Source organism: Ochotona curzoniae, unplaced genomic scaffold (genome assembly GCF_017591425.1).
Source record: "Ochotona curzoniae isolate NIBS_2020 unplaced genomic scaffold, NIBS_Ocur_1.0 contig_883, whole genome shotgun sequence".
Classification (NCBI taxonomy): domain Eukaryota; kingdom Metazoa; phylum Chordata; class Mammalia; order Lagomorpha; family Ochotonidae; genus Ochotona; species Ochotona curzoniae.
This window is the reverse complement of record NW_024466599.1, coordinates 4,763,973-4,885,868: the sequence shown is the minus strand read 5'-3', so window position 1 is coordinate 4,885,868 and position 121,896 is coordinate 4,763,973. Positions and strand designations below refer to the sequence as shown.

At 51.6% G+C, this 121,896-nt stretch overlaps 2 protein-coding genes across 8 annotated transcripts; one reads left to right on the top strand and one right to left on the bottom strand.

Moving 5' to 3' along the window:
- The first annotated feature begins 1,551 nt into the window (after positions 1–1,551).
- KIDINS220 (kinase D interacting substrate 220) lies at positions 1,552–88,115 on the top strand. 6 transcript variants are annotated; one of them, XM_040992780.1, is made up of 30 exons: positions 1,552–1,699; positions 8,781–8,921; positions 10,846–10,944; positions 12,052–12,150; positions 13,377–13,475; positions 14,101–14,202; positions 18,327–18,425; positions 21,842–22,039; positions 24,292–24,390; positions 26,445–26,543; positions 26,918–27,016; positions 29,261–29,438; positions 29,954–30,118; positions 31,104–31,283; positions 32,773–32,938; positions 33,833–33,984; positions 34,503–34,792; positions 39,608–39,748; positions 40,433–40,676; positions 40,826–40,914; positions 43,368–43,512; positions 44,123–44,285; positions 67,842–68,020; positions 69,017–69,243; positions 71,732–71,845; positions 72,503–72,559; positions 79,875–80,006; positions 81,343–81,441; positions 82,643–82,876; positions 85,251–88,115. In XM_040992780.1, the coding sequence occupies exons 2-30, from the start codon at positions 8,814–8,816 to the stop codon at positions 86,511–86,513; spliced, it is 5,319 nt and encodes a 1,772-aa protein (XP_040848714.1). In that variant the 5' UTR covers positions 1,552–1,699; positions 8,781–8,813; the 3' UTR covers positions 86,514–88,115. The 6 variants fall into 6 exon arrangements, with proteins under 6 accessions (XP_040848714.1, XP_040848716.1, XP_040848715.1 ...); XM_040992782.1 differs by lacking the exon at positions 72,503–72,559 and having other exon boundaries at positions 14,104–14,202; XM_040992781.1 differs by lacking the exon at positions 72,503–72,559.
- A 19,057-nt stretch (positions 88,116–107,172) lies between these two features.
- On the bottom strand, positions 107,173–108,932 carry ID2 (inhibitor of DNA binding 2). 2 transcript variants are annotated; one of them, XM_040992778.1, is made up of 3 exons: positions 108,488–108,932; positions 108,238–108,301; positions 107,173–107,878 (listed from the first exon to the last, which is right to left on the bottom strand). In XM_040992778.1, the coding sequence occupies exons 1-2, from the start codon at positions 108,833–108,835 to the stop codon at positions 108,245–108,247; spliced, it is 405 nt and encodes a 134-aa protein (XP_040848712.1). In that variant the 5' UTR covers positions 108,836–108,932; the 3' UTR covers positions 107,173–107,878; positions 108,238–108,244. The 2 variants fall into 2 exon arrangements, with proteins under 2 accessions (XP_040848712.1, XP_040848713.1); XM_040992779.1 differs by having other exon boundaries at positions 107,173–107,837.
- Positions 108,933–121,896: the final 12,964 nt, after the last annotated feature.

Below are 121,896 nucleotides of genomic sequence, written 5' to 3'. Positions count from 1 at the left end.
TTTAGCCGCTTTTAGAATTTTTAGCTAGAGGAATTAAGGATGCTTTTATTAAAGAAAAATGCTTTTGATTATTGTTTCATTGTTTATAGGGTTGTACAGTCTATAGTTGTAGGGGGATTTAACATTTGAAATTTTTGTTTCAGATTTTATATTTTTTCTCTTGTAACCCATTTTCCCATTAAATGATGGGTCAATTATAGAAGTAGAAATGTGGTAGGCATGTACTACTGATTAGCAGGTAATCGCATGTGCCTTGGAGTCCTGGCTGCCGCTCCATGGCTACTGTTGAAGAATGAATAAAGGCTTGCTTTGAAGAATATGAATACAGTATTTTGCAGAATTATCTTTAGGGTCACCTGCTTAGCCCTGAAGTGCAGACGGAATGACCAAACATCTGTACATGTCCCCTTAGTCTTGAAGTAAAAAATAGAACAATTAGTTGGTTGTGCAGAAGCCTGTGAGGTGTCTGAGTAAATAAAAAGCACAGCTTTTTCTTGAGCTGTTTTGAGAACGCACCAAGTGTCAGTGTCTGTGTCTTTATCGCTGACTCTACTCTTCCCAAACTCCGAACTGGAGCTGGACTCCAGCAGGGGATGTGACTTCTGATGTCCTGTCTTGGCGGGGGAGGCAGCAAGTGAGGCCGGCTCAGTAAAGATGGGGGGCGGGGGGGGGAGTGGTGGGAACGCCTTGTTGAGTGCTGCCCTCTGAAAAACGAGCCACAGCTACTTTCCTGACCAACAGCCACTGCCTGAGCACCCCTCTGCTGCTTCCCTTGCACCCCAGTTAGGTGAAAAGCCTCCTCCAAGCTGAGGCACAGGGCCAGCCACACTGGGCAGGGGAGCACAGGGGCCAGTCCTGTGGCCAGCTGAAGCGTGCTGGAACCTGGGGAGGAGCAACTGGCAGCTCCGGTGGCCAGGGAGCCCCGAGGGGAGCAGGTGAGAGGGCGGTGGAGGCTGACTGGAGCTGTCCAGAGCAGCTGGCCAGCCGGAGGCACCTTTTGCTAGGGGGGCAAGGGAGGGGGAGGGGAGAAGAAGGCTGAGGAGGAGAGCTGAGGCTGAGGAAAGAAGTGGAGGTTGGGGAGGGTCCGGATGGGGCTGACTTGGGAGGAGGAAATGGGGGAGGCTGAGGGAGGCCGAGATGGGGGACGGGAGGTGGCCTTGCTTGGAAGGCCTGGTGTGTCAATGTACAGGCATGGGGGCAGGGCGAAGATTAAGCTCCAGGATCCTGGAAGGCGTTTGCAGCGATCGCAGTGTCCCCTGATGGTATAATGGCGGCTTGGTCCTCTAGCTGAGCCTGGTCCTGAAGGTAAACAGGGATGATCAATGGACAATAAGGAGAGTGACAATGACAGCAAAAAAACATGGCGGCCCTTGTCAACCAGGCCTTTGGAAGCCGAGGGAGGGAGCGGCGCGGGGCGGGAGTCGCCCCTCGCCCGAGTGGCCAGCGCGTCCCCGGGCCTCCAGGCCGCCCCGTCCGACCCGGCCCCGAGGGGCGTGGCCACACACCGCCCCGCCCCGCCAGCGCCCACGTGACCTGTCAGTTCGCGAAGAAGGAGGAAGATGGCCGCTGGGTGTGGTGAGGGAGCCGAGCTTCAGGCCGCGGTCTCTGGGCTTCGCGTCCTGTGACGCGGCTTGTGGCCGAGCCCGTTCCGCCCTGGCCGCGGGCCTGGTCCTTTCAGGCCGCGCTGCGAGACGAGACGGTCAGCGGGGGCGTGGGCCGGGCGGGGGCCTGGGAGGGGCAGGCCAGGGCGGCGGGGCGTGGGCAGCCTCGGCTTCCCCCCGGCTTTGTCCCGGACGGGCTCCCCGCTGCTGTGGGCCGCCGCGCGCTGGCCGTGGACTGCCTGCCTCGGGTTTGGTGAGGTCCGGTTGCCGGGAGGAGGGCCGAAGCCGCACCGGGGCCCCCTGGGGACCTCGCGGCCCAAGGTAGGGGTGCGGTGCAGAGGCGGGGGTGCAGAGCCTGCACACCCCAGGAGCCGTGCTCTTTGTTCTCCCGCCTTCCCAGCGAGGACTGGTTACCCCGAAATCTTGTGACAGTGTCCGGTTGGGGCCCCCACCCCAGGTCAGCGGGGAGGACGCAGCTGGACGGGTGTATTCAACAGGCTTACTGATGCGGGCAGGTCTGAGAAAACCTGTTATACACGCTGGGGGGAGTGGGCTTCCCGTGACTGAGTCCATTTCTCCAATCTTGCCTCCCCCCGCCCCCGGAGTCCTTGCAATTCAGCTCCCCACACCCCAGTGCTCCCCGGCTGGGTGCTGGCCAGAGGAAAGTCTCGGTTTTGCTGGTGGTGAATCTCCAGCCACCTGTGCTCGCATCTACTCCTCGCCATCTGTTATTGCTGGTTGTTCCTGCTCCGCTCAGCCCCATTGCCTCTCCCTTCCTTCCTGGGGGTCCCCCTCTCGCGGGCAAGCTGTGAGATTGCCTCTCCCTTCCTTCCTGGGGGTCCCCCTCTCGCGGGCAAGCTGTGAGATTGCCTCTCCCTTCCTTCCTCGGGGGTCCCTCTCTCGCGGGCAAGCTGTGAGATTGCAGGAAATTGACTTCTCTAGCTCCTGTAGGGTGTGCCACCCCCTTCTTCCAGCTTTGGCCCGAGATGTCAGTTTGTTGGCTTTCTCAGCTGCTGTGATTAGGGTTTAGAAGGCAAGTAACCTGAGGGAAAAGCAGAGTTAGGAGCCACAGGCCCCTGCTTGTGCCCGGAGCTCAGGAGCACCTTTTGTCTGGCTTCCTGTCTGCTCTCCACCTGCTGACCAGCTCTCTCAAGGCTGTGATTGTCTCCGTGCTTCCCAGGGGCCCGCGCAGGAATGTGCCTGGCCCAGCCTATCCTTGTACCAGCTCGGTGATCACGGCTGAGGGCAGGCCTGATGAAGGAGATGTGTGCATGTGTGTGTGTGAGCACATGTGACTATACACGCATGTACGAGTGACTGTATACGTGCGAGTCTGTGTGTACACACATGTGACCATGCACGAGTACATGTGCATGCACACGTGTGCACGCGTAGCTACATGAGTGTGTGCGTGGTGTGCCTGCGTTGTCGATCTCCACTTGTGCTAGCCCGCGGTGGGTTCTGGGGCCATGGGAACACGGGGAGACAGTCCTCGCAAAGCTTCCTCTCTGGCCTTGGCGCTCTCGCTGTGAGTTACTGTCCCACATCTGTTACTGTCTCCCGGCGTGCAGTGCGCTCACTCAGCACTTTTTCTTGCATGTCCCGTGTTCGTTTCCAAACATACATGCCCACCCCTCCTTAAGGGTCAAGTTCACTTCTGTGCTGGAGTGCTGACTCTTCTCCGGAACTGACCGTGCTTGGGCTTCCTCTAGTACTTTCTGCCTCAGACTAGTTTCAGCTCACCTGTCACTATGGCGGGGGCCTGGTCACTGTGATCCTGGCCTTTCACATTGTTTCGGGCTCCTTACCTGGTGAATGCAAACCTGTTATGTCGTAAAATGAAGTAGTGCTGTCATTGATTTACGAGCTTGCTGAAAAATAAGACTGCAGATGTTTAAGTGTGTTCGGTGTGGCTCTCCTGGAGAGTGTCTCCGGTGAGGGCACGATGAGGCGTCGCCCAAGGCTGGCAGGGTTCTGTGCGCGGTGCCGCCCAGCGTCATCACCACCACCTGCCTGCCTGCCTGCACCCCTGGCTGCCAAGTCATTAAAACCCAGCGGGACGGACTGGGGGTCGGATGCGGTTTGCGAGCACACACGAGCTTGGTGGAGAAGGAAGGGTCGGGAATGCGAACGAGCAGAGTTCACAGTAGATCCTGTCGAACGATCGGCAAAGCCCACCGAGGTCCTTTCCTCACGAGCTGTGCGTGAAGTCAAGGTGTTCAGTCCCGGCCCCTCGCGTGGCAGGTCCGCGCTGTGCCTGCCCCATCTCCTTGCCTGCTCACACGGCGTGGGAGCCGTGGCTGCCTCAGCTTGTCTGTCTAACCCGTAGCACGTAGCCTGGCAAATTATAGGTTGCTGATGAACTGCTGCTAAATCCAGCTGGGTTATAGCTGTGTAGGAATGCATGTGTTTTCACATAATTATATGACAAGGAAGATAATGGAGTAGTTCAGAGGACATCTTTTGGGTAGTTTAAGGCAAAACAGTTTCAATTTATAAAATTTGACTATTTTATTAATATGTTCTACTTAACACTGTCGTCAGGAAAGAGCGCCAACCTTCCTGTGCCTGTAGTACATGAAGGCCACGTTTGTCCGAGCCACGTACCAGCCAGGGAGAGACGGTTATGGAGAGTTGAAAGGTTAGGGCTTTCAGTCTTGTTTTGGAAGTTGATGCCCGTAACCACTTTTGTTTGGTGCGTTTGGTGCAGTTTTGTGTAAGAGTGTGGGGACAGAAATCTATGATCCAAGTAAAGGCTTTGGCAGACATTTGCATTTGTGTTTTGAAGATTTTGAAGTAATTTCTAATGTGTAGAACTTAAGAGTAGTATTAAGGGTTCTCTTGGATTTCTCACTCAGGCTTGCTGCTTGTAAAGTGAAGTCTTAGGTTGCAAATAGCTTGTGTGATTATATCCTAGTTAATGCCACGACCATTTATTGACGTGACCAAGCCTTCAGTTTCTAGAGATGAAAAGTTGAGTGAGATTTGATTTGTAGAAACTTGTAATTGAGAGAATTTACTGTAATTTCTCAAAGTGTCCATGAAGGATAGCTGTCCAGGGCGGGACCCAGGAGAGGTGACCCCTGAGCTGGGCCTGGAAGGTGGAAGCTGTGAGACTTGCTGCCTGGCGATGCTGAGCGCTGTCTAGAATGACGCAAAGTGACAGCCGGGCCCTCGTGGTGGGACCGGTGGATGCTTGCGTCCGGTGAGAACTGGCCAGCAGCTCGGTACAGCTGAGCATTGCCAAGGTCAGGGAGGAGCTCCTGGCGGGGCAGGAGGAGGAAAGAGCAGCCCTGTGTCCAGGATGAGCATTTGCGATTCCATTGTGAGTAAGAAGACAGCTTGGAGCTTTGAGCACGGGGTGGCCATGGGGGGGCTTGGGATAGGTTTAAAAACAGTGATTTATTTGTTTGTTTGAAAGAGAGGGAGGCTGTGTGCAGTGACAGGAGTGGGCCGGGCTGAGGTCAGGAACTCCACTGGCTGTCCCACAGGGCTGGCAGGGCCATCTTAGGCTTTTCTCCATGTCGGAGGAACACAGCTGGCCCTTTCACCAGCTCATACAGGGTACTGGTGTCATTGGTGGATACTTAACTCACGGTATCACAGAAGTGTAGGAGTCTGGAGCTGTTAAGTAGTAAGTCAAGCTGCTGCCTTCAGTGCCAGCACTCATGGGGGCAACTGTTCAAGTCCTGGATGCTCCACTTCTGCCCCAGCTCCCTGCTAATGTGGCTGGGAAGGCAGCAGAGGATGGTCCAAGTGTCCTACGCAGATGATAGGGGTCCCAGCACCAGGGCCGTCTTGCGCTGCTTTCCACGGCTGGGACTTGAACCAGAGGGTTCAATGTGGGTGTTGGCCACTCTGTACCGTTTTTTTGGGAAATATTTTTAAGATATATATTTATTTTTATTACAAAGTCAGATATACAGAGAGGAGGAGAAACAGAGAGGAGGATCTTCTGTCCGATGATTCACTCCCTAAGTGAGCGCAATGGCCGGTGCTGTGCTGATTCGGAGCCAGGAGCTAGGAACTTCCTCCAGGTCTCCCACACGGGTGCAGGATCCCAAAGCATTGGGCTGTCCTTGACTGCTTTCCCAGGCCATAAGCAAGGAGCTGGATGGGAAGTGGAGCTGCCGGGATTAGAACCAGCTCCCATATGGGTCTTTAGCCGCTAGGCCATGCTGCTGGGCCCTTGGGAAATATTTTTATGACTACATATTTCATCATTGTCATTTGTATAATTTCCATATATTAAAATTCTCCTTTGTGAAGTGTGCAGTTGTGTATATTGTGTTGTGTGAGTTCTCTCATAGTGAAGATCGAACATCCCCAAACTCCCCAAGCTCCACTGCACCCCATTGTGTGCCTCAAATTCCTCCGTCTTAGATCCCAACGGTGATCTGTGTTCTGTCCCTGTGGCTGTCCTCTTCCAAGATGTCGTGCAAATGGAATTGCATAATAAAATACTTTCTGCACTCTGAGCCCTAAGCCAGGCTCCCCTCTTAGGCGCAGAAGCCTTGTTGAGCTTCTCCCAAGGCCCTGGAGGTCTCGGGCGTTCCGGCTTCAGTCTTGCCTCAGTTCCCGCCGGAGACCCAGCAGCGCAGCACTTGCACTCCGTCGCCTGCCGGGCGGGTGGAGGCCCAGGAGTAGCACGCGCGCTGCCGCAGTTCCTTTCTGTCTGAACGTGCACTCCCCAGTGCGGGTGGGGCAGGCCTCCCTGCTCAGCAGTGCAGGAAATGGAGGAAAAGCAGTTCTGTATGAGTCCTCGGCGATTTTGTGAAGAGTAGCAGTTTTAATTTAATGAGCTGATTTATCAGTTTTCCTTTTGTATGAACCACTTTTGAAGTTACATTGACAAAATCCGTAATCCAAGGGCGTTGCGGCCGTTTTCTTTTGGAGGTTTTGTGCTATTGGACACTGTAATTAGGTCAGTTTTGAGTTTACATCAATATGTGGTACAACTTACTGATGGAGTTGGCTCGCTTACTTATGTTTGGGCACCCAGTTGACTCTCATGCGGTTCTCAGTGTACGTCCAGCTGTGGCAGAGACCGCAGCAAACACCGGTGCTCCTGGCGCAGTGGAGGCCGCGGACGTGAAGGGCTTGGGTGCTCGGGGCCGCTGTGTGGCACATGGAAGCTGCTTGCTGCCTTCACGTCGCAAGCCAGGGGAAGTTTGCTGACAGACAAGGCGGGGAGAGGCCCAGGTGGGGCAGTGCTTGGCATGGTCACACAATGAGCTGGTGAGGAGGTGAGGTGTGACGTCACACGTATAATGGAGGTGCCAGGTTGTGCCAAATGAGTCCGCTCGGCGAAGGGGAAAGCCTTTTTGTTTTTGGTAAATTGTATTTATTTATTTTTAAAGATTATTTTTATTGGAAAGTTGGATATACAGAGAGGAGGAGAGACAGAGAGGATCTTTGGTCCATTGATTCACTCCCCAAGTAGCCATAGCGGCTGGAGCTGAGCTGATCTGAAGCCAGGAGCTAGGAGCCTCTCCTGGATCTCCCACATGGTTTCTGGGTCCCAAGGCCTTGAAACATCCTCAGCTGCTTTCCTAGGCCACAAGCAGACAGCTAAAAGGGAAGTGGAGCAGCCGGGATATGAACTAGAGCCTGTATGGGATTCCGGTGCATGTGAGGCAAGGACTGGCTACTAGGCTGTTGCACTGGGCCCAAGCCTTGTCCTGATTTTGAGGGCTTGAGGAGCCATTTGGGCTTTGAGCAGAAAGGGCTGCAGTCTGACGCATTCACATGCAGTTCTTCAGCCTGCAGATTCCGGGCCCACGCAGACCCAAGTCACAGTCCGGGGCCGGGGCGGGGGCGGAGCCTGGGGCTGTATGGCTGTCCAGGTAGTTCTGATGGCTGTTAACATTTTAATTTTTAAAAAAGATTTGTTTTTTATTTAGAAGGCAGAGTTAAAGAGAGTGAGAGTAAGAGAGAGAGATATCTGTAACGGTCAGAGCTGGATTAATGCACAGCTCGGAGTCAGGAGCTTCTTCCGGCTCTCCTAGGCAGGTGCAGGGGCCCCAGGACTTGAGGCATCTTCCACTGCCTTCCCAGGCCGTAGCACAGAGCTGGATGGGAGGTGGAGCAGCCAGGACACGAAGCCCCTGTGGGATGCCTGTGCTTGCAGGTGGGGAGTTAGCCTCCCATGCCACTGTGCTGGCCCAGGTTTTAATTTTTGATTGACTGTAGGTACAGTATGAGGGTTTTTCTGAAAAATATTTCATTTATTTGTTTGAAATGTGCATACATATAGACAGAGAGAGAGTGCAACAAATGGGTGTGGGCTTCCCTCTTCTGGCTTACCCTCAAATGGCTGTAACTGTCAGAGCTGGGTCAGGCTGAAGCCAGGAGACAGGAACCTCTCAGGGTCTCCCACGTGAGTGCAGGGGTCAAGCACTTGGGCCGTCTTCCGCTGCTTTCCCAGGCCCAGCAGCAGGATTGGAATTGGAGCAGCTGGGACTGGGACTGATGCTCCTGTGGAATGCCGGCACTGCAGGCGGCCTCCTAGCCTGCTGTGCACGTGTGGGCGCCAGCCTGTTCGCATACATACATAAGGTGTGAGATGATCGGTCAGAACAATTGACATATCCTCACTGTGAGTGTGCGAGAGAGATAACATTTCAAATCCACTCTTCTAACAGTTTTGAAGTATGTTGTTAGCACGTGTGGTCATCTTGCTGTCCAGCTGATCAGCAGAACCTGTCTCTCCTGTCTGAGTGAGGCTTTGTCCCCTCTGGCCAAACCCCCCTTGCCTGCCCACCCTGCAGCTCAGCCTCTGGTAGCAGTGATCAGCTTTACACTTTGGAAAGATCCCTCCGCTTCCGTCGTGGGTCTGCTGTAGGGCAGGCAGCGTGGAGGCAGGAGCGAGCAGTTAGGATGCTCATGATGGAGGCAGCGCAGTCAGCAGGTGTGAGATGCATTTGCAGGTGGAGCCAGAAAAGTTTGCTCATGGTTTGAGTGTAGATGTTAAGAGCAAGAGGTTTTGGGGGAATCCGCCTGGGCAGACGGCTGTGAGGTTGGGACAGGACAACATGTGCTCGGCGTCCCCCGGCTGGGCTCAGCCCGGAAGTGTGGGAACCTTGCTTTAAGGTTGAGAATGGTAATGGGTTTGATAGTGGCTTGGGTTTTTCTTCTAGCCACAGATGATGTATATTTTGTTTGATTTGCTTGTAACAGGTGTTGAGGTAAGACCAACAGCTCTCTGTGAAGATGTCGGTTCTGATATCCCAGAGTATCATAAACTACGTGGAAGAGGAGAACATTCCTGCTCTGAAAGCCCTGCTGGAGAAGTGCAAAGACGTGGACGAGACAAATGAGGTGAGGCCTTGCTTCTGGAGGGCAGGTGGGCTGCTCTGCCACAGCGGGCAGAGTTGTCCGCCTGTCGCCGGGTCGGGGTGGGGGCTTCGGGGGCACTCAGTGTCTTTATGGACCAACGGGCAGTTAGGCTGCTGCTGGAGACACGCAGCCTGTATTGGAGAGCTGTGTCAAGTTGCTTCTGTCCCGGCTTCCTTCTCAGAGAAGCAGGCTTACAACCATACACTTGGGCCACCTTCTGGTGCTTTCCCCAGACTTTTAGCAGAGAGCTGGGTTGGAAGTGGAGCAGCTGGAGCTCAGATCAGTGCCCATACGGGGCGATGGCACTGCAGCTAGCAGTTTTATGTGCTGTGCCACAACACTGACCCCGAGCAGGCACTTGAGTACCTGGGGCCCAGCTGCTGTCCCTCCGATGTGTTTACAGAATTCAACGTGTTAATGAACCATCTCCTTTCCGCATGGGGCTTAGAGTCTGTAGGGAAGGAAGGACATAGTCTATTGTAAATCATACAAATAAAATTTAAATTAAGATTATAGACAAGGATTCCTGTAGGTACGACAGCTCAAATATATGTGGGATGGACGTGGTCCAGATGGGTAGAGGGGCAGCCTGTCTTTTCGCTCCATCATACAGGGCTTCTGTTGGCTTTGGTCAGGATTTGGGCCCTTTTCCAGAAACACTGGAAGACACTGAGGAGTTTGAAGCAAAGGACTGAAGGACGATCGATAATTTAAAAAAATTAAATATCCTCCCCAAAGTTGATATACACACTGAGTAGTTGTTAAGTATTTGTGTAGTTGAACTTAATTTTTGTGTATGTTTTTCTCATAGACCTTAGTATGTTTTTATACCTGTAGTATTAATAGTTAGTATTATATTATGGTAATAAAACAGTATAATATACATTATATAATAAAATTATAGTATACAATATTATATAACATGTAATTATGTTATTAATTAGTATCAATTATAGTTAGCATCATGCCACTGTCTTGCCTAGTGCTTCCTAATCATTTACACCATGTGGCATTTATGGAGACTGCGGGTGGTTCTAACTGCTCCTGCAGAGGGGGCTTGCTGTGGAGGGGACCTCCAGGCTGTGCCCGGACCCTGTCCCCCTCCCCAGGGCAAAGGGAGCATGTGTGGTATGAAGGCTGCAAAAGCTGGTTTAATTGGCAGAGTTTTACTTTGTGTATTAAAATTATAAGGAGGACTTCAAAAACCTCTATGATGTGAGCAGGACATCTCAGTTTGGAATCCACCTTCACTTCCCATTCAGCTTCCTGCCACGGTGCGCCCTGGGAGGCAGCAGGGGGGCTCAGCTGGCTGGGTCCCTGTCCCAGGTGTGGGCGACAGAGGCAGGCCTGTGCTCACTGGAGCCCAGCCCTAGCTGGGGGGCCATGTGGGACTGAATCAGCAGATGCAAGATCTTTTTGCCTCTGTCTCTCTGCCTTTTAAATAATAATAAAGAAAGTTGAAATATAACTGAAGTGGCATATGTGAGTATTATGTATACTATTGGTATTATTTATATTTTTCTTTTCTCTAACTACTTTAGGTAAAACATAAATGTGTGATTAAAAAAGCATTGTATGTCATGTTATGCCTGTAAGAGAATTTGAAATAGATATTTGGAGACTTTATATGCATTATGGTAAACAGATCCTAGTATTATGCCTGTTTACTAATTTTTAAATGAATTTTCAGGGTCAAACCAGATTGTTAGTGTTGTGGGAATTTTGAAAAATTTTATTTTTGACTTTTTAACTTGTTAGAAAGCCAGAACTTAAGGTTCAAAGATGTTACTAAATCCCAGAATTGCAGAAACATAATGAGTATTTCTTGTAGCTTCATGAAAATGCGAGTGTGGCGTGGTGAGCAGGGCTTTTCAGTAGGGAGTTCTCCGTGTCTTTTCTCTCGCAGTGTGGCCAGACCCCGTTGATGCTGGCTGCCGAGCAGGGCAATCTGGAGATAGTGAAGGAGCTGATCAAGAATGGGGCCAACTGCAACCTGGAAGACTTGGTATGTGTGGAAATAATGTACTTGGCATTTGTCTGTGCTGCTAGAAGTGATTTAAAAGCCAAACACTACAAATGAAACTTTTAGGTATGACTCTTCTGGGACTGATATGTTATCCTTGTTTCTAACAGAGTAAACACATTTTTAAGACAAAGGTCTCGACTCTTCATTTATGATTTATGTGTTGCTCACAGTGGCTGCAGCACTGTGGGTAACTGATCCGCTGCCCGGAAATACCCCGGCATGGGCTGTGTCGCCGAGTAGATCCTCGTCACAGTAACTCGTGTCCAGTGTCTGAATTTGCTCCAGGGTGGGAGATGTAGTCCTTCCTGGCGTCGCATGAGGCAGAAGTCACCATCTGGGGGGGTTACATTGCCTCCACTTTCCCTGGGATTTTGGAATTTCTCTCAAGATCACACAGTGGCTTTTCTCTTCTTTGAATTTTTTTTTTTGGGAAAGTCAGTTCTACAGAGAGAAGAAGAGACAGAGAGGAAGATCTTCTGTCCGTTGATTCACTCCCCAAAGTGGGCGCAATGGCAGGAGCTGAGCTGGTCTGAAGCCAAGAGTTTCATGCGGGTGCAGGGTCCCAAGGCTTTGGGCCGTCCTCGACTGCTTTCCCAGGCTGCTGGGTTAGAACAGCGCCCGCGTGGGATCCTGGTACATGCAAAGTGAGGACTTCACCCACTAAGCTATGCGCTGGGCCTGACCCTTGTTTTTTTTTTTTAATTGAATGATCATTTGAGTTAAGTTATACTCATGAGTGGCAGTTTGAATAGAGTATGTGCATCCTTTAGGTAAGCTGCCAAGGAGACAGGTTCTGTATCCTGCAGTTGCTAGCTGGCCGCGTGGGCTGACCGGCAGGCTGGACAGCCGCAGGGTTAGCTTTGAGGTCATGGGGATGCGCTCTGCTTCCTTGGATGTGCAGTGTGTGATTAGAGATTGGGCTGGGAGACTGCTGAGCCCCGAGGTGGTGGCACCAGGAGGAAGAGCCTGCTGCGGCTCCACAGGAGCAGAGCGCTCAGGCCTGTCAGGGTGGTAGGGTCATCGGGTAGGTAAACGCCAGCCCGTGTCTGCTCCCTTGGGGATGACGTGCTTGTGTGTGTTTTCAAGGATAACTGGACGGCTCTCATATCCGCATCCAAGGAGGGGCACGTGCAGATCGTGGAGGAGCTGCTCAAGTGCGGGGTGAACTTGGAGCACCGTGACATGGTACGTGCCTCCTGTAGCCGTGTCCTTGCCACGAGCAGGAGATGTGCGTGGAGTCTCGTGTTTATGCATGAGGTAGGGTCATGTTTTTAGGATTTAGCTTGGGGCACTGCAGGAAGTTTCGGGCGCTTTCAAACCCAGATGTTAGAAAATCGCTCTTTTGGAAGTTCTTAGTCATCATTTTCAGTTTATTTCTGAGTTTAAAATTCTGAAATATTCTTGAAGAACAACTCAACTAACATCAGTGTGTTTAGAAAATTGAGAAAATCGTTTCTTGTAGACAGGACTTTAAGAATCTGCATTAAAAGTATACATTGTCATTTATTTTGAATTGTAATTTTCAGAATGTCTGCGTACATTCCAAGTTTAATAAGATGTCATAAGCTGGTATCTTATAGCTGTTATTAGGTCGTGATTTTTGGTAAAAACGACAGTGAAGACAGCAGTGCCGTCTGGTTTACCTCCGTGAGTCAGGCTCCCCTCGTGGGAGGGGCTGATGAAGCCAGGGACTGAGCAGGGCTGCGCCTAGGCCAGGCCGTGGCTCTTGCCCTTGAGATTACACGGGGTTTCAGCTCTGTAACCTTTGTCTTCAAAGCTTGACAGAGTGAGTGACACACTCACACTTTTATAGGAGGACACGGATTGTCATATGTAACCTTTCTGTTGCCCAAAAGAAGTGTCAGTGTCAGTTTAGGGAGAGCCAGTGATGACGTCAGCCACTTGGGCAGAGCTTCGCACGAGCCAGGTGGGTGGCGCCTTCCTGCTCACACGTGAATGACACTCAGGGGGTTGCTGTGCTTGGTGTCCGGTAAAAGGCGCTGTGCCAGAGGAGTGAGTCCCTGGACACTTCTGTGACTGGCCAGTCACCCAGTGAACTCTCGAACAGTCCTGTGGTCTGGAGCCTCATTTGGTTCTGAGTGTAGAGTTGAGAAAAATGAGACCGGAAGAAGGGCGTCTTTGTCCAAAGTGAGTGACTCTGCTGCTGGGCAGCTTGGAAGCTGGTTGGCCATTCCCAGGCTTTCTCCTCTGTCATCCGTGTGTGGAGCAGCAAGGCTGCCACGTCTCGTTGTGCTGACAGAGTACAAGCTTTGGAGTGGCCACGTGGGTTCCCGGGAACACTGGGAATTAGAAACCGCGTGGAGACAGGTGTTCCTGGGAGCTGCATCAGGGCGGTGGGCCTGGAGCAGGACCCCAGTTTGAGCTCCCTCCCTGCCCATTCCTCTCTCTAGGGCGGGTGGACGGCTCTCATGTGGGCCTGCTATAAAGGCCGCACCGACGTCGTGGAGTTGCTGCTTTCCTACGGCGCCAATCCCAGCGTCACTGGTCTGGTGAGTGTTAATGCGGGACTCGTGTGGTATGCACATGGCACACTTTCTTAGCAAATGCTTAAGGCCAATTGTACTTAATTTCACGGTGGACAGAAACTTTCTAGATCTGGTTAGACCTGTTATTAGAAGGTGGTGTCAAGACAAACTGAGGCTTTTTTTCCTTCTGTTTAGTTCTCATTTTTTATCCACGAAAATGTAAGTCATCTTAATTTTTATGACTTTACATCCATAATCTAAAACAATTTTTTAAAGAGACATATATCAAAATACCCTTACCTTTTTTCTGTTGTTTTTGTTATTAATCTTATTTCCCTATCACCCTTGCCTGTTGGCTAGATAATACATGATATGTTTTGAGTCTGAAAGTATGTTTTGCAGGACGTGTTGGGTTAAGGTTAAGTGCTTGCCTCTTGCCAGAGATCTTTCTATGTTTTTGAGATGTGGTGTTGACATACTTTTAGAAACCATTACTTTGTGTCACTCCTACCTTGGCCGATGTGTATTGTGAACATGGACCTAAATGGTTTTATCCTTCCCCCTTCTCTTCCCCTTCTTCCGCCCCCTCCTCCTTCCCCCTCCTCCCCTCCCCTTCTCCTCCTCCTCTCCCTCTCCCCCTTCATCCCAGCAGTACAGTGTTTACCCCATCATCTGGGCAGCGGGAAGAGGCCATGCGGATATAGTGCATCTCTTACTGCAGAATGGGGCGAAAGTCAACTGCTCCGACAAGGTACGTTGGCAGAGGCTGCAGGCTCTCACGGGCGTCGTGTCCACTCCTTGTGTAGGTTCTACTTTGCGGTCATCTCCTGGGACTGCGCTGTGTGGCCTGTGTTGTGTGTGAACATAATTAATACAGATTTCTATCTCGTGGAGGGATCCCTTATGTCCATTATGTGCTGAGTGTCCTGATGTTTCTTAATGTCACACTTGTCATGCCTAAGCAGACAGGCAGAGAGCTGGTTTCCTTGTCACTTGAGCTTTTCTGTTGGGGCTCTTGCTCCAGCTTCAGTCCTGCTGCCTTCTTTTGCAAGCATGACTTTTCTGAAATTCAGGTTTTGTTCTCCTGTGTGAAACACCATCTCGCTTGCCTCACCTTCCCTCGCGTTCCCCCTTCTGCTCTCCCTGTGCCCAAACACCTTGGACTCCTCCTGGTGGCTGGCAGGTTTCCAGCTCCTCTGTTCCTGTGCTGTGGCCCAAGCCCTTCTGGCCTGCCTCAACTCCTGCACTTGCCAGAGACAGCTAAGTTGTCATCACTTGCAGAGAGCTCCCCGTAACGTCGTTCTGTGCATTTGTGAGTCCTCAGCACTCCCCTTACTTGCTGGCCTTGCTCCTCCTTGTTCTGGCAGAGCTGTGTTGGTTTTCACTGCAGGGGGATGCAGCTCGGCTTCCCGGCTGGCTGTGGCCTCCGGGGTCTGTTCTTGTCATTCCTTGCCTTGTACCCTGTGCGTGCTTTTGGATGTCGCTGCTGTCCAGCCTTCTGAGAGCTCTGTCTCTGTTTACTCAGCACCCTGGCTGGGGAGGTCACTGTGCCCTCTGTCCGGTGAGCTCCTGTCCGAGGTGTGCCCTTCCTTGCCGACTCCCTGCTGACTGTCACAGCCCGCCTGGTCCATTGGTGTGCACCCCTGTTAACAGCCTTGTACTGACTGATTCCCACGCCTTTCTCACAATGAAGAATGCGCCTCATGGAGACACGCGGTGCTTTCATTCCGCAGCTCCGTTGTTCTGTTGGGTGTTTTGGCATTGTTGGGGTAATTATGTTCTTTTCAGATGAATGGCAACATAGCTAACTATAGAGTAATGACTATCAGGATTTAGTTTTTGTAACTGGGCTAGAATATAAGCATGCATTTCTTTAGGAAAGCAGTATCACTTAACCTTATGGGGGTGCCGGAAGTCCTCCCTGCCTTGCTCTGCAGAGTCCTCCCACGAATGCGTAGTGCCGTCAGGTGGGAGCACACTGAGGATGGGCGTGGGTTTGAACTCCCTGTGTTTAATGTTTCGTTGCAGAGTATTACATAAAGCAGCAGCTTACTGAGGGGAGTCAGCAGGGCTGTGGCATGTATTCGTGTTGCATTGTGACACTGAGCAGCATTGCATTTTGTACTGTTGGCTAATTCAGACTGACTCTTTGAAGCTGAGGTGTGTCTAAAATGGATGTCCTGCTTTCTGTTGATGTTTCTGATTTCAAAATGCCGTGTCATGAATCTTTATTCTGTCCTTTTGGGCCATGGAAAAATTATATATAACTTGGCATCCAAGTCCCTTCAGAATCAGATATTATGTGACCTGTTCTGTCGCTAGGGCATGTTGGGAAGAAGCTTAGTACCTACGTGTGCAGTGTGAGCCTGTTCTTAATGCACGAGATGCAAGAACAAAGAAGCAAAGGTCTCTGTTCACAGAAGTAGTTAGGCAGGGCACTGGGGAAGTGCAAGGGCCGGTGGGATGGCTTAGGAATAGGGGCTGGGGGATTCACCGGCAGGGCACTGGGAAGTGCAAGGGCCGGTGGGATGGCTTAGGAATAGGGACTGGGGGATTCACCGGCAGGGCACTGGGAAGTACAAGGGCCGGTGGGATGGCTTAGGAATAGGGGATAGGGGAGTTTACCGGCAGGTGAACAGCCAGTGGATATTTGACACAACTGACTTCATCCAGACCTTGAAGGACGAGCAGAATTTATATCCATGGAGATTGTATTCTATGTGGGCAAATGGGAGCCAGAGGCCTTGCATCTACTGGGGTGGTACTGTGCTGCATCTACTGTGCTGAGTGGGGGGAGGCTGTGGCTGTCAGTGAAGTCAGATGCAGGTAGACCTGAACCCTCACTGCAGGCTGAGTGTCTTCCCTGTGGACTCTGGCAGTCCCTGGGGGTGAGTGGAGAGCAGAAGAATGCAGTTGAGTACAGGTTGGCTCAGTGGTATTGGGGAAAAATGGGTGTTTAACAGTGTCCTGTGGGGTGGATCAAACACTGAGAGGTTTTTTTTTTTTAAATTGCTGATAGTGATAGGTTTCTATGTTAATTGATTGAATCTTACTTATTTGAATGACTGTGAGAGAGACAGGTCCTGTATCTGTTGGTTTCCTCATCAGAATCCTGCAATGTCCAGGGTTAGGCAAGACCAAAAACTAGGAGCCTGGAGCTCCATGCCGGTCTCACATGAGGGTGGCAGGGACCCACATTGTGGAGCCAGCGTCTGCTAAGTGCCAGGTCGCATGTAATGGATCCAAGTGAAGCCGAGACTTGAATCCAGGCACTCTGAAACGGGACTTGGCTGTCCCAAGCTGTGGGCTAATTCGAGTGCATAGAAGCCTGGCCCTGGGAACTAATCTTTAATGAAGGACATAGTGGATAAAGCCACTTCCTGTGGTGTTGGACTCTCGTATGGGCACCAGTTCAAGTCCTGGCTGCTGCACTTCTGTTCCAGCTCCCTGCTAATGTGCCTGGGAAAGCAATGAAAGATCCCTCAAGTACTTGGGCCCCTGCGCTCGTTTGGGTAACCTGGATGAAGCTCCTGGCTCCTGGCTGCTGTTTTCAGATGGCCTAGCTCCAGCCTTTGTGGCCATTTGAGGAGTGAATGAGCAGAGAAAGAAAGAAAAGGGGCTATGTGGTCAGTTTCAGTCACCTGATTTTGAGGAATTGGAGTGCTAGCAATTAGGGGTGACCTGCCAGAGAGGAGAGGTGCAGAGTGGCTCCTGGGAACAGGGCACTTGCACAGAGCTGGTTCTCACAGTCACGTAGGGGTATGGGTTTGTAACCAAGTCAACAGTGGTGGGCGCCAGGGACAAAGGGCTCATTCATTATCTGGAGAGCGTCCCAAGGGAAGGGAATCTGGGCAGCTCTGAGAGGAGGTATGTGAACTGAAGATCAGTCAGAAGGGTCAGACAGCAGAACTTACAGAAAAAAGGAAAAGGCCAAGGTCAGGTCTGTAGACCTGGGCTTCCGCACGGCTGGGGAGCCTGGAAAGAGCAGTTAATTCCTGGGGGACTGGAGACAAAGCGTGTGGCGGGGAAGTCTCTCCCAGCTGCCTTGTTCCGTGTGCCTTCCCCGCCTGGACGCAGTGGCAGTGCCTACTGTGCCTACTGCCCAGGCCTTGCCGCCTTCCTGCTCTACCTGGCTCTGCCCTGTGTGCCGTGTGGCAGCCTTGGAACATAACAGCAGCAATGCCCAATTCAGTAACTGCTAGTCATATGTGGCTATTTAGGCTCAAGTTAATTAAAATTAAATAAAAGTAGAAATGTAGTCCCTCAGTCCCCCCACTACATTTCAAACACGTAATAGTGTTCCTGTTAGTGGCTGTTTGTTTGAACCGCACAGAATTACAGCACACTTTCCACACTGAAAGTTGGTTGCACAGGGCTTTGTAGAGAGTAGAAGTTCATACATGTTAATTTCTGCACATGGGTCCCGTGCACTTCCTGGTCCTGTGGGTATTCATGGGTCTCTAAGTTGCCATGACCCCAGGCTGTCCTGCCTCCTGCATGATGGGTGCTCTCACCGGCACTGCAGGAGAAGGTGCTGCTGGCTGAACCGGGGAGGGCAGGCGTGAGCTGCTGCTTATCAGCCGACTCGAAAATCAGCATGAACGCACGCTCAACATGAGCGGCTGCTTGACTGCAGAGCGAAGAAATTGCTCTGCTCATGAAAGCTAAATCAAGCCAGGCAAAAGACATTTTACGCAATGGTAAGTCTTTTGTGCAGGAGAAATAAAGTGGGGGGACATCGGATTTATCTAGGAATAAAGTTATGCTTGGTATGATGGTTATCTAAGAAGAGTGATTGTGTGATTTGTAAAATTCATGTTGGAGCTGGTTTTGAGTATGCTCTGATGATAATGTGACTTTTCTGTGTGTTAACAGTATGGTACCACCCCCTTGGTCTGGGCTGCACGGAAGGGCCATTTGGAATGTGTAAGACATTTATTGGCCATGGGAGCTGATGTGGATCAAGAAGGAGCTGTGAGTATCTTTCTAAAATGTTAAATGTTGGTAATAATACTAGAGATGTTTTTATAATTAGAGATATACAATAATGTATATGTACCTATATATAAATAGAGATATAATGGTATAGATAATTTTGGTTAAAGAGAAACAATGTTTTTTGGTTATGTTCCTAGGAAGATTTTCCTCCATTTGTTATGTGATATCCATTTAGGAAAACAAGCAGTTTCTATTATCTTAAAGAGTATTACAAATATATTTAAATTGGGCCCGGCGCGATGGCATAGTGGTTAAGGTCCTTGCCTTGCACGTGCCAGGATCCCTATGGGTACCAGTTCTAATCCCGGCTGCCGCACTTTCCATCCAGCTCCCTGCTTGTGGTTTGAGAAAGCAGTCGAGGATGGCCCAAAGCCTTGGGACCCTGTACCCACATGGGACACTCGGAAGAGGCCTCTGGCTTTGGATCGGCGCAGCACTGGCGCAGTCACTTGGGGAGTGAACCATCGGACAGAAGATCTTCCTCTCTGTCTCTCCTCTCTGTATATCAGCCTTTCCAATAAAAATAATAAAATAAATCTTTAAAAAATATATATTTAAATTTTGAACTATTGTAAAAAATGTGCTTTTAAGAATCTTTTGCAAGTGAGCATACATTTGATAGGCTGAAACCCTAAGGAAACATTTTTTTTAAGAGAGAGGTTTTTTTTTTCAAGATTTATTTATTTTTATTGGAAAGTCAGATATACAGAGAGGAGGAGAGACAGAGAGGAAGATCTTCCGTCCGATGGTTCACTCCCCAAGTGACTGCAACGGCTAGTGCTGCGCCAATCCGAAGCCAGGAGCCAGGAGCTTCTTCCAGGTCTCCCATGTGGGTACAGGGTCCCAAGGCTTTGGGCCATCCTCGACTGCTTTCTCAAACCACAAGCAGGGAGCTGGATGAGAAGCAGGGCAGCCGGGATTAGAACGGTATCCATATGGGATTCTGGTGCATGCAAGGCAAGGACTCTAGCCCCTAGGCTATCGCACTGAGCCCAAGGAAACATTTTGACCTTAGTATAAATTTTAATACTAGTATGTATTTAATTAAATATTTAATATTAAAACTATATGCTTAGTAAGGAGCTGAGAACCTGAAGCCAGGAGCCAGGGACTTCTTCCAGGTCTCCCACGCGGGTGCAGGGGCCCAAGGCTTTGGGTTGTCCTTGAATGCGTTCCCAGGCCACAAACCGGGACCTGGAGGGAAAGTGGAGCAGCTGGGACTGAAACTGACACCCATATGGGATCCTGGCAAAATGAGGACTGAGCTGCTAAGCTACCCTGCTAGGGCTCAAATCAGATAGTTTTTAATATCAGATGTGGAGTGGATGTTTAACCTCGTGGTTAAGCTGCTTGTTGGGATACTCCAGTGCCTAAGTTCAGGTTCTGGCTCACTTTGGATTCCCGCTTCCTGTTGGTGTGTGTCCTGGGAGCTGGTGGATGACGGCTCTTGCTTCCGGCTTTGTCACTCATTGGGGAGGACTGGAGTCCTGGCCCTGGCTTCCGCCCAGGCTGCGTTGGGCAGTTAGGGAATGAACCAAGAACCAAAGAATAGGCTCTCTGGCTCTCTTTTTGCACCTCAAATAAATTAATAAATACAAAAACACTTTAAAAAGAACAGTAACAAAAAGGATATTACTTATGGAAAAAAGTTCCATTTAAATTTCTTTTTTATATGCCTGCCTTCTTTTTAAGATTTGTCTGCTTATTTGAAAGGCAGAGTGACAGAGAGAACTCTGCCATCTGCTAGTTCACTCTCCAAATGCGTGTCAGGGCTGGGACTGGGCCAGTGTGAAGCAGGGCCGGGTGCTGCTCTGGATCTGCCGTGTTGGTGGCAGCGCAGCACTGGGTTGTCGTCTGCTGCCTTGCCAGGCACGCTAACAGGGAGCTGGATGAGAAGTGGAGCAGCCAGGGCTTGAACTGGTGCTCCCAGATGGGAGCAGCAGCTTAGTGTGGCTCACCAAAATGCTGGCCCCTAAAGTTTTTTCTTTTAAAAAATGGTTTTTTCTTCTTCTTTTTTTTTTTTGTATTTAAAATGGTGCCTCATTTCCCCTATTTAATAAACATTAAAAGTTACAAATCAGCTGTCAAAACCTGGAAGGCTTTGCATTGGTTAAGTCCATCTTGGTGGTTAGCAGTCATGCCTTAGTGTAGGGGCAGCCTGGCCATTTGCTTCTCCTTCAGGCACATCAGAATAAAGTTAAAGGAAATGACATTTATGCTTAAGAACCAGTGAACACAGACTCTTTACCTAATTATTCTGTTGTTTGAAATGGTGTGTAAAGACCTCTAAGAAGAGATGCTACTGCACCTCTGACTGCAAGGAAATAAGAGTATTTGGCCAATCATATTGGACTAATACTTGGCATGACCCAGCCCTGCCTGTTTTCCTTGCTGGCAGAGGCCTTAGTTGCCACCGCCCTGCTGGGTGTATTCTGGCCTCCTGTTCCACGTGCCAGGGCACGTCTTGGGGCACCCACAGCTGCCAGCCCTGTGGTGGACCTCCTTTCCAGCTGGGGTGGCCGGTGGAGAGGCTTATGTCTGTGACAAGGACTGCAGGACTGCACGGAAATTTGAATAGGCTGTGTCATTTGAATTCTTAGAGAATTAAGGTTTTGATCAATGATGGGGATTCATGACATCCAAATGTAAATTTAAATCTTGAGGAACAATAGAATAATGAGCCTAGAGGCAGCTTTGATAATGAGCCACATTCTTTCACAGGTGATTACTGATTCTAAGTCAGAACAACCTAAAACAGCTTTAAAAATTTTAGTTTTATAGATCTATAAAGGAGCAAATATTAGACTTTACTTGACATACCCTATAGCTGTTTTCTTTTTAAAATTTATGTAGAGGGAACAGACCTCCTGTGTTTCATGATGTGATTGTAGGAGTGTAAGGATGTGCCTCGCCTTCCCTTGCTCCTCCCTGTTACATTTCTTTGAACTAACTGTCCTACAGCCATGAAGCCATTGTTTTGTTTTAGTTTTTCCTGCAGATTTTACTGCAAAGATTTCTTGTTTGATTTCACTTTAGGTTGTATTGGTTTATAAGGTGTTTAATTTTGAGTCTGCCTGTCAGCTGTTTTGTTGTAATTCAGAGTGCTAATGGGGGAGCTTGTTTACTGTTGAGTCCAACACCGTCTAAAGAACTGAGTAGTTCTGATGACTCAGGACAGTGAAGGTAGCTTCAAAAATAAAAACATGACTCCTGTCCATTTTCATTTGTTTATATTGTTATTTTGAAATGTAATTCCATTTCATTGCTTATATTGGCATTTTGTTACCAACAGTAACTGTTCATGATGGTCCACCTCTTTAGAGACATTATGTATACGCTGTGGCTTGAACCCTGTGTTTTCCAAGATATGCTAATGGGCTCCTGTTTTCTAGAATTCAATGACTGCACTGATTGTGGCGGTAAAAGGAGGGTACACACAGTCAGTAAAAGAAATTCTGAAGAGGAACCCGAACGTGAACTTAACAGACAAGGACGGGAATACAGCGCTGATGATCGCGTCCAAGGAGGGGCACACGGAGATCGTCCAGGACCTGCTGGACGCCGGCACATATGTGAATATACCTGACAGGGTAGGTCACCTGGCCCGGGCCGTCTGCTGCTGAGGCCGTTCAGGGTTCCCTTAGCTGCTGTCAGCTCCTGTCCAGAGTCTTCCATGTGACATACACTTGTGTTAGAGAGCAAGTTTAATGCCTTCCTTGACACTAAAATTAAAAATGAATCTTTTTAAAAAGGACGTATATATTGTTATTTGAAAGGCAGAGTTATAGAGAGAAGAGACAGAGATCTTCTGCCTGCTGGTTCACCCCCAGATGGCCACAATGGCTGGAGCTGGGCCAGAACAGGGCCAGGAGCTTCCTCTGGTTTTCTCATGTGGGTCCAGAGTCCAAAGACCTGGGCCATCCTCTACTGCTTTCCCAGGCCCATCAGCAGGGCGCTGAATTGAAAGTGAAGCAGCTAGGCCTTGAACTGGTGTCCTTAGGGAATGCCAGCACCACAGGTGGAGGTTAAATGCACTCTACCGTGTCATGGACCCCCAAAATTAATCTTTTTCAAAAATGCCTTTTTGTTGGATAGTTTTGTTACTGCAAACCTGGCCTGTTGCATTAGGCTGTCCCTATCCTTGTCATCTCCTTCTGGAGCTGATGGCTACTCACTGTTCCCGAGGTGCAGGTCCCACCGTTCAACTTCAGAGTTTCAAAATTCTGGCTTTGGGATTGTGGTATAGCAGGTTAAGTCACCGGCATCCCATATGGGCATCATTTCATGTCCCAGCTGCTCCACTTCTGCTCCAGCTCCCTGTTAATGTCCTGAGAAAACAGCTGGGGGTGTCCCAAGTCTTTGGGTCACTGTAAGCACGTGGAAGAGCTGGAAGCAAATGAGCCCAGCTCAGCTCTGGCTGTGAGACCACCTGGGGAGTGAACCCAGCAGATGAAAGGTTTCTCTGTTTCCTCTTTCTCTGTAATTCTAATTTTCAAGCAAAGGAAATAAATCTTAAAAAGAGAGACTATGCTATTTATTTATCCACTTTTCTTCTCTGCTTGTCACCCCTTATCATTGAAGCAGGAGCATTGGAACTGGTTCCATGATGCCTTTAGCTCTTAGAGACATCTCAGAGCAGTGGCGCTCACGTGCATTCTTTGCTTACAGCTGCCTGAGGCCTGCCCTTGTCCGCCCCCTGCTGCCTCTCCAGGGGTGTTGGCAGGCACTTCCATCAGGAGTAGCCGGGACTGGGACCAGGTGTCCTGGTACACCTGCATCTTGATGTATGGCGTGTTGGACCCCTCTGTCCAACCTCCATGCCTATGAAAACTTGGCAGTGAATAATGATGTTTATGCCTGTTGCAAAAATAGCCATTTCTAGTGTTTGAAATCAGGAAGATACAAGTAAAAGTAATTGCTGCTGGTGAATATCGTACCAGGGCCAAGAGACATCCTCATAAGTTAGGGAGAAAAAGTTTGAGTCTTTTATCAGGGAATGAGTCAGTCCTGGACCACTGGCCTGGGACTGTCCAGTGGACTGGAGTACTTGTGGGTGCCTGCCTTAGAGCCATGCTTCTGTCTTGGTTAACTGTGGCTTCAGGTGTACTGAGAGCTTTAGCTCCATAGCTCCTGTTTTTAAAATCCACAGCTGTTGGCAAGCGGCGTTATTCCAAGAGTTTTTATTATCTATTTTGCAAATACTCACTGGATCATTAGCAAGCACAGAATTATTGTATTTAATTTATATTTTCAGTATAAATTTACCTTCATGGAGAATAGTTTTTTTTTTAAAAAATATGTATTTATTTTTGTTGGAAAGTCAGATTTATAGAGAGGAGGACAGAGAAAAAGATATTCCATCTGCTGGTTTACTCCCTAAGCGGCCTTAATGGGTAGAGCTGAGCTGATCCGAAGCTAGGAGCCTCTTCTGGGTCTCCCACGTGGGTGCAGGGTCCCAAGGCTTTGGGCCATCCTCCACTGCTTTCCCAGGCCACAAGCAGGAAGCTGGAAGGGAAGTGGAGCAGCTGGGATTAAAACCAGTGTCCATATGGGATACTGGCATGTGCAAGGCAAGGACTTTAGCCACTAGGCTACTGTGGTGGGCCTGAGAATAGATTCTTGTTCTGGATAATCTTTTGAAATTTCCCTTCATGAGTAATAAAATCATCTGTCTTTTACACTGAAGGTAATTAATATCAAGTATTAATATAATTCATTTAAAATTTTCTCTTAGAAATATACTCTTCCTAAGGAGTTAGAAAATAGAAAATTTGTATTATTTTAATAAATAGTCTCAACAGCTTATTTGTTCACATCAGTTTTGTTTTATTTTTTTGTTTAGAGTGGAGATACTGTGTTGATTGGTGCTGTCAGAGGTGGGCACGTTGAAATTGTTCGTGCACTTCTCCAGAAATACGCTGACATTGACATTAGAGGACAGGTATGTGTGAGTACAGTGAGCTGTCGTGTGGTGGTGCGTTGTTATGTCTGGTCCGTTGTGTGTGTTCACTCATTGTAATGTCATCATGCCAACTGGCCTGTGGAGATACGCCTGTAAACCCTGAGGGATTGATGGAGGACACTGTTATTCACTTCCGTTATTATAAATTTCTGTATTCATGTTAGACGTTGGTGGAAGTGAGCCGTGACGGGTGGTTTGTGATGGTCTGCGCAGGTGCCGCTCTGGCCGTCCGGTGTCTGTCTCCGTCAGCGTGTTCTCCCTGTTTGCTTTGTCGAGACTCTCCTCCATTGTTCTTGTTTTATTTCCTGCTTGTTTTTCCCCCGCTCTGCCTGCCTTTCCTGGGACCTCTTGGTAGCACCAAGACTTCCAGAGACATAGAGAGGATTGATTTTATATAAAGACCTTGCCCAAAGTTGTGAGTTTAATTAATACATCCAGAACTTTAGATTAAAGCAAGCTGTTCTGGGTAGCCCATTTGGACAGTACACAGAGAGAATGCATTTCTGCTCAGTTGTTTTTTATATTTAGCTATAATTTTTTTAAAGATTTGTTTATTTTTATTGGAAAGCCATATATACAGAGAGGAGGAGAGACAGAGAAGAAGATCTTCCGTTCAATGATTCACCTCCCAAGTGGTCTCAACGGCTGGAGCTGAGCCAATCTGAAGCCAGGAACCAGGAGCTCTTCTGGGTCTCCCACGCAGGTGCAGGATCCCAAAGCTTTGGGCCGTCCTTAACTGCTTTCCTAGGCCACAAGCAGGGAGCTGGATAGGAAGTGGGGCTGCCGGGATTAGAACCAGCGTCCATATGGGATCCTGGCATGTGCAAGGCGAGGACTTCAACCACTACCAGGCCAGACCCTATATTTGGCTATAAATTTTTTACATTCAAGTCCATATTTGAATCAGGCTCGTAAATAACATGCCAAATGCTATGGAGAAATCAGCATGGGACCTTTACATTAAAAAGAATGTATTTAGCTCCAGAGTTTTAGTTTGTTTTTGTCAGTGTGTGATTGCCTAGCAGAAGGGTTCAGGTGACAGTCTTGAGGTGAGAGAGGGCGTTACGAAGGCTTCTCAAAGGGGCTGAGCTTGAAGATAGCTTGGCTAGAGAGGTGGAGGGGAGGAAGGCTGGGGTCGGCGGCAAGGGCAGTGGAGCACGATGAGAATATTTGAGAAAATGGGAAATCAAAGACTGTTCTGTGGCCAGTGAAATAGCTCACTTTGGCAGTGGAGTGGGGGTCACTTGGGAAAGAACCAAGATGGAAATGGACTAGGAAGATGTGGCCTTCCTGAGAAGGAGGTTGGACTGCTTCTAGAAGCAGGGGCTCCTGTGAGGAGGTCGGGGCATAGGCAGTGCAAGGCCGTGGCCACGCAGGCAGCCTTCTCTTCATGATCAAAGTCACGATGTCACTGAAAGATGGTTTCTACATCACACCTAGTTACGCTGCCGCCTGCTACTCTGTGTCCGTCCGTTCTCCATTTTAATCAGTTTTTTTTTTCTGTAGTTATGCTTTCCAGGTCTGTGTAGGTAGATTTTTTTTTTCATCTAGATAGGATATGAAGGGCCTGGTTAAGACAGTAGACAATGCCAGGAGAGTGGAGATTAAGAAATTTAAAGTTTGTAACAATTACACTACCTTGTGTTTGGGGACATGAACTCATTAGCATGAGCAAAACTCCACAGGGGTATTTATTCCATATTGCAGATGAGAATTCATGGGTCAGGATGTTTAAGAGCCTTTTCCAGAGAGCTGTCTGTTGATCATTTCTAGTCCAGCGCATGTCCCTGAAACTTCAGAAGTCTAACTTACTTCATTAATGATGTGGAATTGCTACCAGTGCAGTCCTGTACCAGGAATTCTCCCCGCTTCCTTCCTGTGGGATTTCTCAAGGGTAAATCTAAGGCAGATAGAAGCCAGGCATCTCGGAGTGCTTATGGCAGAAACATTGACGGTGCTGTAGATCCGCTTGTAACAGTTTTTAGCAGGTATCTTATTTACAATTACTACTGTTTTTTTTTCTTTTTATCTAGGATAATAAGACTGCTTTGTACTGGGCTGTTGAGAAAGGAAATGCCACAATGGTGAGAGATATCCTGCAGTGCAACCCTGATACTGAAATATGCACGAAGGTACCGGCGACGCTCCTGCTGTGTCAGCAGTGCTGCATGCTGGCTGTGGTTACTGTGGTTGGGGTCAGGGTTATTCCCGTTTCATTGGTGATGTTCCACACTTGTGCATAGCGGCAGCTGTGGCTGTGTGTGCTGCCTTTGAACAGAGGGGGTACACCCCCCAGCTGCCTAACGGATAAAAACCTGACTTTGATACTGATGAGTGGTTGTGAAATGAAAGACACTTTTCTTACTAGTTTTTAAGCAATGTTTTCTTGGGAACATTTGAATTATAGACTTATTACTAGAGTTATATTTCTCGATATGTGTGTTTGTGTGACGTGTGGTAGCAGTGTAGATATTGCTGTGGTAACTCTCCCTCTCTGTGTGCCCAGGATGGTGAAACGCCCCTGATCAAGGCCACCAAGATGAGAAATATTGAAGTCGTGGAGCTGCTGCTGGACAAAGGGGCAAAGGTGTCAGCTGTGGATAAGGTAGGCCGCCTGCCGCCTGGCCAAGAGCTCTTGCTGACTGCATCTGTCTGCCCTTCCTGGGATCTGACCCCATTTTGTGCAGGGAGGGGTGCTGCTGGCCCTGTCTAGGGGTTTCGGTGGGGTTCCAACAGTGTGCTGGGGAGTGGGCAGCCCTGGGTGCTCTTAACGGAGCTGCTGTTGGTTTTCCTTCTGTCACTCATGCCAGTCATGGGGCCTGCCTCTGGCCCCACGCAAGCAGGACGTCCTCAAGGTGGAGCTTGCGGCTCCTGGGGGGGAGCTGGGCGAGGCACAGGGAGGCTCCCGGCAGGCTGGCACTGGTGGTCAGCTCAGCGGGCTGGGCGAGGCACGGGGAGGCTCCCGGCAGGCTGGCACTGGTGGTCAGCTCAGCGGGCTGGGACACCACCACTCTGGCCCCAGTGTTTTCCCTTTTTTATGAAGTTTTAATTTCTTTATGGGAAGGCAGCGTGGTGGACAGGATTAGGCAGCCTATCTCTTTTTATGCTGGTTATCTCCAGCATAAAAGCAGTGTATACTAATGTCTTGTGTTTGACAGAAATGCATTTTACCTTCTGACAGTTTGGGGATAGAAGTGGAAATACAGTGCAGCCTGGTTTAGTTTTGTACAGTTAAGTGGTGGATGAGACATTCAGGATGCTGTGATCAGATGGCATTGGGAAGTGTGAGACTAGAGTCGGGGAGAAATGAGATGTGGGCTGAAGTGTGATCGCTAATGGCCGGGGATGGCAGTTGCCTGGTTGTGACTGAGCTGCTCTGCGTGACGAAAATAAGAGCTGAGGGCTGCACCTGCCTCCCGTGGGGTGTGTGCTGGTGGGGAGCAGAGGGCTGCACCTGCCTCCTGTGGGGTGTGTGCTGGTGGGGAGCAGAGGGCTGCACCTGCCTCCTGTGGGGTGTGTGCTGGTGGGGAGCAGAGGGCTGCACCTGCCTCCCGTGGGGTGTGTGCTGGTGGGGAGCAGAGGGCTGCACCTGCCTCCCGTGGGGTGTGTGCTGGTGGGGAGCGGAGGGCTGCACCTGCCTCCCGTGGGGTGTGTGCTGGTGGGGAGCGGAGGGCTGCACCTGCCTCCCGTGGGGTGTGTGCTGGTGGGGAGCGGAGGGCTGCACCTGCCTCCCGTGGGGTGTGTGCTGGTGGGGAGCGGAGGGCTGCACCTGCCTCCCGTGGGGTGTGTGCTGGTGGGGAGCAGAGGGCTGCACCTGCCTCCCGTGGGGTGTGTGCTGGTGGGGAGCAGAGGGCTGCACCTGCCTCCCGTGGGGTGTGTGCTGGTGGGGAGCAGAGGGCTGCACCTGCCTCCTGTGCGGTGTGTGCTGGTGGGGAGCGGAGGGCTGCACTGCCTCCCGTGGGGTGTGTGCTGGTGTTTTGCTCTACAAGTGTGCACGTTTATCCAGCCTGTTCCTGTTACAGTGTGAGGTGTTTGAGGGCAGGAACTGTTTGATATTCCACCTTTATGTCCTTCCTAGTACCCTGCAGAGGGACTTGGCTCCTGCAGAAAGCTCCGTGCCTGGTCATTGTGCTGTATTGGGATCTAGGAAGAGACATTAGATGAGAAAGAGGAAAAGTAAAGATTGTTCTATGGAAGCCATAGGGAGAGCATTTTCATTTAGTTAGAAAGCACGATGAAAGGGGATCTAATTTGCTGTCTCGGCCGTCTTCAGAAACGTTTACAAAGTCATGAATGGGAAAACACTTTGCAGTTCTCATTTGCATTGTCTATGTGTTGTGGTTGGAGATTCCAACAGGAAAGAAAGTAGCTGTGTGGTCAGGAAAGGAGGTGAAGAGAGAAGGGTGTGTAGTGGTCAGGGGAGGGCAGGCTCGAGGCGAGGAGCCAGAGCTGGAGGGTGCAGAGCACTCCACACTGAGGCCGTGACAGCAGAGGACAGCTGAGGAAATGATGTGAAAGAAAATTCAGGAATGCAGTTGATATCCTCAGACAGTAAATACTTGGGTGGTGGAGAATCAGGAAGTAGCTCATGGCTTGGGAGCAGCTGTGTGGAAAAGCCTGTTGATTCTCCTCATCCAGGGAGTAGAGTGCAGAAATGACCTCTTGTCTAGAGCGGTGGAAGGTGCTGGCCAGAAAGTCTTGGGGTAAGGAGCTGCAGGCAGATTCTGAGGAGGAGACACCAAAGGCGCTATGTATGTACTTCACATGGAAAATAGTGTTACCTTAGAAGAATGAAGATTGTTTTATCTTTAAAAATATCAAAGTTCTAATCTCTTGTCATTATTTACAGAAAGGAGATACTCCATTGCACATTGCCATCCGTGGGAGAAGTCGGAGACTGGCAGAACTGCTTTTACGAAATCCTAAGGACGGGCGCTTACTCTATAGGCCCAACAAAGCCGGCGAGACTCCGTACAACATTGACTGCAGCCATCAGAAAAGCATCTTAACTCAGATATTCGGAGCCAGTGAGTATTGGGTTTATTTCTGACTGAGCTTCTTAATAACAAAAAATCAGAGAAGGAGGCAGCTGTTGAGTGACAAAGGAAGCATTTTTCACTTGCACTGCAGAATGTGAAAGTTGAGCAAAGTTTTGGTTTGCTGTAGGAAGTAGTCTCCCTGTCTGGAGTTCTTTTGCACTGCGTTATAGCGTTCCAAATTAAGTACATTCGGAGTCGTTAAGTCTTAAGACTTGTATAAGCCTCTCACCTAGTTTTCCAAAAGTCTTTCTCTGTAGTGTTTCCCAGGTCTTCTTTGTGCTCTTGGCTACACACGAGCTGTGTGTTGGAGTGTGAGCTGAGCGTTTCTGCTTCCCCAGCCCAGGTTGTGTTCTGCACTCATTACAGTCCTGTCTCTCTTCCTGGGCTCCTTGCCTGTCAGCTGTCCCCTTCGCAACAGTCTCTTAACTGATACGCCAGCCAGATGTCCTGGCTGTTCTGTGACCACTGTTCAGTGGAAGGATATGATGTGTTTCTGATTGCAGGACACCTGTCTCCTACTGAAACGGATGGTGACATGCTTGGCTATGATTTGTACAGCAGCGCCCTCGCAGATATTCTCAGTGAGCCCACCATGCAGCCCCCGATCTGTGTGGGCCTGTATGCCCAGTGGGGAAGTGGGAAGTCTTTCCTGCTCAAGAAACTCGAAGGTAAAGGGCATGTCCCTACAAAGCAAGGCTTTCTGCGTGTGTGCACATGCGTGTTTCCTGAAGAGAAGAAGAGGCTCGTGTAAGAATGTCACATGGTTTACTGACACACGTTCGTAGGGTTTTGCACCCCTCTGGTCGGTCCACGTGGGCAGGCGAGTGCTCCTTCGGAGTCAGAGCCAGTTGTGTGGCGAGCAGCATGTGACAACCTGAGAGGCAGGCCTTCCAGCCCTCCCTGAGCTTGCCCATCTGCGTGGCTCACCTCCTAGCTCTGTCTTGGGTGCACACCTGATGCTGTAGGTGGGAGCCCTGCTTGCTCCTGAAAGAACACTCCGCTCTTCCAGAATGGCTGCCTTCAGCAGAGGAGTGTGGCAGTGTCCCCGTGGTCCTCCCGCACCCAGGGCACTATTGGTTTGTTCGCAGCATCCTCATTGTTCAGGGACAGAGCTCAGCACTGCCCGTAAGGTTTCTCCAAGTCCCCCATTTGGGCTCAGCACACCTTTAAAAACAGTGATTGCAGTAACAGGGCTGGGGGAACTAGAGAACGGTGGTGAGAAGGGGTTTGCATTATTTTTATTGTTGCCCAGTGAGAGAATACATTGGTATTTCTGTAATACAAATCACGGAAAGTACATGGCAGCAAGGTCTAGGCAAATTGATCGTTGGAGGAATTGGTCACTCTCTCAGTTGGAACTAGTGATGAACCCAGATTTTGGCCTTGGCTTCTGAACTGTGTTGGAGGCAGCTGAGAGGATTCAGTGCACCTGCAGTGTGAAGCAGCAGGGTGAGGACCACAGGGGTGGCTGTGCCCATGGGGCCTGAGACATCTGTGTTGGCTGAAGGAGAACCTTGGGTGAAATGGTTCAGCAGCCGCGTGGTTACCATTCATTCAGCCAGTGTTTGTGCTGAAAAGGTGGACCTAGCAAATGGAGTTAACAGCTGTATTTCTTGAAACAGGAGGAGGTTTTCATGCTGCTTTCTTTTTCAGATGAAATGAAGGCCTTTGCAGGGCAGCAGATTGCGCCTCTGTTTCAGTTCTCGTGGCTCGTCGTGTTTCTGACCCTGCTGCTGTGCGGAGGGCTTGGCTTGCTCTTCGCTTTCACAGTCGACCTCAATCTGGGAATCGCCGTGTCCCTGAGCTTCTTGGCTCTCTTATATATATTCTTTAGTAAGTTTTGTGTTTTTACGTTTTCTCATAAATGCAGAAAAATGTGTCAATATTGAAGCAGGACTGTTGTTTACACTTAACCTTCTGTATGAGGAGTCTCCAAAAATTCATGGCAGCAACTTATAAAAAATATTGCATGGGTGTGTGAATCTTTTGGCATTGATTTAAGCTTACCTTTTAATTCAAAATTTCCAAAAATGTTTGAAATACTCTTGTATGAAAATCAGTGATTTGAATTTAAGTCTCTTATTATTTTTAAAATATTAATTTTTATTGGAAAAGCAGAACAGATCTATGGAAAGAAGATGAGAAATAGAGAAAGATTTTTCCATCTGCTGGTTCACTCCCTAAATGATCGCAAAGATTGAAGCTGAGCTGACCTAAAGCCAGGAGCCAGAAGCTTCTTCCAGATCTCCCATATGGTTGCAGGCTCCCAAGGCTTTGAACCATCCTCTACTGCTTTCCCAGGCCACAAGCAGGGAGCTGGATGAGCAGTTGGGACACACACCAGCACCTGTATGGGATACCGGCATGTGTAAGGCGAGGATTTAGCTACAGAGCCATTGCTCTGGGTCCTTAAGTATTTTTTTTTAAAGATTTATTTTTATTATTTTTTTTATTGGAAAGACGGATGTACAGAGAGGAGAGACAGAGAGGAAGATCTTCCATCCAATGATTCACTCCCTAAGTGAGCGCAACAGCCGATACTATGCCGGCCCGAAGCCAGGAGCCTCTTCCGGGTCTCCCACGCGGGTACAGGGTCCCAAAGCTTTGGGCCATCCTCGACTGCATTCCCAGGCCACAGGCAGGGAGCTGGATGGGAAGCGGGGTTGCCGGGATAGAACCAGCGCCCATATGGGATCCTGGGCGTGCAAGGCGAGGACCTTAACCACTTGCGCCACCGCGCCGGGCCCTCTTAAGTATTTTTTAAAGACGGCTTCTCAGTCATCTCTGGTGGCGATCCCTTAAGGATGGCAGTCATAACTATAATTTTTATTTAATCTAAAATCAAAGTTTAAAAATGCAATTCCTTGGCCCTGCGTGGTAGCCTAGTGGCTAAAGTCGTTGCTTTGCATGTGCCGGGATCCCATATGGGTGCTGGTTCATATCCCAGTTGCTACACTTACCTTCCAGCTCCATGCTCGTGGCCTGGAGTAGCAACAGAGATGGCCCAAAACCTTGGGACCCTGCACCTGTGTGGGAGGTCCGGAGGAGGCTGCGGGCGAAGACCTTGGCACTTGAACCTGGACGAGAAGCCATTTTTGTGTGAGGTGTCATCTTCTGATTGTGCTTTTTAAAGCCGTGTTTTGGTCTGTTTACTTTCCGCTTTTAGCAGATCTTTGGATGTGTTAATTGAGAAATTTGGAGGAGAACTTGGGAAGTCAGTGGGACCATGGAAAGTTGCATAAGCTTTGCTGTCATTACTGAATTTTTGACTGTTTGGAGGTAAGAAGCTACCTACTGATTAAAATGTCCTTATCAATTTCAGTTGTCATTTACTTTGGTGGACGAAGAGAAGGAGAAAGCTGGAATTGGGCCTGGGTGCTCAGTACTAGACTGGCGAGACATATTGGCTATTTGGAGCTCCTCTTCAAACTGATGTTTGTGAATCCGCCGGAACTGCCAGAGCAGACTACTAAAGCTTTACCTGTTCGGTAAGTTGGTCTGTTTGACAGAGGTAACTTCCAACATGATTAAGCAAAGTATTTTTTACATTGTATAATTTATAGAAGGGCTGGCATTGTGGTGCACCTGATTAAACTGCCACTTGTGAGGCCAACGTCCCGTTGTCAGAGGGCCCGTTGGAGTCCTGGCTGCTCCACTTTCAGTCCAGTTCCATGCTGCTGTGTCTGGGAAGGCACTTGAAGATGCCAGCCACATGGGAGACCTGGACAAGGTTCCAGGCTCCTGACTTCAGCTTAGCTCAGGCCCAGCCCTTGCAGCGGTTTAGGGAGCAAATCAGCAGAATTTGTTACTCTGACTTTCAATAAATAAAGAAAATCTTAAAAAATTTTTTTTGTATAATTCATCATGTTAAAAAAAGTACCTTGAACTTTATAATAAAATGGATTTACTTATTTATAGAGTTAGAGGAGAGATGGAGGGGGTGTGGCAGGGAAGAGAGATAAATAGATTATCTCCCATCTGCTGGTTCACTCCCTGCATGGCCATGCCAGTCAGGGCTGGGCCAGGCTGAGGCCAAGAACCAAGAACTTGATCTGGGTTTTCCATGTGGGTATAGGGTTGTCTTTTGCTGCTTTCCCAGGCGCAGTTGTGGAGAGCTGGGCTGGAAGTGGAGTTGCCGGGACATGGGTCTGTGCTCACATAGGATTGCTGATGGTGTAGGTGGCAGCTTTCCCCGTTTCACGAATGCCTGACCCCAAAACGGTGTTGGCAGTAAGACAGTTACAAGTTCCTTTGCTTTCTTGGAGTTTCGAAACCTTGCTTTTGAAGGAGGCGTGAGAAGGTGCAGGGTGTGTGCGGGAGCTGCACGTGTGCGTTGCGTGCTGCTGGAGACGGAGCACTGTGTCCTCTGCCCCTTGCTGCAGCTTTCTGTTCACCGATTACAACCGGCTGTCCAGCGTGGGCGGAGAAACCTCGCTGGCGGAAATGATCGCCACCCTGTCAGACGCTTGTGAGAGGGAGTTCGGCTTTTTGGCCACTCGGCTTTTTCGAGTATTCAAGACCGAAGAGACTCAGGGTAGGATTTCCTTCCTTCTGTACGTGGAGGGCTGGAGGATGGCTGAATGTTCAGTTTATTTTCATGAAAGCATGTCTCGGGGGTCAATGTGATAGCTCAATTGGCTAATCCTTCCTCTGCAAGTGTCAGCATCCTATATGGGCGCTGGTTTGTGTACTGGCTGCTCCACTTCCAATCCGGCTCCCTGCCTTGTAGCCCAAGAAAGGCGTGTAGGATGGCCCAAAGCCTTGGGACCCTGCACCTGCATGCAAGACCTGCAGGAGGCTCGGATCGGCTCAGATCGGCTCAGCTCTGGCTGTTGTGACCATCTGGGGAGTGAACCAACGGATGGAAGGTCTTTGTCTCTCCCCTCCGTAAATCTGCCTTTCCAATAAAAATAAATGAATCTGTAAAAAACGAATAAAATAGAGAAAGTAAGATTTTTTTTTAAAGAAAATATAACTTGAATGCTGTTTATCAGAGGCTGAGGCTTAGGTTTAGGACTTTCTAGATCCCTGAAGTCATTTGTTGTGTTACAGGTAAAAAGAAATGGAAGAAAACGTGTTGCCTTCCATCTTTTGTCATCTTCCTTTTCATCTTCGGCTGCATCATTGCTGGAATCACTCTTCTGGCTGTGTTCCGAGTTGACCCGAAACACCTGACAGTGAACGCGGTCCTCATCGCCATGGCGTCTGTGGTGGGCCTGGCCTTGGCGCTGAACTGCCGGACGTGGTGGCAAGTGCTGGACTCTCTCCTGAACTCGCAGAGAAAGCGCCTGCACCACGCCGCCTCCAGACTGCACAAACTGAAAAGTGAAGGCTTCATGAAAGTGAGTGCGCACCGGGTATTTGCAAGCATTGTCATGTGAATTGGCTGCCATTGCCACGTCACTGCTCACTGTCACTGGGCTGTTACAGGGTGTGATATCCAAGCGCCACTAGTACATTTAGTCTAATTTGCTATTTATTAAAGACTTTTTAAAAATTCTTTTTGTTTGAGCAGCAGACAGACAAGTGTGAGAGAGAGAGCATAGTCTGCTCTTCTGGTTCGCTCCCCAAACACCCACAATGCGTAGGGCAAGGCTTTGCCGAAACTGGCAGCTCGGGAGCGCGTCTGCCATCTCCCGGCAGAGGGGGAACAGGGGTGCCGTCGTGGCCGCCTCCCAGGCCCTGTGCTGGTAGGCTGCAGTGAGGCGTGCAGCCCAGGTCCTGCAGTGTGGGGCAACGGCTCTGCTGCCTCTCTGCTCCGGAGGCAGTATGTTAAGGTAAGTTTACAGCACAATTGGGAGGAAAGTACAGAAAAATCCCACCTGTCCCCTGCCCCTGCCCGGGTAGAGCCTGGTCATCAAACCCCTGCACATGTGCTCCATGGTCTACAGTAGGGTGCGTTCTAGACAAACATGATGTGCGCCTGTCACTGGCACCAGACAGCAATGCTCCCTGTTCTGAATCCTCTGCCTCCGCTCCCTCAGCAGCCCCTCCCGCTGGCCCCGCAACCACTGCCCTCATCGTCTCTGTAGTCCCCCTTCTCCAAGTGTCATCTACTGCAGTTGCTGTTTCAGATTCTTTCACTTACAGAAGAGTACACTTAAGTTCCTTTCGTTCCTGTCATAGCGTATGAGCTCATTGGTTTGAGTGCTGATACTCCACTGTCTAGATGTGCCTCAGTGTGTGTATCCATTCACTTATTAAAGGACATCTGTGTTGCTTCCAAGTTGGGATAATTATGGAAAAAGTCAATGTGCACGTTTCTGTGTGAGCATGAAGCTTCAGCTCTTTGTAAAAGGCGAAAGATTGTTACAATCTGAAGAGGAACCAGAGTTTAAGCTTCAGCTCTTTGGGTAAATAGCCCAGAGGCTAAGTCCTCGCCTTACGCCTTACGTATGCTGGGATCCCATGTGGGTGATGGTTCATGTCCTCGCTGCCCCACTTCCCATCCAGTTCCCTGCCTGTGACCTGGGAAAGCTTTGGAGGACGGCCCAAAGCCTTGGGACCCTGCACTTATGTGGAAAGCTGGAAGAAGCTCTTGGCTTCGGATTGGCACAGCTCTGACCATTGCGGCCTCTTGGGGAGTGAACTAGCAGATGGAAGATTTGTCTCTCCTTCTCTGTAAATCTGCATTTCTAATAAAAATAGATGAATCTTAATTAAAAATACCATGAAGCATGTGATAAAAGTATGTAGATATTTGATTGGAAACCACTGATTTGTCTTCTGGAGTGACTATACCTTTTTTTTTTAAAAAAAAAAAAAGATGTATTACTTTTATTGAAAAAGCATATTTACATAAAGAAGGAGAAACAAAGATCTTTCACCTGTTAGGGAACTAGGGAAACTCCCCTGATGGGCCATTGTTCCTGCTGGTGAGCATGTGACTCAGACCTGGGTGCTGGTAAGACCGAACAGAGGACATCCACCTGTCCAGATGTGTGTGGGGTGTTTTTGGAAGAGGGTAGACCATGCAGGGCTAGGCCAGCCTTAGCTCACTGGTAGTACAGGAACCAGGCTGGATTGCGGGGCATGCAGGCTAGATTATCACCCTTGCTGTGGCATGAGTTGGGTATGGGAGTGGACTGGGCAGGGTCAGGCTATAGCACTTAGCAGTGAGAGTTGGGACTGAGGACGGGCCAGGTTAGGCCAGGCTGCAGCATCCGATGGCAAAGCTTTAGATCGTGATGGGCTATGTAGAACTGAGTCAGAGCAACCAGTGGGATGTGTAAGATCTGGGGCTGGGAATAGGCCTGATTGAGGAGCTAAGGGGACGCCCTGACTAGGTACTGGTTAACGCGAGAGCCAGAATGGGGGTGGTGTCTGACTTGACTTGGCTACAGTCTCCCTGGACATGGGTTTGGGCAGGGTCTGGGGCCCGCTAGACTGGGTTATACTCCAGCATCTGTTGGTGCTTGTGAGAGTCAGAGTGGGTGTAGGACTGGCTGGGCTAGGTTTCGGCTCCCATTGGGCCACATGAGGACTGCGTTGGGGCGTGTACCAGGACTGGATGGGCTGTAACATGCAACAATAACAACCAGGTTGGATATGGTCCAGTTGGGCAAGACCACTGTTCCTGCCAGGACAGGAGGTGGACTAAGTCAGTCCGGGCTAAGGACCCATCAATGTGCCAGATCTGCCACTGACAGGAGACCTGAGAGAGGAACTTGGGAAACTCCCTTGTTGGGGTGCAGTCTCTGCAGGTGGGCACAAAAACCAAAGCAAGGAGCAGCTCAGAGCAGACCAGGTTATAGTACCTGCTGGCATACATGTGGCTCAGGTATGGCGGCGGGCCTGGCTGGACCAGTTCATAACACCCACTGGCAGATCTGAGAACCGGGATGGGGTGTGGGATAGGCTAGGTCTGGCCACCTCACCAGTCAGTTCACATTAGGGCCGGGACTGGGGGCTAACTGCACCGGGTTGGGCAGCAGCCCCAGCCAGTGCAAGCTGGAACAGGGGCAGACCAGGCTGGGCTAGGCTGTAGCACCCACCAGCAAATGCGGAGGTGAGACAGGCTACATTAGACTAGACCCCTGCATCTACCAGCACATGTGAGACTGGGGCAAGAGGGTGAGCCTGGTAGGGCAAGAGTGGGAACTCCCCTGCTGGGCCACTGGTCAGGCTGGAGAGTATGGGAGCTAGAACTGGGGGCAGACAGGCTGGGTAGGGCTACAACACCTGTTGGCATACATGGGAAGTGGGTTAGGGATAGAACCAGGCTGGGGTATCCAGTTACATCCACTGGTACAGGTATGAGCCAGAATAAGAGCAGGCAGGTTGGGCTTTGCTGCAGCATCAACTGGCAGGTGGTAGGACTGGAGGAAAGTCCTGTCGAGCTAGACTATAGAACCACCTGAGGAGTGCAATATCCAGGACAGGGAGTGGGCACCTCTCTGATCAGCTGCAACTCCCATTAGTGAGCATGAAAACCAGGATTGGGGCGGGCCTGGTTAGACAGGCAGTGGCAGCCACTGGCATGAGTGTGGGCTGGAGGATGGAGTCGGTTGGGTTGAGTTAGGCTTTAATGCCCAATTATGTATGAGATCCCAATGGGATTTGGGGCAGACTGGTTCACTGCACATGCTGGCAGGCACAGAAACCAGAGGCTAGACCAGTGCGGGGTTCCTGGGGGTTGCTCTGACCGGGCTGCAGCTTCCCCTGTGGTATGTGAGGGCCGAGTGTGAGTTGGGCATGGCTGGGCTGGGCTGCAGCGCCCAGCTGATTGCATTCGTGGTGATATGTAGTGTGGAGCATGTGTTTATCTGCCATCTAGATGTCCTTGGTGAAGTACCGGTTAGAGTCTTTTTTTTTCCTTGAGTTACATTTTTTAAAATTATTTTGACAGTCTTGACATAATTAGGGTAAAAAGGTTCAAGTGCTACAGGAAGATGGGCAAGACAATTAGTTCCGTATTGTTTCCTTAATATATCTGATGTAAAAGGGGATTTTAAGGGAGAAGCCCCACCCAGTCTCCCACCCGCCCCAGGTCCTGGATGTGGGGTACGCTCCGAGGGTCTTGATCAAGGGTTTTGATAGTTCAACAGTTCTGAATTGCTGCCACTCGCACGGTTAGAGTCTTAGTATGAAACATACACAGGACCTATCTAGAACTTCGTCAAAGTCTTTCTGAAAATAATGTAACTACTCCTACTCTTTATTGGTTGGTGTTAGTGTGGTGTATCTTTCTTATCTATTTATGTTTAATCTATCTCTGTCTTTGTATTTAAAGTGGGTTTCTTGTAGGCAACCTACAGTTGGAGCCATTCTGACAGTCACTATCGGTTAATGTGTTTAGACTGCTCACTTTTGGGGTGATTTTTACTCTATAGTGGTACCTGCCATGTCTAGTACTGGTTTCTCTTTGTTGCTCTTGTTCTTTGTTTCTGTGCCTTTTGTGGATTGAATGAAACATTTTTATAAGATTCCATTTTCTGATCTTTTTTAGCATATTAATTGTACCTTGTTTTCAGGTTTTTTAGTGGTCACTCTAGAGTTTGCCAGACTGTTCTAACAATCAGAATTCCGTTCAAGCAGTGTCACTCCGCTTCAAGTGGTGCTGTTTCAGAGGTTTAACATGCACTTCACAGTAATAATGTACCCACAGTTACTTCTAGTTTTATTCCAGATTTCTTCATGTGGAAATACATATTTGAAATGAAAAACATGTAACAATAGCATGTTTTATAAAATTGACTTTTAAAGGATGCTCAAGAGTGTGAGCAGGTAGTAGGTTATTACCTATTTTATAGGCTCCTCTAGAACTTGAGTGAAGTAAGCAGATGTGTTGGGAGAGAAGATAGTGAATTGAATCACCAGTGCGTGATTGTCCTTATGCATGGGAATGTCCTTATGAACTAAAAGGGCCTTTGTAGCGATCTGTAGCCCCTGCTTTGAACAAGGACCCTGTCAGAGTATTAGGCCTTCACATTGGCATTCATATCCAGGAACCTGACACGTGGCAATTCGCTGAGTGCGGCAGGTGCATTGAGATGTGGGTGCCACCGCGTCCTGGGAGCTGCAGTGCAGTCCGTTTGTGGGCTGCGATGCAGCCACTGCAGCCGGGAATGGAGTCACAGCAGACGGACTTCGGCTTTGCTCTCTTCCTGCTGGATGGCTTTCTCATCTTGGGGCCTTCTGTTTGCTTCTCTTTGCAGGTTCTTAAGTGGGAAGTGGAGTTGATGGCCAGGATGGCAAAAACCATTGACAGCTTCACGCAGAATCAGACGAGGCTTGTGGTAATCATCGATGGCTTGGATGCGTGTGAGCAGGACAAGGTCCTCCAGATGCTGGACACGGTGTGTTTGAATCTTGGAACTCCCGCTGGCTGCTGTGTGGCCGGCAGAGGGTGCCCGACTTCAGATACTGCAGAGAGGGGAAATGGCCTGGCTGCTGTGTGGCCAGCAGAGGGTGCCCAACTTCAGATACTGCAGAGAGGGGAGCTGGCCTTTCTGATCTGAATTGTACTTGTCTCTCCTGTGATTATGCCTTTAAAAACTTTTTTAAAATGTGGAAACATAGCAAGAGTAAATGTTTTGTCACAAAGATATTTAAGTAACTTTAGCTGAATGGCAGGACAAAGCAGCGAAGTATTTCCTGGATGTTGTGGGGTGAGACGCTGAGAGCCGTCAACAGTTTCTGTGACAGTGCATGCTTGGGTGGCTCTCCCGAGGGCGGTTCCAAGCAGGGCTCTGTGCCTGGGGCAGGCACCCATGTGGCCAGAACCTTGCTCTCCGGCCCTGTGCTCTTCTACAGCTTGTAGATGTTTTAAGGAAGGTACAGTGTGTAGGTTTTGGCACTGGCAGGTGGCTGTAGATTCAGATCGAACCATGAATAAGCTTTGTTTTCATTTGGAATGCATTTTGATTAAAGAAAAATAGCACCTTATGGTCCCTACAGGGAAGCACACATTTCAGGGGGACATCTCCCTATTTCAGATAATTTAAATTTTGTGCCACAGCTAATCATTGCTTCTACCACAGGTCCGAGTTCTGTTTTCAAAAGGCCCGTTCATCGCCATTTTTGCAAGTGACCCGCATATCATTATCAAGGCAATTAACCAGAACCTCAATAGCGTGCTCCGTGACTCCAACATCAATGGACACGACTACATGCGCAACATCGTTCACTTGCCTGTCTTCCTCAACAGTCGTGGCCTCAGCAGTGCCAGGAAGTTCCTTGTGAACTCAACAGCAAATGGGGATATTCCATGTCTGGACCCCACGGGTAAAGACCAGGCTCCCACCTTGCTTTCAGTTTGAAGTAGCTGACCTGCAGTATAATTTGAAACATATTCCTGGTATTTTGTTTCTGTCTAACTGTTGTATACAACAGAATTGTAGTGCAAATGGTGCTCTCTTGATCCATTCTTTAAGGGATGCAAGAAGATATTGACAGAAGAGTTTCACAGAACAGCCTTGGAGAGCTGACAAAACTCGGCAGCAAGACCGCCCTCAATAGACGGGTAAAATGCTGTGTGATTTGAGTGGTATTTTTTGTTTAAGGTTTATTTTGTTATTTATGTGTTTATTTGAAAGGCAGAGTGACAGAGATGGAGAGAGGAGAGAAACCAGCTTCTGTCTGCTGGTTTATTCCCTAGATGACCAGCCTAGGGCAGGGCCAGGCTGAGTCAGGAGCCAGGAATTCCGACCAAGTCTCCCAAGAGGGTGATGGTGCGTAAGTCCTTTGCCTCCTTGCCTGGTGTATTAGCAAGGCACTAGATCAGAAGTGGAGCAGCCAGGACTCAAAACAGCACTCTTGGTATGGGGTGCCTTCATTGCATGCAGTAGTTTAACCCACCACAGAGCTCCAGTCCCTGGAGCTACAAGTTTGCAATGCAGTTATTCAGGTAAATTAAGGCAATGCCATCTGATCAGTGTTAGGATTACATGAACTTTTCAAATAAGCATTGCTGAGTTTCCCTCCAGCTTCAGGTTGTAGGGAATGCCTGCTCATGGGGCCGTAGCAGCCTCATGGTGTGTGGGAGTCCCAGCCCTCCCAGCCCGTCTTCAGCCCATGTGCTGCCCGGCCCCAGGCTGAGTGAGTGGGCATCCCCAAGGGGAGTGTCTGCAGCCCATCCACATTACGTCCTGTCTGCGCCTGGTGCTACCACGGCCACAGGGAGAAAATGGCTTGCCGTGGGAATTCATTGTGCCGTGGTGAGTCCCAGCGTGCCGTGGGAGTCTCAGCATGGTCCTCCTGTCAGCTCTCCTCACTCCTGGGTGAGTGGGATGCAGAGTCTGCATCCCTCTGATAATCTGGTGCCCTTCCTGGCTTCCTTGTTTCTCTAACATGTTGGTTGTCCCCCAGCCTGTCGGTGTGTTCAGGTAAGTAAGGTAGGTGAAGCCACCTGCTGGGGAGTTGGGATTGTGCTGCTCAGTGACAACTGCCTTGGAATAGCATTGGCATTATGTTTTTTTTCTGGTTTGCTGTCATTGACTTTGGATATTTTATTTCTTAAGAACTGTGTGCCAGGGCTGATGTTTGGCTCAGCAGGTACAGGTGACGTATCCCATATCAGCGTGGCTGAGTTCGAGTCCCAGCCCTACTCTGACTCCAGCTTCCTGTCAGTGTGTACCCCGGGAGGCCTCAGGTGCCTGCGCTGGCCACTCGGTGCCTGTTGCGTTCCCAGGCTCCTGACTGGCCTGCACCGGCCTGGCTGCTGGGGCACTTGGGGAGTGAACAAGGTCAATGGAAGAGCCTACACTGTCAGTCATTCTCTGTGCCTTTCAGATAGATTTCTCAAAAAGGTATCTTTAGTAAAATTTGATTTTATAATTGTAAATACAAAGTTGATATGATGAATGACAGTTTAAAACTGTTTACTATCTTTTTTTTTTTTGAAAAGTGGAGCTACAGAAAGAGACAGATGCAGAGAGATCTTCCATCTGCTGGTTTACTCCCCAAATACTTGCCTCGCTGGGGTGGATCAGGCCCAAAGCAGAAGACCAGAACTCGGTGTGGGTCTCCCATGTGAGCCATTACCTGCTGCCACTCAGGGTGCACATTAGCAGGGAGCTGGGATCGAGAGGGGCTGGGACCTCAACTCAGGCACTCCCAGAGGGAGTGTGGACTTGCCGAGTGGCATCTTATGTGCTGCCCCAAACACCTGTCCTGATGCATGGCAGTTGGCAGCACTACATTCAGAGGAGTGTAGGATTTGCCATGCTAGATTTCTTTCCTGGGAGAATGTCTCGGGCAGCCCATGGATGCATTCGCCTTTCCCTTGCTTCAGGACCTGAGAAGGGGACCCACACTTGTTTTGGCTGTGCCTCCTGTTAGGGGATGGAATTCTTTAGCCCACCTAGCCCAGTCTAGCCCAGTGCAGCCTGGTCTAGCCTGGCCCAGCCTGGCCCAGCTGACTCAGTCTAGACTGTAAACCAGCGGGTGGAAGAGCTATGTGTACATATCTGTTGCTTTCTGCTTTTTAAATAACTTTTGAAAGAATGCCTCTTATGGCGATGTGAGCACAGTAGCCATACATTGTTAAATAGCTTGAAAGTCAAATGCTGCGTCCAGAAAAGCAGTCAGGGTTTGTCTACTTTATTTTAGGGTTTCTGGAAACCCAAAGCCTGCGTAGAGTTTGGGTAGAGTACTGTTTACACAGTCTGCCTAGCTGGAGTGTTAAAGGCCCTGAGCTTTCTGTGTCTACACTGATGTCGTGCAGAGCGTGTTTGGAGCCAGATCACGGCACTTGGCACTGACGTTTCTAACTGCATGGCGATAGTAATGCTTTAGTGCTGTTTCGTCTTCCTCTGTGTCTGCAATTTTGGATATTTTGTTGAAAGCATTCAGTAACAGCTTACCAAGCCTCAGGTTCTCAGACGTGGGGTGTGAGATCACGGTCATTGCCGTTGCACCGTTGCAGGTTCTCAGGCGTAGGGTGTGAGTTCATTGTCATCGCCATTGCTGTTGCAGGACACTTACCGGAGGCGGCAGATGCAGCGGACCATCACCCGGCAGATGTCCTTCGACCTCACGAAGCTGCTGGTCACCGAGGATTGGTTCAGTGACATCAGTCCTCAGACCATGAGGAGGCTGCTGAACATCGTTTCTGTGACAGGTGACTGGTAGAGCGTGAGCTTGGCCCTTGGCACAGCACGTCTGATTTCAGCAGCACGTAGCTGTGTCTACGAGCCTGCGTGGCTGCATCCAACTTCGTGTTGGCTCAGGGTGTCGGTTGAAGTCAGCATGGCTGGAGAATCCTCATTTAATTGGAACCAGAGGTGGTTCCAAGTTTGGAGCTTTGTGGATTTGGGAGTATTTGTAACCCCTGGCTGAGCGTCCTGGTTGGAGGGTGCCAGCTGACAGTACTGGAGAGGCCTCGGGCTCATCAGGGCGAGTGGACGATTTGTGTCATTGTAGGCGGTGTTGAGCCCTGTGACAGTGAGGTTCTGATTTGTGCCTGAATGTGTAGGAGGAAGGTAATGTAGATCAGGAGTAACAAACCAAATGGAAACTTGACCTTGAACTGAACAGTTGTTTGAGCCCTGGAAGCTTTACAATGTAAGCCTTCAGCTTTTGGATGCCACATCAATACTAGATTTGAATTTCTGGTATGACTTAAAAAGACAAAATTTTGAAGTTTAGAGGGAAATTATTTGTAGCTCTATTAGATATTTCACTATACAATTACACATCTATGAATTTTAAAATGCTCTCTCTTCATCAAGGGCGATTACTGAGAGCCAATCAGATCAGTTTCAACTGGGACAGACTTGCCAGCTGGATCAACCTGACGGAGCAGTGGCCCTACCGGACTTCCTGGCTCATTCTCTATTTGGAAGAAACCGAAGGGGTGCCCGATCAGATGACGCTGAAAACCATCTATGAAAGGTATGTGGAGCTTTCTGCTTTAACCTTGGGTTGAATTTATTATTTTTAAAGATGTCTTTAAGTCTTTGAAAGGCTGAGTGACACAGACAGCTTCTTCCATCTGCTGGTCCATTTCCCATTTATTTAAATGAAATGTTAAGTCTAACAGTGTATTTATCATTTAGTTCACATGCCAAGGCTTTATGAGGGCAGGTGGTTCTTCCCTTGGGCATTGTCAGTTTTCTGTGTATGGGTTTTGTTTAACTTCTGCTAAGCGCTGGGCTCAGTCTGGGGGATGGCTGTTGGTTGGTGTGCATACCCCAGCCCTTCCTGGGCGCCGCTGCTTGTGTGGCAAGGAGACGCTCCGGTGGCTGCTGCAGCCCACTCCCACAGACCTGTGGAGACGGGGTGGGGGTTCATCTGGTCTTGAGTATGCGTAGTGAAAAATGAAATCTGATTTCCTGAATAAACATGTGCAGTGCAGCGCAGGTGCTGTGTGATCTGAGTGCTTACTTGGAGAGCACGGTTACTTTCAGTGAAGTTTACCTCTTCAGAGTGATTTGTGTCAGTGTGGTGTGGTTTGTTTTTCACATGGCATGCTTAGACCAAAAGCCCTCTAGTCATAAGTGGTAGGTCTTCAGTCTCATTTATTCATGAAAAATTTTTGTTGCTGGTTTTTGCTTCTAAATGAAAATGTCTAAGAAAAAGATAAGCCTTTATTTAGGAGGCCAGCTGGGTTTGAAGTCAGGAAGCCTTCGAGTAGCACGAAGAGAGGCTGTGAGAACGGCTGTGCGTCGCTGGGGGCCGCGTCAGACCCTCGGGCTCTGCCTGCCGTCCCTCTGGCGTCATGGAGTTAGTGTTTCTCTAGGAATATGCTCGTGGGTTCCATGGAATTGATTTTCCCATGGTGCCCTCCCCTTTCTTCCTCGGTGTCAGCAGATGCGTTAGTACCCCTGGAATTGTCGCAGCTCTAAGAGAGGTGGTGTGCATGGCTTGGAACAAGGAAGGCTGAGGTTCAGACAGTTCCAGGAGTTCCACTGCCGTCCAACTCTTAGGGAGCAGGTCCGTCCTGCTGCGTGCACTGTCCGTGTGCTGGCGCTATTGTGGGCCCGCGGCCTTGAACTGTCGCTCACAGCTGTGTTGTTATCCCTGGTTTGCACATTGGCCTCCTGCAGTCCGGGGAGGGAGGCCACGGGCTGGGAGCAGTGTTGGCACTGGCAGGGGGTGGGGCACATCAGCCCCCATCCACGTTCGCACACAGGTGTCCATGCACGTCCCAGAGTGCGCAGGCCTCTCCGAGCTACGGCACTGTCAGAAGTACCTAAGAAACTGATGTTTGCATGTTAGTATGTTTGTTATTCAAGAGACATAATACAAATTATTCTCATTAATCCTAACAACAGTCTGTATGGCTTTTTTGCAACTTTAATGTAAACATCAGTTTTCCCTGTTTAACATGAACAGTTACCGCCTTGTTCAGTTCTTTAAGGGACAGTCAGGCAGCTAGTGCATGTCTGCGTCTGGGGTGTCTGGGGAGGTCTGGGGGAGGTCTGGGGGGCCCGGGGGTCTGGGGGGGTCTGCAGCCCTCTGCTGCCCTGCCCTGCACACTGTGTCACAGTGTGTCGCTGGGGACTGGGCACGGGAGTTCCAGGGCCAGCCCTGCTTGTTCTGGAAAGCAGTGGGGAGGAGAAAGGAAAGCAGGAGAAGGAGGGATGCCAAAATAAACCAGAGTTGAAAGGCCCCGCAGACAACCCTATATTTGAGCTTCGTGAAGCACTGACTGCGTGTAGGCCTTGCTGTAGACACTGGCCATCTAACCATTTGACTCTGATGTTCTGGAAAAATCAGGGCAAGAAGGGCTCAGGACCTTCCTGTGTCCCTGTGAGTGGCCTGTCTCCTCGTGGTGACTCTTGATTAGCGCATCTAGAGGCTGGGTGTTTATAGGAGTCACGGTGTCTGCAGCTGGTCTTCATATCTGTGTGGGATGCAGGGGCTGGCCAGGAAGGTGGGGTGAAGACAGGCACTCATACAAAATCATGAATTTTCAAGAGAAGCTTGCATATTTAACTTTTCTATTTGAAAATACTTTCACACTTACTGAAACGCTGTCCGAGTGAGAGTGCCAAGAGCACCCATGTACCTTTCCTCCAGTTTGGTCTCCTGATAACATGGCAACTCACTCCCCAAGCTGAGCCGATCTGAAGCCAGGAGCCAGGAGCCAGGAGCTTCTTCTGGGCCTCCCACGTGGGTGCATGTCCCCAGGCTTTGGACCATTCTCCACTGCTTTCCCAGGTCACAGGCAGGGAGCTGGATGGGAAGTGGAGCAGTCCCTAGGGGTATCAGCACTGCAAGGCAGAGGAATAGCCGGTTGAACTGTAGCACAGGTACCCAAGTAATGTTTGCGGGAGAACATTTTAAGTAAATATGAAGTGTTACATATTGTAGGTGTCGGGAGGACATGGTAACCGCTGTCCATTGCTCTGGTCACAGCGCTCAGTGGGCTTGCCATCCACGTGAGGGTTGGTTTCATGCGACCCGCGGGTGCCGTTTCCTAGAGTGAGAAGTATGCCTGTGTGTCTGCACTGCTTGCTAGTCCAAGGGAGAGAAAGGGCAGTGGAGCAAGAACTCTTGAGAATTTGTAAGAACGTGACTTAGAATGACTTGGAATGAAAACTGTAAGATGACAAACTGTTGGATCAAACTATTGGAAAGCAGATATTGGCATGTGTTAGAGTGGATCAGTGATTATTTTTAGTCCACCACAGTCGGGTTCTTTGGTGCTATTGCTTGACATTTGAATAATAAAGTTTTATTTACAGCGGACAAAAAAGTAGCAGCATATAATTGATATTCATTTACTTTATTAAAGAAGTTGATTTGGTAAAAACAATCAGAAAATAGTATTTTTAATGCTAGTCATAAAATTTATTTTTTTAATCTGTAAAAAGCCTCATTTATTTTTATAGCAATTTGATGACACATCTGCTTGCTTTATTCAGTTGAAAAAGAAAATGTTGGTTCTTGATGTTTGCTAAAATTGGTTTGTTAAATTATTTTCCAAATTGTTCAACTTTTAACAAATGACATTTGATACTAACAGTGGAAAGCAATCCCAGCTAATTAAGTAGATCCCTCTAGATGCCATAGGGACATTACGATGACATACTGTTCATTCAAGATTATTTTAATTGGTACAATTATTGTAATTTTCTTGCAATTATGTGTTGAGCTAAAAGCTTTTGTCTAGATCATTTGTGGGTTTTTTTTTGTTAACGTACGTTTAGGAAGAAGAAAAGGAGCAAAATGAAACTACAGATAAAAAATTTTATCTACTTTTTATTACAGCATTAGAGATAACCATTGAAATATCTTAGTATAGAGCTTTAGTTTTGATATGTTAAGCATTTTCAGCAGTGACAGAGTTTAAAAGATGAAGATAATGTTTTGAATGTCTGTTTTGGCGTTACTCAAGGAGCCTGCGCGTGGATGACTCGGTCAGAATCGGTTTGTGGTGAGGATAACAGAACAGCTTGTTTTCTTTTGCTGTATTTTGAATTTTTTTTCAAAACAATTGAGCAAATTTTTAGGGAACTTAAGAATGATAGCCATGTTTCATTTCATGGAAGCAGCTGTGAATAAAAGTTATGGCTGTCTAATTTATGATTTACATAGTGCTGTCTGGTCGCTTTAAACTGTTCAAACAGTGGTATTTCTGTGCATTGGTTGACATTTTTCATACCAGAACATTCCATCTGAGGATACTCTTCTGATGTTAACGTGACGAGCACCACCATGCCCGTCAGCGCCTGTGTCTCGCTATGCTCCCTGCACTCCCTCCTGGCTTCAGGTTGTTAGTGATGGTTAGTGCACAATCCCCCACCCATCTTTCGGCCTAGATTGTTTCTTTGCATGTGGATCAAAGTTGTGGATTGGGATCGCATGAAGAATTGGACATTAGACAAGTAAAAAAGTTGTCTCATCCCTCTTGCTTTGCAGAATGTACCCTTTGTACTGACGGTGCTAATTTTAAGATACTGGAAATATTTATTCTAAACATTGTTGCATGTTTGATTTGGCTGGTAATTTTTTATATTTGCTTCTTATTTAAAAGATAGACATAAACAGGCAGGCACTGACAGGCAGAGAAAGATTTTTCTAGCTGTTGCTCCCTTCTCTCTCTCTCCCCGCACAGCTGGAGTGGGCCAGACGCAGGCCAGGGTTCCAGAACTCCATCTGATTGAACTCCCTGAGCCTGTCATGGTGCACGTTAGCAGGAAGTTGGGATTGGGGCTGGAGCTGGTGCTGAAGCCCAGGTGGTGGGATTGGCCACGGGCAGCCCAGCAGCTTGGCCGCCGCTGGGTCCAGACCTACCTGCTTGTGGGTCTCCGTGGTACTCTGTGACCTCCCTGTGGGTGCTGTCACCATTCAAGATTTATTACCATCTTATTTGTAATTGTTGTTGTATCAAACACACTTGCCCTGAATGTGAAGGTGCAGTCTTTTATCAATGTTTTTTTTTCTTTTTGAAGAGTTAGCTGTTTATGCAAACACAAGATAATTTCCATATAAGACATGAACCAAAGTAGGTTTGTTCTGAAATTAAGATTATGTAGCCTGTAGTAAAAAACATATTTTATCAGACTAAAAACAAGTAACACTGGATTATTTGCCAAGTTTAATGTGAAGAGTGCACCTGTAAAACCCTTGGCAAACATCCGTGGAGTCAGAGGCAGTGTTGGCAGTGAAGTGCGCATCCCTGGTTTTGAACTGTTTATTTTTTATTCATTGTTAATACATTAATTGGAAACCTCATATTTCTTTTTTTTAGATTCTTAAATTTTTTTGCTATATTATTTTTTTTATTGATTACATTGCATTATGTGACACTGTCTCATAGGCTCTGGGATTCCCCCAACCCCTCCCCATACCCTCCCCCCATGGTGGATTCCTCCACCTTGGTGCAGTATTACAGTTCAAGTTCAGTTAAGATTCTTTCATTACAAGCATAGAGTCTAACATCCTATTGTCCAGATGAGTTCAACGGTTTCTTGGGGAGACCATCTCTGGTCTGAAAGCAGAGCTGGCAGAATATCATCCTGATTAATTAAAAGCCACAATGTAACATCAACATCAATTTACAACATTATGGAATTAATTGACATGGAATTGAGTAACAAATATGTTAAAAAGTGCAAGTTCTTAACCACATCCTCTGATTACTTCATTGACATTTCTATTTTGGTTTGTACACAGAACCGGCTGCCATACACCTTAAAATGGCTATAGGGTACTGTTCAGCTGTCTCGTGGCTATTTTCATTTTAGCATTCAGCAGTTTATAGTGTTGAAGCTTAATTTTGCTGAATTTGGCAGATTTTGGGATAGTCTAAACTGGCTTATAACTTCAACAATTGAAGTGCAGAACAGTTTTAGGAGGGGTGTGCAGAGAAATCTTCAATACCCTAGTGAGGAGTAACTAATCTTTGTATCCCACCTAGTAAGGCATGTGTGAGTCCATGCTGACCGTTTCCTGTCTGGTTCCAAGCTTTCCTTGTTGTTCTCTATCCCAATTTGTGTGTGTGCGCATGTGTGTGCGTGTGCGCGTGTGTGTGAGTTTGTGTGAGTGTTTTGGGGTGGGAGGCTTCGGAGCGACCTTGATGGTCATTGCAAGATAGGGTGGGGCTCCAAAGTTGGAGAAATCTCATATTTCTGATGATGAAGGTAAAAGGTACAGTTTTTTCAGTTCATTGCAGCAAGCCTTTATAAATTGTCTTCTTTTGTTACTTGAAGAAAAGAAAGAGAAAGATGTCAACCCGGGGTGTTTGGTCGTTTATGAGGAAAGGCTTTCAGTGAGTCCATTTCCTTAGAGGAGTCAGTGAACACCTGGTGTGGATCAGATGCTGTCTCCATGAACAGGGCCGGGGGAGCCAGCTACCCTGAGCACCTTGACCTTCTCCAGGTCATGGCTGGCAATGGGCAGCACGTGGACTGCCCTCTGAGTGCATCTGGGCAGCGTTGCATTGGGAAGAGGGAGAGCCGGAGAGTGCAGTTTGCACAGTGAGGGATTCCCCAGGGCGCTTGTTGCTGGGAAGGGAAGGGCTGTGTGAAGGCTTGGAGGAGCCCCTTCCCCCAAAAGTGCATGGAGTGCACCCGGGAGGAGCAGCAGTGGGGCTGGAGGTGATGGCTGGTGTCGGGCTGCCCAGCTGAAGGCCGTGGCCTGTCCCGCATGCACCCCCAAGGAAGTGGAGTTGCTTGCTGAGTCTGGCCACACGTGTTTGCATTTCTCTGCTGCTCCAGCGCCTATCATTTGGTTATGCAAACTTGGCCAAGCTAAGCTATCTGATTTTGAGATTCTTCTGGGAAGGGCTGGGAAAATGAGGTTGTGTGAGAAGTGCAGGTGGTTAGGGCCATTGCAGTCTTATTTTTGAATAAAATGATAAACTGATAGTCCACTTTTGGGATCATTTTAAAAACTGCTGTCTATGGCCTTGACAATAGCATGACTGCCCTCCAATGGTCACATCTTGGGGCCAAGGTACACTCGGGACCTGCTAGGCGAGGAAGATGCTGTGGGCGGGGGAGCAGCTCCCGGCTTGCTTCAGGGATAACGCTGTGGTTTGTAGGAGTACAGAGTGGGGTCCTGATCTCTATACCCCAATGTGGGTTCCGTGGATGAAGGGAGCTCACTGGTCGGGATCGTATATTGGGGTTCCCTGGCTTCTCTGCCTCATTTTCTTGGTGCTCTTAAGCCATCTTGGGGAGCCCCTCTCTGCCTGTCAAGGATCCGTTCCATGTGTCCTGCAGGGCTCCTGCACCATACTTGCCGTGGCTGCCCTGTTAGAAGTGTTGGCTTTCCTGTTGGTTTCATGTTTGTCTCCTGAATGAGAGTGTGAACTCCACACACTGTGACTTTCGGAGACCTCGTGGAATCCCTGTGTACACACAGCGACTGGGCAGATAGTGCGTCTATCCGCTGAAGAAGCTTGGGTTGAGCCAGGCGTGGGGCAGGGGGCGGCGGATGAGAAACCTCACTAACCTTGAAGAAACTGGCCAACGCTTCATCTTTTTGTGGGTAGACACTCTGTGTTGTTCTGATTTAATTTTTTTTTTTAATCTAAAAGAGAGACAGAGAGGCCTTCCATTCACTGGTGATTTCCTCATTAAAGGCTTGTGGCCACTGGGGCTCGGCCAGCCCGGAGCTGTAAGCGTGAATGCTTTGTCCGGGGTCTGGGATGGCGGGCCCGAGCACTGGGGCCATCGCCTGCTGGCACGTTCCTTGGGAGCAGGGTTTTAGAAGCAGGTGGAACTTGATCCCAGCAAGCAACACCAACCCCCGGGTTTATTTTCATTTCTGGATAATGTCTTACTCGCTTTTCTGTTGGTATACCCAGGAATATTTGGAAGGATTTATTATGAATTACTGGAAATGTCACATTTAGTAAAAATTTTTATAGATCACCAGCTTTATCATTTCTATGAAAATATGCAGTTTCTTATTAACTAAAAGCTCAAGTAAATGCTTTATCCAGTTCTAATTGTGTCCAGTCGCTAAGGTAGGTTTTGTAGAGGAAACTTCAAAATGAAATCTGTGATAGCTGATGCATCTGCTGTACCGTTTTATACCTGGCAAATATCTGTAACTTCTCTAGGTAGATTTTTCAGCAACTTTTATTTTGCTTTTAATAAGATAAAATTGATTTAAAAAACATTTTGTTAACATTTAAAACTGCAGTGCCATTTTTAGTATCTTATGCTATTGTAGAACAAAAAAATCTTAAATTTCCAAACTTGTGTTTTTCCAGTGTCAACATGTAAAACTCAAATATCTTAATTAAAGCTGTTTGGAAACAAATGGCAATGTTTACTTCTGTAAAATGTATTTTACTGTTTTAAAACTATGTTGAATACATAAGAAAATATGATTTTTTTGTTTACAGATTATTTTACAATATTTAAGTCTTTTGTATATTTACAATTTTTTGAAGATTTATTCATTTTTATTGCAAAGTCAGATATACGGAGAGGAGAGACAGAGAGAAAGGTCTTGCATCTGTTGATTCACTCCCAAGAGGCCACAACAGCCAGAGCTGAGCCAGTCTGAAGCCAGGAGCCTCTTCCGGGTCTCCCACGCGGGTGCAGGTCCCAAGGCTTTGGGCCGTCCTCGACTGCTTTCCCAGGCCACAGGCAGGGAGCCGGATGGGAAGTGGGACAGCTGGGATCAGAACTGGCGCCCTTATCGGATCCCAGAGTGTGCAAGGCGAAGACCCTAGCCACTAGGCTATCATACCAAGCCTATATATTTACAATTTTAAAAAGAAATCTATTAAAGGGTTCAAACTTACTGGAAAAAAAATTAGATATGCCTATAGGTAGCTAAATTTTTTTCTAGAGTTTTTTTAAAATAAAGATTTGTGAATTAAGAATTTTAAATTAGCATGTAAAGCCTTTTTGAAGGAGGAAAAACTAAGTATTACACTGCCAACATGCCTGTTAAATGCTGAGATGAGGTGAAGTTTTACAGAATGTAACTGTTACCAACGATCTCTGAGAGCAATACTCAGGGAGTCCACAAGGTGGGAGTATTTCACTGCAAATGATGTGTATGCATTTGGCCATGAAATAAGATGCAATCCTTTTCTTTCTTCTTTTTTTAATAACAAGAACAAGGAAAAATAGAGATCAATTGGGGATTTCCATGAAAAAAAAAAAACTTCACAGGACAGTTGTTAACTTTTGGTAAAAGTACGTAAAAGAAGAGTTTTATTTTGATCTGATTACAAGTTTGTATTTAGATTCGAACACGTGAAGCCCTGAGCAGTGTAGAACTTGAGGCCCGTGTGCTGAGGGTATGATCGTCAGAACACTGGCAGAGAGCTGCCGCAGCTGCGAGTCGCCCCCCGTCCTCTGTGCCTGTCCCCTAGTGCAGCTTTACCGCCCAGCATCCGCTTCCTTTTTCTGAATGAAAACTTTCACAGACCCTTTAATAAAACGATTAATATAAATAATTCACTCAGATGGTAAGATTTTTAACATATTCAGTTATAGTGAGAAAAATTAGCCATCCTGAGGAGTATTAAAAAGAAGAGTTAATTTTTTTTGAATGAGTTAGAATTTAAAAAAGAATACACTGCCCAGCTTTGCCACCTGTGCCAACACATTATGTGTCAGAAGGACAGTTCAAATCCTCAGCAGCTCCACTTGCAATCCAGCTGCCTGCCGTGTGCTGGGGAGGCAGCAGCCCTGGGCTCCCAGGAGACCCAGATGGAGCTCTGGAACCCTGGCTTTGTCCTGGACCAGCCCTGGTCCTCGTGGCCGTGGAGGGAGTGAACTGCAAAGGGAACATCCTCTCTCTCTTCTTCTCAAAAAATAAGTAAATAAAGAAACCTTTAAAAAGGACAAGTTGTGATTACAGTTTAAACATGCTTACACTTGTTTCTCTAGCTATTCGGATATAGAAAATATGAACGTTTAAACATTTTTTGCAATGGAAGGATGTTTTAAATTAATCCACTCCAGAGATGTGGAAGATTCATGAGGAATATCACTTCACAGGTGCCACCAGTCCTCACCGCAGCTGTGTGCCTCCCGGAACTTGCTGCAGGTGCCGGGCACCGTCTGGCTCGGCCCGTGCAGCTTGGCCCCCCGCAGGCTGGTTCTTGTGGCTCAGCTCATGGGCTGGTCCATGTGGCTCGGCTCACGGGCTGGGTCTGTGCAGCTCGGCCTGCAGGCTGGTTCTTGTGGCTTGGCTCATGGGCTGGTCCGTGTGGCTCAGCCTGCAGGCTGGGTCTGTCTGCAAGTCGCTGCTGTTTTTGTGCTCTGTGTTTAGGCTGCACTGCACCTGCTTCTATCATTGTGTGGACAGAGAAATGCTGCCCTGTGTTTGCTTTGGTTTTTAAATCAGGAATGAATTTCCATGTGTACATGAAGGTGGAGAGGCTTGATTTTAAAGCTGCAGAGAAGTCCCGAGGCTCCAGCCAGGAGGACTGGTCAGCCAGGCATGCCTGTGGGCTGCCTTCCTGGCCTGTCACACTGTGGCCTCCTCTGTTCTTTCTGTGTGTGTTGTGCTGGCGGTGCAAGGATGTGGAGCCATGCCCGTGGTCCTGGCGGGAGCTGGGGCAGGATCCAGCTCTGTCAGCCATGCCCATGGCAGTGCCTTGCCAGCTGTTTAACCTTGCTGAGCCTCCATTTTGTCATTTGAAAGACCTCATGGGATGTTGGAAGAGAGAAATTTGCATGCAGTTCCCAAGAGGGAAGATACTGCCTCGCTGGTGCTGTAGCTGAGCTGCAGTAATACCTCTTCAACCTTTACTTGTTGGTCTTTCCCAATCCCCATGGTTACCAGACTGTAATCCCCAAGCTAGTGCACTCATGCTCCAGAAAAGCCACTGTTACATCAAGCAGGAAAGTTGCCTGGGCACGGAGGGGCCACGTCTGGGTTCTGTTGGTTGGGGCTTTGCCGCCTTGCTTTGGGAGATAAGAGCAGTGTGGGAAGCAGCTCTCGAGCCTCACTCGGGCCATCCTTCTGCCCCTGGAGACCCAGAGGTAGCTGGTGCCAGCTCTCACACACCTTTGTCGTGCCTTGTACCAGTGGCCCCATTGCCTTCCAACGTTACAGCCTTTCCCTACGTTTTCTGAGATGATCAAGTCTGGATTTAGGGAAGTCTGTTAGGGTTAGTACGTAGCACAGCCAGGTTGCATTTCATATGGACTGGCTTTCTCAAGATGGCATTTACTAGAAGGCAGTCATCTTTTTTTTTTTTAAAGATTTTTTTTTTTCATTGGAAAGGCGGATATACAGAGAGGAGAGACAGAGAGGAAGATCTTCCATCCGATGATTCACTCCCCAAGTGAGCCGCAACGGCCGATACTATGCCGATCCGAAGCCAGGAGCCTCTTCCGGGTCTCCCACGCGGGTGCAGGTTCCCAAAGCTTTTGGGCTGTCCTCCACTGCTTTCCCAGGCCACAGGCAGGGAGCTGGAAGGGAAGCGGGGCTGCCGGGATTAGAACCGGTGCCCATATGAGATCCCGGGCGTGCAAGGCGAGGACCTTTAACCACTTGCGCCACCGCGCCGGGCCCAAGGGAGACATCTTGTAAACGTTAGTTGTTTCCCAGTCAGTTGAAAACACTGGCAAGTTGAGCCATGTGGCCTGGCTGCCCGGCCCCTCCTTCTCTTTCCCTGCCTCCGGTTTCCCATTGCTTCTCCCTCCCCTCGCCTTCCCCTGGGCCCCCCTCCCACAACTGTATTTCTGTCATTCTTTTCCTTCTAAGGCAGAGTGACAAAGGCAGAATGTTCCGCAGCCTGGGTCCTGGGTCACTCCCAGAGGGCTGCCAGGGTCAGCACTGAGCCAGGTCCAGGTCAGGAGTCCAGAACTCCGTTCAGGTCACCACATGGGTGCCAAGCACCCAAGCACCTGGGCCGTGTGCTGCCTTCCTGGGCGCGTTAGTGAAGAGCAGCTGGGACGCGAGCTGGAGCTCACGGGGGATGCCTGCGATGCTGCAGCCCGCTTAGCTTGCTGCACCATCTTTTTTTTTTTAGTTCTTTTATTTTGGTAATTTTTTGATTAGGACACAAAGGGTCAAGGGCTATAGGAAAGTGGGTAAGACCATTGTTTCCAAATTAATATTATTATTATTTATTATTATTATTTTTTCTGTATCTGAGTTAAGAGAAGAGATAAAAGGGAAAAAAACCCCAGCCTCCCACCCATCATAGGTCCCCGATGTGAGGCACGCTTCGAGGGTCCTGCTCATGCAGTTTTGATAGTTCAACACTTCTGAATTGCTGCCAATCTTGCCACTCGAAGCCCGATGAAATCTCTTCAGAATCCACTGGCTGACGTAGTCTCTTCATAGTTGGGGTTCTGAGATCAGCAGTTCCGTTGGAGGGATCCCCAAAGAAACTTCGTCTGAGGTGATCCCAGGCCTGATTCTTGTGTGTGCTTGCCGTATATGGTCTGGCACAGTCCGTCACCCCAATCACCTTACACTTATACTGGTGGTTGCAATTTCTGGGTCAGTTCTATTTCCAGCCCTGTCTTCCACGCGAACTGATGGTTGTTGCAGTCCAGTCTGATCCTGCCCACTTCATACTCGGCTCTCACATAAACCAGTGGGAGCTACAGCCTAGTCGGAGTGGCTCACCATAACCCCCACCAGGCCTGCCCCTTACCTGGTTCCCATGCTTGCCAACATGTACCGCAGACTTATTCAGTCTGTCCCATATCCCATTTAGCTCTCGTACATGTCAATGGGCATTGAATCCTGGTGCAACCCACCTGCTATATTATCCAGCCCACATATATACTGGCGGGTGCTGTTCTGTCTAGCCACCCCTGCCCCAATCTTGGTTTTCATGCTCTTCAGTGGGAGTAGTAACCCAAGAGGGAGGTGCCCACTATTTTCCTCCTAGGCCACTCCAACTCCAGGATTATGCACTCTCTAGTTAGGTCTGCAGTTGAATTTGACAGAATTTGCACCCCGTGCCAGCATCTGCCAGCTGATGCTGTGGCAAAGCCCAACCAGCCCTCACCCACTCTGACTTTTGCTTACAACAGGAGCAACAGTCAGCCCAGCCTGGTTTTTCACTGCTCTAGCTCACATGAGGCCACCAGGTATTGTAGCCTTACCCGGCCTGGTCTGCCCCATCCCAACTCATGCTCTCCAGTGGGAGTGGTGGTCCAACAGGAGAGCCCTCCACATTCCCCCTACCAGCTTTGCCCCCTCCCTCCCTGGGTTCTAACGTGTGCTGGTTGGGCACTGCAGCCCAGTCTGGTATGGCCCACCTCAACTTGGCATTTGCCAGTGGCTACTGTAGTTTGGCTGGGCCCAGCCCATCCCCAATTCCAGCTGATGCTGGTGGGGGGCTACAGCTAGCCTAGCCCAGCTGGTCCTCATGTGAACTAGCTTGTGTTGCTACCCAACCCAGCCTGACCCACACTCTATTCTGGTGCTCAGATTTGCCAGTGGGTGATGTGAACTGGTTCAGCCTGGTTTGTTCCTGGCCTATGCCAAACGTATGCCACTGGGTACCATTCCCTGGCCTGGTCTGGGCTGCTTCCTATTGTGGTTCTTGCACTCACCTGCAGGGACTATGTCCTGCCAGAGGAGTCGCCCAGGCTCCTCCATCAGAACCTCTCCCATTGCTAGATCTCGTGCATGTTGGTGGATCTATGAGCCAGCCCTACTTTGTCCACCTCCCGTCCTGGCAGGAACAGTGGCCTTTCCTGACTGGCCCTCAACCCATTCTGTAGACTGGGACTGGACACACCAGGCTAGAACCATTCTGGTTCTTACTTTTGGGTGTTTCAGCCCAACCAAGGCTCGTCCATACCCAGACACGGCTCACACATGGCTCAGTAGGGGCAGAGACACAGCCTAGTCTGTCCTACATCTACCCTGGTCCTCCAGAGCACCAGATGGTGCTGGAGTCTAGCCTAGCCTGGTGTGCCCAGTCCCAGTCTACACTTGTGCCAAGGGAAACTGCAGCCATGTCCAGACCAGAACACAGCACTCACTCCAGTCCCCACACTCACCAGTGGGAACCCCAACCCAGTTAGGGTGTCTTCTTAGCTCCCCTTTCAGGCCTATTCCCAACCCTAGATCACACGCCTGCCAGTGGTTGCTCTGACCCAGCTTGGCATAGCCCCTCACCTGTCTTGGCCTTTGCCTTAGATGCTGTGGCCTACTGTCCCTGGCTCATTCAGACCAGTTGGTGTAAGAGCTTACCTCGGCATGACCTGTGCTCCATCCTGATTTCTGTTTTTGTGAGTTAAGGTCTGCTTGGCCCTGCCCAGTCCGCCCAGTTGCAGCTCGGCCCACCACAGCTGCACCAACATTCTAGTTGTCCTCATTTCTGTTTGTGTGTGAATGCTTTTATGTCAAGTGATTAAATGCTTTAAAAGTTATTGCAAATGAACCTCTTATGATCATAAAGTTTTGCCCATTATTTCTGGTCCTCATTGACCTTCCCATGTTGGAGCATATTTGAGCAGGAAGCGTGCACAGCTGAAATGTATGACCATGACAGGGCCAGTAGAGAACTGGCTGGCCCGGGAGGGGTGAGTGGGCTTTAGGGGTGCCTCTGCTGCAGGAGTTGGGGAGCTGGAGTCTGGAGCTTGATTGCTGGGAGACAAGCTGTGGGGGTGCTGGCGTCCTGCTGAGTTTACTTACTGGACCCTTTTCTGTTCTTAAGACGACAGGACTGTCCTTGGTTGGCGAGAGAAGTGACCTTGGGCCGCATTGGTTTGGCCAGCTCCTTCGTCCTGAAGATAGACACCCTCAGTGGGGAGGGGCTTTTTTGGTTTGTTTTTTTGTTTTGTTTTGTTTTGTTTTAAGCATAGAAAGCTCTTCTAGTCAGTCAAAGAGTGAAACAATTTAGCTTTATACGTGGTTTCTGTGGCAATTTAGATAGTTTCCAGCTTGCGTTATTTAACCCTCATTAGACTACCCCTAAACATGTAAGGACAGGTAGGGTGGTTCACGTTAACTACCTGCAGATGTCTTTTTGAAAACCAGGAGCAGAGCCACGGGCAGTGTGTCGTGATTCCGTAGCTGGCTGCAGAGAGTGAGCAGGCTTTGTTGTTCCCTGGTGTGGCTCCTGCAGGCATTGCCTCTAAACTGTGGGTTCAGTGAGCTTAGGAGGGCGCCTGCCTCTGTCCTGTGTGTGTCCAGAGCCCTGCTCCCCGCCCTGAGAGATGCTGTGTGCAAGATGAGTCTGCCGTGGATGCAAGAGGCCTGCAGGTTCTAACCGTGCTGCTGACCTGTTGCAGGGAAGCTGTGCTCTCTGAGCCCCTAGGCTAACGCACTTCCCAATAGTGCATGAAAAGTGACTCGTGGAATAATTAAATAGCTATCAAGGCACATTTGTAAGAATCTCAGGGATGATTAAAACTTACAGGATGTCGCAAAGGTAGTGCTGAGAGGGAAATTCATGGCTGTTAAGTGCCTACTTTAGAAATGAAGAACGATTTTTAATTATACCTGCAGGAACTAGAAGGGCAAATTAAAGGCAGCAGGACCAGCATTGGCGTAGCAGGTAAAGCTGCCTCCTGTCAGAGCAGCGTGTCTTACGGGTTCCTGTTTGTGTCCTGGCCGCTCTACATGCAGTCCAGCTGGCTGCTACTGGCCATGGGTAAAGCTAGAATGGCCCACGCGTGGGGATCCCTGCCCTTGGGGTGAGCAGCTGGGATAGAGCACGCGTGGAGATCTCTGCCCGAGGTGCAAGACTTGGAGGGGGCGGCCGGCTTTGGCATGGGCCAACGCTGGCAGCTGTGGGCTTGTGGGAAGTGAACTAGTACAAGGAATTTCTTTCTTTCCTTTTCCCTCTGACTTTCAAATAAAATTTTTTTGTTTTTTAAAATTTAGCAGCAGGAAAGAAACAAGAAAATGGAGGTGAAGAAAACAGAGCCTGGTATAACAGAGGCAGTGACACCGAAAGTTGTTGCTTTAGAAAGAATGGAAAAACTGAGGGTGACGTGCAGGTACAGGCTTGGTGTTGGAGCTGAAGGCAAGGATGTGTCACTGCCAAGGCCGGGGTCTGTTTAAGGATTTGGTAAAGACAAATAGGCACACACACTCCCTTTTTAGAAAAAGATGTGTGTATTTATTTGAAAGGCAGAGAGGGAGTGACACACACAGATTACTGCCACGGCAGGGGGCTGGGCCAGGCTGACTCCAGGAGCCACAGTCTTCCTGGCAATCACAGGTACCCATAAACCATGACTGCTCTTCCTGCCATTGAAGCTCATGTTGGGAAGGCACTAAATATATAAAAGCCTCAGACCCCCTGGGGGGTTGGGTGGCAAGGGCCATGCTGGCAGGATCACTTAACTACATGCATGAAATGTGTGGGTTGGTTTTGGAAGGGGGTGGACTGGGCAGGGCCTTAGCTCACCGGCAAGTGCAGAAGTCAGACTGCAGCAGGTCATGCCAGGCAAGGCTGTCCCATCTACCGGATGCATGAGCCAGAGGTGGGAACAGACTGAGCAGGACCAGGTTCCAGCACCCACCGGCAAGAGCTGGGACTGGGGGCAGGCTCGGGCAGGCCAGACTACAGCATCTAAAGGCAAAGGCCAGGACAGGTAAGGGACTATGCTAAGCTGGATCAGAGCATCCACTGGCATGTGCGAGATCTGTGGCTAGGATCAGGCCTGGTTGGGGAGCAAAGGGGATGCCCTGGCTGGGTTGTGGTTTCCGCTGGTGAGTGTGAGGGCCAGAGTGGGGGCTGCGTTCTGGTCTGGGCATGACTGCAGTGTTCCTCAGCACAAGTGTGGACTGGGTCTGGGGTGTGCCGGACTGGGCCAGACTCCAGCACTCACTGCTGCTCTGGAGAACCAGGGAAGGTCTAGGACAGGCTGGGCTAGGCCTCTGTCCTTGCTGAATCATGAGTGAGCCGTGTCTGGGTGTGGACTGGGCTTGGCTGGGGTATAACACCCAACTGTAAAAACTGGATGGATAAAGGCCAGTCAGGAAAGGCCACTGTTCCTGCCAGGACGGGAGGTGGACAAAGTAGGGCTGGCTCATAGATCCACCAACATGCACGAGATCTAGCAATGGGAGAGGTTCTGATGGAGGAGCCTGGGCGACTCCTCTGGCAGGACATAGTCCCTGCAGGTGAGTGCAAGAACCACAATAGGAAGCAGCCCAGACCAGGCCAGGGAATGGTACCCAGTGGCATACGTTTGGCATAGGCCAGGAACAAACCAGGCTGAACCAGTTCACATCACCCACTGGCAAATCTGAGCACCAGAATAGAGTGTGGGTCAGGCTGGGTTGGGTAGCAACACAAGCTAGTTCACATGAGGACCAGCTGGGCTAGGCTAGCTATAGCCCCCCACCAGCATCAGCTGGAATTGGGGATGGGCTGGGCCCAGCCAAACTACAGTAGCCACTGGCAAATGCCAAGTTGAGGTGGGCCATACCAGACTGGGCTGCAGTGCCCAACCAGCACACGTTAGAACCCAGGGAGGGAGGGGGCAAAGCTGGTAGGGGGAATGTGGAGGGCTCCCCTTTTGGACCACTACTCCCACTGGAGAGCATGAGTTGGGATGGGACAGACCAGGCCGGGTAAGGCTACAACACCTGGTGGCCTCATGTGAGCTGGATTAAGAAAATGCCAGGCTGGGCTGACTGTTGCTTCTGGTGCTTGTATAAGCCAGGGTGGGTGAGGGCTGGTTGGGCTTTGCCACAGCATCAGCTGGCAGATGCTAGCATGAGGTACAAATTTTGTCAAGTTAAACTGCAGAAACACCTGAAGTATGCAAGAACCTGGAGTTGGAGTGGGTCTGGTAGGGAAACAGTGGCCACCTCCCTCTTGGACACCCTCCCTCTTGGACACCTCACTCTGACTGGTGAGCATGAGAACCAGGACTGGGGTAGGCATGGCTAGACAGAGAGTGGTACACGTGTGGGCTGAATAACAGGGCTGGTTGGGTTGAACTAGGATTCAGTGCCCACTAACATGCATAAGAGTTGAATGAGATGTTGTGGGACAGACTGGACCAGTCTCCTGTACATATTGGCAAGCATGGGAACCGGGATGGGGGTGGGCCTGGTGGGGGTTGTTGCAGGTCACTTCGACTAGGCTGCAGCTCCCACGGGTGTACATGAAGGCTGAGTATGTGGCGGGCAGGATTGGCCTGGGCTGCAGCACCCATTGGTTTGTGTAGAAGACAGGGCAGGAGACAGAACTGACCTAGCAGTTGCAACCACCTACATGTGCATAAGCTGATTAGGGTGACAGACTGTGCCAAACCCTGAATTGACAGGCACACACAAGAATCAAGTCTAGGATCACCTCAGAAGAAGTTTCTTTGGGGATCCCCACGGCTGAACTGCCTGACTCAGAACCCCAACCATGGAGAGAATTGCAGGTTCCATGGTCTGACTGTGGAGTGCATGTGTCAGAGCTGGGCCTCCTCAGTGTGTTAGAGTAGTGGTGCTCCGTCTAGGCATATCCAGGTGCACATGGAGGACATGGCAGTACATTGGAATCTGCCGACAACACCTGGTACAGGACCAAGGACAGAACACGTTGATCAACTACCCCAGCCAAATGTTGGCAGTGAATATCTGGGCAAATGGAGACTCTAAGGTGGACTATGTCAACCAGTGGATTCTGGAGAGATTTCATCATGCTTGGAGTGGTGAGATAAGCAGTAATTCAGAACTGTTAAACTGTCAAAACCTCTTGAGCAGGACCCTCAGAGCATGCCCTACATCAGGGACTCTGGGGTGCTGTTGGGGGGCTGGATCCAGCTTGCAGAGGCATTTGGGAGGCCTTACCTGTCCCCTTCCCCCAGATACAGGAAGGAAAAAAAGATAATGTGGGAATGGTTACCGGAGTCCAGCTCCAGCTGAGTTCGGAACTCGCGAAGCGTGCGTGGATGAGGCGCAAAGAAGAAAGACGGACCACTAGGATTTCATCATCATAATGGACCATGCGGGAAAGCTGTCCACTTTATTTATACAAAATCAGTCAAACTCTGGCTCGGACTTTTGAAATCATGGTCAAGTTGGGAATTTCTAAGGATAAGTCTGCCATTAGTTTTACCTAGAAACAATAAAAGTTTCTGCTACAGTTCTTATCCTACAACTCAATCTTGTATCACAAAGAAAAGGGGAATCTAAAGAATGAGGAAAGAATGAAAGCCTAAATATAGGTCCCTTGATTAGCATAAGGTCAATGGGGACAGCCAAGACAGTAGGAATAATAGAAGGCCCTTTTGCAAGACCCTATCACCGACATTAACCTCCAAGCTCACACTGAGCAAAAGGCCAGCCCCACAGTAGCAAACAATGCCTGGATGGATTAGAATTCCCTGGCAGGGTGGTCTGGTGTCCATGCAAAAGAAGGTGGAGCTGCATTCAAGTGGCTGCAGAGCTGTCCGTGGGGCCCTGCCAAACAGCGGGAAGTTCCCTGCTGCCCTGCCTGCAATGGAACAATACTCTTCACACCTTCGTGTCCCCTACATCCACTGCACAGACCCCAACAAATGGTGATCTCACCCACCTTTCTGTAGCCCTTAACCCTTACCACCCTAATCAACTATGTAAAAGTCATCAAAAAATAAAAAACAATTAATGGGAAAAATACATGCATGGAGTGGGTGCTACAGCACAGCCAATCTACTTGGGATACCCACATCCCATGTGGGGGGGTCTCTGGGATTGGCTTCCACAGCGGTTTCTGATGTGCCTGGGAAGTGTTGGCATGGTTAAGAGGTTAACTGGTATGTTAAAGAGCAGATGAGATAGTCTTCACTTCTGTTCCTCTGAAATTCAGATTACATCACTAGCCCTTTGGAATCCGGTGTGCTTCATACTGCCAACAATTAAAATTTAAAAAATGGGACACTACTACCAATGTTACAGAAAGTATAAGGATTACAAGAGAATAGGAAAGGACGTTTGCTAGCTTTCCTTTCTTAATAAAAACAGATGAGTAGGAGTAGAAGGGACTTAGAGTGTGTGATGACAAACATCTGTGAAACACCTGCAGCCACCATCATCCTCAGTGGCGGAAGGTGGCACATCCCCTGCCTGATACGGGCAAGGCGAAGGCACCCCCGCCGAGGCTGCAGAAACCTGAGTGTTGAAGCCTGACTCCAACACTCATGAAGTGATGCGTGTCCTTCTAAGAGACCAGGGTACTATTGTCATTCTGTGTCACATGAGGGAGGACCTTTAGCAGAGTGCAAACGCCTCTAGCGTCGTGGGTAATGGAGAAGAAATGCTCACTGTTGAAGTCAGCTGGTTTCTCACACTGTTAGCGTAGTCTAAGTTGACCGAGGCTCCCAGGCCTGCCATTGCTGTGTGACTTGGTGCTTCCAGTCCTAGCCAGCGCAGTTAGACAAGAAGAACAAAGGGAGTTAGCGGTGCTGCCTGAAATCACAGACAGCGTGACGCTACCTACAGAACAGTCCCAGGGAACCCACAGAAACCTAGTAGGGCTGATACATTTATCAAAATTTTCAAGGTAAAGAATGACAAAAGAGAAATCAATTGTGGACCTATGTACAAGCAGTGATTGAGTTGAAAGGGAGTTAAGAATGTGGTTGTATTTGCAATAATTACCTAAATAAGGACAAATGTAAGTAAAGTTCTAATGTACTGGGCCCAGCGAGATAGCATGGCGGTTGGGGTCCTCACCTTGCACACACCAGGATCCCATATGGACGCCGGTTCTAATCCCGGTGGCCCAGTTTCCCATCCAGCTACCTGGTTGTAGCCTGGGAGAACAGTCAAGGACAGTCTAAAGCCTTGGGACCCTAAACCCACGTGGGAGAGCCAGAAGAGCTCCTGGCTCCTGGCTTCCATTGGCTCAGCACCAGCCATTGCAGCTGCTTGGGGAGTGAGCCATCAGATGGAAGATATTCCTCTCTGTCTCTCCTCCTCTCTGTATATCTGACTTTCCAATAAAAATAAATAAATTTTTAAAAATTCTAAGGTATATGAGAGTTTTTCCATTTAAAATATTTAAGGAAAATTTATCTTGATCTTAAAGTCCTACTAAAGAATGTTATTTGGCAACTACTAAAGGATGATAAATGATGCCTTCTTCATAAGCTCTACTGTAAAAACTGCCTATATTTTAATTTAAAATAGAAATCTTTGAAACTTTTTGAATGGAAATAATGTGAATGGCTTATGTAATTTCTGCCAAGGAATTCATATGGACTGTTCTTTAAGCTACTGTCATTTATAATCAAAATGCTTGTAACTTACGTTGATGTTGGCATGGACAACATCTATGCTTGGTGCATCCAGAGAAGTCTCATTTGAACTTTCTGGGAGATCCTTGATGCCTGAGGTTTTATAGTGCTCTCCATGGGCCATTTAACTGCTGGCAATTTTAATTCATATGATTCATAATACTAGGAATTTAAATTCACTCTTAATTGAAAAGTAAAGTTACTTAAATTCTTAAAATGCTAATAGCCTTGGAAAAATATCTGAAAAATAAAGGCCCATATGATTTTGCTGGCCCACTGCCCAAAGCTTATCATTTACATAAATATCTCTTTGAGCAAAAGAGTTTGATGAACTGAGCTGCAGAGGAGAGGAAAGTGGCTCCAACCTGGAAGGCACAGCAGCCAGTGCGCTTGCGAGCAGCAGCGTGGGCTCACACGGAGGGCACTGTCCCAGGGCCACGCTGCAGAACTGACATCGGTGGTGCCCAGGTCTGTTCCATGGGACTCATCAGTGGCCAGTGCGCTGGCAAACAGCAGCGTGGGCTCACACGGAGGGCACTGTCCCAGGGCCACGCTGCAGAACTGACATCGGTGGTGCCCAGGTCTGTTCTATGGGACTCATCAGTGGCCAGTGCGCTGGCAAACAGCAGCATGGGCTTGCATGGAGGGCACTGTCCCAGGGCCACGCTGCAGAACTGGCCTCAGCACTGCCCGGGTCTGTTCCATGGGACTCATCAGCTGTGCTTTGGCCAACGTCTTCCTGCCTCCTTGTTTTGTACTAAGCCCCTGGTGTTTTGGGAGTTCAGCTGTTGATGAGCTCACTCTACTGTGCAGGCTCAGGTGCTTTTCACACTTGTAGCAATGATGCTGTCCAGTTCTCCAGCTTTCCCATTTCAGTTAAAATATTTTTAATCATCAGTTTCAGTATCAGTTCATTATGGCCATCCCACGTGGGAGAGTGTCAGTTTCCTGCCTCTGTGTGTGCAGAGGGCCTTCCTGAACGCCATGCAGACACCCTCGCTTGTGGTCTGTTCTCTCCAGCACCCCGTTCTGTTCTTATTTGCTGATTTTGCGCTCTGGCTTTGCCTTGAGGTATTTCATATTTGATTCCCAGGCATGTGTGGGGTCTGAGCTTTAAGTTCTGGTCCCAAAGAAACAACATGGCAGATGCTGGTCTAGGCTCCCATTTCCCATCTGGAAGGCTGCGAGCACGTCGCTCTCCTTGGAAGCTGTCTATCACTGACTTAGTTGGGAAGTGAGGCGTGTGGGTGCCATGAGTACACAGCACACTGCCAGGTATAAATTGTACTACTTCACCAGTATTGATGCATGGCTATTCCTGCAAAAGCATTACAGGCTGGAAAGTGAACATAGCCATCACTTCTAGAAGTTTCTCCTTTAAATTTTTTTTATCAGTTGTTAAGTGTACATATTTAGGGCTACAGTGTATCATTTTGATATGTGCATATAGTGTGTGTTGAGGAAAAGAGGGTGACAGTCATTTCCTTCTTTAGACATTATGTTCAAATTTGAGCTGCTGTCTTAGTGAGGTTTTGACTCACATAGGGTTGGATTTTCATGTGATGAGACATTCTTCCACGTGTGTATATCTAGTTCACCGTTTATTGAAAATACTGTCCTTTTCCAATGTGTGTGCTCAGCATTTTTGGCAAAATCAGTTGGCTGTCAGGACGGAGTTCCTGACTCTGGCCTGATAGCCCTGGCTGTTGTGGCCATTTGAGGAGTGAACCAACAGGTGGAAGATCTCCTGTGTCTTTCTGCCTTTAAAACAAATGAACAAACAAACAAGCAAATCTTTTTTAAAAAAAATCACTCAACTGTGTGTGCATCAATTCATTTTTCAGTTCTCTATTCTAGTCCACAGATCTTTGGCTTTTATACCAGTGCCATGCTGTTACAATGACTATAGCACTGTAGTATGCTTTGAAACCAGATTTATTTGCTCAGGATCACTTTGTTCTGTTATTTTTTATGGCTATTCATGAATTTTAGGATTATTCTTTCTCTGTAATGCATATCGTTGGTATTTTGTAGAGCTTGCACAGAGTCTGAGGCTTGCTCTAAGCTGTGTGGCTATTCTAACAATACTAATTCTTCAATCCTTGAATAAGGGATATCTTCTGTATTTTTTTTTTGCATCTTTGATGATTTCTTTCATCAGAGGTTATAGTTTTAGCTAAAGAGATTTATTTCTGACCTACAGAAATAACAATTTTATTAGCTCAACCTGAGAATTTAGTAAGTATGTTTTAAGTTAAAATTTGTATTTATTTTCTTTATGAAAGACCTGGAAGCAGAGACCTGTCTTGCCTTCCAGCTGTGTGACTTGGGTCAGCTCTGTCTGTGCTGCCCACTGCCTGTGTCCCTCTGCGGAGAGGTCACGTCCGTGCTGCTCACTCCCGGTGTCCCTCTGCGGAGAGGTCACATCCGTGCTGCCCGCTCCCGGTGTCCCTCTGTGGAGAGGTCACGTTCGTGCTGCCTGTTCCCGGTGTCCCTCTGCGGAGAGGTCACGTCCGTGCTGCCCGCTCCCAGTATCCCTCTGCGGAGAGGTCATGGCTTGGTCCTCACTGGGAGGAGACTCACTGGGATCCTGCTGTGGGGGTGCTTTTCCTTTCTCTCTTTCTCGGTTCCCTTCCTGCCTTTGGCCAAAGGCAGCGTAAGCACATTCATTTTAATCTAGTGGTTTTTAACAAGACCACTTTGGATTCTTTTTCCTTCTTTGGTTTCTTAAAACTTGTTTTGGAATAAGAGTGAAGTGCTTAAAATGTTGTTTGTGTAAACAGCATCATTTCTGTTGCCTGTAGAATTCATCTTTCTCAAATAGTGACATCAGTGACCTTTTTTTTTGTTTGTTTATTCCTTGAAGAGTATCAAAGAATATTCCGACGACTAAAGATGTTGAGCCACTGCTTGAAATTGACAGTGACATAAGAAATTTTGAAGTATTTTTGTCCTCACGGACCCCGGTGCTTGTGGCTCGAGATGTGAAAACCTTCCTGCCCTGCACTGTGAACCTGGACCCCAAGCTGCGGGAGATCATTGCGGGTGAGTGCTTTCGTTCCCCTCTCTGAACCCTTCGGGGACTTGCTGTTTCTAACTCGGCCATGGGAGACCAGGAAACACGGACCCAGGTACTACTCGGGAGAATAAATGAGTAAGGATTAGGAATCTTGAATCCTTTTGGTAATGTTAAGACATTCTTACTGTTGAGCTCACTGTAGTATGTTCTCAACCCCTTGCCCCCAGAACTGACTGTGGGGCTTGGGGACGAGATCTCTTCCGTCATAGTGGTGACTTGAAGACACCAGTCCGCTGTAAGCTCTTCTTACCAGTCTTCTGTCCTTGATCGATAGAAGGAAGAAGACCTTTATATTACTTTCTACAATTTAACTTAAATATGTGAACTAGAACTTGAATGTGAGATGTTAAGGTTTTGGAGCAAATGAAGTTCCTGCGATCCTATGACAGACGCACACACACGTGTAGACGCCGTTGTGCGATGAGGCTGTGCCACGCCGCACTGAGTTTTCCAGGAGTTAGACCAGATCATTTAACCACGCCTGTGCACTCCCTCCTGTCCCTGTCGGAAGGCTCGTGTCCAAGGTGGATTTTGTCTTGCAGCCTCGTTGTGGCTCTTGAGTGAGTCTCATAGTTTGGCCAGTCTTACGTGATGCTGTCTCTGGCAGTGCTCGACAAGTATGAGTTAAAAAGTTAACGGTTTGGTAGCACCTTATGGATCATCAGAATTTTTAAAAAGTCAGAGATGAACAAATCCTTACCAAGGAAGGAAAAAACTAATAGTTGTGGTAACTGAAAGAGAATCCTGGCGTGTTGGCAGTTTTGATGCGGACTAGTTTGATGTCTGTCACTAACAGGCCTGTGCAGTATTCGAGGTTTCCTGGCTACTTCTTCAGTCTAGGCTGATCCCTGGCCTGAGGGAGACAGTTGTTTCTGAGCAGTCACCCTCGCAGGAAGTGGTGCTTGGGCTGACCCCCAGTGTCCTGTTTCTTTTGCCTCCTGGAATATGATGGAATCATCCAGATGTTCGTGCCGCGAGAGAACAGATCAATATTGGAGGACTGGCGTATCCCCCGCTCCCTCTCCACGAAGCTGCCCCGCGCGCGCCCTCCGGGTACAGTCAGGCTGCGTCGGGCTGCTCGTCCTCTGCTTCCTTCAATGGGCCCTTCGCTGGCGGGGTGGTCTCCCCGCAGCCGCACAGCAGCTACTACAGCGGCCTTACGGGCCCCCAGCACCCGTTCTACAACAGGGTAAGTGGGAGCCCAGCTCCTCAGACTTGACACCACAGACCTCGCCTGGGAGTCTGTCCCTGTCACCATCTCAGAACTGTTTAAAACAGGAACAATGTGCAGGTTCCAGGTTTGAATCCCAGACGTGGTGTTTACTTGTATTTGTTTCCCTGATTGGAAAGTGAGCTTGCTGGGCCAGCAGTGACGCCTCTTTCAAAGAAATCAATTTCTGTTTATTTATCAACAGGTGTTCTCTTAGTTATCTCTTGTGTAGGATTTTTATATGGACACTTGAAATAATGATAAGCTTCAATTCCTACAGTAATTAAGGATTCCTATGTTTAATACGATTTATGTCATTTGAATGTGAGGTAACCAAGGGAAAATATTGCTTGTGGTAATCAGGTCACTGCCAGTGTCACAGTAGCTTGTTTTTAGATTTTTATTCCAAATTGTCAGGCGTAATTGTTTGCTTAGTATAACATGTCAACTTTTTCTTGTTTTGTTTTTTAAAGGCAGGGTAGGGTGGAGAGAGAGGAGAGAGAGAAGGAAGAAAAGGATTACTTTTCCATCTGCTGGTTCACTTCCTCAGTGGCCATATGCCCGTGCCTGGGCCAAGCCAGAGCCAGGAACCAGGAACTCCATTGTGGTTTCCCAGAAGTGGCAGCCGGGGCCCAAGCCTGAGGCTGCACTCTGCTTCCAGGCACAGCAGCTGCAGTCTGGGTCAGCCAGTAGCCACCACTCACATTGGAACTCCTGACTCAAACCAACCCTCAGGCGAGCCACCATCCCAGCCCCACTCACTCACATTTTCTAGTGAAAAGACAGAGCATGTTAATCCCAGTGATTCAGATCCTGTTGGGTTTGGACTGAAATTTACCTAGGTTTACTTTTAACTGATATTTTCTGGAGGAAAATGCAGCATGAGCTCTAATGTGCTTTTTGCAACTGTACTGTAAGATCCCTCACGGTTTATTCCTGTTGCCTCCCTCTGTGGTCAGTGCCCATTGCAGCCACATCAGTGTTGTGGGGACAGGGGAGAGAGCCAAGGGCAGTGGAAATGCAGCTTCTGAATTCCGTCTGACGCACAGGGTCTGGAAGGTGTAGGCCGTGTTGTTCCTAGGTGCAGCAGGCACGCTGGCCGAGGAGTGCGACAAGCAGCCGTGCTCCTGTGGTCGGCAACGGGAGACACAGGTTCTCTTACAGGAACTCACTGTGTGCTCACGTACAGCGCCTCAGCTGACAGCAGTGCAAGTTTTGAGCCAAGAAATGTATTAAAAAACAACAAACTGGGCTGAGATTTCATGCTCACCGATTTTATGGATAGCAGTGTGATAATGCTATCATGGTATTTTATCTTTGTAAAAATTTTTAGAATTTTTTTTCCTGTTTTTAGGTTAATTGATTTTCTTTCTATAGGTGTTTGAAAAATTTGGGTCTTAAAGCAGAATAATTTTTTCGACCTGTAATAAGTAAAAATGATAGGGGAAGACGTTACCTCAGTATAATGAACTTCAGTAAGTTAGTTTAGAAATAGTTTTAGTGCTTTTCTACTTTTTAAAAAGTACACTGATTTGAAGGTACAATGAGAAGGAGACGAGAGAGAGAGATTTCATTTGCTGGCTGACTCTTCAGAGACTGCTGCGCCGAACTGAAGGCAGGGGCAAGGAACTTCCTCTGGTCAGGGACCCAAGCACTCGAGCCGTCATCCACGGCCATGCGGGAGTAGAGCGGGAAGCTGGGTCCAAGTAGGGCAGCCTGGACATGAACTGTACCCCAGAAAGAGATCCATGCTGTGACTGGCTGCCTCACAACACTGGCTCCAGCTGATTGGGTTTTAATTTTTAATCTGATATAATTAGCTGTCACCTACTTATATAAATCTGCTACAAATAAATGCAATCATTTGAAATTTTGTGAACAGTAGTTATGAAAAGTATAGTTGCTTATTTATGATAATGCACTGACATGTAAGGTATAGACTCCAGGAACTCAGAATAACATTATTCCTGCAAACAGCAGTGTTTATACCATCTAGCCTTTTTTGGGCAGGGTGGGGAGATGGGGTGGGCAGTGGGAGACCACATCCTATTTCAGCTAATTGTTTTTTGGGTTTTTTTTTGGGGGGGTAAGCAATAGGGTTCTAAGATCTCAGTCTACTCTTTAAAGTCATATCTTTGGAGAAATAGTGAGTTAATAATGTAAATTACTCAGAGCCCGATGCATGATAATCGTGTAAGCACGTGAAGATCACCTCCCAAGTCAGCTGTAGGGCGCAGAACTTTGTTCTTTGTTTTAACGTTGATATTAATGAACAACATAAAGGTGTAAGTGGTATGTCTTAAGTTTGGGTTTGTAGTAGAATGCGACAGAGGCATTTTTATTGTTTTCCCATTTGCATTAACAGTTTTGGGGTTATGTTTGATTGGCTCGTTTCATTTGATAAATCTCATTATACTTTGATTTCTGTAATTGTTCATGCCCTTTTTTGTTACGTGTTTTTCCATAGCCATTCTTTGCCCCCTACCTTTACACGCCAAGGTATTACCCTGGCGGTTCCCAACACCTCATCTCCCGCTCATCCGTAAAAGCGAGTTTGCCCAGGGATCAGAACAATGGCCTAGTAAGTATAAAAGGGGTAACTCAAATCTTAATCTCATAGCAAACATAGAGAGCATTACAAGTTTGGTCATTTGCTTTTGGTAGTAAGAGTGCAACTTATTCTATAAACAGTTTTAAGAAATAGAAATGATTACTAACATAAGATGTATTTTCATTTCTGGTGAATTTTGGTGGAAGGCAATGACTGCTAGCCAGCAATAAATGTCAAATTTCTAAAAGCAGAGGTTCTGGCTGAGAGTAATGTCTGTTACCAAAACTTTCTAACACTAAACCTTTATATCTGCTAATTTCTGGCACTGTTTTAAAAATATATACATATATTATATTGCATATATATTTATGTTAGCACTATGGTATGAAGAAGGCTATCTAAAGAACTCTTCAGTGTAATGACACGAGTTAAAGAGGTCAAGGAAAATGACTCTCATATGCTGCTGAAGCGAACCTGACAACGTGCGTTTCACTTAAGAAAAGCAATTCTGTGAAAATATTCTGATAAATTAGGAGATAAACTGCCGACAGACAGTGCTGCCTCTGGACGTGTGTGAAGGCCCGCGCTGGCAGGATGGCAGGAGGCCGCGCGGGCGCTGCGTGCTCCTGCTTGCTGGTCGTCTGGCTCTCCTCCCTTTCTCACACACTCTCTGTTCTGTGTTGCTAGGAGGTTATCAAGGAGGATGCTGCCGAGGGGCAGGCTGCGCCCGCAGACCCCTCGCGGGTAATGGAGTAGTGTGGTGTGGAGCTGCCCCGCGTGCTTCTGCAGCAGTGATGACTGGCTTAACGGGCTGACAGCCGCGCGCTAACTCTGCCTGTGCAGTGCGATGCGGCTAGTGCAGAGCAGCTCATAAATGAATTAAAAAGCTAACATGTAACCCTAATCCCCCTTGCTTCTCCTGCTTGTCCCTGCTTTCAATGAGAGGTGGGGCCTTTCACGTTTTCTAGTAAGGCAGGGATTTTTCCAGCATCATTGGGAGTGTTGCTGAGATGAGACATGATGGTCCGCTCCGTGGTGACGTAGCCGGTGGTTGATACTGACTGTAAGAGCCCACGTGTGTAAGAGAATGTCCCTGTCCCCCTCGAGACCAGAAACAGACGATGGGAGCAGATGAGTGTCGCTCCGTGCAGAGTTGGCGATGACTCAGTGGCACGGTGCAGGGCTACTTTTTATTTTCTGTGTGTTTATTAAAATTAAATTTCCAGGAAAGCACACGGCGAGATCAGCAAGCTGAGGTGGTTATGTCAACCTTTTTGTGTGCCACCATCTGGACATAGATTGGATCAGAAAGGATTGCAGCGCATGTCACTTTGTGCAGGTGTTCCAGAATGACTTCGGTTAGAGAACCTCCCACACGCAAATTCGTATGAGCAATGCAATTTTTAAGCTAAAATTTTTAGCCAATTTTTTATGCAAGCCATATATCTGAAGAACTGGAGGGCTTACTGCCATGAACATGCTGACGTAGTTGCTGCTGCCTAGCAGACACTTAGAGCTCAGGGTGCCTGCCGGTGCTGTCAGGAACCAGGGGCGGGGCATCAGCGAGTCTTGAAGCAGTGTTTGGGAAGGGGAAATGACGCACTTGCTGAGATGTGTTGAGAAGCTCAGTAACAAAGGATAAGGGTACTTGCTTTCGTTTAGTGAAATTACTATTTACTGTTTTTCTAAAAAATATTAAAAGATAGTTTTGTGATTGAGTGAGCAATACATGCTTACCAGGCTTCTCTTACTTTTAGGAAATTAACATACCAGTAGCACATCAGCTGTGTTTGTAGAAGGTTAGAAGTCAGCAGACGCTTGGTTCAAGCCAGTGAAAGCAGTGGTGGAAATGCAGTGAGGCACACGTAGGACTCGGGGCACTCCATGGCAGGCCGGGCGAGAGCCCTTGGGCAGCAGGGCCTTCCTGTACTCCCGGGAAACCCTGAATCCGGGTCTGCATCTGTTTGCCCTCCTGTCCATGGTAAATCAGGAACAATTAAACAAACAATAACAACAAAAAAACCAAAAAACTAAAAAGGGAGATCATAAATGGGTAACTAGTTATGGGGTTTTTAAAACATGGGTCGTCCCATCTTTTTGTTTTTTTTTTAAATTGTGAGAATTTTCTGCTAAGATTTTGTAAACTTTGTAGATCAAGTCCTTGTGAAAATAATTGGACTTTTTCAGATTAAGGAGCCTTTCTGATTGTAGTTTGTGAAATCCAGTTGATAAGATAAATTATAGATATAGCCAAGTGTTTCACAAAGGGGAGAATTGGTGAGATGCTCCCTTCCAGCTCTTTCCTTTAATTTTCTAACAGGGGAGAGATCTATGCCCAGTGTTATAAATCCATGTAGAAATGTTAGTGCCAGGTCGGGGTGTGCTCCTGGCACCTCCGCGTGGGGCAGGATGGCTGTCCGCCCAGGGAAAGTGTCTGTGGAGGGAGGCGCCTCGGAGCTGCGGCTCATGGTGCCCGGAGAAGCAGGCCTCTGGCCCCACCTTGGCCTTGCCTTCTCTCCTGAGACTCCTGGCCCGTTTCATCGTAGCGTGGATGAAGTGGGTGCAGCTGCCCTGAGGCACACAGCCTGCATGCCAGATTTGGAAGTGGCACCTCACATCGTTATTTCTCTGTGTCAGGCACCTTGCTTGCTGTCATCCCGACTGGTCTGAGTGAAGACCACCTTGGGGCAGAGCCCCCCGGCCTTGGGCACTCACTGCATTGCTGTGAGTCCCAGCCTTCTGCTATGGAAGAAGCAGGCCAGGAGCACTTAGCCTCAGTACTTTGAATAGTTCCTGTGTCTTGCTGTAAACCACCCAGAGGCCAGAATGCGTGCGGCTCTGGAGATTGAGGGCAGCGCTGCTCGTGGAGATCCCGACGTCAGTGGTGTGCCTTGTTCACGTCCATTTTCAGCTTGTTTCCCAAGCCTGAAAGCGTGTCTGTCTGCTGACTGTCTCAGCATTCCCAAGCACATCTAGACTGTTGGGCGGCTCAGCCACGGGACAGTGTTCTGGGCAGTGTGTGGCTGATGGAGTGCATCGCACCAAGAGAGACAGCTGTGAGATCACGAGAAGGTATCGGGGACCGCGAAGCGTCACAGCACAGCGTGACAGTACTTCGCAGTCTGGAAGCTTCCCGGGGAGATTCCCCTGGAGCCTCTCCCTTAGTTCAGTCCAGCTCCTTGGAAGCAGTGGCAGCCAGACCATTCCACAGCACTCGGAGGGAGCCCACTCTGGGGCCCTTGGGACCCGCTCCCCTCGGTGGTGTCTGGTCTCTAACGTAAAACCAACTACTGCTGCTGCCAGCTGCGACTCATTGAAAAGCACCTCCCCCCCCCGCCCCCAGGACAAAATGATAGAACATTTCTTGTCCTTTTTCTTGAATGATTTAATGTTGAGTACTTCTAGTGTCTCTGAGGTGGTCCCTTGGCCCAGCAACATTCGCTGGCACAGGAGGCACGGGGTCTGAGCAAGGGCAGCGCCGGCCGACCTGCCCTCGGGGGCTGTGGGCTGAAGGCTGGCACCAGCATGGTCAGTTCTCTCAGCCCTCTCTGCCACAGCCCTGACCCCGAGGCAGCTGTACCTTGTTGAAAAACCATGACAATAACCAGCACATGGCGTTGTCAAGAATTGCAGATCTGCAAAGGCACTGTTAATATACCACATGATCTCCTGTGTGCTGTTATCTTGAAGATCCATGAAAGCTACTGAGTTAATGAATATATTAAAATCAAGACCTCGGTTTGCTTACGTGGGAGCCAAGCTACAAGTGAGCATCTAAAGTCAAAGGGGGCCCCCTGCAGGCCGTTTCTATCTCCACCACTGGGTTAGGCTTGCGGCCTGTTGACAAACACGTGTGTGAACAAGCCAAGCTGTCTCCCTCTGCTCAGGGGAAGACATGGACAAGACAGGTGGCAATGCTGTGGGAAGGGAGCTGCAGACGAGCGGCAGGCTGCCTCGGGCTTGGGGACGGTGCTCCCTGTCAGCTCTCCCGGATGCCTCAGTTACTTTGGCCAGTAACACATTTTTAAGATTTATTTATTTATTTGAAAGGCAGAGTTACAGAGAGGTCTTTGAGAGATGGCCTGCTCCGCAGATGGCTACAGCAGGCAGCGCTGAGCCAGGCTGAAGCCACGAGCTCCATTCTGCATCTCCCAAGTGCTTGGACCATCGTCCATTGCCTTCCCAGGCACGTTAGCTGCATCAGAGTGGAGCAGCTGGGACTTGAACTGGTGGTCATCTGAGATGGTGGCGTTGAAGGTGGAAGATTAACCCATTGTGCCACACCACCAGCCCTTAGGTCATTTTTTTTTTTAAGATGGCTTTTAAAAATGTAATGCTAAATCTTATTTGCTAACTTAGACTTAGGTAATAAAATGTTTATGGTAGAATAAATTACAAATTCCCAACTGATTAACCATAGTCTTCTTTTGTGTTTTGTAGTAAGCTGTAATTTCATTATATTTTTGTAGGATTCCACACATAAATCCATATAAAATATTAGCTTTAAAAACCTTATTAATCAAAAGTTGATAATGTAGACTAAGAATGAGGTTCCCATGGAGTCCTCCTGATACTGAATACGCGGTAAGATATCTGACGTCCTGTCTTTATCTTGTCCTGTCGGAATGGTGTTGTAAGTTGACCTCCATACAGTATCGTCATCTGTAGGTTAGGAGTATCTGACACCAAACTAACAAGCACAGCAGCATGGTTAGTGACAATCATTGTTTAAAAATTTAAAAAACTGTACATCATTAAAATTATCTTAATTACAATGTTCAAATTGTTTTCCTCCATTACATTAATGATTTCATGAGTTATAAGATTTTTAGGGACTTTTTCCTACAAAATGATTTTAAGATTTTATTTATTTAAACAAAAATTTTAAAAGATTTTATTTATTGGGCCTGGCACAATAGTGCAGTGGTTAAAGTCCTCGCCTTGCACGCCTGGGATCCCATATGGTTGCTGGTTCTAATCCTGGCAGCTCTGCTTCCCATCCAGCTCCCTGCTTGTGGCCTGGGAAAGCAGTCAAGGACAGTCTAAAGCCTTGGGACCCTGTACCCGTGTGGGAGACCCAGAAGAGCTCCTGGCTCCTGGCTTCAGATTGGCTCAGTTCCAGCCGTTGTGCTCTTTTAGGGAGTGAACCTTTGGACGGAAGATCTTCCTCTCTGTCTTTCCTCCTCTCTGTATATCTGCCTTTCAATAAAAAGAAATAAATATTTTAAAAAAGATTTTATTTATTTTTTTATTGGAAAGGTAGAGTTACAGAGGAAGAAGGAGAGTCAGAACCACTTCTACCTGTTCACTTCCCAGATGTTTGCAATGTCTGGAGCTGAGCCAATCCCAAGCCAGGAGCCAGGAACCTCTTCCGGGTCTCCCATGTGGGGCAGAGTCCCAAGGCTTTACACTGTCCTTGACTGCTTTCCCAGGCCACAAGCAGGGAGCTGGAAGGGAAGTGGAGCAGCCAGAACACAAACTGGTGCCTATCTGGGATCCAGGTACGTGCAAGGGGGGGACTTTAATCAGGCTTCTGTGCCAGCCCCAACCTCAAATTTCAAAGTGTATTTTTTAACATGTAGTAGGATTAGATATTTTTTCTTATGATATCATAAGATATACTATCAGGTAATTAAAGTTTTAAATTAAATTTTAAATTTGTGTGTGGTAGGATTCTTAACATTTCATACCAATTTGATTTGCCTGGTTTTCCTATCAAATGTATGGCCCATGACTTAGTCTTTTAATAGGAAAAAATACTAATTTTGAGAGTATAGTTTTAACTACCAAGTACACAGGAATGAAATTAGACTCTCCAGTCCATGTGTGTGAGAGAGAGACAGAGAGAGAGACAGAGAGACCCTGTTGGGATAGATTGTTCATAGTTGGACGAGTAAGGGAAGTGGCAGAGTCTGCTGGGAAATATGATGCTCACTTGATGTTTCATTTCTCGCTGAGTCCTTTCTTCTGTTTTGCTTCTCCTCCAAGCCAGGTGACTCTGGGCGCAGCCGACAGGTACAGGAGCCCCGAGCTTGCTAGAAGTGGCCGGAGGTGGCTCCGTGCTCGGCTGTGCCCGACTCGGCTCATGCAGTGCCTGGGTCTCCTCTAAGTGTTGCTTCAGCCCCGCATGGCCCGCGGCTCTGGCTGAGCGAGTCTGAGTTTATGTAATACACTTACCACAGACGAGAATGTTCCAGAGCATAGTTTCCATCTGATTTCAATGTAAAGTGAGAGCAGTTTTCTCACTGAAGGCTTCATGTTGTGATATGTTTTACAGCCTGGGGAAATTCTGCATTTTAAAGTTTAATAGCTTAAAATAAACTAACATTTTCTGCATTTAGTTTTCTGAGTTAGTGTTTCATCTTAATTGGTTCTGATGTATAAAACCACTGTACTGAAATGATGTGTTCTTGGTGATAGGTCAATTTCAAGTAAGAATGCATGGCCAGTGTTGAAGTGTTGCCTTTTAGATTAGGCTCTGTCCTCAGAGTGTCACGTTTAGTCAGTTTACCTGCTGACCGCTGGTTTATCCTTGCTGTTCCCATTTCACTCCTGCACTCTCTGCATTTCCTGATGTTACCCCCCCAAATCAGTACTTTAGTTGGGGTTCATTTGGTTTCGGAATAACCTCATTGTGCATGGCTGTTTTACAAAAGGCCTGTCGGGATTGTCACGCCCTTTCCACCTGGACAAGCTCGTTGATGAAGTTCTGAGCACACACAGACAGTGGTAGACTGTATTTTGGATAAAATTTAGGAACCTTTGTGTGTGTGTGGTTCTGAAGCTTTCAAAAGTCACTGGTGTGTGTGTGTGTATATGGACATATATAAATTAACTTGTACAGATTACCTGTTCCCTGATGAGGTAGTTACTCTAACTGGTAAAATGTGAAAGTTTTAAAGAATCATGAAAGTAATGCTTTTCTGTTAAAAGGATAATTCCTTTCCAAGCATAATTTTGGTGCTGAATTCTCAGATTCTCTGCAGGAATAACATACACTTTAATAGTTTATGTTTTTCACCCTAAATTGACAAGATTTAATTTGGTTATCTATAGTTACTCTTTCCTGTATAATCAAAAATAGAATTCTTTGGGGGAGTTTTAAAACAATTTTTTATTTTAAAAGTAATTTTAGGCCTAAAGAAAGGTAAATACTGCATTTCCCTGTTGGTGACATCGTCATTAACCGAGTCGGGGAGCTGGTGCAGCCGCGCACCGGCCCTGGTCTCTGCCGTCGGAGCCCCGTGGCGCTCGCACGTCCCTCACGGCCTCGCTGGACCTCAGGAGGAACTGAGATGTGTGTGCCCGTGGCACAGGCAGGGCTTTCCTGAACATTCTGCCTCGCTCTGGGAATGTTTTTCTTTTAAACACTAGGCTTATTTATTGTTTTGACTTATTTCAATGAAACACATTTTTCTTTTTTTTTTTTTTTAATCTTTATTTTAGGACACAACTTAATAGGCATTGGGGTTTCCCCTCCGCCTCACCCCCCCCACTGCTCTCTCCAGCCTTCCTGGTACCCTCAGACGTCCATCTCACTGCCACTGAGGTGTTTCCCAACAATTCGGGGGCCTATCTGTCGTTCAGAACAAATTTTAATAGGGTGCATTTTACTTTCACATGTTTAAAAAAGTAATATAGTGGTTTTGTAGTGACATTGTGCAGCTTGTAAAGGGCGAGTTCTAATGCCTTGGCTATAACATACGACCCATTAAAGCTTCCTGAGTAATGTAGGCGCTGCAGTATAACCTCGTAGACCCTTTTGTCTCTCTGTAACATAGACAGCAGTCGTGTTCCCTCTGTCTCCTCTTCTTAGTGGCAGCCGCCTTCTCTCTTGAGATCCTGCTATAAACATTTGAGAAGTGGGTGCAGGTGTGGTTTCTGGAATGTTCTTAGAAGAGTGTGTTTGATCACTCTAAGATACGTAAAAGCTACTAGTAAGATGTCGCAGTCACTAGATCTCCCCTAACGGCGTTTCCTTGCCACACTGCACATTTGTTTTTATTTGCATCATGTGACTTGTGAGTTGGCTTACGTGTGCTCTTCCTGCCTTGCCTAGGGATCTGGCCCTGCCTCAGGAGCAGCAGTGTCATTGAATGCGATGAACGTGGAGGCCGTGTGTGAGAAACTGAAGCAAATTGAGGGCCTGGACCAGAGCCTGGTGCCTCAGTACTGCACAACCATCAAAAAGGTGCTGGTTCCTCCATGGGCTGCACAGGGCAGGGGCAAGGGGCAGCGAGCCGCCCCTTTGGGGCCGCCAAGGGGTTCTCTGCTGGAATGGGAAGGCTCTAACGGAAACTGAGTTTTTCAGTCTTGTATGTAAAATCGCTTCGTTGCCTCTCAATTTGTAAGTGTGTAGGAAAAAGTAAGCAGTTCTTGTGGTGCTATTTTTGAGGAAAGGACCCTCCGGTAAGCAAACAGGTGAGAAGTTCAGGTTGGAGGGACTTGGCGTGTGTCCAGTGGGGGTCCAGTGGGGAGCAGAGGAGATGGGACGGCTTTTCTTGGGTGTTACATTTTCTTTTGTTGTAACACTGACATGATTATCAAGGTAAACCAAGCTTGTTACTTTTCCCCAGAAATCTCCTGTTTGTCATACAGGTCTTCTTTTCTGTCCTGTCGGTGACCTCCTCGGGCACGCAGGGCTGATGCAATAGTGGACTGGTGTTTCTTCTGAGACCCTGTCCTTGTAGTTCTCACAGTGACTGTGGCACTGGACAGTTCTGCCTGGGCCCACAGGCAGGCTGTCCCTGGGCCAGGCCACCTGTCAGCTGCACTTCCCTGGTGCTGGGGTGAAAGGGCACACTCCCAGGAGGCCTCTGAGGTTGGCACACTTCGAGTTGTCAGAATTAGCAGCATGGCCAGGCACTGTGTTACTGTGTCAGTGTCAGCGTTAAGTCAGGGTCAGGTAGTGGCCGATTCCTCACAGTGATGGTCCCTGCGTGTCCCTGTCTGCACGCCGGCACTGCCCTGCTGTCCTGCAGCAGCTGTCTGCTGTGTGTATGGGAGCGGGATGACCTCTCCTGAAGAGCACCCTGGTGTCCTGCTGACCTTGGCTTCCACTACCACAGCTGGGGCTCTGCCGACCTTCACCGTGATATTCCGAAAATTTACTGCAAATAATGACATCAGATTTTCTCTTTCTAAACTCAGCCAGCACTCATTACTAGCAGCAAAAAGACTAGTTTTCTTATTTAAGAAGACACCCTAGGGACCTGGGGGCACTGTGCATTTTGTGTGGGCTCAGTAACCTGGGAGTCAGTGGGCAGGCATTCCTGCTGCTGGACGCTGTCGCCTAGCAGGTGGAGCAGATCTGTCCACTGGCCTCAAGGCCCGGCGCTGCTGGCATGACCAGGGCCTTGGCTCTGCTGGCTAAGGTTAGAAAGCAAAGGCAGGTGCCCTGCAAGTAGCGGGTGGTAATTCTGGGGCTGGTCTCCAGTTCACTTTTCTAACACTAAATGTAAGTGCACTTTCTAAATCACTACCAGTCCGAATATTCACACTGTGTTCTTGCTTTTACTTTTACCCAGGCAAACATAAATGGCCGTGTATTAGCTCAGTGCAACATTGATGAACTAAAGAAAGAAATGAATATGAATTTCGGAGACTGGCACCTTTTCCGAAGCACAGTAAGAAATTTATAATGTTATAATGTTATTATAGTTACAGTATTTTATTGTAACATTTGCAATAACCTGTAACCTTGTACAGACTGGTACTGATACATATGACACTTTTTTATGTTTACAAAAAAGAGTTTAATTGCTGCACTTGACCTTTGTGTCCAAGCCTGTTGATGGAGAGTAGACGCAACAGCACTCATCACCCTTGGCCTTTGTGGGCATCGCACTCAGGAATGCGGGGGGACATCCGTGCCAGTTCTTCATGGTTTCACTTGAGGAGACTCCCCTGACCCTCCCCTTGTCAGCCCCATTGACCTCTGGGCCTGGGTCTTTGCTGGTATCCCTCCTGGGCTGGCATCACCCAGCTCTCACAGGAGCCTTGTGCGTGCCCCATCCTCCTGGTGGTTGGTGGCCCTGAGCTGCTGCCAGTGAGGTTCCTGGCACTTATGCTTCCTGTTGGCACATCTTTTCCTAGAACAGCTTGGTGGGTTCTTTGCTCAGCTCAGTATAGAAACAAAGAGAACCAGTTGCAGGCAGAGAAGTTTTATTTGTGAAGTGACAGGTGAATGTAGAAGGCAGAGGGAAGGGGACAGCTCCTCCCAGGAGAGAGCCGGGAGGTGGGGGCCTCGGGAAGGGAGAGCGGGAGAGACGCCGAAGGTTGGAGGAGGGGCTTGGGATTGTAAGTGCTCCCTGGCCTCTCCCTGTGTGGGAGAATGGTCTCAGCCTGCTAGGAAATGGCTGGGCAATCTTATACCATCCACTGAAGGCATGGTGGGCTCGGAAGGTCTCACTCACTGGGCACTAAGCCTGCCCCACTCTGCGTGCTGCCTTGTCTGCTGGCCTCCAAGGTGAGCCCAGGGCTGGCCCGGGCCCCCTTACCCCCTACCCTATGGTGAGGCTTCTGGGGGAAGTCCTCTCCCTACAACAACTACACTCCATCTCTGGTTTGATTAGATACACACAAACTGCATTTTGTTTTGTTCTCAAGTTTAAAGTAACGTGATGAATATGAATAAGACTCCCACTGCTGCCTGTAGTAGGAGAAAGGAGAGAGAGCAAATGTGTGAATGCGCTGGGAAGTCACTCTCGGAAGTGTGCTTGCTTCTAACAGATAGCTTTGTAACGTGTGATCTTTTAAAACCATTTGTAAAGCATTTAAGATCTGATTTGTCAGTGTAGGTGGTTATGATTCTTTCCTTCTGTTAAGATACTGGAGATGAGAAATGCAGAAAACCAGGTGGTCCCTGAAGACCCGCGTTTTCTTGGCGAGAATGCCGGCGGCTCTGTGGCCCATGGTGAGCCTGCCCGTCGCTCCTCACACGAGCTGCCACACACCGAGCTGGCCAGCCAGGCTCCCTACACACTCAACTTCAGCTTTGAGGAGCTGAACAGCCTGGGCCTGGACGAGGGGGCCCCGCGCCACGGTCACCTGAGCTGGCAGGTGGGTACTGCAGGCACAGTCCTGTTACTCGGCTCGCAGGGCTGCCTGGGGATGCCTGAGGATGTTCGGCTGCAGCCTCATCCCGGGTTCCACAGAGACGCACCCTGTGCCTGCGTGGGCACAGCAGGGACACAGCAGGGGCACAGCAGGGGCGCCGGCTCTCGGAGCTGTGTTCCCCGGGGCAGGGACGGGGACAGCCAGCAAGGCAAGGAGGAAGAGCTTTGCCAAACAGGAAAGAGGGCTGCGGCCTGGTGGATGGATGGGAACTTGGCCTGGCAGTTAGGTGCAGGCTGGCTTTTCTCGTGCTGTTCTCATGTGACTGTCCTTGAACCTGGCTGAGACTGACCTTCCCTGGGGACTGTCTACACGTTCTGCTGAGCGCCGGATTTTGGCTTCTCAGTGCATACACACCCTTCCTAGATTCTTTCTGTATTTGTTTGCTTGTTTCTTTCTCTCATTCAGATTTAGTTATATGAAAGGCTGAATGATAGAGGGACTCATGCACACACTGAGAGGGAGAAGGAGGAAGAGCTTCCATTGCTGCTCACTTCCCAGTTGGCCACAAGGGCTGGGCTAAGGCTGCCCTGAAGCTTCAGCCAGTCTCCCGTGTGGGCAGCAGGGGTCTGAGGACTTGGGCCACTTTCTTCTCCCTTTCCAGATGTATTACAGGGAGCTGGATCGGAGCAGATGAGCTGGGACTCAGGCAGCACTCAGCAATGGGGTGCGGCAAGCCTAACCTGCTGTGGCTCAGCTCAGGTCCTGGAGATGACCTTAGAAGAGGAAGGGCAGGCACAGAAGGAGCAACAGTGAGCTGGGAGCCAGTGGCCAGGCCCCGAGACCAGCAGACGTGATGGAGTGGCCCCACTGGGACCTGGCTGGTCCCAGCTTCAGACTCTCCTGTCCCCTGGGAACCCCTTTCCACTCTGACCACAACCCTAAAGACTCCAAGAGAGCTTCTGTGGGTAGCAGTGTTGCTACCAAGGTCACTGTGTTACCAATGAGGATGGAAACGTTTTCTGAATATTTGTTCATTTAGTTAAACAAACTGCACAAACCATGTTTTTATGAAAAATGACTGCAGAGGGGGGCTTTAGAGAAGTTGTAAAAAGTTGCTCCTTTTCCATGAATTTTTGAAGTCCTCTCATTTTTTCCAGACAAAATTTCATGACAGTGGTTTTGTCTGGCGAATCCCTTTACTTCCCTGCCTCCTGCTGGGCCCTGGACATGCCCTGGACCCCTTGGGAACGTGAGGGGAGAAGGCCCCCGCCCGGGGTTCTCGAAGGCGCTCCCAGGCTGTCCATGGTGCCTGAGCTGTCGCAGGGACGCTGGGAGGAGTGCCCAGCCCGCCACTGTGTCTGGTCTTCGTGCTTTGCCCTCGCCCTTCATCTGTGTTTCCTCTCCTTAGTTGTTAGTTTTCCTGGGATCTAAAGGAGTTTTCACCTTCAACCTGCACGCCTGACATCGCGCTTTTATGAGCGCCCCGTTCCTCCGTGCCATGGCCTCTTCGTGGCCTGGTGGCTTCTGTCTCTGCTCCCTGAGGGTTCCCCTTTTCTCCTGTGCTCCTCTTGGAGCCCCTCGTTTGCCTGCTGATGGTGCTGAGTCAAAGTTTGAGGGCAACTTTCTGCCAGCCGAGTTGGTGAGGCTCCTTTCACCCTTGTTGGGTTTTGGGCTGTGTCTCAGGCCTTCCAGGGGGGAAGTGTTCATTTTCTCAGTGAATAGGATTGATGTTGATTTTTGCCTTAAATAAAACCTAAATATAGTTATAAATGCAAATGTTATGCATTCTTTTTAATGAGTCTTTAGACTTTTAAATTTTGACCAAAAAACTAATTTCATTAAAATTTACATGAGTGCCCAGCACAGTAACCTAGTAGCTAAAGTCATCGTCTTGTGTGTGCTGGGATCTCATGGAGGTGCCGGTTCATGTCCTGGCTGCTCCAGTTCCCATCCAGCTCCTTGTTTATGGTCTGGGAAAGCAGTCAAGGATGGCCCAAGGCCTTGGGTGTCTGCATCCACATGGGAGCCCCGGAAGAGGCTCCTGGTTTGGGATCAGTCTTAGCTTGGCTGTTGTGGCCTACCTGGGAAGTGAGCCAGCAGATGGTTCTCTCTCTGTGTGTCTTCTTTTTGTAAATCTGCCTTTCCAATAATAATGAATAAATACTTTTTAAAATTTAAATTTACATAAAACTTTCGAATAATGGAATTCCTGATGAGTTCACAGCACTTGTTAAGCTATGCGGAATCCTTGTAAATGAACTGGATGTTTCAGTGACTTGAACTTGTCAATGTGCATGTTTTCTGTGCTATTTTTGTGTCTTTTTCTTGGATCTTGTTGCAATTCTGAGAGTGATCTGTTCTCTCCCTGTCTTCACAGTCACAGACTCGCAGAACCCCGAGTCTCTCGAGCCTCAACTCCCAGGATTCCAGCATCGAGATTTCAAAGCTGACCGATAAGGTGCAGGCTGAGTATAGAGACGCCTACCGCGAGTATATCGCTCAGATGTCCCAGCTGGAAGGGGGCCCGGGGTCCACCACGCTGAGTGGCAGGTCATCTCCGCACAGCGTGTCCTACCTGGGGCAGAGCTCCTCTGGGGGCTCAATCCACTCCAACCTAGAACAAGAGAAAGGCAAGGAGAGTGAGCCCAGACAGGAGGACGGGAGGAAGGCCTTCCTCCTGAAGAGGGCTGACGTCCTCGACTACTCCTCCTCGGGGGTGTCCACCAGCGACGCCTCGCCCCTGGACCCCATCACGGAGGAGGACGAGAAGTCGGATCAGTCAGGCAGCAAGCTGCTGCCAGGCAAGAAGGCCTCAGAAAGATCCAGTCTCTTCCAGACAGATCTGAAGCTGAAGGGAGGTGGCCTGCGCTACCAAAAGCTGCCGAGTGACGAGGATGAGTCTGGGCCAGAGGAGTCGGACAAGACACCCCTGCTGAGGGACGACAAGGACGCGTCTGCGGCAGGGAGGGTGGAGCGGGCGGCCAGGTCCCCGGAACACGGTGCTGAGCCAGGCCGCACCTTCGTCAAGGCCAAGGAGTACTTGTCCGATGCCCTGCTGGACAAGAAGGACTCTTCCGATTCCGGGGTGCGCTCCAACGAGAGCTCCCCCAACCACTCTCTGCACAATGACGCGGCCGACGACAGCCAGCTGGAGAAGGCCAATCTCATCGAGCTCGAGGATGACGGCCGCAGCGCCAAGCGGGGCATGCCGCACAGCCTGAGCGGCCTGCAGGACCCGGTCCTGGCCCGCATGTCCATTTGCTCCGAAGACAAGAAAAGCCCGTCAGAATGCAGCTTGATTGCCAGCAGCCCCGAAGAGAACTGGCCCACGTGCCAAAAGGCGTACAACCTGAACCGAACGCCCAGTACCGTGACCCTGAACAACAACAGCACCCCGACTACCCGAGCCAACCAGAATTTTGACGAAATGGAGGGGATTAGGGAGACCATGCCGGTTATTCTGAAGCCCAGTTCTGGTCTCAACCCCACTGCTATTCAGAATGAAAATCTCAAAGGCGTGGCACATAAGCGGGGCCAGCGTGCGAGCTACGGCAGGCTGTCCAAGGAGGCCTCGGAGCTGCACACTGCCGCCTCTCCGGAGAGCACAGGCTTTGGCGAAGAGAGAGAGAGCATTCTGTAAGAAGAGCAGCCCCCTCCTGGCAGCGTCATCCCAGATCCGGAACCCACACGCCGCCAGTGTGTGCGTCATCCCCACAGAGATGTGTGCAGTGCATTAGTGGCCATGAGGCTTCGCCAGCCTGGCGACTTCTGAAGGAGGCACCTCAAACCTGCCTTCTCTAGCCAGATCTCTCCCTGACACGTGATGCCCCGAAACAGAGGAGATCTGAAAGCAAAGGCAGGTCGGAAATGTCCCAGTTAGGGGGCTTCATCTGTCCAGTCAGTTCAAGGCCAGGGCCCCTTTGGTGGGGCGGTCCCTGCTGAGAGATAGAAGACTTGATGATGTAGGGTTTAACTGAGGCCAGAATTCATAGGTTCTGGAGTTCCCCAGAAACTGGAAGTGGCCACTGCAACAGCTAGGAAGTGGTCACAGATGATGGGCATGTTGCTTATCAAAGCTGTTTTCAATTTTAATACGCAGAATGTTTCTAAAACCAGAGATGACAGCGAGCAGGACCCAGCGTGATCAGTAGGAGGGCAGGTGGGGGGTGACCCCTCGTGTCCGCCTCCCCCTCCCTGGCTACTCTTCTCTCTGGGTCCCAGCTCTGGCTGCCCTGGCTTCCTGCGAGGCCCAGCGAGCCTGGCCCAGCGAGCCACCACGTCTCTCCTGCAGGTTTATAAAATGGAGTGTCTAATTTGCTAAGTGGGCTTAGCCACAAGAGAGGGGAAACAAATGATGCTTTCTGTCTCTGGAACTGTGCGACGTGGGTCCTAAATGGCATTAGTGTTTGTGGCAGTGAGTCAGTGAGGAACTGGTTCCATCTGCAAGGGCAGGGGCCACTGCCACATGGCCAGGAAGTGATTAGGACAAACCGGAACCATTGGCTCCCACACCTGCTTGGCATCTTGTTGTCCTGCGGAGGGAGCAGAGCCTGAGGAAGGAAAAGCTTTTTTAAAAAAATGTTTAAAACCTGAAGCAAAGTGATGGCAAAAATTAGTTCAAACTGATGAAGCCACAAGGCTTTGTGTTTTTCATGTAGCGTTAGCAGAACGAAAAAGGAGATCACACTTATTACTGTGTATACTGGAACTGTCCCTGCCATCATGCATTGAAAAAGTGTGTTCTTTGTAGAGTAGCTCATGTAGGGAGTGTGAGAAGGGCAGTCTCCCCCGGCCCCGGGCTGTGGCCGCTGAGACAGGAGGTGTGTGAGTCCCCGGATGCAGCATTCCGCTGGCGATGTCTGTCCCTTGAGGGGCCTCTGTTTGTTAGCAGGTGGAATAAATTACTTGCTTGGCTGGCTAGTGTAGGTGCTCCTTTGCATTTCCCTGTCTGGATAGCTGAGTGCAATCTAGCATTTTCATTATGTGTTTATTTTGCATGATCTTTCATAACTGTTTTCAGTAATTGAAAAAGGCAGTCTATTATTGACATATTGAATCGTTAGCATTTTAGTGTTGCTAATGCTCATGAGTTTGCAGCAGTGTGTAATCGGTACCCGTTTCAGAGGCAGTGCTCTGTCCTTCGGTGTGTAATTGCAGGTCGATATCATTCTTCATACTCTGTGGAATTACTGCTGAAGCATTGTGTCCAGACTGAGGAAATAATAAAAGTGCATGCTCTCTGGCTTAGGAATGTTTATTCCCCTCGGTGATGACGATTCCGCTTGTGACGAACAGTAAGATGTTGGGTGTTGCTTTGTTGAGTATCTGAAGCTTGTTGCAGACTTCTGGGCTGGCTCTGGCCTGCCCCTGCTGGTTGCCTGAGGGAGGCGGCTCCGAGGGGCCTGCCTGGTGCAGCTGCGATGCCCCCGTGCCCAGGAGCCCTGGGCAGTGTCTGTCTGTGGCTGCAGAACTCGTCGCCCAGATGCTCGGACGATGTCAACTTTTGAGGAACGTTCTGGGAAAGCGGCTTTTCCGTGCTGACACAGAAGTCGATGAGTCAGCTGGGTTGTCGAGTCACACCACCCCCTCTGAATCTGTGCCCACACGTTTTGCCGTCCATTCACGACACCCAGCCTGGTCTGGTTCTCACACATGCTGTCCCTGCGGAGCGCTGGGTGGAGCCCAAAGCCTGTACCTGCCCCTGGAGCCAGAAAGAGAGCTCTGTGAGCATGCAGCCTGGGAGGCGCTGCCCTCGGCCCCCGGCGTGGGGCCCTTGTCCGGAGCCTGGGTCAGCAGGCCAGGGCCACAGGGGATTTGAGCTGAGCCCTCGGCACGAAGCTGGTGTCGGAGGCCCAGCTGGCCCGTGCTGGGCAGCTCAAACACTCAGAACCGGCGGCTTCAACATTAAGAAGAAAATTGGTTTTCATGTTATTTTACTTACGTAGTAGTCAGAATCATTGTAATTGCCTAGCCAAGGGATTTTGGATTCTTGCTACAGTTCTCAATTTGAGAATCTTTTAATAATTTACATGTTATAGTACTATAGTAAAATATGTTTGTAATCATTTTTTTTTCTGGCTACAATGCTAAACTTAAAAAAGGTTTTAAGACTATGTGTACGTTTTGGCTACACCAGGAATTCTCAGCCTCTTTAGAAGTATTCCAGAGTTTAAAAGTCCCTAAAACCCTGGCAGTTCCTAAGTCACAGTAACCACCAGCAGAAGGGAGCTGCGCGGCTGCCTCCCGTTGTTGAGTGCGTGAGCGACCTTGGAGTAGGAGGGAAGGGGCAGTGCAGGGAGCCTCCTTGGCAAGTCCTTGAGGGCGACTTTGGGGAGACTTCTGGACTAGCCACCTGCTCCTGCAGACATACAGACCCTGGGCTGCAGGAGCGATGGCGTTGCTGGTGCCCAGGCCATCGCCTGCCCGCCCGCCCTGCCCTGCTGTGCCCTGCCCTGCCCCGCCCCGCCCTGCCTCTGACTCATGAGCAATGGCAGTGCATGGAAGCTTGGAACTTTCTAGCAGGGAGTCTGTTGAGTGCTCCTCAGTTCACAAAGGTTGAGAATCCCTGGTGGAGCTGATGAAGGAGAGAATCTAAGCTCTTACATAATTGTGAACCCTTTCGTGCCTAGGAAGAACACGCCTTTGAGATAGATAGATCTTCTGAGGAGCCAGTGTAAACGGAGGTATGTAAAAACATAGCTTACAAAATCAACTCGAGAAACCAGCCCTCATCCGTTGGAGAGCCTGCCTTCTCGCTGTCGGCCAAGCAGGGGTGAGGAGGCAGCTTGGCCAGCAATGGCCAGCAGTGCACTGCTGCCACCGTTGCATCCGTGTGCAGAGTGGCGAGTCCCAACCTGGCCTGGCGCTGCCGGGGGTGGAGCTGTGTATCTGTGCTGTGGGCGAAGCGCTCACTTTGGTGCCCCTCTCCTGCATCTCCATTTCGTGGTGTATTTTGGGAAATAAGAACAGTTGGGTTGTTCCAGAAGGCAGAGCAGGTACAGAGGCCCCTTGGCTGACAGTAGGTTTGTCCCTAGCTTCATGGTGAAGTGGCATCAGCAGCGCAGAGTGTGGGGGTCCCCCTGGTGACTACTGCAAGAGGGTCCTGGGGCACACTGTAGCCTGGGGGAGCCACAGTCCCTAGTCCAAGTGTGGTTTCCATGGAGGGTGTGCTGCTTCTGCCGTGTGTCAAAGCTGAAAGCTTGGAGGTCAGAGACTGAACTCCCAGGAGGAGCCTGGAAGGTGCGTCCAAAGCCAACCGGAGCAAAGACCCACTTCTGTTAGCAAGCCTTGATGCCTGGCGTGGCACGGGGTCAGTGCGCCGTTCCTCCTGTGAGGTGTCGTGTACTGCGGCTGCGCGGCGAGCCTGGCCCGAAGCCGCTGGTTCACCCGGGCCAGCTGCTGTTGCTAACTGTGTAACTGCCCGTGGGTATGCCAGGCCTCTTCAGGTCACTGGGCGTTAGCATACCAGAGTAGCATGGCCAACCTAATAAATGGACCTTGACTAAGTGAAATGTTACATTTGAAAGGGGGTAGTATATGCTCTGAATTATTCAAATTAAGAAGCTGTTTGGAATAATCCCGCTAGCTTTCATTAGCCTGTCGCTTGCAACTTTATCCTACCTTATACTGATTCACCTCATTTTCTTCCAAGGCAACGGGGCTCTAGGTCTTAGTATCCTGCTCATAGACCCAAGCTGTATTTCTTTCTCGTTCCTCCTGCCAATCTGGTGCCCTGCTGGCAGTCAAAGGGTGAAGAAGACACCGTTTGTGGGCATGCAGAAAAGACTGGCTCACGTGTGCCCCCTCCTGGGTTCTACGCCACTGCAGAATTTGAATGAGCCATTGACGGGTTCCTTCCGTGACACCTGAGGCGGAAGCCCGGAGGGCAACAGGAAGTGTGCAGACACTGCCCAGTGTGACCTTCGGCAGTTGCAGTCAGACGGCTAAGAAAAATGATTTCCGAACATGTTCTGATTCCTGACACTCCTCCCGTACAGCTGTTGGAGCTTGCAGGCTGCGTGTTGTTTTATTTACTGCAAATTAAATACGTTGGATTTGGAAAAAAATTATTTTCCTTTTTAAGTTCTTCCCCTCCCCCCTTTTCCCTGAGTTCCTTTCAGTCTTGTATCTGGAGTGATGTTTCGGCTGTTGGGGTGCCTCCTGTCTTGTGGTAGAGCAGTACTCACGGGGAGAGAGCTGCCGCACAGTGTAGAGGCCGAGTTCTGTGCCTAAGATGACGCTGGACTGCCCTCCAGCGCCGGGACCCCATGCAGACACCCATGGGAGATGGAGCGAGGAGCCAACATGCATCTCCCACAGCCTTGAGTGAGATACCCCTGTAGCTGCTGCTGAGTGAATGAGCTGTAGATGGGGAGCCAGGTGGGGAGCTGGTACCACACAGCCCACGCGTGTCGGAGAGACAGCCCACTCCTGCGCCAGGGCACATTGGGTCAGCACGCTGGCCCAGCCCTACCCCGCCTTGACAGGCACTCCGCTACTACAAAAAAGATTTATTTTTATTGGAAAGGCATGCTTACAGAGAGAAGAAGATACCGAAAGCTCTTCCATCCACTGGTTCATTCCCCAAGTGTCTGCAATGGCTGAGCTGATCCAAAGCCAGGAGCCAGGAGCTTATATCAGGTCAACTACGTGGGTACATGATCCCAAGGCTTTGGGCCACCTTCCACTGCTTTCCCAGGCCACAAGCAGGGAGTTGGATGGGAAGTGGAGCAGCTGGGACATGAACTAGCGCCCATGCAGGATCCTGGTGATTGCAAGGCACAGAATTAGCTGACTGAGCCTTTGCATGGGCCTGAGCCATGTCACTGTGAAGTGACAGACTGCACAGGGCAGGGTGGGCTAGGTGCCCAAAGCCTTCCTGTGTACCTCAAGGCCTTCGTTGAGTCCTCTGTGATGTCACTCAGCTTGTTAATGAATATAACTGTCATTAAAATGGTTCGGTGTTTATTTTCCTGGAAGCCACGGGGGTGATGTTTCTCTAACTGGTAAGTCTTGTGTTCTGTGAGCTCTAGCTGGTGATGGAGCAGAAGGATGACTATGGTGAGGGTCAGCACAGTTCGGGTGCGTCTCAGCTCTAGTTAGTGGTCCTCAAAGACCACCCCTCACTGTTCTCTACCATCTCTGCCAGGTGGAGCGCTCTGATGAGGTCTGGCCTGGAATTCTGTGTTGAGATTGTATGCCAGAGTGGGCCCTGTCTCTGGCCTCGTGTGTTTGCACCCTATCTGTTGATAGCACCTCAGCTCCATGTTCCTGAGGTTCACAGAGGTCCAGGGCCCCCCATCCTCCAAGGGTTCAGGGCCGCTGCCCAACCCCAGCACTGAGTCAGCTCTGGGAAGAAGGGACAGGATGAACCAGGATGGGGTTATAGTGTGCCGAGCTAGAGAGGCACCCCAGCACTGACCCCACCGCCACCAGCCACCTTCCTGGGACCTGCTGGTACGGAGGGAGGCTGGCTGTGTGCTGGGGCCACCCCCAGGAAGGGCCTTGCAGTCCCTGCTGGCTGGTATGTGGAGGAGGGGCTTCCTGTTACCCTCTGTCCCATTCTCTGAGCTGCTGAGGGGATGTCCAGTGGAGCAAGTTGCAGGGAGATTTTAGCCAGCTTCCGAGCGGGGAGGAGCATCTGTGTCCCAGCCCCTCTGGAATCCCTCTGGGCCCATCCAGGATCGGCAGATCGCTCAGGCTTGGTCGTAACCGTCATGCAAGCACTTTGTTGTCAGGCCCCAGCAGCAGGCGAGCCCTTGTCCAAGCAAGGTCAACCCTCCCAACGGACGCGCTGTCCAGGAAACAGCACCCTCCACGCCCACATCCCCAAACTCTCCAGTTTCTTCCACATTGGAATTTCTTTAATTCTAAGATTGTTTTTTCTTTTTCTTTCTTAAAGATTTATTTATATTTATTGGAAAGACAGATATACAGAGAGAAGAAGAAACAGAGAGGAAGATCTTCCGTCTGATGGTTCACTCCCCAAATGGCTGCAAAGGGCTGGAGCTGAGCCAATCTGAAACTTGGAGCCTCTTCTGGGTCTCCCACACAGATGCAGGGTCCCAAAGCTTTGGGCCATCCTCCACTGCTTTCCCAGGCCACAGGCAGGGAGCTGGATGGGAAGTGGAGCTGCCAGGATAGAACTGGTGCCCATATGGGATCTGGGTGCCTTCAAGGCAAGGACTTTAACCACCTGGGCCCCCCCTTTTTTTTTTTTCATTTTTACAGACTTAACAAATTAGAGTATCTTCTAGAATCCATCAACAGGAATAGCTGCTATCAAATGGTTAATGTGGGGCTCACCCAGGGCGAGCATGAGTGACCTTGGCTGGTGGACACAAGCCTGGTGGTGACTGTCAGATCCAGGGTGAGTACAGGTGACCTTGGCTGGTGGACACAAGCCCAGCGACTGTCAGGGAGGTCTTGGGAAGTGCTCCAGGGTGATCTGAGTGCGAACTGATGGAAGCCATGGCGAGGTGTTTGCCGCTTCCTGGGCCTGACCTGGAAAGGCCCCCCGTACAGCAAGTGGGAGTGGAACGCAGTGGTGGGGCGTTTCCCGCGGGCTGGAGGTTCCTTTGAGGACATGAATGGTTGCAGCTAGCCTGAGGGGAGGGGTGGTCACCTGCGCAAGCTCTGGGAACAGAGCAGAGGGTTGTGCAGCCTTGCTCCTGAGGCCTGGGACGTGGGGGCCCTGTGTGTGCCTCACCCACCCAGGGAGCTGCTGGGCCAGGTCATGGCTCTTTCTGGACAGGCCTGGTCTCAAGAGGGTGCTCCTCTGGGATGCCTTGCTGGCTGCAGAGGAGGCAGTTGTTCTCGGATGACCCAGTGGCAGTACCCCAAAGAAACGACAGCGCCTGGCTTGGTTTTCCTGACTTGCGGGCTTGACCTCTAGAGCTGTGTCTTCAGTGGTCCTGGATGGACAGCTGATGCAAAATCAGCATTTTATGTTGAGTATTTTATCAGTTATTCCTCATTATGCATTTTAGACATTTCGAGAATTGTTATACATGTATTATAATAAACATGTTGACCTTGGAATGCACATTGCGTGCCTGGCGATATTCTAAGATCTTCATACAAAGGTTCTGCATGAAATTCATGGAAAACACAGTTCCACCGTAAGTTGGGCTGGGGGCAGGTGGTGTTTAGTCCAGTGGTTGACACAGTACGATGCCCGAATGCCTGAATGCAGTGCACAGCTCCGGCTGCCGTGGACCTGGGATGCAGCCCTGACGGCTGTGCGTTGCTTCCTCCCACCCTTGTGGGAACCCTGGATGGAGTGCCCTGCTCCTAACTATGGCCCACCCGAGTGAGCCCTGGCTGTTGCAGAGGAGTGAACCGGCCAATGGATGTCTCTCTCTCTAGTTCTCCCTCTTTTCCTTGACTCTCAAATAAGTAATTTTTCAAGACAAATTTACTTGTTGCAAAATATTTTGCAATTAATGCAGAAGAACGCTCTTTAGGAAATCAGGAGAAATACGTACTATGAAACAATGTCAACGTATTTGCACAAGGTAATCCTTTAATTCCAGTTTTCTCATGTAACTTTTGGAATACATGTAAATGAACTACTCCATGACAGCCTCCTGGAGTAATCGCTGTTGTCCTCAAGTCCCCAGAGCCTCACACCCACAGACAGCGAAGTGGCAGTGTGAGGATCCAGGTCCAGGCAGAGTGGCCCCCAAACACCCTCTCTGGATTGGACACTCATTGTTTCCCAGGCAGGGGTGAGTCTGTCCTCATATTGACCCAGGATCCAGGTCAGCTTCAGCTTTTCAACTTTATTTGGTTAACCAGCACCCGGTCTAATCCACATGTTCTGAACTGGAGCGAATTTCTCAGATGTCTGTGGCTGTGGGAATTTTACATGTAGAGAAAGAGAGTCTTGACTTACAAAGAAAACCATCATCTTCGGTTCTGCTAGCTCTTGAGGCAGCATTCCATGTTTGGTTAAACATCTCTCGTCTTTCGTTGATGCTGGTCGTCCCGCTCCCCACGCCGGCTAGGTCACCAGCTCGGGCCTGTGGCTGCCGTGGCAGGCTTCCATCTTTCCCTCAATCCTACGGTTACCAGGTCCCTTCCTGAGTCAGTTATCAAGGTTCAGTGCGCAATCATGACCCTAAACATCAATGTGTGCGTCCCTGCCCGTGCTTAGTCAGCGTTAGCAGTGCCATTCCTTGTTGAAAATCAACACTGCCACTCCCCAGTCAGCAAGGCTGAGAGCCAGCACACAGGTCATGTGGAGATGCCTGGTGACATCTCAGAGTGCCACCACCGTTCCCTAGGGAGGCCTGCTGGCTCAGCCAGACGCCTCATGAGGTGAGTTCCTGCACCGCAGTTACCTGCACAGACACCCTGCTGTCATCCCCAGGTGACAAGTCGGGCTGCCGGTGTGTGTAGGCAGTGATGCGCTTGATTTGTGTAACTGTCCTCTAAAGCCATGCCATCATGGCCTTTCTTTCTGAGAACATTCCAGAGCGGAGATCCCCCTGCACCTCGAGGCTGCCCAGCTGCAGCGTAGAAGCAGACACCCACCTTGGTTTTCTGAGTCCCAGTCCTGTGGCTTGGGCAGTGCCCATCCCACTGCCTGCTCCACTTCCCCCAGCAGCCACTTGAGTTGGGGAAGGGCTACTGGAATTGATTCACTCCTGGGCTTTCTCATCTCCCTGCACCCACTATTGCCGTGGGTCACAGCAGGTGCACAGGCAGCTTGTGGCAGGGCACAGCTCCGGTGCTCATGTGTCGTGTTCCTCTGCCTGGCCACCCCATCCCTCCAGGCAGGATCGCCTAAGCTGAGTGCTGTCGGCTGCACGAACAGAATGACCTGCTCGGTGGGTGACCGTGCACGTGACCGCGGGTTTGTCTTAGGTGGTAAGATAGTTGATCTGATCAAAGGCTTGGTTGGGTTGGTGTGGGAGCCACAAGAGGCTGAAAGGACAGGAACAGACCAGAAGCATGAAAGCAGGTCCTGGAGCAGGTGCCCCCTCACCCAGCAGCCTGCACCAACAACCTACACCCCGGTCAGGCTGCCTCCACCCAGCAGCCTGCACCCCTGCTCAGACTGCCTCCCACCCGTCAGCCTGCACCCCCAGTCAGGGGACAGTCTGCAGCCTGCACGCCCGCTCAGGCTGCCCCGCTCCCATTTGCTGCTCACTTTGCTAGCAGGTTTGCAATGGAGGACGCCTAGACCTCCTATGCCATCTCCTTATATGAGTGCTGAGAGCAGAAACCCAGTCAGGTCTCAGTCCAGGGGTCAGGTTTTCCGGGTTCTTAACCCTCCAACTGCACAGCTCTGGGCTTAGGCCTTGACAAGGATGGCCTGCAGGCTTATAGAGAGGAAGACTCATGATTGGCTGGGCCGCTGAGCAGGTGTTGGAGACAAGCTTCAGGGGGCCCCTGGAGGGTGGTCTTAGCCTCTGAACCCCTGGGCTTTCTCACCTCCTGGGTGCCCTGCTACTTTGTGTGGGCACAGACACTGGCGAATGCACCACCAACCCACGGATTCTCACTAGGGTCCCTCCCACAAGTTGGAGACAGGGTGCCAGGGGGCCCTGGGCTCGACAGGGTGCCAGGGGGCCCTGAGCTCAACAGAGCGCTTCTGTAAGAGTAGCATTAGGGGCGGGCATTGAAGCCATGCACACACGTGCCTGCAGCCTAGGGAGTGCCTAGCATCGTGTTCCGTGTCTGGAAGAATGTGAGGTGGGGACAGGTGTGAGTCAAGGCCCTGAGAATGTGGTGGGCATGGTGGAGGTGGCTGTGCTCAGACCTCCATGTCACCATGGTGAGAGGCTGGCACCTCTCCTGCCATGCAGCTGCCTGGGTACCATGGTGATCAGAGGAACCCGTGAGCGCTGCCTTCTGTCTCCCTCCCTGCCTCCACCTGTGGGTCACTCAGCAACTGGCTCCCACTCTGTCCACTTGAATGTGGCCCCTGTCACACAGCACCTGCCTGCAGCACACGGCAGCCACAGAACCCCAGCAGGTACACATCCTGTCCTGTCCCTTCCCTTCTGCATGGCAGGGACTCCCAGTCACCTGGCATGACAGATGGCCAGTGACCTCCAGCGGATAAGGAAGCCTTGCAAGCCCGGGTTACACCCGTGTACACACAGCTTTCTCTCAGCTGACGCTGTCCACACCATTGTGCTCCCCACCCTCACACACACCCCTCCGGGTGTCCACACCTGCAGCCAGCTGCTGAGGCCTGAGGCTGAGCGAGTGTTCCAGTTTTTCAAAGAAAACTGGCCCTGAGGAACCGTCATGGGAGACAGAAGGTGGCACTCTGTGACCAGGAACGAGGGGCAAAATTTGCCGTGCAAAATCCTGCTGTTCTTTTAGAACTGCACCTGTGGAGTACATGAGATCTGTTCTGTTTTATATCAACAACAAAAAATTTTAAATGGCATTGTTCTCAAGATCCCAAAGCAAGCCCACCTCGCAGTCGCCAGCAGTACTTTGTCTTGTTCCTCGGATGCTGTGGCATTGTCCGAAGTCCCCACGTGACCAGGCTGTGCTGGCCCAGCTCTTCCTCCCCTCCCTCGACCCTGCTCCAGGAGCAGATCCGCACAGCCTGCATCACTGGCTTGGCAAGCTTAGAAAGTCCAACCATACAACCTGGAACTTTCCAAGTACACCGTGCGACCTCCTCACCCCGGCAAAGAGAAAAACAAACAGTTGCTTCCAAATACATCCTGTCCCGGGAGTCATCACTCCAAGGAACACTTGGGCCGTGCTCCTCGGAAGAGCCTGCACAGGGCCTCTCAACAGTCTGTCCTCTCCACACGGCTCCTGGGAACTCCAGTGACTCCAGCCTGCCATGAGCCACTGGGCCACTGGAGGACGTCTGGGGTGCCCACACCCCCCATCCGGCTCTCTCGGCTGCAGCCCCAGTGCCGTGGTGGGTCAGTTTCCTGTCGCTGCACACCCTGGGGGCAGCAGGTGATGGCCCAGGTAGCCGGATTCCACTGCCCACAGGGCTGAGCTCGGTTGAGTTCAGGCTTCTGGCTCCAGCCTGCTATTGTGGACATCTGGGGAGTGAACTAGCACATGGCTTTAGATTTCTGCCTTTATTTAAAAATAAAATCAATCACTGCAGACAGACATGAGATGGTGTCACTGCCTCAATCAGTCCTCAAGGACGAGAGCTTCACATTCGGGAACAGTCAGCTGCCCGGGTCCCTGGTGTGCCTAGGAGGGCTCTGAACCAACAGCCATATCGTGTATTTCTGTCCTGACCAGCCTCGTGTGGCCATTGGCTCACAAGGACTAAGGGCACAGGCAGACCAGGCTGCTGCTAGACACTGGGAAGCTCTCCTGGTGGACCCACTCCAGAACGATGGAGGGAAGCAAGAAGCAGGAAGTTACCACAGACCAAGGTATAGCCAAGTGCCCCCCTGTCCAGCAAGGAGGGCCCCTTGTGGCAGCTCGGCACACGGGCCTTCAAGGGCAAGAGAGGCTGATGGGAGGCAGACTGACAAGCTGGAGGCGGTTCTGATCACCAGAGACTCCATGGTGAGCTGAGGACAAGTGTCCAGGTGATGAAAGCTCCAAGGACAGCCAGCTCCATAGAGCCTGAGGGCGTGCGGGCCCCAGGCGCACGCAGCCTTGATTGGCCCCCTGGGGACCCAGGTGGTTTGGGTGTGGTGCTTGCTGGCACTGACTGTGACTGGGGGTGGCAGAGGGCAGGACCCAGAGCCTGCTGGCCTTCATCACGAGCCTTAAGCTGTGATCAGGGATTTTTTCAAATGATGCTTGTCACCGGCCCTGAGCCAGCCAGGCTCCCCTGGGTTTCCAGGCACTGCTGAGCCCTCCTTAGCACTTGGGTCTGGCAGCACGGGGCAGAGGACATGGCTGCTAAGCTCACAGCCAGTGTGGTCCACCTGGGGACATGCAGGCAGAGATGGGGAGTAACAGTGAACTCTCACAGCGCCCCCTGCTGTGCTATCCCGGGGACGCAGTGGGCCTGGGACACTGCATGGCCCGGAGCCCAGGCACGCAGCTTGGTCCTGGCCGCCTCCCTTTCGGGCCACGTGCAAGCCTCTGTGTTCCGTGCTGTGCTTGTCCCAGGTGAAGTCCTGGGGGACCCTGACATGTCCCCTGTAAGTGAGGCTCAAGCCCCAGTGGTGGGATTTGGTGTTTCTATTCTGGGGTGCTCTCCAGGTGGGTGAGTCGTGGAGAGGGGAGCAGGGGTGACAAACTCTTACTTCGTCTCTTCCCTTCTCTGTGTCCCTCAAATATTGTCAAGGCAGGTGTGGCTCCTGAGGACAAGACCCTGACAGAGAAACACTGGAGGGAGAGTTCACCCAGTGATGGAGCCGCGCCCCTCAACCTGGGGTGGGGGCTGGGGGACGCTGAGCCTGGGGTCTACGGGGGCAGAGCTGGGCACACACCTGGGCACTGTGGAAAGTGACTGGATCGGGTCTAAAGCTCTGGCTGGAGCTCAAGCAAAGGGTACAGGTGGGCTAGGGCAGGGTCACAGGCCAGGAACCCCCACCTCAGGCTGAACGTGCACCCCAATTCTATGAGACAGATTTTATACTGCAACCGGCTTTGTCTGTGACTCCAGTTCTGACAAAATGCCCAGCATGTAAGAGAAAAGGCATTCTACCAATGCCATGTGGAAGGACAGGATGGCTAGTTTCTGGAAACTTCGTAGGGACAGGCAGACAGGCAGGGGCCTGTGGATGATGGCAGATTGGGGGCCCTCCCCCTGCTGCTCCCAGAGGAGTGGAAGCTGAGGGACAAGGCCCCTGCGCTCATGCCCTTGTTGTCCTTGAGGGACCATGGTGGACGACGTCCGATGGGGTGCCCCCGTGCCCGTGCCAGCCTGGAACCAGGCACCACCGCTCTGCCCAAGCTGCTGTCCTGCTTGTGTGGGGGAGGCTGCCGGTGTTCACCTCTGCACAAACACAGCAGGCAGCGGCGACTCGGCCCTTGGCTCATTCGGGGACCATGTCCAGCCCGGGGCCGTTTAGTAAGTGAACTAGGGAATGTGGGAGAGCTCCGCTTTCCCAGTGGATGAATAGATCTTTAAAAACAGAAGCATCAGTGAGGAATTCCTTGTGATTCCAGATATATGTAATATAAGTACCTATATATTTATATATTGGTATTTCAAAAAGTTCAAGGAAAAATAAACTTCTCTTTTAATTCCATTCTTCCATCAAATTATACATTCTTTTCTTGTTTTATTCAAAAGGCACACTGGAAATAAGGGAGGGAAAAGAAAGTGACGGAGAGAGAGTTCGTTCTGGTCATTCAGTCCCCAGACGCCACAAGGCCCAGCCTGGTCCTGGTCCCGTCTCACCGTGGGTCGGCCTGGCTCTGGAGGGGAGCGTGAAGCCCCTCTGCAAAACCTCAGAGAACTCAAACGGCCAGGGGAAAGCAGACAGACACTCCCTGCCAGGGGCAGCATTTGGCCCAAGGACTCTAGAGCTTGGCCACAGCACACCCACGTTCCCCCTCGCAGGACCTCCTCCTCCCGGCCGAGAGGCAGGGGCGGCCACTGGCTTCCTGGGAGAGCTGGTCCAGGTCCTGCCCTTGCGCGCCTGAGGAGGATCACACGAGGGTAGCAGCAGCAGGGAATACTGGTCCAGCAAGACCAGAAGCACCTGTCCTGCAGCTAGGTCCCAGCAAGGGCGGAGACGGACGGATGCCCCGCCCCCTGCCCGGGAGATCTGGGGGTGGGAGTGGGGAACAGGGTGCTGGGGGGGAGCGGCTGCACCCCGAAGGATCAATGCCTGCGCCCCCTCCACTCCCGGGGCAGGCACAGAAGGCAGGGCTCAGTGTCAGGTGTCTTCACTTGATTGCCAGAGGTGGAACAGGCAGGCACAAGCGGAATGGGTTTTCCTGTCACGCGCGCTCTCTGTGGTGAGCTGGTGTGGCCTCGGGTGCAAACAGGAACTACAATAGTGGCTCAGGATCCCTCCACGCCCACCGGCCGGTCCACCCACACACTGCCCTCAAACGTGGGACTGCTCATCCCCAGGCAGGATCTGTTTCCCAGGGCGTGTGCCCCTGCACGGCCCGGAGAGCTTGCTGACTGACAGAGAACATGAACTCAGTCTGTTCTTTCTGACAATGAAGAATACAAGTTATGTGGAATATAATGAAATGTGAGTTTTCCAGATAGGGTGGCATTCTTCCTGGCCATTGCAGAGGTAGCGAGGTGCCACTATGGGGTCACTGGGTTTTGGGGTGAGCCTGTCAATCGGCCGGCAGTCACACCTGGGAGAAGCAGATCTAATGAGTTATCAAGCTCTGTGATACTTTGCAACTAGGAGGCTGTTCTCCCGGGCTCACAGGCTACGCCGATTGTGGCCTGGCAAGTACGTGTACAATATCTTAGCTACAACCAAAAAACAGCCGCCGACACCACACAGCTGACATTTCAGCGGCAGGAGCAAATGCTCCCATCATTCCTAAATTGAGACTTCTAGTGGCAAAGCTGGATTCGCTGCGGGCGGGGAGTGGAGGAGTTGGAGGGGGAGCTCCACGCCAGAATTACCCATGCCATTTCCACCAACTGTCTCCACGTGGGGCGCGGACCGGCGGGGGAACGCAGGGGAGGCCGGGAGGAGCCAGCGTTCTGTGAAGGGGCAGCTCCGCCTGCTGGGCCCCCTGGGAGATGGCACCTGCTGGGGTCCAGACTGATTTCCACCTGTGGTAAAGGAACTAGGACCCCTCGGCTGGCCCTAGTCCAAACTTAACCCACAACCCGAAGATTTTAATAAGAAATACCCGCTCCTGAGAGGGTCCAGGCTATCCTGGCAGAACCCACTCCCGTTGTCCCAGGTGAGTCTGTGTGTGACAACAATGGTAGCGCTTTCTCTCAGGTTTGTCCTGATTTGAGCCACCTGAGGTGGGGCCCTGCGTCCAGGAGCTGACAATTTATGGCGTCGCTGGAGAAGGCTGGGGCTGCAGCAGCCGGCGAGTGAGCCGAGCAGATCCCAGCCTGGGGGCTCAGGTGGGAGCCCGAGTCTGAACTCGACCCCCAGCCCCTGTGCTGCCCCACTTCCTGTATGCTCTGTTGGAAGGGACTATCCCATCGCATCTCAGCTGCTGGCCGAGTCCTCGGAGTGGCTGCCCTGGCGATGGGGACACGGGGGCAACATACCTGCAGCCGCTTCCCACCCCAGGCTGTGGTTCTTTGGCTGAGAGAGGTGTGCAAGCACTTGCTGTGCTGCTGTTGTGGGACTCCCGAGGCGTGGCTGCGTGGCGTGCCCTCGCTGGCTTCTGTTAGCGGGCTTGACTGCACTTGCTGGGGAGGCCCTCAGCTGCTCCACGTCTCCTGGGTTTCCTCTTGAGGCTCCCCCCTTTCCAGTCTCTGAGGATCCCTCCTGCCTCTTCAGAGGCCTCTCCCACCGCCCGGAAATGGCCCTGCCTTCAGACGTCCGCCTCCAGTACCGAGCCCAGAGGCAAAGTCCCCATGTGGGGGACACACAGCTCCGGGGGAAGCGGGACACTCATGGGGCCACTCTGCCCGCCGCGCGGTCACCTGGCTCCCTTAGGCTTCAGTCTGGGACCTGAGGCAGGGGCTGCGGCCCATGGCTCTCCCGCGGGCACCGCCTTTAAGCTGTGGCCACCCTCCTCTGACAAGGCCGCTGGGAAGAGGTGTGGGGAAGTATTTGGGGGGACCTGAGCAGCAAAGGGGTTCCCTGCTCCTATCTCAGGCTGGGAGCTGCTCTCCCACACCCTTCCTGGCTTCCTCAACCACAGCTGCCCCAGGCCCGCCGTGCATGGCACCCAGGCCAGCACTGGGAGGGGGCTGCAGCTGGGAGCCTGGGCCTGCGCCCCCATCTCCCCCTCCCTGCCTTGACAATTCTGGCTGGCTCCCACCACCAGCAACAGCAACATATAACAGCGGAGTGTCCCTGGCCCAGCTCCCCAGGGGCTGCGTTCGCAACAGTGTCTGCTCTGCTCCAGCTCTGATGCAACACTTGGTATGCAGGAGGCACCTGACACACCATGAGTGAATTTGCCCGTGAAGGCACATGTCCCTGTTGACACAGTGGCAAGAGGGCAGAAGACAACCACAAGCCACAGACAGCAGGATATGCCATGCAAACAACGGCACATGAGAGCCCTGCCCATGCACGCAGCATAGAGTCTGAGCCCCCTGGCACCTGCCGGCACCTGCTTCATGTGCAGTCCAGTTTCTCAGGCGCATGCGTACGTTACAGTGCAGCCTGTAAGTCAGGCGTAGGCAGTGACCACAGTGACCGTGGACGAAGTAAAGCAGGCACAGCAAAGTGTAGCATTGCAATCGTTAGGTGAAATCCATCCATCACTGTTTCTGGAATTCTTCACCCAGCGTTTTCCCGTGGATTGCCTGTAACTGAAGCCGCAGACATGCGAACTTGCTGGGTGGGGTGCTCGTGTTTGGACCCTGGCTTTTCAGCTCGAGGACTTGGCGCTGGTTCGGCCGTGAACTCCTCCCCTCACGGCCACTGCGGCTGTCACAGCAAGGTGCTGAGCCAGTCTTGTCACTCTTGACCCGGGACAGGGTGGGCGGGAGGATAGAGGCTCAAGTCCCATTAAGCATGTGCCCGGGCTTGACAAATCTGGGCACTTTAACAGGAAATCAGCTCAATCAGTCTGGATTAAATTTAAACTTGAGGTTTTAATTTTTTTTTCTTAAATCTTCCTTTAGAAAATTAAACTTTCGGCTGACATTTTTGCTGAGCTCTGGAGGCGAGGTTTTGGCAAATTCTGAGAAAGTGAGGATGCCTCCAAGGGCCTCGCCCTCCCCACCACCCGTTCTGCTTCCACGGGACGTCGGAGAGGCCAGCAGCATGGCATCTCACCAGAACCTGGTGTGTAAAGGAAATGGTATTTGCAAAACAGCGCGGTCTCTCCGTGGCAGAGAACCGGCTCGCACCAGCACATCCCTGGGGAGGGCACGCTGTTCCTTCTGCTCGGGGCAGCAGCGGGGGAAGAGGCGGCACAGCGAGGATGTCAGGGCGCTGGATGTGTTCTGAGCCACACGGCGAGAAGCCCAGAGGCACACCTGTGTCAGCAGGTGCAAAGGCAGAGTGAGGAGAGAGGCAGGCATGCGGGAGAGGAGGGCGGGCATCCAGCAGATTGACACCGCTGGGCAAAGGGCTGGCCGATTTCTCACTTGTCCACTGGCCACGATGGGACGCCCGAGGCGGGCTGCTGACTTCCGCTGCTGTCAGTTTTGCAAGCTCAAAAGGTCGGCTAGGATGTGTAGGGCAGGGTGCAGGCTTCCAGGGCAGCTGCAGGGCTGTGTTCAGGCCAGGTGGGAGGCCGAGAGGCCAGACTCAGGCTGGTTCCCCAAGGCTTTACCCCAAACAGCCACCAGGGACCAGGAGGAAATGCCCTGCACGAAGGAAGGCTCTTCATCAGGGCCACCACCCTGGGGACGGGCACCAAGTACATGGGCTCCTGAGGGGCAACTGCAAACCATGGATCTTGCTCCTCCCATCCCTCAGGGGCAGCAGGGGCAGAGGAGATCTGGACCTCGGCACTGGGGACGTGTGCCCCCAAACTTATACATGGGCAGACCACACCCAGACTCCAGCCCTCACCTGGGACACCTCCAACACACGCGCGCGCGCACACACACACACACACACACACACACACACAGGTGCACAGATCGCCCCACAGTGCCTGTCACTCAGCAGCTCTGTGCTATCTCCCCCGCGCCTGTCTCTTTCCTCAGGACATCATGACGTCACGATGTACAGGTTGGCATCTCTCCCTAGCTTTTTCGTCCAACGCACACTCCCCGCAGCCTCCCTCAGGGGATTCCTGTGTCATGCGCAGCCCCGCTGTCCTCAGCTGTCAGGAAAGTGTCCTGTGCAGGATTAGTGATCCCAGCAAGGCCTGTCTGTCACATCCGGGTCTTCATTGCCGTCCGTTGGACGGGTCGTGGGGTGCTGCATGTACCCACAGGGAGCCCCTCTGTCGGCTTTGCTGGTCGCGGTCTCATTCCACAGCCTCTTACCCCAGAAAGCCCCAGGGGCTGGGCGCTATTCCCGGCTGTGGCCCCGCTCCCGGGCAGTGGAAAGCTAGACGGATAAACGTCAGTGAACGCCTCCACTTTACACTTGAAACTTTCGTATCTCTTAACCGGAAAACCTTGGGTCTTAATCTTCGTACTGCTACTTCTTTGCTTATCCTACAATAGCCATATCATGGAATAAAATCCCACACTTGAAACAGAATGAAATCAATGATTCCCTTGCAGTCCCTTTTGTCTGCAGAATACATCCTCTGGGGGATCGCAGTGAGCTGCCTGCGCATCCCATCCTCTGGGGGATCGCACAGTGAGCTGCCTGCGCCCGCCAGCATCCCATCCCCTGGGGGATCGCACAGTGAGCTGCCTGCGCCCGCCCGCCAGCATCCCAATGAATGCCAGTTCCAGGTCTGGCTGCTCCACTCCCGGTCCACTCCCTGCCAGCGTGCTTGAGACAGTCCTGGGTGAAGCCCGAGACAGGGGGACAGTGGCAGGAGAGCTCGGAAAGCGGTGGCTTCAGGCTAGCGAAGGAAGCTCTCCCTCCCTCCAACTCTTTCCAGCAGCTTTTCAGCCTGGTTTCAGAAACTCCTGGATGTCCACGGCTGCCCGAGGCTCCCCTGCGTGCTTTGGGACACTGCTCTCTCCTGCTCGGTCGCTTCTGGCTCTGTGGGGCTCTTCATGCTTGTGTGTGACCTTCACTCGGGGGCAGCGCTGTCTCCTGTCCTGTTCTCTGCTGGCTTCCTGCACTCCGCCACAGTGCGTGTGCTGGGCGGTCTGCTCTGATGACGGTTCTCTGATTCCCGGGGGGCTGTGTCCACTACTGCCAGGCCAACCGCGGGCACTGCCCGGTCTCAGCCCACCCTCACCGTCACTGTGTCCCTAACCCAACAGCTGGTGGGTACGCGTGGATCTGGGCGGAGGTGTTCCAAAGTGCCCTTTCTTTGTCCCAGCCCTGGCCTCAGGTCCTCAGGGCGTCAGGGCTGCATTCCACAGGGGTGCCAATTCTAGCCCATGCAGTCCACTTCTGACGCAGCTCTCTGCTATGGCCTGAGAAAGCAGCGGAGGATGGTCCAGTCCTTGGGATCTGCACCCACATGGGAGAGACCAAAGGGCTGTACAATAAGACTAGTTTCAAAATACTGGCCAACAGAAAAATCAACCAAAGGAAAATACTACCAAGAAAGGCAACAGGTATCTTACCAAACACTTCCAAATCATGAAACAGAAACAATACCAAGCTGACCCCAAGGCCGTGCAACCGAAGGGGTCCTCAGAACTGGATTACCGTGCGTGCCTCAGCGGCCGCAGAGCAGATGCAAGCTGTTTTTAATTGAGATACTAATTAAACACTGCGGGAGGTGGGCAGGGAAGGCTCCGGTGACTCTCCGGCAGGCTGTGGCGGGTGCCACCGCACGGCGTGGGGTCCCGTCCGGGCTGACCCGCACGCCCACCCGGGACACCTGCCTCCCGGCCCAGGCTTGTCCTCGGGTCCCTGGGCGCAGTCCTCGCGCCTGCCAGCAGGTGGCACCCGGCCCCTACGCCGGGCCGGCCGGGAAGCGCGGGGCTCGGGCAGGCACCGGCCGTCCCGCCGCGCACGCACACGCACACGACCAGGGCGCGGGGCCAGGCGGGCAGGGCAGCGCTCGCGCCGCCGACGCAACCCGACCCCGCTTCCCGTACAGACCACGGCGGCCCGCGGGGCTCGGAGCCTGCAGCCATCCCGGACCCCCGATGGAGTACCGGATAAGGATTTGGCACCGCCGCCCCCCGTCGGTGGAGCAGACTCGGCGGCGCCACTGCAGCACCTGCGGCGGCCGGGAAGGGCCCCGGGTGGACTCCGCGCTGGCCCGTGCGCCTCCTGGCCCACCCCGAGCGCCCTCCCACTTGGCGGCGGCGAGGCCCCAGCGCAGGTGCACGGCGCTGCTGCGGACGCGGCTGTGCGCCAAGCGCCCGGGGTGGTCCTGCTTGGGCACCTCCCCTCCCCCATCCCGGCCCCGACAGCCTCGCGCGGTCAAGAGTGAAGGGCGACCCAGGTGGGGCGCAGGTGACGGGAAAAGCTCGAGGCGGCCGAACGCAGGCGCCAGGACTGCTGGCTCCCTGGGCCAAGGCGCGGTGGCACCCAGCCCGGGGGCTGTACGCGTCGGCCTGTGTCCCTGGCGGGGGTCGCAGCCCCAGGAGGCGGAGGGCTCCGTCTCTAGGTACCCAGGCCCGCCTTCAAGGACCGGGCGGCGGTTGGCTGGAGCCAAGCTCCAGGTCTGGGTCCGGACTCAGGTGGGAGCGACGGACGGCTTAGAAACCATTCAGAATTCAGGTGTGGACTTGGAGACACGTTTTATTATCATGGTACAGTCTACAGTAACTTGAAATGCATTTGTTTAGAACATAGCATCATTAAAACACACACACACACATCACCGAAGCAGGCACCACTCCATAAACACACGGTATTTATTTCGTAGAAAACGGTGAAGTTTACAACCAAACTTTTATAAAAAGTTTAGCCATTTTGACGCAGAGACACGCGTCTCCGCCACTATACAGGCACACTCTCATGAGAGTTCGCGAGATCGCACTCCATAGATACAGATATATATAAACATATACACAGCATCCAGTCGGCTTAGGTCCAAAAGGCAACCTCTGACCCAGAGACTGGCTCTCAGAACACGCCGATTCCTGCTGGGGTTCACGCTCCGCCTTTCCAGAAAGGCAAAGTCTGCACAGCTGGGGGGGCAGCCCCTCGACGGCCAAGGTTCTCCGCTCCCCACGGTGGGACTAGGAAGAAGCTACGCCGTCCACCTGCGGAAAGGGCTGGCGAGTCTTTTTCATAAATAACGAGCTGACCGTCCAGGCCAGAGGACACCCCGGGAAGACGTCACTCCTGCCGCTCCTTCCATTTTTTTCCCCAGAAAGTCCGTTCCACTTGTCCTCCCTTGCGAAACGCTTGACAAGTTCGGCGCCTTCCAAGGTCCTGCGGGTCTGTGTTGTGCAAAGGAAAGAGGGAAGCGACTCAGGCACACCTGCAAAAGACGGGCCGAGACGGGCGTGCCCGTGAGCGCCAGGGACCCGCGGGGGCCGGGGCCGGTGGGCGGGCTGGCGCCGGGCAGGCCGGCCTCTCCGCGGCGGGGGCCCCCCACCCCAGGCGCCAGCCTGATTGGAAACAGCCCTCGGGTTAGCGGGCAGGGAAGTCTGGCTCCCACACACGCCGGGAGTCGGCGCCGGCTCCGCGGGGCCAGCCCCCGCCGCCCCACGCAGCCCTCCCCGCCGCCGCCGACCGCTGCCCCCGGAGCTTCTATTTTAACGCTCGGAGCCGCCTGCAGCGAAGGCGTCCCCAGGCCAGCGTCCCGCAGCCACACACGCACACCGCGCGCGCACTCACCGGGTGCTCAGCCGCAGAGCGCTTTGCTGCCGTCTGACATGAACTCGGAGGGGAACTCGGAAGCCTGGGGAGAGACGCAGCCCGTTAGGGACCACCGACGGGAGAAGGGACCCCCGCCCCCTGCACCCGCGCAAACCCGCCAAGTTGCACCCAACGCGCTCCGACGCGCACGCACACGCCCCAAGTTCGCAGCGGTGTCACGCGCGGCTCGGAAGGTGAAGTTAGCGCGCGGCGGGGGCGCGGGCCTCACCTGCAGCGACAGGATGCTGACGTCCGTGTTGAGCGTGGTCAGCGGCGGCCGCGCCGCGGGGCTCTGCGCCGGCCGCTGGTGGTGCCGGCTGACGATGGCGGGGTGCGAGTCCAGGGCGAGCTGCAGGTCCAGGATGTAGTCGATGACGTGCTGCAGGATTTCCATCTTGCTCACCTTTCTGTTCTGCGGGATGCTGGGCACCAGCTCCTTGAGCTTGGAGTAGCAGTCGTTCATGTTGTACAGCAGGCTCATGGGGTCGTCCACCGGGGTCTTGCTCCGGGAGATGCCCAGCCCGTGGTCCGACAGGCTGCTCCTCCTCACCGACCTCACCGGGCTGAAGGCCTTCATGCTGAGCGCGCGCGGAGAGGAGAGCGGAGGGAGGCTGCCCGGGGCTCAGGCCGCCGCCGCCGCCTGCACAGCTGCCCGCGAGCCGCACCGCGCTCGGCAGAATGAAGCCGGAGCCCGGCGGGGCGGCTTTTATCCGCGCTCGCCGGCGCCACGCCAGCGGCCTGCCTCCCGTCCCCATTGGCGGAGAGCGGCGTGTCCATCAGGCCGAGCGCGCGCTCCCACTGGCGGGCGCGGGCGCGGGGTCCTTCCGCGTTGGCAGCCAATCCCCGCGGGGTGGGCGGGGCGCGCCCAGCTGGTGGTAAATAGAGTAGGGTAGGCGCGGGGCGCGGGCCGCGGGCCACGGCCCCGCATCCCGGCGCGGGCGGCCCCGTCCCCGCGTGTGTGCGTAACCCCGCTCCACGGCCCGCCCTGCGCACACCTCGCCGCTCCCGGGAGCCCTGGGAGTCCCAGCGACGCGGGCGAGTGGAGCCCGGTGCGGGGAAAGGCCGCGGTGGCCAAGGAGCGCCCAGGAGCGTCGGAGGAGAACGTGAGAAGGCGCAGACGTTCGCCCCTCAGCTCCCACGTTGGCAAAAGCACTTCCTTTTTAAGATAAGAGAAAGCCCGGAGACCCCCAAAAGCCCGCCCACGCCCGCGTCCGCGCCCATCTCCGGCCTGCCCGCACGAGGCCTCCGGGGGGCGCGAGCGAGGGGTCCCCATCCGAGGCCGCGCGCTCCTCGCGCCGGGCTCTCCTGGGCTCCCGTGCGGGCCCGCGGCCTGGACCCCGGGAGTCCCCAGGGTATTTGCCTTTCATCCCCATCCCCCTCTCTCCTTTCCCATTCTTTCTTTAATCTTCCCACCCATCCATCCCCTTATACCTCAACTATTATTCCCTCCTTTCTACACCAAATTATTCATACCTTCCAAACTACATTCCATAACCCCCCCCCTTCCCCCCCCTTAAAAACCTTTTTCTTCTCTACAATTTCAAATAATCCATACCTACAAACCCCATCCCCTCAACCCTTACCTATACTCATCCCCTATCCCTTACACAAACCACCTCACCCCCTCCAACCTCATCATCCCTGCCCTCCCCGATCTTACAAACACAATTTTCAACCTCCCCTCTCTCTCCTCTTCCCTCAATTTACCGGAGTCCAATCTCCCCGTCGTGTACCCCGCGCTCTCCCCCACCAATTAATATTAATTCCTCCTCGGTATTTCCCCTTCCTTCCCCCCCCCATCCTCCTATCCTTCCCAATATCCTCCTTCCCCTCTATTATCCATACTCAACCCCCCCACCTCCCCTTCTACTTTACCTTACCCACCACACATCCACCCCTTTCCTCCCTCTCCTTTACCCTCCCCTCCAATCACTTTATGTCTTCTCATCTATCTCATTTACCCTCTCTAATCCTCTTCCTTACCCTACAATATCTCATGCACCATCAATTTATACCCTCTCCCTTATCTCCTGTACTCATCCCCTTACAAGCCCACCCCCATTACAGCAAGCCCCTTGGGGATGCTCAGATTGTCACCTGGGAATCGGGACACTGTCCCCGCCGCGCGGCGCCCGCGCCCTGGTGTAGTAAAACAGCTAAAGACGGCGCAGGCTTCCCGGCTGCAGCGTGCCTGCTGAGTGGGTCGCCTTCCCGTCCCCTGGCAAGCTGTTCGGTTGTGCATTCATTTAGGCTCATTTTAAGGGGATTAGGAGGCTGTATAAGTTAATGATTGGAGGGGGAAAAGGCTTGAGCTACTCCTGGCAGGTCTAAGCTCAGCACGAGCTGAGGGCGGCAGGGGAGGACTCCGTGGCCAGTACTCTCCAGGCGGGTGAAAGGGCACTTCAAAATGTGGCCAGGGGCGAAGGCCGGCCGGCACTGCGGCCACTCAAGTTCAAATGCTCCGGGCTGTAGCAGGCGCCGGGTGCGCCGGGAAGGCGCGAGGGGCTTCCGGCAGAGGTGGGGTGCACGCCCCCCTGCTCAAGGCACAGACCTGCCCGGGAAGCCGCGCGCCCAGCTCAGCGTCTCCTCCCGACGCTGGGCGCCCTCCGCGCCGGCCCCTGCTCGGTAATCAGAAGCAGCTCCGCCCCGGCCGCCCTGCAGTCCCGGCGCAGTGCCGCGTCTCCAGACCCGCCCCGCACATCTGGCGCTGGGGAGTGCGCGCGCCTTTCTCCCCGCAGTTTGGTGCTCGCAGCTGTGTCCGTTTGCTCCGGGACACCTCCCCACCCCCGCGTGATCTCTGACAGGTGATGAATGGGCGGCGGCGGCGCGCGGGCCGGGCCGTGGCGGAGCCGGAGCCGCAGCCCCGGAGCAGACTCGCTGGCGCCAGGCGCGTGACGCCGCCCATTCACGCCGCCCCGCTGCCGTGTCCTCGCGGCGCCGCTCAGGCGGCTGCCATGGCAACCGCGCCGTCACTCAGCGCGCGCGCCCAGCTGATCAATGCCCTGGCGTCCCCGGCTCGCCCCGTGCGGCCGCCGACCCACGCGCACCTGCAGCCGCTGCGCGGCTTCAGTTTCTTGGTTTAGGTGACCGGAAGGAGGACCCAGAAGAGAAGAGGGCTTGGGGGCGAGGAGAGGCCTGGGGGTTAAAGCGGGAGAGGGAGAGTTCCTTTGGTGAAAGGAGATGTAACGTGGTCGGGAGCTTGCCAAAGCGAAACATTTTGCTGGGTTTTATTTGCTTTTGTAACCGGAGCGCCCAGGGTGAGGCTGGCGCTAGGAAGGGCTGCTGGGAGGTCACTTTCCTAGTGCAGGGCCAGAAGGGTCCCCCATGCTGCTCACCGGGTTGAGTAACTTGTATGCCTCCTGGAAATGCCCATTCCTCGTCCCCCTTTCTACCCGAACCCCGGGTCCTACTGCCACCCTGCTTGGACAGCTGGGAGGTTGCCCACCGCCGCCCCAGATTTCCAGAACATCTCTGAGTGCGTCCTCGGCGGTTGGGCTGAACCCAGGCCCAGATCAGTCCGGCTGAGAGCGGCCGGAGGCCAGGAGCTTCGCAGTTGGCATGAGGACACCGCCTGGGTGGGTCCCAGCTCTCCCGGGAAACGTGGCGTTGTGGCGTGCAGACCCCTCGAGGCTACCCCTTGCGATTCAGTGTCAGTCGCGCTGGTTTTTGTGGGTCCCGGAGAGGAGCCATTGGGCGGCGGCGGCGGGAATGCCCCAGCTCCGGAGACGTTGAGGCCGGGGTGCGGCAGGAGGAGGTGGGGGGCGGGTGTGGGGGCGCAAGAGTTCCGGCCCGCATTTTAAGGCTCCCTTGAGTTTGTTGAAGTTTTCGAGGAAAGCAGCATCTGGCTTTCATAAGGAGTCCAAGTTTTGTTCTGCTTGTTTATTCAGTGCCTTGGCAAAGGGGGAGCCCTTGCCCAGAAACCAGATAACCGAATTTGGGTTTAAAACGGCCTCAGACGAGGGGCAAAGAGAGGGAAAGCAAAGGAGTGAAGCCATAGAAAGCAAACAAGGGGATGTTTGTCTTTCTGCCCTTGGGTATTGCTGGCGACCTGTCTGGCTGATTGGCACGTCGCCTTGTACAGGGCTAAGAACGTCCCTGGCCAGGCGCTGGCGGCGACCCCGCCCCCGGCCGCGTGCGCCCCCGGGTCCCTCGTCACGGGACACCCAGCCGCTCGTGGTGGTCTTGGGGGCCGTCGCTTGTCAGCTCTGTTTAAAGAAAGCCAAGTTTGGAGCGCGCGCCTAGGATATGCTGTGTTCCCAGGGCCACGAGACGCCCCCATTGGCTCTTCACCTAGGATTTGCCCCTTGACTTTCGTTCCGGTCACCACATTAAAACAGAAAATTAACTTGAGTGAGAGATAAGGACTTGGAAAACAATCTTGGGCCGCCCGCGAGCAGGCGTCACAGAGTCTGCGTCGCTACCCCCTCTTCTCCGCCTCCCCTACACCCGGGCGCGTGTTGCGGATTCGGCCTCCGCGGGGAGCCCGGGTCACTGCCACGGGGACCCCTGGTCGGGCTGTCCCTGCCGCCCGCCGGCGCCCGTGGGAACCCGCAGCAGCCGGCGAAGAGGGCGGGCTTGGCCGGGATCAGACTGTGTCTTCGTATTATAATGCGGTCCCCAAAGCAAAACCCCAGGCCCCAGCGTGCGAATCCCTAACAAGAAACACATTGTGTGCGCTTTGCTTGCTTTTTTTTTTTTCTTTTCCTTTTTGGCTCCAGCCGCGTTTGCGCGCCGGTCCCGCCATGGCGAGCCAAGTCTGTGACTTCAGTGGGGAGGAAGCCGCCGCCTCGCACCACGTGCGTGCCCCGCGCACCCTGTCCGTGGACCCTGGAGGCGGGTCCTTACTGCCCTAACTTGTCTTCAAAGAGCTCGCTGGAAGGGAGGGCTTGTCGGCGGGCTCAGCCAGACTTCTGTCCTGCACATCATGACCTCGGGCTCTGTCCTGCACTTGACCGGTGGGGACACCGCTGGTGGTGGGGACTGGGCCCGGGTGGGAACCGTGCGGGGTTGGGTCAGTTCTGCGGTGGTCTTCCCCACCAGTGTGGACGCCTGGGACACAAGGACGGGCAAGGGAGGCGGTGCATTTTGTCCCAAGCTGCATGCCTCACTGCACGCTGAGACTTTCCACTGAAAGGAGCAAAGGGTGAGAGAGGGCGGTCCCGGGCAAAGGCCTGGTAGACAGGTTGCACAAGAATGGCCCTTTACGAGGTACTGCACCCTGCAGGCCTTTGCCCTTCACCTTGACCCCAAGGCCAATGTCCCCATTTCATGGGAGCAGACACTGAGGCCCACCCCTCTGGGGACAACACCCTGCTGGCCACTAGGCTGTGCGACCACTTTTCCCTGGCTCCAGGCCAACATTGCTGCTGCTGGGGGCCGGAGGGGCCGGCTGTGGGGCCCCCACCCTCCTTCGCTGTCGGGTGGCCCAGGTTTCAGGAGGTCTCACAGCTCAGCACCTGTAGGAGTCCTGGTTGCCATGCCCACCTCTCCCAGGTGGACCTCTGAGGCAGGCTGAGCTCCCCCTGGGCCTACCGCTCAGGAGGCCCCGATAAGTGCACCAGTCCCGAGGTGTCAGTGTCCGTGCCAGCCGGCCACACCGTCCCTTCTCCTTTGTTGGTGCCCTCCTCCGTGCCCACGGCCCCCTGCCAGCCTCGCTCCCTTCCTGGGCAGTCTTAACACGGTCATTGAGGGTGGGTCTGTTGGCCACACATCCTCTTGGTTCTCCTGCATCTGGAAACTTCTTTGCTGCTGCAGTCCCCGGGTTACTTCTGCTGTGTCAGCAGTGCAGGGTCCACCATGGTTCCCCTATGGATCCCAGCAAGTGGTTCCAGAAAGCCGTCGTCTGCCATCTGCGTGTGTGACTGTTGGCTGTGCTGTATCTGGCTGTGAGGGTTTGCAGCGCTGACCCGGCTGGAGCGCCCGGCTCCTCCGGAGCCCTTCTCGGGGAGTTTGCAGCTGCCATGGCCCAGCTTTTTCGGCCCATGGGGCAGCCCTTCGGTAGCCCTTGTGCAGGGGGTGCCTGTGAGTACTGCTGGCTGCTGGCTCTTGAGCCCGCCCACTCGGTTCTGTGCTTTGGCTGCTGTGTTATTTCACTTCCGGATCCTCTTTGGGCTTTCTGGGCCTTCGCTGAGAGAGTTGTTTTCTCAGCTGTCCAGCTCAGCCCGGCAGGTGCACACCTGCCCGTTGCAGACCTTGGTGAGGCTTGCTGCAAAGCTCCCGTCACGTGGCTCCAGTGTCCGTCATCTCCCTGCAGTGCTGTCCGGCTCAGGGTGAGTGACGTGGTTGAAACCTGGACATGTTTTGGGCAGGGGCAGTGCTGGGGGCCAGGTAATGAATGTCACAGGTGTCGCTCAGCCTTCTCTGGGACCACAGCTGTGGGGAGATAGAACAGTGCCCAGTTAACACTAGTGGGTGGATGTCCAGGCTTCAGGGTGCCCTGGGCTGACCCTGTCATAGAAGAAGCAACAGTGTCACAGTCCTTGAAGTCTTGAGGCAGTGGTGTTACAGCTGGGACCCAGGGAGGGCAGTGCAGGCCAGGGATGCCTGGAGGGATGAGCTGGGACCCAGGGAGGGCGGTGCAGGCCAGGGACGCCTGGAGGGACAAGCTGGCGGCAGGAATACAGGACTCAAGGAGAGACCTGCGCCACCCCCCACTCCTCCCACCTAAGTGCCAGCAGGGAAACATGACACCTGGGATGTCTAGTCTAGTGAGGTGACCTTGGCTTCTGCCACAGCTGACTACACACACACACACACACTGGAGCCCACTGCTGTTGTTTTGGGGTGAGGATTCTGGTGCAGCGGGTCAGGCCACTGCTTGGCTCCTGTGCCATCTGCTCTGCCAGTGTGCCTGGGAGACTCAACCACTTGAGTCCCTGGCACTAATGCTCCCGGCTCCTCTGGCCTGGCCCGATCCTGGCTTCCGAGGACATCTGGGCGTGAGGCAGCTGATGGAGGCTCTTGCGTGCATTGTTGCCCCTCTCTGTTAACTCTGGCTTTCAAATAAATAGATAAAATGCCTTTTTTTTTTTTAAAGATTGCTTTTATTTGAAAGAGAGAGAGAGACTCTTCCACCTGCTAGTTCACTTTCCAAATAGCCAGAGCTGGGCCAGCCCGGAGCCAGCAGCCAGGAGCTGCTTTTGGGTCTCCCGGGAGGGTGCAGGGTCCTTGTGGGCCATCTTCCACTGCCCTCCCAGGCCATTAGCATGGAGCTGGGTCAGAACTAGAGCAGCTGGGATGGCAGTCCCCAGAAGGATTTTCCTAAGCCAGTGAGTTTTGTGATTGATGGTTGCCCTGGTAACCGAAGGAGGGTGGCTCAATCAATCCATACCCACCCCACCTCATCCACCCTTCCTTATATCCAACATAAGTCCCCCCTGAGTCCTTTCATGACCCCTCTGTCAACTCGGTTAGGAAGCGCCCCCCACTACATCTTCACCTCTGCCGCTAAACATTCACAACAACCACTATACCCCCACACTACCCTACATACATCACTTCTCTTTTTTCCTCCATAATTCCCCCTTACCAACAACCATTCCCCCACCCCCTTCATCTCTAAAACATTCACCTTCATATTACAAACCCATATCATTTAGCCACTCCACCTATTAAAAATAAACCATATCAACTCATACTATCCAACCCCCCTCTACCTTTCTCAAACTCCTAACACCCTACCCCTACATTATTAACTAATAATATATCTCATTTCAACAAAACTAATCTCAAAATAACATTAATCATTAACACCAAAAAAATCATCAATCAAAATTATATAAAGTTGTTCTCCCACCCTATACTCCTCTAAAGCTAAATACCTCTATAGAAACATTTTTTTTTTTCTCATCTATAGCTAGCTCACTCTCGGTGGCTACTGCAGCCAGGCATGGGGCTGGAGCCTGGAGCTTCATCCTGGTCTCCCACGGGTGACAGGAACCCAAACAGTGCTGCCTTCCCAGGCGTGTTAGCAGGGAACTGGAACCGAATCACAGCACCAGGGACTCTTAACTGGTGCCCCTCTGGGATGTGGCATTGCTAGTGGCAGCTTGACACGCTGTGCCACGAGGCTGACCCCTTTCTTCTGAGGCGGCAGATGTCCTGTAGTGCACCCACTGACGCGCTGCCCTCGGAGTGCGGGGTTTAGTTTAGCCTGCATCTGAATGCAGGCTTCGTCTTCCTCCGCCAGCAAGAGCTCCTGTGCATCCAGCCTGCATCCTGGAAGCGCCTTGCCCGCGGCTGCCCTTCCTCAGGGTGCTCCGGGGACTTTGTCATGTGTGGGGTCCCCAGCACCCCATCTCAGCGAGTGGTCGGGCCGGATCTGAGGAGGTGGTCAGGTGGGGTTCCAGCCTGCTTCAAGCCAAGGGCTGGCAGTGGCAGGGAGCAGCCGCCAAGGCGGGCAGAGCAGACCGCCTCTCTCAGCCCCTGGCACTGCTGTGGTTGTGGGGTGTGGCCTACATGCAGAAGGAGAGGTGTGTGGAGGCCCACCCCGTCCCTCACCTTGCTGCCACTCATGCTCTGAGCCACAGAACTTCCCTGGGGGTTTTCTCAGAGTGCTTGTCCAATCCCTGAGCCCCAAGAGTCCCCAGACTTGGCAGGGGTGGCAGGTGGAATGGGACGGTGGGCAGGACCTGCCTCCTCCCGCTGAGTGTGTGCTCAGTGTTAACTACAAGAAAGCTGTTGAGACTGGCACGTGGGGGCAGCCAAGTTCCCATCGCTGGAGTTCTGGTTCTGCTCGTAACTCTAGCTTCCTAAAAAGGGCACCTGGAGGCAACAGGTGATGTCTCAGGTATGGGGCACTCTGCACCCGCCACACACACACACACACACACACACACACACACAGAGACAAAGAGAAAGGAAGAGACCTTCCACCCACTGGTTCATTCCCCAGATGACCTCGACGGCCAGGGCTCGGGCCAGGAAATCAAGAAGCCTGGGGTTTCTTGTGGGTCTCAGGCACTTGGTCAACCTCTGTTGCTTTCCTGGGCACATCAGCAGGGGGCTGGATTGGAGGCGAAGCAACCGGACCCTGAGCTGGTGCCCGTAGGGGCTGCCAGTGTCACAGGTGGCTAACCCGCTGCACCATCTTCCAAGTTCAGTTTCTGGCTTCTGACTTTGGCCGAGCTGCAGCAGTTGAAAGCATTTGGGGACATGAAACAGTGGATTAAAAACTCTCTTTGTCTCTGCATTTGGGATAGATACATGAAGATTAAAGCCTGTCAGTGCTGTAGGGACAGTGGATGGCCCCATATTTTATCTGCTGAATCTAGAACTTTCCCAGCTGCCGCTGTGATGACGGCCGCAGCCCCTTGTGACAGGGTGTGACAGTTGTGAAGGTACAGGCAGCTGAGCGCTGGCAGGTTCAGATAGCAAGGTGGGGGCGGGGAAAGAGGACGTCACTGCCAGAACCAAGGACTCCATGCTGCTGGCAGGCTGTGGAATGTAGGAATTCTGTTCTGGGGTCCTACAGGGCTGGAACATCCCAGGGAGCCTCTCCTGACAGCCCCTCAGGGACCCCTCTCAGCTCTGTAGAGCCCAGGTGGGTTGATGTGGAAGCGGTAAGCAAGTGGCCAGTGAGCTTGCCGAAGTGGTGCCGGGCTCTGCGGCCAGCGAGTCAACTCCTGCATGCCGCATGTTAATTTCGGGTTGACTCTGGTGCTGCCCCCACCCCGGCATCGCCTAGCATCAATGTGAGATTTCTGAACGGGATTGAGCAGGGCTTTTCCAGAGGCTGGCTCGGAGACCCATGAACTGTTTGCGCCCTGCTAGTGCCTACCTGCTGGTTGGAGCAGGGCACCTATTGGTTTTGGGCCTTGTGACTTTGAGTTTCCCCACTGGGTCGCACAGATCCTCCTGCGTCCCAGGGTATGCCGGAGCAGGAAGCTCGGTCGGAAGTGGAAGAGCTGGGCCTTGAACCGGGCATTCTGCAGCTGGATAAGGGCACCTCAAGCAGCCAGCTGCTGCACTGGTGCCCACCCCTGCAGAGCACTTGAGTGCACAGGCCCTGTCTGGGTCAGTGGGGAGATCCTAGGGAAGGCAGTTGGAGGTCATTGTCTTCCCTGAGGATCCCTGGCCTGGGCAGCAGGGGGAACTTAAGCACCTGGCTTTGGCTGTGTCCCCAGGAGGGGATGGCTCCTGGAAGGCCAGGGAAGGAGCCTGGCCACGGAGACAACAACTGTGTGTCTGTCATCCCGCCCAAGTGACAGCCAGGGCAGGCCTGGAGGAAGCCGCTTGTCGTCATCTTGTTATTCATGTCGGCACGTGCTAATGACCCCGCGCACAGTCTAATGAGAGCAGGTCAGCAACGAGCGCGCATGGCTGGTCTTTAAGGGAGCAGTGCCTCTGCTCTTCCCTCTGGCTGCAATGGAGAACTGACTCCAGGCTTCAGAACTGCGGCTGCCTCCTTCGCAGCAGGCACTGGCGGGAACTTAGAAAGCATCTGGCAACACCAGCACGAGCGGCAGAGCCCTCCCATCCCCCGGGTACCAGACCCCTGGGAGAAGAGGCAGAGGAGCCGGGTTGAGGGCGTGTGAATTGCATAGGGTCCCACTGGGTGGCCATGAGCAAGGCTTAGGAGCGAGAGGTGCAGAGCCAGGGCACAGCACCCTTCAGGAGGCCTGCACTCACAAGGGGGCCTTTGAGCCGAGGAAGTGAGGAGAGGGCCTTAAGGGTACCTGGGAGCTGCGTTTGTGGAAGGGGTGGCATCCAGGGTGAGCATTCCCTGGCCTACGTGCCTGGTGAGTTCTTGGCACACACAAGAGGCAGGGGAGTGTGGCGAGCCCCAGGCAGGTGTGAGCTGGGATTGTGGCGACCAGATGCATCAGGCTTGTAGACGGTGGTTAGGGTTCGGTTCACAATGGTGTAATCCTGTGGAGCTGATGCTGTGGCATGCCTGGTTAAGTCACAACCAGCATCCCATATGGGCGCCGGTTCAAGTCCCATCTGTTCCACTTCTGAGTCAGCTTCCCGCTGACGGCCAGGAAATTCACAACGGAAGATACAAGTGGTTGGACCTCTGCACCCACGTGGGGGACCCAGCCCCTGGAGCAGCACGTGGGCAAAGATCAAAAGAGCCAGCAGTCTGACAACAACGAGGCCAGGGAAGACTTGGAGCGCTGGGAATCCTGCCAGGGGCAGGTGGGTGGGGATGCTGTGCCCACAAGTGCCATTCCAAGAGGAGTGGACCATGATGACGGCCTGTCCTGGAGCCAGGGATGCTAGTCACGGGCATGGCAGTGAGCATGTGACTGCTGCTACAGTCACTGCGTGTGGCTGCAGGCCGCCTGGCTCCCCGTCATAGCAGAATGGCCATCCGGGTCTGCTTCCTGTTGGTGTACAGAGTGCCGGCAGCAGAAGAGGCTGACGGCGGCTCCTGGGACTGGAGGCTGGGGCGTCGAGGTCAGGAGGCCACAGCCAGGGGGGCCTCAGGCTGTGGCAGAAGGTGGAAGGACTAGTGAGTTCGGGGGCCAGACATGGGTTCAAGGGGCCTGTTCTTGGGATAACCAGGAGAACTGCACCGTTGCTCTGTGTGACGGGGTCCCCTGGTACCAGCCCAGTCCCCTCAGCACCGACAGGGGAACCCACAGTAAGGTATGGATCAAGTCCCTAGGTGGACTTTTCTGGAAGTGGAGGGCATCAGTGCCTGCCATGTGGGTGAAAACAGAGCTGCAGAATTTGGGGTATGGTCTGCTCAAGGAGCTCCTGGCCCCTGGGGAGATGGGCAGATACAGGTTACAGCATGTACCAAACCCATGCGTGCAGCACTGTGGGACGGCTGTGTGTGAGCAGAGGGTCTGAGAACATGGAAGGCATGGTGGAGAGAAAGCCTGGAATTCCACAAGGTCGGCACTTGGACCCAACCCGATCTTGGCCCTTCTCAGCTCTGCCTTCCTGTCTTAGCCCAGCAAGAAGCCCTGAGGGCACCGTACCTGCCAGACCGTTTTTAAGGTGGGAGGGTGGGGGATGGCGAGCAAGTGCCCTGTACTGACTGGTGGGAGAGTGGGGGAGGGCGAGCAGGTGCCCCACGCTGGTCCCAGGTAGGGTGGGGGATGGCGAGCAGGTGCCCCACGCTGGTCCTGAGTGGGAATGGTGAGCAGGTACCTCGTACTGACTGGTGGGAGGGTGGGGGATGGCGAGCAGGTGCCCCAAGCGGCCCCACTCCCAATCATGGCGTCTTGGTGGAGGGACTGAGTGACATGTCCCTGTGACTTAAGGCACAGCCAGGAAGGAAGCGGCTGTTTGTCGGGGTGACTGCCGCTGTGGCTGTGTCAGCCTGACTTGCGGGGGGGGGAGGGCATCATTTATTCCGGCGTTCAAGTGTAGTGACCCCTTACCTGATTTTCTTTCCTCTTACTTCTTCAGCTGACGTCACTCTGGCTGTTTCAGGATGGCACAGCTGCTCACACGTGGCGGCCTCCGCCTGTGCGATTACATTTATTATACTGATTTATTTTTACTGTATTTGAGAAGGTAGAGAGAAATAGAGAGACCTGTCATCCACCACATGCCTGCAGCGGCCAGGAGCCTGTAACTGGGTGTGGGTCTCCATGTGGGTAGCAGGCCCGCAGTGCTGGAGCTGTCCGCTGGGGACTCCTGGCGTGTATGTGTGTGCGCGCGCATGCATGCGTGTGCAGCAGCAACGAACTGCCCTGGAAGCAGAGCTGGGACTTGACGCGCCAAACCCCTGCCCCGCTGTGAGCCCCTTGTCCCCGCTGTGTCCAGCTGTGGGTGAGGCTGACCTCCAGGGTCAGGCGTGTTCCTGGGAGTTGGTTGCTGATTGGATCCGACCGAGGGCAAGCTGACCTCCTGGCCTGCAGGGCTGGGTGTCAGCTGATGCAGTCAGCGAGTTCACCTCGGCAAGATGTGGGGCTGTGAGTCACAGAGCGCAGGGCGGGGCCGGATGAGCTTGCAAGTGTCTTGATTATCTTGGGGGCCTAGCCAGGCCTCAGAGAGGGGAGGCACTTGGAGGCAGGCCCTCACTTGGACCCCTGTCCACAGGCTGGCCTGGCAAAGACAAGGTGCCCTCCCTCAGTCATGCTGCCCCACCCACCTCAGGAGTGCCCGGTGCGGGGAGGCATGCGGCAGCAGTGAGTGAAGACACGCCGGGCAAGCTGGCTGTCAGTGTGTCTCAGCCTCAAGGTCCAGTTGCCTGAGTTTAATGAAGAGCTTAATGAAGAGGTGTGTAGGGGCCCTGGTCCCTGATGGGCAGCACAGGGTCCCCAGAAGACCCAGGTGTGCCCTGGGAAGTGCATGCTCAGGGCTCCCAAGGGGAGGGGCCAGCTGAAGACTGAGGGCTGCGGGGAGCAGCGAACATCTGAGGCTGAAGCCGGCTTGCAGAACCTGCCCCACCGTGACTCCAGTGACTCCACGTTTACCTGGTCCTACAGGGACCTGGAGGAGCCCGGGGAGTCCTGCTTTTTTGGCAGTATAGTGGTAGTTACATTTCGTTGTTTATTCTTTAACTGACAATGCCTCCTCTAAGTTTGCTTCTGGAGAAAAGAGACATGCCGGCTCTTGTGTCCACCCCCGCCCCTCACCCTCAGTGCAGGATCCTGGGACAGTCACTCCTGACCTGCACAAGGTCAGCCCCTCCGCCTCCGGCAGGTGGCCGGCGGCCAAGGTGTTCGGCCAGGCTAC

Excerpts from the sequence above, each read along its gene's own strand:
- KIDINS220 (XM_040992780.1), top strand. The coding sequence starts at position 8,814 with ATGTCGGTTCTGATATCCCAGAGTATCATAAACTACGTGGAAGAGGAG. Across the intron at positions 8,922-10,845 it reads ACGTGGACGAGACAAATGAG|TGTGGCCAGACCCCGTTGAT; the intron begins GTGAGGCCTTGC and ends TTTCTCTCGCAG. Across the intron at positions 24,391-26,444 it reads ACATTGACATTAGAGGACAG|GATAATAAGACTGCTTTGTA; the intron begins GTATGTGTGAGT and ends CTTTTTATCTAG.
- ID2 (XM_040992778.1), bottom strand. The coding sequence starts at position 108,835 with ATGAAGGCCTTCAGCCCGGTGAGGTCGGTGAGGAGGAGCAGCCTGTCG. Across the intron at positions 108,302-108,487 it reads TCAGCATCCTGTCGCTGCAG|GCTTCCGAGTTCCCCTCCGA; the intron begins GTGAGGCCCGCG and ends GTCTCTCCCCAG.